Source organism: Ascidia mentula, chromosome 1, assembly GCF_947561715.1.
Source record: "Ascidia mentula chromosome 1, kaAscMent1.1, whole genome shotgun sequence".
NCBI lineage: Eukaryota > Metazoa > Chordata > Ascidiacea > Phlebobranchia > Ascidiidae > Ascidia > Ascidia mentula.
Window position 1 is genome coordinate 25,190,735 of NC_138566.1, and position 120,204 is coordinate 25,310,938.

The window sequence follows — 120,204 nt, forward strand, 5'->3', positions numbered from 1 at the left end:
ACAAAACCCGATCAGGTTTTATTCTTGGTGTACGGGTCGGGCGCTTGGTTCATGCTGCCAATCACCCTCCCAAGTTGTAATGTTTTTGAAGACATTCACGCTTGTATCATCAACCAAACTACATTTTGTGGACCAAATACACTGCACGATGATATACATAAAACCGCTCTACCTCAAAATTTTTGTAGACAAGAGTTTTCTGCGATTAAACAAATACAATCCGCTGCACTTTTTTGCGCCAACTAAAACTTAACGAGCGCTAAAGAGGGTCGAAGCGGTTTGCCCATAACCTACACATGCTACGTTTATATCTTTGGAAAAGGATATCGATTGACTTTTGTGATAAACCTGGAAAAAACAAACACAAAGTGAATATATCGCCATGCAGGCTTAAAACGTTCTCCAGCTTTATAAATACTATGGGCACCGATGAGTCACGGTTTTAAAACTGTTTTGAAGTTTAATCGTCTGAAAGGGCATTATTTGCTCAAACGTATTCCGATTGCGACCAAACCAACAATAATAAGTTTTGTTTGTGAGAAGTTTGGTTGTCAGATCACTGCCCGAAACATTCAACTGCTTTGACTCAGTTGGGAAGAACTTTTGACTGCAATTAACCCCCATCCCATGCAAATATTACATCTTACTCTGCAGTAGTTGCGCAACGACCAACTGATCCCACCCGTGCTGTGGGAATATCGTCACCTGATGTTAACGTGACTCAGTGTTCTGACAAAGTTAAGGTGAAAAGTTCGTCAGTTTAAGGTTAAAAAGGTCAGCTGTTTGACGACGCGAGTCGGGTTTAAACAAAAAAAAATTATTTTGAAAGATGAGTTTTTTTTGACGGAAAATTCACGTAACATTTTGTTTGCAATTACGAGATATTCTGTCGTTATTCTCGACAACAGAGAAAGGTTCGAGGAGTAAGTCGAAGTATATTTCCACTGTTTGAGTATGGGTTTTGCAACGCGGCAAATGTCGACGTGAACAAACAATGACGAAGGTGCATTTAAAACCAGCGCAACTCCACGCTTTCCCACGCTCCAGCACAATATATAGGCTCCATTCCATTCTGGATCCGGAAACATTTCCGCCGGTGATATTGTTTTGTGCGTGTGAAAAGGGAAACTTTTGCAACCAATTAAGTTAAATTGTGCAATACTTTTATTTGCTGTCACGAGAATACTGGTCATTTTGTCTGGTAATAAATCACTTCAGACTGAAGATGATTTTCATTCAATAATTGTTTAAAAATGTTAAACAACGCGCGATTTCAGATTCAAACTTCATACTTTATGTTGAATAAAGAGGAAAAAAGTAAAAGAAAATTAGATGACGCACTTTTACCATAACTTTAAAGTTGTAATTTTTATTTTTTTTAGTAAGACCTGTAGCATAACCAACTGATATAATGCGTGTGTTGTTGGCGTTCTTGGGCCTAGTGGGTGCATGTTTGGCCCAATGGGGTACACAGTACGAAGGCGGAAGGGCAGGAATGGTCCACTTGTTTGAATGGAGTTGGGACACAATTGCTGATGAATGCGAAACCTTTCTCGGACCGAACAAGTTTGCTGGAGTCCAGGTAACGTGGGGTGGGCGTTGGGTAACGTTCAAACTAACAGCAGTGTGTGCCGCAGGTTTAACGTACAAAATACCAACATGTTGGTTATATTGCCTTGTGTTTGTTTCTGTTTTTCTGCAATGATGTGTAACCCAAGTGAACACCATTCGCCCAAACAAACCTTGGGTTATGTGACCTTAAGTTTTTGTTATCCGCCAGGTGTCGCCCCCGAATGAGAATCGTATTGTCGGAGGCCAGTGGTGGGAAAGATACCAACCAATCTCGTACATCCTCAACACTAGATCTGGCAACAGAGATGCATTCGCGTAAGTTAATGTTATTTCAGAATTTTGGGTAGTTATTTTAATACAGTTAAAATTGGATTTTCGCATTTTATCGGTGCTCAAAGACAATCAAAATTAATCGTTCTAAAGCAGTGGTTCTTAACCGGGGGACTTAAACCAATTCTCAAGGGGGGTGCAAGCTCTATACCAAAACCTCATTTTTTGTGGTGACTGTGCTGTCTGTCATATTTTCTTTAAAGTTTCGGAGCAAAAATTTGCGTGAAAAATCCGCCAGTACAAAAAAACATAATATGCATCAATTTAAGCTTGCTTATTTTGACTAAAAAATTACGGGACCAATAAACGGGTTTCTTTGTGATGTCACAGTAACAGTTAAGTTGTACAAAATACCTTTTCACAAAATTGTATAAAGTATTTTTCGTTCCAAAAGGGTTCCAACCGCACACATTTTTTTTTACACTTTTGTTGCGATTTTTTTGCAACACACACGCAAAAAGTTGTGCGTTTGTATCTGACCAAATTGTTTTCCCTTCCAAAACAAACTGATAAGTTTTCATAACGCAAGACTTCGTGATGCATTTTTTTCTAATAAACTTTAGAACTCGAAATAAAGACAAAACTAGCGCTTCTATGCTGTCCACAGGAGCATGGTGAGTCGTTGCAATGCCGTGGGAGTCAGAATCTACGCCGATGTCGTCATCAACCACATGTGCGGGGAGGGAGGTTCAGGTGAGCGGGAATGTTTGTCTTCGTGACGAAAAAAGGCAGCTGTGCGAGGTTTATACGGGTGTGGGGAGGGAGGTTAAGTTGGCATAGCAATGTGTGCGCGTTTACATTAATGCGGGCATGGGAGACACGTTTATTATCTTGTCTTAGTAGATAGAAGCAACACGTATTGTATGAAAGAATCTCATATTATAACATTTTGGTTGTAATTCCGACCATTCTGGAATGTAAGCATCGTCTGTAGCCTTTTTTAAATTCCATAGAAAAATGATAGGCCTGGCAAACAACGTTTAAAGTTTTGTCGAAAATCGTATCTAATTTCCCCATTTTACAAAAATACACATAGGTATAAGTTAAGTTATGGTGAACAGGCACAGGAACCGGGGGATCGTCTTTCAATGCGGACACGGAAGACTTCCCGGCCGTACCTTACAGCCAGGAGGATTTTAACGACGACAACTGTCAAACTTCTTCTGGTATCATTGAAGATTTTAGCGATGCCGCTGAGGTGATTGCAATTTTCAGCTCCGTTTCAATCGATCGCAACTCTCAAAAATGTATGAAAAAATTAGCTATGCGTAGGTATGCGTAGGTATGCGTAGGTATGCGTAGGTATGCGTAGGTCTCGGAAATGGAAGTAAAGACTTTATGCAGTATTTACAGATTAGTTTATATATTGAAACTGTACCTTCCAAATCTTACATCATGTGCATTTCACCAGGTGAGGGACTGCCAACTTTTTGGTTTGCTCGATTTGAACCAAGGAACCGATTTCGTCAGAGGTAACTTATGTGTGTTGCGGTTTAGGGGAAAAACCTAATGCGCAGTTTGTAAAACAAGAAAATAAAAACGTTATTTGCCAATAACAAACACTATAATGCAATCTGTATGTTCTGTCTAGCGGTCGTACCTACCCGGTTTGAAGAATCTATGTATAACAGATAATAAATTATAATACATGCTTTTTAAACTGTAAAAGGTGTTCGATGAAATAATTTACACCCTTCAGTAAGACTTTGAAAACAGATATCAAATATTGAGGGGTCGCATCTCGGACAACTAAATTTATTTTTTACAGGAAAGATTATTGACTACATGAACGATCTGATTAGTTTGGGCGTGGCCGGGTTCCGTGTGGATGCGAGCAAGCACATGTGGCCCAGTGACCTTGATGTGATCTTCGAAAGTGTCAATGACGTAATATGGGGAGGTAGACCCTTCTTTTACCAGGAAGTCATTGAACAAGAAGGTAAAGTCAGTGCTAAATCATGTGTTAGTCTCTACTAAGATATGTAACACACACTGCCGTCATTGCATATAAGCTTATCAAGAAAACGTTGTAACCAGAAGCAAAATCATATGATATCATTGTTACGTTTCTAGATCCATTGTTAAAGAATCTTCCTCTTTAATGACCTTATATACAGTTTTACCGATAGTAAACAAATAATGTAGAAATTTCTATTCGTTTGGCATCGCAGTCTGACTCTAATAAAATACTTTAGGCACCTTGGTATTTGAGGAATCACTATATTTTATAATACTTCGAGTACAATTGAATTGCGTTATATTCTTTATCAAACTTGGGTTTAACCATCACAAAAACTGAACTGGAACTTCTCGTTTAAACAGGCGAGCCCATCACGGCTTCAGAGTACTTCGGTCTTGGGCGTGTTACAGAGTTTAAATATGGAACCAACATTTTCAACACAATGGACAGCATTCAAGTGAGTTCTTAGTTTCAAAAACAAAATGCGGATCATGTTTCCGAAAACATTGACTTTCCAAGAATAGGTTTCTAAACTCTTTATAAAGGTATAAATATCTCTTTAGTACCTCGGAAACTTCGGTGAAGCGTGGGGAATGATGCCCGACGGAAATGCCCTTGCCTTCCTGAGTAACCATGACAACCAGAGAGGTCACGGAGCTGGCGGGGATGTGATCACATTTAAAGATCCGTACGGTAGAACACTAAAATGCACTTTTATGCAACTACTTCTGTTTGTGTGCGTGGGTTGAAAATTTGTATTATATGTTTACAGTTAATCAATATCACACTAATTTGCTCTTAGACATTTGAGACATTAGCGAATAACGTTTTATTTTTGCAACTGGAATAGCTGTGTTGTTTTCAAGCAAATATTGTTACCACCTCATACATACAGAGAGAAATAAACCAGCCAGGGAATAGAAATATAGTAATAAACATAAAATGCCTACACATCTTACATATCATGTAATGCGATAAATAGCAACCAAATTCTCTTTGAAACAAATCCAAACTTACACCAGCTGCACTGATGAGACCTTTTAGGTCGAAACAGTGGCCATCTGTCTGCAGCTTACACAATTACCTATGTTTGTTTGCAGACTTGAAAATCTTCACTGCTTTCATGATGGCTTGGTCTTATGGAGTGCCTCGAATTATGTCCAGTTACTACTTCTCGTAAGTTTGATGATGACTGTTTCAAGGGAAAAAATTATTTTGCAGCTAAAATCACAATTATGACAGGAACAAAATCATATAACTGAAATTTTGGGTCATGCAATTAATGCTGACTTAATTGGCAATAAAACAAGTAGAAAAGTTAAAAATAAAAAAAAACAGTCGGCGTTAATAAAACTGATTTTTTCCACTCACTTCCTTGCATTGAGCAATTTTCGCCTGACACAAAAACTCCAACTATTTGTCATATATAGATGCTGCATATGTATTAGCATTAAATTCATTTATCTCTTCAAAATCCGTTAACTATTCCTATCTTGCCATCAGCGATCCCGATGAAGGCCCTCCTCCTAACCAAAGAAGCGTCAATGCTGACGGATCCTGTGGAAATGGTTGGGTTTGCGAACACAGATGGAGACAGATTAAGAACATGGCTGCCTTTGCCGCCGCTGCAGACGGTAGGAAAAGGAATGCACTTGTTAAATACTCTAATATTTAGCATTTGAATCTCGGTAGACATTGGTAAAAAATGACCCATTCGATCTGGATATGTTTTTGAGGAGAATGTTTACAATTACATTGAAATTTATCTATGAAATATTGTCCTATGAAATGACTGGAAATAATTGACCTTTTTCGTGAGTAATTTTGTACGAACAGCGACTGAAGTGAATAGTTTTTTGCCGAAGTAAAGCGTTTTACTTTATGATACACAAAGTAATGCCCTTCTACATTGTGGTCATGCGTCACTAAAGGAATAGCTTGATTTCGATTGCAGGACAGCCGGTAAACAACTGGTGGACGAACAACAACAACCAGATTGCTTTCTCTCGTGGCAACAAAGCGTTCCTCGCTATCAACAAGGCAGGTTTCGATATGAACGTGATCCTACAGACAGGGTTGCCGGCAGGCGATTATTGCAACGTCAACGCTGGTGATTTCGTCAACAACGCCTGCACAGGTAAAGAAAAAAAATCATTTTTTTAGCACAAAAATAAGTGAAAAGTTTTTACTTCACAGAAGTAAAAGAATCTTTTTTAATACATGTTTGAACCTGTTGAAGTCAAAATATCCTCGTAACATTTCGTTATATTATTTAAAAAAAAAAATTTAGCAGAAAAACAAAATGTTCCAATTGCCATTCCCTGAATTTCACATGGCATGCAAAATAATTGTATCATGTTGTCATATAAATCAGTGTTCAACACCAAGTCTATGAAATCAAGTATAATGAGTACATATCTTAATTCCTCCTCAGGTTCTTGTGTAAGTGTGGGTTCGGATGGCAAAGCCAACATTTACATTCCGCCTACTGAAGATCCAGTTATTGCTCTTCACATGAACGCGCCTTGCAACTGTCCAGGTGGGGACTGCTCGTCCAACTCCGTACCGCCCACTGGTGGAAGAAGAGGTAAGTGTTTATAAAAATTTTCCTAACGATTTTTTTTCAAAATAGATTCCAAGCTTTTCATGTGGTTACGTATATTTAATTCTTGGTTCAAAATAATACACTTTTGTTACCTTCATTGCGCATTTTATTAGAGATTTTTTTCACGTTTGACTGATTTTCATCAGAGTTATGGAGTGATGAAATCTTTCTGAATAGCATGCGAAACTTCCCAAAATTAAACATTTGTATAATTTTGCCAGAAGGGCAGATTTTATTAAAATACGTTTTCCAGCCGATATGCGGGTAAATCGAATTTATAAATAGAATAATTAGCGTTCTTCTTTCTTTGGTCGATATTATGAGAAGCTTATAAATATGCCTGACTACTTTACATTAAAGTAGTTACTACATCAGTTAAATATTAACCATTAGGTCCTTTTTTAAATTGCCGTCAAAGAACCAGTTTTAAATTATACAAAATGATGCCACATTGTGTTATTTAGGAATGCGGGCACCCAGGAATTGACCAGCACCGAAACGAAACCGAAGGACGTTGTTGGACAGAATCCGACACTAGTGGATTCCTCTGTGTCTTCATCCCACATAGAAATCCTACCATCTCGGTTTCTTGCCATAATTTTATTCCAATAAAAGAAAATATCAGTGTATTATTATTTCCGTAAATGTTTTTTTATTAATTGATACGCAATAGGTAGAAATCAAAGTATGCATGTTTCAATACGCCAACACTTGTCTGTTACAGCCTCTGATAGTAATACCATAACACAGATTCATTGTGTCGCATAGCTTTAATTAAGATCCATAAAGTTCGCGCCGCAAAATTATGACAACAAAACTGCAACCTGGCTACTTTTCAAAGTTGGCCGGACCGCTTGGTCGCGCCAAAGAGCTATTGCACACAAGGGCGCCACAGAAAATAAATCAGGGGTGAGGCGGTTCATTGGCAGCATTGGTGAAGCGCGCGACCCATATACCAAGAAAAAAAAGCTGATCGGGATTCGTGGCCAGGATATCATGGGTTCAAATCCCGGTATAGACAAAATATCAGGGGGCAACAAAATTTGTATGCGGGACTTGTTACTTGACCTAATACCTCACAATCACATCCTCACGCACAAATAGAACGGTAACAGTAAACCTAAGCCAGTGTTTTTTTTTCATTGCACATTTTGTACTGTTATTTTAGGAGAGCGCCACAAACCTGATCATATTTACATGCTCCTGTATTTCCTACATTACTCATGATATCCATTGAAATTAATGCGCGAATGAAACACAAACTTTGTTAACACAGTTTGTTTAAAGAAGACCAAATCGTCCAAAAGGGTGAAAATTTTTGGTGAAATCAAAATTATAATGCGTTTGCCAAGTGGTCGAAAAAATTTTATACCAAGAAGAAAAGCTGATCGGGATTCGTGGTCAGAATTTCCTGGGTGCGAATCTCGGTGTATTCAAAAATCAGGGGACAAAAATTTTTTCTGCCTGCTAGGGAAGCTTTATGTTGTTATATGTCATACTTGTAGTCTTCATACAGAGTAGGTACGACCGCAAAGAAGAACATCAAGGTTACAATATTGTTAGTGACTGCCCAGTAAGGTTTCCTTGTTTCACGAGTTGCGCATTAGGGTTTTCACTAAACCGCAACACTGTCTCTGACAATTTGAAATAACTACCCAAGGTTTATTTATCAACAATTTACCGATCATGAGCAAAATTTTAATAATGTTTAATAATTGTACTTTCCCAATATGTTGTTTGAAAAGTTACTGGTGTTGTGGAATAAAAAGGAACCAACACATGTGATAACTGATGCTTAATATATGGGTTTTGTGGCCGTTTGTACTGTTAAATGTGAAAAGATTTCACATTGCTAAAGTAACATCATCGGATATACCATATGTTTTATGTAAACCAGCAGTTGCTTTCAAAAGTAAATATTTTGAGCTGCAAGGTTTGAGTATTCGTGCAATAAACGTTTACTTTATTGCTTCGTGCTACAGTATTTGTTCAAAGAATGCGATGGTGTCATAATGTCACGTAATTTTATTTATCAACAAAATATTTAAAAACAAAACTGTTTGAAACTGTACAAAGCGAATTAGCTGTATCATTTGGTTTGATTTGAGTATGGTTCTAATAAAAAACTACCGTATATTAAAAACGTTGCTCGTATGAAAAAGTACATTCAAGACTTTGATATCCGAATAATTTATTATATGGGCCGAATTATGTTTTGATACTAAATCAAAAGGGTAGGATTTTTATGCCGGGTAGAAGCACCAGGGGATGCCACCGATGAACGATTGCGCCCAACAGCATCCTTTGCTTTCGCAGTGGTACCTGTCAATTCCGAAGAATCCACAGTCTTGCTTAGAGAAATCCTGAAATTAACAGTACGTTGAAGCGTTTGTTGTAGTAAGACTAATATACCATGTCAAAAGATATGATAAGACAATATTTCGTTATAATAATGAAAGCCTTTATGCAATAATTACACTTATTTCAATGTACACGATCTTCAATCTCTATTTTTGTCATTTAATCATCTTTCTTTCTTGTGTACTCACATTCACCGTGCAGCTTGGAGAACCACTCGAACTACCGCTAGGTGTCGTTCTTACAACACACCAGGGGCCACTACCACTGGCCACGGGACACCAGAGACATCCTTTGCTTTCACATTGAGTTTTATCGGTCCCAGGGTGACCACAATCGTACCTCTGATTGCAGTTGGCGCAACCAGAGCAAGTTCCTGAGCATAATTTCATATTAGCTTCTAAAAACGACTCATTCACATTCTAATATATTTAGGTTGTTTCAGTCCAACAATAAACTGGCGTATTTTTGGCAAAACTAAAAACCAATTCTCTTTGGAAGTAAACAGTTTAGGATTTAGTTCCTATAATCGAATATAGAAGAAAAATGCATTTTGTTATGATGCCAAGCAGCTACCAGATGGAACGTTGCAAGGTGCGTTGACATGGAGAGCAATCACTGGATTATCCGAAGGCACGATAAAAATGTCGGCTCTACCATCCAAACCCACACTTACACAAGGACCTGAAAGTCAAGATAAATGCTTATTGTGCAATACAACGAAATATTTTGTCCCACAGCCTCAGAGTGTGTTTATTGTAAGTTGCAAATAAAACATTAAACCTGCATGAATTTTACTTTTTCTTTCTTATAAACAAAAACGTTTCTCTATAGTCAATTATTTTTGCTTTATTATTTTATCAAAATATTATTTTATCTGGACCTGTGCAGACGTTACTGATGAAATCACCAGCGTTGACGTTGCAGTAATCGCCTGGCGGCAACCCAGTCTGTAGGATCACATTCATATCGAAACCTGCCTTGTTGATAGCGAGGAACGTTTTGTTGCCACGAGAGAAAGCAATCTGGTTGTTGTTGTTTGTCCACCAGTTGTTTACCGGCTGTCCTGCAAATGTAATTTATCTCGCTGTGGTAGAGTAAAAATCTCCAAATACAGCGGCTGGTTTCACACAAGGGGGCTGAAATAAACATGAGAGTGAACAAGGCAGCGAACGCCGAACGAAAAGATTTAAGCAGTGATGTCAAAGATAAATATTACACTCCTGATGTAATTAATTAAAAATCCACAATTTTGTTTAGCCATCGAAAATGTCCTCCTCATCTGTCATAACAGTTAAACTTCACAAAACTTAAGTTTTTTCTTTATAGAAAGAATTCTCCCATTTTTTTAAAAAAATTTCCGGCTTTGTTTGACTAATCTCGTTACTTAACGCTGTTGCTTTCACCTTCTGCAGCAGCGGCGAAGGCAGCCATGTTCTTGATCTGTCTCCACCTGTGTTCGCAAACCCAACCATTTCCACACAAACCGTCGGCGGTTATGCTTCTCTGTTTAGGGGGAGGACCCACATTACGATTGCTGGTGGAAATAAAGTTAGTCATGATTCAAAGCACTATAATAAATTATAGACCACATTTTGAAAGTAAGCTTATGGCAAAGAACGGAATAAACAGCATGTTTGCCCTTAAAACTCCCAAACTTCGCATGCCTTGTACATTCCTGAACTAATCAGCGCACTTCTTAGTAATAGAATGTGTTTGTAATGAACACAGCAGCCACTTACCAATATTTTCAATGTCATTTGTTTGCAGCTGAACAAGGCACATGATTTTGCTATACAGGAGAAACAACGAAATTAAACTTACGCGAAGTAGTAACTGGACATAATTCGAGGGACTCCATAAGGCCAAGCCATCATGAAAGCAGTGAAGATCTTCAAATCTGCATTAAACGCAGGTTAAATTAATTCAAGTGACTTTACTATTGTGTGTAATATGGTAACAGTTGCTCTGTAGGCGTCTACATGCAAATTTGACAAGTTACATTGCACTTTTCATTAAGCAGTTATACTAGAGCCGGGCAAAATTTTACTGTAGGCATCTTTGAAAGTGATTGATTGGCCAGCGCCTCCGTGTCCTCTCTGGTTGTCATGGTTATTGAGGAAGACAACCGCTTTCCCGCTAGGCATCATCGCCCACGCTTCACCGAAATTCTGCAGGTACTATAGAAAATATCAGACGTTGGCGATTGTTAAGACAAAACCTAGAACTTCTGTATTGGACAATATAGGCGTGGTCGAATTATATAAGATAAGTTATAAAGGTTCATATGTGTGGCTATTTAATCTGTATTGATTGACATTGATCACGAAAAATTTAAAAATATGTAGCTTAGGAGCACTATAGCGTCTTGTTCAAAGTTTTTAAAAAATCTAACGGTAAATCAAACAAAATGTTAAAATCCAACGATATCAGTTGCTTATGAAGGTCACACACATTCACATTACCATGACAACAAACTCAGATAATATCTCCAACCACACTGATGCTGTGTACCAAGTATGCGCGTATTTTAGGAGAAAGAACTTACCTGAATTTTGTTCAAGTTTTTGTGAAGGTTGATTCCGTATTTAAACTCCGTGACACGACCGATTTTAAAGTACTGGGACGCCTTGATGGGCTCTCCTGTTTTATAACAACTCAATAACAACAAGTTTTTTAGTCTCAGGAAGTACTTGTTAAAGGAATAATTATGTTCAAATTTAATTCAGTAACAATTTATTCCTTATGCTCCTTTTTGTTTTTTATTGACACAAAGTTGAAACGAGTTTGTGCTGACTCGGTGAACTGACTTTACCTCCTTGGTCGATGACTTCCTGGAATATAAAGGGTCTACCTCCCCACTCTACGTCATTAACACTTCCGAAGATCAACTCAAGGTCACCGGGCCACATGTGTTTGCATGCGTCCACACGGAACCCGGCCACGCCCAAGCTGAGCAGGTCGTTCAGAAAAGCAATGATCTTTCCTGTAAACGAAAATTTGTCTAGGAGTAATTTTCCTTGGATGTCTCAGCGTATATTTTATACATATATTCTATGTCAAGAACACAACGCACGTGATTTACCTCTGACGTAACTTTTCCCTTGGTCTAAATCGAGCAAAGTTTCCAGTCTGCAGTTCCTCACCTGTTTCAACACGATGTTGGTGAGTTTGTATTTTTGCTACATGTAAACTTATCTACCAGAACATACGTAAAGTGTTATCCGCTTTTATTCAGACCCCATTTACCATTCTGAAATATGCATTTTTTCGCCCATAGTCACTGCAAGCTGCACTAATGGATCTTATAGGTCGAAACAATGGTCATTTGTCTGCAGCTCACAAACTCACATTATTGGCTCCATGCTTATTCATATGTATTTTTGTTGATTGATTCTGCAAATTTTACGATTTGAAAACTTACAATGAATATTTACCAATGCTCTCACAAACTATTAAACTTTATAGTTAGGATTTACTAGAAATCGCTAACATTTCATTGACCAGCAAACAATCTTAGTGCGTGTTGCACTCACCTGTGTGGCATCGGCGTAATTAACAATGTTTCCAGTGGTAGTTTGGCATCTTCGGTCGTTGAAGTCTAACGAGGAGTAGGGAACGGCCGGGAAGTCTTCTTTAGCCGCGTTGTAATACGACCCACCGGTTCCATAGCCTGCTCAACAGAGGTCGACATGTGAAACTTGTGTGCGAGAATATGCCGTTGCATACAGACGTTATCGGTATGTAGTTACTAATAAAAACTACGCTTCTCTAAAATGTAAAAATAGAAAGCACTGAAATAGAATGAGTTATTTTGTCATAAGTGTTCTTTTTATTCTGCAAAGTTAGGGACGTGTTTGTTGCCATGGTCACAGTAAGAGCCTATACAATGCCTACACGACCAGCGTAAAATGGTTGCCTCTCTCTTTAAGACCACCTGACAAACAAACTCACCTGATCCTGCAGTTGCTCTGCACATGTGATTGATGACGACATCAGCGTAGATTCTGACTCCCACGGTATTGCAACGACGCACCATGCTCCTGTGGACAAAAACATATAGGACAAAAATAAATTTTAGTTCTGTCTTTGTTTGTAATTACAACTTCCAAGGTTCACAAGTTTTAAGGTAAGTTTACCAAGTTTTGTATCAAACTGAATTAACAATGACAACAAAGTTGTCACAACGTGGAACCGTTTTCGTCTGGCCCGCAGGACATCTCAACAACTCGATTATCATTGTCAGCTCATTTTAGAAACAAACAGAATATTAACGTGAATGTTGTTTGTGAACAAGCAAAACAAAATCACAAAAAGGTTAAACCAAAAAGGGACAGGAGGATATCTTAACACTGCGCGATTTCATGTTTTGACTTTGCTTAAAAACGACCCAAAAAGGAAATTGAATTCAATCATGGATGATTCAGCTATCATGTCCCAAGTGATTTTTTGGGGTATATTAACTCACGCGAATGCTGCTCTGTTGCCAGATCTGGTTTCAAGTTTGTACGATACTGGTTGGTATCTTTCCCACCACTGACCACCCACAATACGATTTTCACTCGGGGGCGACACCTGGCGGATAATAAAGGTCTTTTTAAAATAAATCATTTGAATTTTGCGACAGATTACAACTATAGCGAACAAAATATACTGAAAGTTCTATAAGGACCGATAAAGGTATATCTAAAATTTTTCCGGTTTGAATCAGTTTAGGCTTATATCAGTAAATCTATTACAAACACATAAAAAATGTCCATATTTTACTTTGGTCTTTTATTGATTTTAATGTTCTACACCAAATATTTTTTTCTCCAGAGTTTTTGAACGTTATCCAACGCCCACATAACGTTACCTGGACTCCAGCAAACTTGTTCGGTCCGAGAAAGGTTTCGCATTCATCAGCAATTGTGTCCCAACTCCATTCAAACAAATGAACCATTCCGGCCCTTCCGTCTTCGTACTTTGTGCACCATTGGTCCAAACATGAACCCAGAAGGCTCAGCATTATCAAAAACACCCGCATTGTAACTTGAGTTAGCTTTACTGCAAAGCTTGTTTCAAAAACTACATGTTTTACTCTGTTCAATCATTGAATGTATAACATTAGTTATACGCGCTACATACGGGATTCAATCATGTTTTTGAAAACTCTCTTTAATTAATCGAGTCATTATGAATTTTATATTAAATAAATTCACTCTGTTTTAATGGATGTGTTGACGCAGTTGCATAATAACAACAAAACGAAACCAAAAAACTGCAAAAACTGTGATTGTTCATCACAGTAGCACACACACTTTTGCCGTAATTGGACCAAACAAATCTTGAAAATCAGTTAAAAACACTGATGTAAGCGAATTGTCACTGAGTGAGCCTCTGGGCCAAACTTATCTTCTTGAAAGGCCAAAAATCGCCAACAAGACCATTATCATATTTCATGCATAATTAAAAATTTTACGGCTTGTTTCAAAATACCAAAAAATGTCATGCGTAATTAATGTGGCTCATCCCATGTGATGATATGGATATACTCATTAGTTTTTACGCTAAATTGAGGATTTCCGGGTATTCAATCATTGATTTTGGAAGGGCCTTTTTCAGGTAGCTTTTACAGTGAGTAGCTTTGTAACAAAATACACACCAGCGGTCTATCAATAAGCTACCGCAAACAAAAACATGGCTTCTAATTTTTAATTCTTGTGAAGGAAATTGTAAACTAATAATTTAGTAACCACCTTCCACTAAAGCGCGGCCAGTCGGACAGTTGCAATGCTCGTTTACATGAAGAGCAATAAACGGATCCTCAGATGGTGGGATGTTAATGTTGGCCTTACCATCCGAACCCACACTAACACAAGAACCTGATTGGCCAGTTTCGTGACACGTGGCCTCAACAAAAGGGCAATGTTCTTTCAAATGATTAACTGCGGCCTGCATTCGACACGTTACTTTGACGAAAATCGTTGCCTGTCTTTGAAATCAAGACAGCTGCGATTGTTCGTAGCAAACTTTTATTCAAAACAAGTCTTTTATGTTGCGAATTTCTTATCACGTATTTCAAGGATGATATCTTTTACACAAGCAAAAGCAACAAAATCAACAACTCCTGCACAGGTGTAGAAAAAAATAGTTTTTTGGCACAAAAATGAGTGAAGGAAACAGCTTACTATACAAGTTTTTATTAAAAAAAAGTATTACCATAACATTACGTTCTATTGTTTTGTCAAAAATTGTTAGTAATGCAAGCACACGTTAAAATGGGAAGCAAAATGTTCCAATTGCCTTTCCCTAACCTTTTCATGGCATGCAAAATAGTTGTATCAGGTAAATCAGTATTCAACACCAAGAGTCCATAAAATCAAGCACAATGAGTACATATCTTAATTCCTCTTCAGGTTCTTGTGTAAGTGTGGGTTCGGATGGTGAAGCCAACATTTACATTCCGCCTACTGAAGATCCAGTTATTGCTCTTCACATGAACGCGCCTTGCAACTGTCCAGGTGGGGACTGCACGTCCAACTCCGTACCGCCCACTGGTGGAAGAGGAGGTAAGTGTTTATGAAAATTTTCCAATCGAGTTTTCTTCAAAATGGATTCCAAGCTTTTCATGTGGTTACGTATATTTTATTCTTGGTTGAAAATAGTCAACGTTTGTTACCTTCATTGCGCATTCATTGGTGTGTTTTATTAGAGATTTTTTAAGCGTTTGACTGATTTTCATCAGAGTAATGGAGTGACGTAACCTTGTAGCATGCGAAAATTTGAAAACATAAACAGTTTGGTTATTTGTACCAGAAGGGCAGATAAAAATACGTTTTCCAGCCGATATGTAAATCGAATTTATAAATAGAATAATTAGCGTTCTTCTTTCTTTGGTCGATATTAAGAGAAGCTTATAAATACTTTATCAGTTAAATATTAACCGTTAGGTCCTTTTTAAATTGCCTTCAAACAACCAGTTTTAAATTATACAAAACTGTGCAACATAGTGTTATTTAGAATAATTCCTAAGTATGTATGTTTCAATACGCTATAATAACACTTGTCTGTTAAAGCCTCTGAAAATATTATCATAACACAGACTCATTAATGAGTTTTGTCGCATAGCTTTAACTAAGAACCATGAAGTGCCCACCTCAAAAGTATGACAACAAAACTATAACCTGGCTACTTTTCAAAGTTTGCCGGACCGCTTGGTCGCGCCAAAGAGCTATTGCACACAAGTGCGCCACAGAAAATAAATCAGGGGTGAGGCGGTTCATTGGCAGCATTCGTGAAGCGCTCGACCCATATACCAAGATGAAAAGCCGATCGGGATTCGTGCCCAGGATATGAAGGGTTCAAATCCTGGTGCAGACAAAAAAATCAGGGGACAAAAATTTTTTTGTACGTGACTTGTTACTTGACCTAATACCTCGCAATCACATCCTCACACACAAATAGAACGGTAACAGTAAACTTAAGCCAGTGTTTTTTTTTCATTGTACATTTTGTACTGTTATTTTAGGTGAGCGCCGCTTTTTCCTGCATGACTTATGATATCCATTGAAATTAATGCACGAATGAATCATAAACCTTTTTAACACAGTTTGTTTAAAGAAGACCAAAACGTCGAAAAGGGCGTTTTCTGCTTTATAAATATCGATGTGATGGTAGTGCGTGGTTTAACACTAACCTATGCAAACAGCAGCACGTGACCCACCAGACAAACAATCGATTCTCCTTTGGGTTTAACGTTACTAGACAATGTTTGAAGATAGCCTTGACATCAAAAAACCCAGACAGAAGTTGGCGTTCGCTACAGGGTAAGGAAGCGGTAAAGGCAGCACCAAAGAAAACTCGATGCAAGGACGATTCTGATTTCAAAGACATAAATGTGTTGCAGAGTTTAGCTCAATTTCCTAAAACATTTACTTGGGCTTCAAGTGTGTGAAAGATGGCTTTGGTCTCCCAAATGTTGAAAACGCTTTTAATGACTGGTTTTGTTACGTTTTCATTGCTGGTGGACCTGACCATCGTATTTGCCACCGCTTACTTCGTTTGGAATTGCATCGTCCCAGCCTATCAGACTTACCGTAATGCGGTAAAGTTAGATGATATAATCGGACCTGTACGGAAACATTGGTTTTTCGGTCACAGAATAGAGGTAATGTGACAGTGGCTCCCAACCAGGGTATCATATGAAACCTTTTAGGGTGCCGCGAGCTTTCCTTTATATTTATTCTGGTAATTTTTGCTGTGGGCTTCACATCGAGAGCACAATTATTTATTATGATATTAACCTTCCATCTGGAATTACTCTACTGGCCGCGCAAATGTACAGGGCCAGCGAAATGGCCGGGCAAAAAAACGACAGAGTCCCAATTTTTTTCAAAGTGCCGAACAACGGTCGTTGGCTGATGGCCTGTGGCTGCAGGCCTGCCACACGCATTCGCAGTGCGCGCGGGCCTCGTTTCAAACATCGGACGCGCGAAAACGCGCGGCCGCTCGGCGAGGCCTGGACCCTGGACGCGCGAACGTACAGGGACACGCCAATGATGAAAAACGACGGATTTTCTCTGAAGAGTTGTGTGTCGTTGGCGTGTTGGCGTCGCACACCCGCGGTTCGCACTCGCACAAGGTGGCACATCCGGACCATATTAACCTTCCATCTGGAATTAGATATGAAGGCTGATAACGGCATTCGTGGCGGTCGCTCATTTGCACCATTGGGTGCAGTAAAATCTTCTTAAATCACGTAGGGGTGCCGTGTTGCAAACAAGGTTGGAAACCACTGTAATATGACATTTATCTAAGAGTTGTTTGATATTAACGTTTTCGTAATAAGATGTAGTTTGCTATTAACGAAATAAGTTAACAGTATAAGTTGATATTAACGTTTACAGTTCCCACACACGCACGAAGGTCTTCTTAAGAGAGTTGAAATAACGACAAGCCATCCAACAATGCTCCACTACTGGCTTGCCCCGTTTATTACAACTTTGATCGTGCACCATCCAGACACAGCGAAACCACTGCTTTCGTCTGGAGGTTTGATGTTCATTTACCGCTGTAATAAAAGGCAGTCATGTTAACGTAAACATTAATTTGATGAGCTAAAGAAGCTGTTGTGCATTGCGTTGTTCCATTTGTTTCGTCGTTAAAGATTTGGAAACGTTTGTTATGTAAACAACGTTAGAAATAGTAAAGCAATGCAACTATGAAAGGCATAAATCGACAGACGAATTAACATTACACAAATGATTCAACGCAGCCAAAAGCTGTACTGTGTACTGGTAAGTCTTGTGGTGCGTTTCACTCAACTGTCGGTGTTCGCTTTTGCAGCTCCAAAAAACGAGGGGACGTATGGGTTTTTGAGACCCTGGATTGGAGATGGTCTATTGACCAGCAATGGTGAAAAATGGCAACGCCATCGGCATCTTATCACACCTGCCTTCCATTTTAGCACTTTGAGAAGGTTTTTTATTGACATACTTGACTTATTAGTACTTCCTTCTGGAGCGAATTTAGGCAAAACCTGTTTTAGTTACGCCAAAGTTACAAACGATTGTGTGGAGGTGATGCTGGACAAATGGAAAGATGTGACAAACCGTTGTTACGACATCAGCAATGACGTCAGTCTCATGACGTTGGATACCATGTTAAAATGTGCAATGTCTGCAGAGACCAATTGCCAACATGTCAAGTAAGATCAGCTTTAAACGTTAAACATCAAATTATTTTGAAAAGCATTGAACATTTTGAGAACAATGGTTTAATGTCGGTTTCTCATATGCTCCATTAATCTACAATATATCGCACAAAAATTGTTTTAGAATGTTAAAGGTCGCATGCGTTTTTCTGTAGAAACCACCCCTTCATTCATGCTGTGAGAGATTTGACAAAAATTGTTACCACTCGATTGCAAACACCATACCTTTATCCCAATTTCTTGTTTTGGAGAAGTTCGTTGGGAAAGCAATTCAAGAAGTGCCTGGATGTTGTTCACTCGCAGGGAGATAAGGTAAATGTGTTAGGATTTTAAATAGGTTTGTAAGTTTGATGGTTGCCACACGACCTGACAATATTCTTGATACCATATTTGCAAGCATTCAGTTTTTGTGTAAAAATATTCTGTCCAAGAATAGTTTCTGATCATTGTGCTGTATTATTGGCAAAGTTAATTCGGTTTGGGGTATATCGTATGCCAAAGATATGTAAGTTGGTATATAAAAATATTCACATTTGTGTCACACACAGTTGATAAGAGACCGACGTTTGGCTTTAAAAGAACAATCCTCATATCTAAGTTCCGATTGCAATGATTTCACGATGACCGGAAAGAAAACACGTGACTTCTTAGATATACTGATTGAGGCGAAAGTAAGCAAAAAAAGTGAATTCGGATTTATGTATTTTCCAATCGCACTAATCAGAACAGTGTTGACTAAAAAGGTTTGAATATTACGATTAGGACGAACATGGGAATGGATTGTCCGACCTTGAGATTCGGGATGAGGTCAACACGTTTTTAGTGGAAGGAAATGACACCACGGCAAGTGGTAAGATTATCCGTTATCTTGTTTTCTCACTACAAGCTGGCCGAAGGGGCCCGGGCCTGAAATGAGGACGTTTATACGATCGTGTGTGCGAGTTACACTGTTCGAAGTGACATACTTATACGTTTTTAACCTATGTTGCGGAGGTCGGTAAAATTCTCAGAACCTGTGCAAACTGCAAACCGCTTGAAAACCTGAATCCCACCACTAATTTTAGGCCTTACAATGATAATACTCTATACCTCCCCCCTACGCTTTCTATTCGAATTATTTGAGTTTAAAATTTGAGTTTTAAGTTTCGAAACAACTTTAAAGTTCAACACTGGATTTAGGAATTTCTTGGGGACTTTTCAATCTTGCAAAACACCCCGATATTCAAGGAAAATGCAGGGATGAAGTTCTAACGATTCTTCAGGATCGTCACACCATTGAATCGTATTAAACATTTTTCACGATATATTTTTGTGTTAAGTTGTATGTTTTTATTAGAGTTTATAGTACATAGCAAAAAGCACCAGAGACCAACTTTTCCTTTGTACACGATGTTTTTTTTTTATTTCTATAGAAGTGATCTACCAAAATTAGTCTATCTGACAATGACTTTGAAAGAGAGTATGCGAATAAACCCACCTGTTTACTCGCTCGGGAAAAAACTGCACGAACCTATGACACTGAAAAGTAAATTGAACAAGTATTACGAGACTGTAGTACCCAAAGGATCAAATACGGCATTGAATATTTTCAGTCTTCATCGAAATAAATTGCTGTGGGATAGACCGACGGTACGCGTTTACGTGTTTAATTTTACATATTTTAACTTACAAGATGGTTTAGGTTTCTTCTTGAAACGAGAGAAAATGATTTACGCATATTTTTATTTTGCTTGTTGCAGGAATTCGATCCAGAAAGATTTACAAAGGAAAATATTGCCAAACGTTCTCCGCATGCTTATTTGCCTTTCTCTGCTGGTTCTAGGTAACGATTCGCTGTGATCACAACAAGTTGCTGCGTAACTTTTTGTTCACTACAGAAACTGTATCGGTCAAAACTTTGCCATGAACGAAATGAAGATTGCGCTTGCAAAAGTGCTTCAACGATATCGCCTGTACTTGGATGAAGATACACCCGAACCAATAATGCAACCCACCCTCACGCTACAGAGCAAAGATGGAATTTACATTAAACTAGAAAAATTATCCTCAAAATCTCATGATAATTTAAGAGATTGAATGTAAATTTAAAATTTATGCCATTCCAAATTTTTCACTTTGATGTCTGCTTCGCTGTAACTACACCATTATTCTTAGAATAAAAAATGTTATTGCTCAGTGTACGCAATTATGACATTGTCACTAATTTTATGATCTTATGCGTATTAATGACTCATAACTTAGTCTGGTAGGCACATAGGCCTTCAGATGATTGCTCACATCCAGAAATTGTGACTTCTTGTTTAGTAATTCTCTGAGCTGTTCTAACCGTTTATTGGCCGTTTAGTTGTTTCTTGCGCACGCAATACATGAAAGACTTATTTTGAATTTCAATGAAAGGCTACGATTTTCTTTTAAGTAACACAGACGCATCATACATCTCCATGAGCAACCGCAAACTTGCTAGCGATAGCGCACATGTGCTGTACAAACAACAAAGCGTTGGAGAGTTTTACCAGAAAAGTGTGGTTCCTTCCCACAAAACCCTGTTGTCGACAACCTTCGGTACACTAAGAGGAAGAGGTAATTTACGATTACAAGCAAAATATTATTGTGTTTTAACTGCAAAACACACCGAAATGGCCAAGGAGAAAACAATTATTTAAATAAATATCGACAATTGATTTTCGGGTGCTTTATTACTTGGAATAAATCGATTTGCCCCATGTAGTATGGGTAACAGCATAACTGAATAATAAATCGTTTTATTTCGCGTCGGTAACATATGAAGCGCTGCAATTTGCCTATTTATGAAGTGATGTCAAATATAAAAATATAGCTGTAGAAGAAAATATGTTTGAAGTATGGTCGTTTATCGTCTCACAATGCCAGCCACAACTAACACGTTTTCGAAAACTGTGCCAACACCTTTATATACGACACCTGAAAACCAACAGTGCGTATGACCTTTAGTGAATAAAGTTCATTCAGTCGTGTTTACCAGTCGCTTTTACAAGAAACGCTGTGGCTCGTGCCTTCCCAAAACACACAGGTCGACATCCTTCAGTACACAAACATGCGGTGATTTCTGGTAACTAAGTAAAATATTAATCATGGTTTGATTGCAATGCATGGCAGTGGAAAAGTTTCTACAGCACAAAAATCTTTTCATATCAGAAAGGAATTATATTGATGACCCGAGGTCTTTACGTCCTGAAGTAAAGTTTAAAGACCTCGCCGATCCTGTAACAGAACAAAGGCCAGATATGGAGCTGTCAGATTTTCACACAACTGCACTCGTTTTCTACAAAAGATTACCTTTATTTAAAACACTGTCCAAGAAGTAAACCGAATACAAATATACTCTTTGATCTCAGTATGGACATAATCGTGCAAGCTTTCATGATCACCAATCTATTTTTAAAGCTCTCCATACTGAGAGCTGATTGGTTAATAATGTCACGTGATATCACGAACCGCTCGAAGTAATATAATACAAGAACATAAGTGTGATGTGACTTAAGCATAGGAGAACATTTTATGTGGCAAACAGGATGTTGAATTAATCACTTTACTCGAGAATATTCGATGGCTAAATCATTTGGGTCACATTATGGGATTATGCAGTACATGTGCAAAGCTGCACGCAAAACATTACGCAATTCAAGCACTGGTTTCTGTGACGTATGTTACAAATACTTCCCTCCAGATTTACAGGTGATGAATATAACATCAGCTGTAGGCGATTGAAAAGTTGGTTAATGCGATTGAGCGAATAAAATGCACATTTAAAGTAACAACGAAATTTTGTTGCGTTTGATGGTAATCAATATTGTACAGTTTGATACAGACATTACAAAATGAAAGGCGAACAATGCAATTTGCCAACTTGTGAGACCATGCTGCGAGAAATTGGCCAGTCAGAAGTTACGTGCTTCATCAAACCGAAACAGCCCTAAGTTTTTTAAAAAGTTTGTTACTTCTTTTTCAAGAATTAAAAATTAGAACCATGTTTTTGTTTGCGGTAGCTTATTGATAGACCGCTGATGTGTACGTGTTTTTTGAAAGGGCGGTATTTCTTTGCAAAGTTACCCACTGTGAAAGCAACCTGAAAAAAAGCCGTTTCAAAACCAATGATTGAATATCCGGAAATCCTCAATTTAGCGAAAAAACGATTGGGTATATCCATGTGAACAAATAGGATATTAGCATCAATTACACATGGTATTTTGAAAAGAACCCTGCAGTTAAACTATGCATAATATATCATAAGGGTTCTGTTGGCGATTTGGGATGATAAGTTTGGCCCGGAGGCGCACTTGGTAACAATTTGCTTACATTAGTGTTTTTACTAAATTTATTTTACAGATTTTCTTGGTTCATGACGCCAAAAATGCATTTTAGCCCCAAGCCTCAAGCATTTAAGGGTCAAGGACCATACACTTTAAAGTAAGGTTCATCTAAGAACTCCATGCCTATCCTAAACGCTACCTATTGCGGCATACGTTGCCCTGTTTTTTGTTTCCCTGTTTTTGACTTGAATTGCCCGGGAATTTGTCTAGACTTTACATGCAATCATGAGAGTTTCGACATTTAATGTATGAGAGTTTTGACATTTAAACTTGAGCAAGAGTGTGTTGTCGTTTAGGCTTGAGGCAACTTTTGACTTTTAAACTACAACTCTTTCAAGTAGTTTAGATGATAGTTTTCAAAGAGAGACACAACTAAATGTTGAATTTGTGATGATAAGATTGGTGAATGAGAGCAGCACACTGTTTCATCCCGTAGGGTCTTATCAACTATTATAACTCTTTTGCGCATATAATAAGATTGGCTAAATTATGCAACATTTGTGTCATGTACTAGCGTCATTTTAGCGTAAAAATGAGATCAGCCAAAAATAGATGGTCGATATGTCAAGTATTCGACTTAGTAAATATTGCCAAAGGAATTAAGTTGGGAGACAAAAAGAAACAGAACAGTGAAGCAAAAGAGGCCACAGCTTTAATGCGTATGACAAATTATCTAAATTTGTCTGCTCTATATTGTTTAATGTAGCCTACTTCGCTGTCGTTTTAGAGAACAAATTCGAAGAAAATGGAAAATGATTCCCGAAATTTTTGTATTCCTTCCACACGGCGAATATGTAATATTGACAATTGTTGCAGGTATATTGGTTTCGTTTTGTTGTTATTATGCAGATGCGACCACACACCAAATATAACAGAGTGATTGTGTTTATCATAAAATCCATCATGGCTCGATTAATTAAAAAGAGTTTTTAAAAAAATAATGATTGAACACTCGGATATCCCGTATTAGCGCGTATAACTAACGTTACACGTTCAATGATTCCACAGAGTAAAATATATAGTTTTTGAAACAAGCTCAGCAGTAAAGCTAACTCAAGTTACAATGCGGTTGTTGTTGTTGTTCATGAGCCTTCTAGGTACATGTTATGTTGAATAAAGAGGAAAAAAGTAAAAGAAAATTAGATGACGCACTTTTACCATAACTTTAAAGTTGTAATTTTTATTTTTTTTAATAAGACCTGTAGCATAACCAACTGATATAATGCGTGTGTTGTTGGCGTTCTTGGGCCTAGTGGGTGCATGTTTGGCCCAATGGGGTACACAGTACGAAGGCGGTAGGGCCGGAATGGTTCATTTGTTTGAATGGAATTGGGACACAATTGCTGATGAATGCGAAACCTTTCTCGGACCGAACAAGTTTGCTGGAGTCCAGGTAACGTGGGGTTGGCGCTGGGTAACGTAAACTCTGGCGAAAAAAATATTTGGTGTAGAACATTCCTTAAAATCGATAAAAGACGGAAAGTAAAAGTATTAGGAATATTGACAAGAACGATTCTGATGAATATTTATACATACAATTGATTGTCGATGGTAAATAGATGGATCTGATCAAACAAATACAAATATCAAACATATACAAAGTTTTATTGAATACTGTTATTTAACATTTTCACATAAAAATATATAAAATACGCACAATTTGTATGTGTTTATAATAAATTTACTGATATTGGCCCAAACGGATTCTAACCGGAGAACCTTTAGATATGGCTTTATCGATCCTTATGAAACTCTCATTATATTTTGTTCGTTATAGTTGTAATCTGTCGCAAAATTCAAATGATTTATTTCAAAAAGACCTTTATTATCCGCCAGGTGTCGCCCCCGAGTGAAAATCGTATTGTGGGTGGTCAGTGGTGGGAAAGATACCAACCAGTATCATACAAACTTGAAACCAGATCTGGCAACAGAGCAGCATTCGCGTGAGTTAATATACCCCCAAAAATCACTTGGGACATTATAGCTGGATCAACGTATTCTGTGGATGATTGAATTCAATTTCCTTCAGTTTTGGGTCGTTTTTAAGCAAAGTCAAAGCAGGAAAATGAAATCGTGCAGTGCTAAGACATCCTCCTGTCCCTTTTTGGTTTAACCTTTTTGTGATTTTGTTTTGCTTGCTCACAAACAACATTCACGTTAATATTCTGTTTGTTTCTAAAATGAGCTGACAATGATAATCGAGTTGTTGAGATGTCCTGCGGGCCAGACGAAAACGGTTCCACGTTGTGACAACTTTGCTGTCATTGTTAATTAATCGAGTTTGATACAAAACTTGGTAACATAGTTTGTAGTGGCAATCAACAATGTAACCCACTTTGACTAAGCAAATGCTGTTGATTCCAAAAGCAGTTTTTTCGCCTCAACAGTATCACAAAAATCACGCAGAACAAATCGTACTAATCTAAGTTTCGAAACAAACTTACGATAAAACTTGTAAAGCTTGAAAGTTCTAATCACAAACAAAGACAGAAACAAAATATTTTTGACCTATATGTTTTTGTTTTCAGGAACATGGTGAGACGTTGTAATGCCGTGGGAGTCAGAATCTACGCTGATGTCGTCATCAATCACATGTGCAGAGCAACTGCAGGATCAGGTGAGTTTGTTTGTTACGTGGTCTTTAGGGGAGAGGAACATATCACGTTGACATTGTACTTACTGTGACCATGGCAACAAACACGTCCCTAACTTTGCAGAATAAAATGAACTCTTATGACAAAATAACTCATTCTATTTCAGTGCTTTCTATTTTACATTTTAGAGAAGCGTAGTTTTTATTAGTATTTCCAGCAGCGAATACAATCTAAGTACCAGATCAATCCATATTCCGTGATTTACTTCACGATTATGGTTTGATTTGTAACGTGGGTTGTATTTGCGGCTCCGACGTGGAAATTCTAATCCCAACTACATACCGATAACGTCTGTATGCAACGGCATATTCTCGCACACAAGTTTCACATGTCGACGTCTGTTGAGCAGGCAATGGAACCGGTGGGTCGTATTACAACGCGGCTAAAGAAGACTTCCCGGCCGTTCCCTACTCCTCGTTAGACTTCAACGACCGAAGATGCCAAACTACCACTGGAAACATTGTTAATTACGCCGATGCCACACAGGTGAGTGCAACACGCACTAAGATTGTTTGCTGGTCAATGAAATGTTAGGGATTTCTAGTAAATCCTAACTATAAAGTTTAATAGTTTGTGAGAGCATTGGTAGATATTAATTGTAAGTTTTCAAATCGTAAAATTTGTAGAATCGATCAACAAAAATATGAATAAGCATGGAGACAATAATATGAGTTGCAGACTATGGTGCACACTTTTTCGACTAATACAGTGTAATCATTGGTGTTACTATGATACAAACTCACCAACATCGTGTTGAAACAGGTGAGGAACTGCAGACTGGAAGCCTTGCTCGATTTAGACCAAGGGAAAAGTTACGTCAGAGGTAAATCACGTGCGTTGTGTTCTGGTTTAACAGGAAAACCCATGCGAAATAGCAGCAAAAATGATTGTAGTGCACCTGGGTCGGCTGTTTTGCAATCATGCTAGCCAGAAAAATAGTTTTGAAATAGAATATATGTGTAAAATATATGCTGAGACACCCAAGGAAGTACTATTCCTAAACAGAAAATTCGCACATGGAAAAAAAAATTAGTTGATGTAAATTTTGTTTCCAGGAAAAATTGTTGGCTTTATGAACGATCTGATTAGCTTGGGCGTGGCCGGGTTCCGTGTGGACGCATGCAAACACATGTGGCCCGGTGACCTTGAGGTGATCTTCGGAAGTGTTAATGACGTAAAGTGGGGAGGTAGACCCTTTATATTCCAGGAAGTCATCGACCAAGGAGGTAAAGTCATTTCACCGAGTCACCACAAACTCGTTTCAACTTTTGTGTAAAAAACAAAAAAGGAGCATAGGGAATGAATTTCTACTGAAGTAAATTTGAACATAGTTATTCGTTTCACAAGCTCTTTATGAGACTTCAACAAGGAGTACAAATTTGTAAATATATCCAACTGGCGCTGTTTTTGTCAAATAACTAAAAAGACACAAAGATTTATTGTTATTAAATTGTTATAAAACAGGAGAGCCCATCAAGGCGTCCCAGTACTTTAAAATCGGTCGTGTCACGGAGTTTAAATACGGAATCAACCTTCACAAAAACTTAAACAAAATTCAGGTAAGTCCTTTCTCCTAAAATACGCGCATACTTGGTACACAGCATCAGTGTGCTTGGAGATATGAACTGAGTTTGTTGTCATGGTAATGTGAATGTGTGTGATTGGACGAAAACCAGGGTGTGTCTGTGGGCAAGGTCAACAAACAAACAGATTTAAAGACCTACATAAGCAACTTGTAGGTTATAATTTCGTTGGGTTCAATGCACTAATATCGTTAGATTTTTAAATTACGTTTGATTGTTGGCACAAGACACTGTAGTGCTCCTGAGCTCCACATTTTCAAAAAATTTTTCGTGATCAATGTTAATCACTGGATACCAAATAGACACACGTGCACCATTATAACTTAGGATAACATTTAAGTGAAAAAAATAATGTACGACCACGCCAATATTGTCCAATACAGAAGTTTTAGGTTTTGTCTTAACAATTGCCAACGTTTGATATTTTCTATAGTACCTCCATAATTTCGGTGAAGCGTGGGCGATGATGCCTAGCGGGAAAGCGGTTGTCTTCCTCAATAACCATGACAACCAGAGAGGACACGGAGGCGGTGGCCAAATAATCACATTCAAAGATGCCTACAGTAAAATTTTGCACGACCTTAATACATTACAAATCTCCCGCTCTACGTCTGATGTTTTATTTTGATATTGGCTTATACCACACAACAGTAAAGTGCAGTCATTTGAAATTAACTAACCTGGGGTTGATGCAGATTTGAAAATCTTCACTGCTTTCATGATGGCTTGGCCTTATGGAGTCCCTCGAATTATGTCCAGTTACTACTTCGCGTAAGTTTAATTTAGTTGATTTCCTGTATAGCAAAATCGTGTGCCTTGTTCAGCTGCAAACAAATGTCATTGAAAATATTCGTAAGGCTGTGTTAATCACAAACACTACAAGGAAGTGCGCCGATTAGGAATGTACAAATCATGCGACGTTTTGGAGTATTAAGGGCAAACATTCTGTTTATTAATTTCTTTGCCATATGCTTACTTCCAAATGTTGTCCATAATTTATTATAGTGTTTAGAATCATGACTAACTTTATTTCCACCAGCAATCGTAATGTGGGTCCTCCCCCTAAACAGAGAAGCATAACCGCCGACGGTTTGTGTGGAAATGGTTGGGTTTGCGAACACAGGTGGAGACAGATCAAGAACATGGCTGCTTTCGCCGCTGCTGCAGAAGGTGAAAGCAACAGCGTAAAGTAACGAGATTTGTCAAACAAAGCCGGAAATTTTTTTTAAAAATCGGGAGAATTCTTTCTATTAAGAAAAGAGTCAACTCAAGTTTTGAGAAGTTTAACTATTACGAAGGGTGGAGAAGCAAAAACTGTGATTTAGAAAACAATTAATTACATCGGCATAGTGTAAGATTTGTCATTGGCTTGCTATTTAATTATTTCCGTTGCCGGCGTACACTGTCTTGTTCACTCTCATGTTTCTTTTAGCCACATTGTGAAACCAGCCACTGTATTTGGAGTATCTTCAAATACGCTCAAATAACCACAGCGATAAAAATTATATTTGCAGGACAGTCGGTAAACAACTGGTGGACGGACAACAACAACCAGATTGCTTTCTCTCGTGGCAACAAAGCGTTCCTCGCTGTCAACAAGGCAGGTTTCGATATGAACGTGATCCTACAGACTGGGTTGCCGCCAGGCGATTATTGCAACGTCAACGCTGGTGATTTCGTCAGTAACGTCTGCACAGGTCCGGATAAAATAATCTTTTGACGACGAATTTCTACTAAAGGAAAACCTTTTTATTTATGCAAATGAAAATCTTTTTGCCACAAAAGAAAACCTAAAATTGGTACAGTTTTAATGTTTTATTTGCAACTTTTAGTTAACACACTCTGAGGCTGTGGGACAAAATATTTCGTTCTATTGTACAATAAGCATTTATCTTGACTTTCAGGTCCTTGCGTTAGTGTGGGTTTGGATGGTAGAGCCGACATTGCTATCGCGCCCTCGGATAATCCAGTCACTGCTCTCCATGTGAACGCACCTTGCAACGTTCCAACTGGTAGCTGCTTGGCATCAGAACAAAATGCATTTTCCTTTTATATTCGATTATAAGAACTAAATCCTAAACTGTTTACTTCCAAACACACTTGGTTTTCAGTTTACTCAAACAAACGCCAGTTCATTTTTGGACTAAAACAACCTAAATATGTTAAAATGAGAATGAGTCGTTTTTAGAAGCAAAATGAAATTATGCTCAGGAACTTGCTCTGGTTGCGCCAACTGCACTCAGAAGTACGATTGTGGTCACGTTGGGATCGATAAAACTAAATGTGAAAGCCAAGGATGTCTTTGGTGTCCCGTGGCCAGTGGTAATGACCCTTGGTGTATCGTAAGAACGACCTCTAGCGGTAGTTCGAGTGGTTCTCCAAGCTGCACGGTGAATGTGAGTACACAAGAAAGAAAGACGATTGAATGATAAAAATAGATATTGAAGATCGTGTACATTCAAAAAAGTGTGATTATTGCATGAAGGGTTTTCATTATTATAACGAAATATTGTCTTATCGTACCTTCTGACATGGTATATTAGTCTTAACGCAAAACTGTTAATTTCAGGATTCCTCTAAGCAAGACTGTGGATTCTTCGGAATTGACAAGTACAACTGCGAAACCGAGGGATGTTGTTGGGCGCAATCGTTTATCGGTGGCATCCCCTGGTGCTTCTACCCAGTATAGAAATCCTATAGTTTTGGTTTCGTATCAAAACATGATTCGGCCCATATAATAAATCATCTGCATATCAAAGCTTTGAATGTATATTTTCAGGGAGCAGATATTTAGAAACAACGCTTTTAATATACGGTAGTTTTTTATACGTCACCATAAACAAATCAAACCAAATGCTATAGACTACTCGCTTTGCAAGAAACAGTTTTTGGTTATATAAACTTGATCCTTATGTGTACGTGATGGATGAGGTGCGTGGTTTGAATAAGTCGTAATAAAATTGCTCTTGCTTTTGAAAAAAACCTGAGCTGTTGACACTAATATTTTTCTTGATATAATGTACAACAACATACCCTGTCGTAAGAGCTTTTTTATGTTCACACAATCCACAGAACAAAGGCGATTGACGATTCAACAAACATAATCGAACTAGGTTAGTGTTGTTAACAAACACAATCGTTTCACAACAGACAAAATGCTCTGTAAACAAATTACGCGAATGTATTTTTGAAGACATGCGCTCAAACAGGAACTACAACAAAACAGCTGATGAATAAACGCATAAAAATGTTTTTCATTTACACATTGAAATTTTGCTTAGGATTATTGATAAATAAAATTACGTGACATTATTACACCATCGCATTCTTTGAACAAATACTGTAGCACGAAGCAATAAAGTAAACGTTTATTGCACGAATACTCAAACCTTGCAGCTCAAAATATTTACTTTTGAAAGCAACTGCTGGTGGACTTACAAAAAACAAAAAAAGGATTTCCGACGACAAGTTACTTTAGCAATGTGTACACTTTTCACATTTAACATTATACAACGGTTACAAACCCCATGTATGAAGCACACAGTTATTACACATAAGGACTTGGTAACGCTTTCTTCCACAACATCAGTAACTTTTCAAACAACATATTGGGGAAGTATAATTATGAAACATTATTCATATTTGCTTACATCAATAAATCGTTCCGTTGGTAAATAAATCTTCGGTAGGTTACTTATTATTTGAAATTGTCAGAAAATTTGATCGATGATAAATTGCCTAAGTACACTACGTGTGGAAATAATTTATTCCTCTTTCTGTTTGACATGAACTAAACTGGGATAGTTGACGAAGTCCATGCCGTTACGTAGAAGATACACAGCCATCATAAACGTAGCCCCTGCCCACAATAAAATATAACTGAGCTGTTCCATGAATCCAGAGGCTGGGATTAGAGCGAATATGACGAAGAGAGAGAAGGCAAGATAAGTGAGGAACATTATCATGGGTCTTCGCCGTTGTTGTGCTGGAGGGAATGGGGATTGGTGATTATCCGAATCTCCAACCACGAAGTTCCCGAGCAGGAGGTCAATGGAGTCCTTCATGTAACCATACGTAGTGTTGTTATAACCGCACAATCGATTTTATTGAACAACAATGACATTGCTTGAGAGCATAAAATTTCTATAACCACACTACACAGACTGTTGTGCTTTCTGTAGTTTACGTAAGTACGTCAGTAGGAGTTTCTACAGAATTAAGAACACAAATAACGAAATCAGAATAGAAATACAGCGAAAGTGCAAACGGAACGTGTAATTTTTTTTATGACCACTACGAACATTTAAGATGCCCAAAATATTTTGGTTTGGCCAAATATTTTTTCAAGGTATTTCGATTCCTGCTAATTGTCAACATCACTATTTTGAGCATCAAACCTGTCGGAAACCATCTGCGAAGTTGTTCTTGTAATAACGAACTGCTGAGTTAACTCCGTCCCTCAGAAGGCCGAGCTTTGTCCGTTTTCCTGTTCTTGTGAAGTCGGTTTTGAGGGCGCCAGTCCCAGCATATTGATGCGAGCAGAAATCTGCATTGTCTGCCCAAATCTGCTTCAACAGATTGTCAAGGTCGGCCTGTGACAAAAAAATGTGTTCAGAACGATACATTGCGGGAAGTTTATCACTAGGCCTAGTTTCTAAATTTTCTGAACTTAAACAACAAAGTATTTAAAAAAAACGAAAGTCAATGTAGTTAGGGGTGCAAGAATTTTGTCACTGTGGTTTATTATCACAAAACCAAGTCTATCCCTTGAGAACATGCCTCAGAATGAATGACTTAAAGATAATTGGATATTATAGTGACCTCTTGTTCAATTGTTTGCCCTGGTGGGAAAATTCCCAGCTGTGTGAGTTGTTTTGTAAGAGACCTCCTGGCAATGAGCGATTGAACGACATTTGTTCGATCCAAGCAGTCAAGACAGTTTGTTCGAAACACTCCGGATTGCTTCATAAATACTGAACCATCACGATCCTAGAAAGTAAATATTGGTCCACGTCACAGAGCACCACAGAGACTTCAAAATACAAAAATCGTATGTTTAAGTGCAAATTTAGTACATAGACTAAAAATTGGTGAAATATTTGGTCTTAGGTTGCTAAAGCACATAATGGTTTGGAAGTGAAGTACATCACATGACAAATATTGCAACCTGAAAAATAAATCAAGGAACATAACTAACGGTTTTGTAGATCTTTAATATGAACAGAATAGCCAATACAGTGCTCGAAAACTTCATGTAAACGTTTCGATTGTTTCTACAACCATTATCAATACAACTTCATTTGTATTGATAATGGTTGTAGAAACAGTCGAAACGTTTACATGAAGGTTTTGAGCACTGTATTGGCTATTCTGTTCATATTAAAAATAAATCAATTTTGACAGCTGGGTTATTTCATTTATTTCCACACTTCCATTACATTTCTGTTGCAAATAAGAACTATTGTTGTAACATCAACAAACCTGCATAAAATATCCAAACTGGTCTTGATCCAAAGCTATTCGGTCCATTAAAATACTTAATCTGTCCCAACGACTCATTCCACACTCATGGTGAAAGTCAAATGCTTCATAAGTAATGTCCTGACATTTCGCTTCATTCAGAGTATTGAGAAAGGCACGGGCAAGTTCTAATTCACTTCCCTTGTGATTTACCAGATTGATCGCAACCTTCATCAAATACACAGTGTTGAAGTAAATACAACATGGGTATGGATTTATACAAAATTGCTAGTGGTTAAGGAAAAACTATAAAGTTTTTGACGTTATATCGAGCATAAAGTGTAATCCTGTAAGCCTTTCGTGTTTACCTGTTTCCCGTACATCACTATTTGTGAATCAAAATGCTGATTGAAACCTTTCAAATGCTTGCCTCTATCTTCAGCCAGATGGAGAGAGGGTTTATATCTGTACAAAGCTTCGTTAATCCACAAGATGGTTTGAAAATGTTGGTAAAAAAGGAAAAGTTTACCTTAAATTAGGTTTTTGTGTCCACACGAGCGGAATAGATCCTCTTGTTTGGACGATTGAACAGATGTGTCGAGCGTAAATCAACACTTGTTCCGTCTCAACAAAGTTAGCAGCCTCACCATCGCTGTCAAGACCCCTGACAAAATATCTAGTCCCCGCTCGGAGGGTGCTTCGGCGTGAAATTAGAGCAAGGTCAAATGTTCGACCTTGGACAAAGCATGATGTGATTGAGATGAAGCCGTGCATTATGGGAAGAGTGAATTGTTCTAATTCTGGACGTTCAACAAAGTCATGAAGTGCATGTCTGTTCCAAAGGAACCTGAAAAATGTATAAAAATACAAATTTGCATTGAGTGAATACACCTTTTCCCATTTTTGGGTCAATTGGTCAATTTTTTTTTATTTATTTCTGTTAAATTTCTGTACACGTATTATTTAGAGACTAGAGGGTAATTTAGTTACTAGGCATATATATACATCCATGATCCATTACATTTTGAAAATATATAGTCTGTACAGAATACATACATACCTGCCATCAGCCCTGCCACACAGGGGTTCCTTATGAAATCCAGTATCAGCGGAGGCAAGCCTTTGCATAGAATGTGTTATATCGAAACTGGTGCAGAAGTAGAAACTATCAGTGGCAAGAGCAAACTCCAACATTTCTAAGTATGTTCGGTTGTCTGATGTCTGCAAACACCAAACGCAATACAATAAATTAAGCGTGTTATGCATTAATAATGGTAAACCTGGAAAGAGGCTGCATGCCAAAATATTATATATATATATTATATAATTGCATGCAACCTAGATGAAAGAAGTGTGTTTGATAAACTGTGGGTTCAGAGTAGCTTAAATCAGTCAAATGTGGCCTAAATTAACAAGCTCCGATTAATGAAGACCAGCTCTGATGCATCAAGTTATGCATGCCCTTTCCAAATCAATAGCCCTGCTTGGTAGTTGGTATCCCCTACTCTGTGCCATCAATTTATTTGCAGAATCTTTTCGTGTTTCATTTGCTTCAACCCACAATGAACCTTACATTTCCACATGTTCAGTGGGAAAAAGGTATGTAGCGTGTATATGCGATTTTCATAACTCTAACATAGCATGGGCTTGATTTAAAAGCCAAGATTAATCCTGGCAGATTTAAATTTGTTCTTTAACAGATTTTTTCGACACAGAAATCTTACCTGAGATTCATTGAGGTTCAATAATGATTTTCTGAATGGAATGACTTCAGTCTGAGTGACTTTCCATACTGTATGACCGAGGATGTCACCGACACGTTGACGTCCAGTGATAACAATTAAATAAGGACCACCAACCAATCGAATAATTCCAAATATCCCATAGATCAACTGAAAACAGATAGAACAATGTATTATTATCAAAGAATACCATGCAATCATGTTTATTTCAATTTCTTATAAGTAACAATTGCTACAGCACAGTCACTGAAAATCAAGGATAACTATATACCTTTTACAAATGATAAGCTGTCTATAAACCAGATTATAAAGTTTGTTTTTTGCATGGAGGATTTCATTTCGGCGACGTTAATTGCGCGGACAAACGCAATGTTTTATCGTATGTTAATGCATAAACTCATTAATATTGGGCAGATTATCAGTAATTTTTCGCACAACATTTTTTTCCAATCTGGTCCACAAATACCACTAAAAAAATTAAAACACTACCATGTTAACACTACAGAATAACAACCTAAAAACACATCTGATATATAAAACAAAACTGTTTTTCACACAAGTTACCTTGCTTTCCGCTAACGATGGTGGTATGTCCTCCCTGTTGGACCGAAGGTTGATTTCAAAGTTTATTCGATCCAAGACCAACACATCCCTGGAGCCAGCATTAAGCGACTCGACGTAAAACGAATCGTTTGTGATGTGAAGTCTTAGGTTGTCGTAAACGACAGCCATTGCATACAACTCGTTACTTTGTATATATTTTCAAATAAGTGAAAGTTGGTGCTGGTCTAATACCACCACGAAGTCAATTAATCGCATGACCAAATTAATTACTTTTACGGAACGGAAGAGTGCACAAGGTATTCATTTTCCCAAAACTAAAGTCACATATTCGCTCGAAATTAATTTTGAAATTGTTTTTTTAAGTTGACGTGCTTATATTTATGCGAAACACAAATATAACAAGGATAATTGATAAAGCAATATTTTACTTTTTTTTCAACACCTTTTTTTTGCGCCGGATTTTCATTCAATGACTCGTACCACAAAAGTGTTTGTTAAATTCCACATTAAATACATCCACAACCGTAGAGCCATGTTCAGCAAACATACAGAAAAAAGTATCAAAAGTTTATTCAACATTGCACTTGTCAATTCCACAAGATTTTTCTCCACAAAAATTTAACAGCGGAAAAGCTACGTTTTATGCAAAATACTCGATTCCTATACTGATAACGGACCGTGGTTTTAAGCAAGTATAATTAATACAAAATAAATTTTGTTAAATTCATAAATATAGAGACGCCTGCATATTTATTGCCTGTTGCAGTTCCGTTTTCCGACAGACCGTTTTAGGATGACTATTTACATAGTTATTTACAGTCAGTCATTTACTATATTATTACTTCCAATGAATTTATATATTTCTAGATATTTGAACAACGTTGTCAAGCAATCCGTTTATTTACAGATGGTTATGGGAAGCAAAGTCATTCAATGTATTTTGCACAAACAAGTAAAGTCCTGTAGTGGTGTATTGTTTGTTGGTCAGACTTATTCGTTCAGTAAAACTTCGGTGTCCAGACCAGCATTCTGCGCTCGGTCGTATTCTTCGAACGTACAACCCAGTAGCTCCATGCGAATGGCAGGGTGTCTTACCCACCGAAAAGGGTAGAAGCGGAAATGCCGAGCTAGTATGGGAGGATTAAAAGTGTTTCTTACCACCGAGTGTTTGTCATAGTTCCCAAGAAATATCTGAAAATACAAATGAAAGTAGGCGATGAAAGAAGTCACAGCAACAGCAACCTCATTTGTTTATCGGATTGTTAATCAGGCTAATATTTTGACAACCGCGCGTGACAAACTTATCCACGGAAAGTCGCAAGGACCATATAATGCCGCAACATTCATTTGCCTTTCTGTGAATAACCGGAGCAAAGTACAATTTACGTCACTTCCGCTTGTCACGAGGAATAATATGTTGTATGACATTTACCCAGGCGGCTCAGCACAGGGATGGATCTAGGAGAGGGCCAAAACGATTCACTTAAGCCTATTTTCATTCTTTGCTTGGGTGTTTTGTCTGGCGACATCGCCATTATTGCGCCATAATGAGTTTTGGATCGTAATCGATCCCGGAAAAAAATTTCTGGATCCGCCCCATAGAAACAGCAACATCAAACCTTATGAGCGTCTCCGTCGTACTGAAAGAAGAAGTTCGCTCCATCCTTGCTAAAAGCGACCCGGAACATGGTGACGTATTGATCACGTGTCCACCGACTCACTCCTTGGGTGAGAATCCCGGTAATGGCCATCGGTCGGCCGAGATCAAACTTTATTGCACAGAGTTGTAAGGTTAAGTGAATAATAAAAGACATTTGACACAGTAATGATAATGAAAATATATAGTGAAAAATTTCCGGGTTTTGTCAACAAACCACAACTAGCAGTGCATAGACTGCAAGTTGAAAGCACACAAAATACTGAAATAATAATACATAAGAACACATCAAGGCAATCTACCTGTAAATATTGGTTGACGTCATCGTGGGCTGGAATCCAGGCGTTAAAAAATCCTCTTTTGTTAAGTCTGCCAAGTCTGGGAGCCCATCTTTCGCCCCACCATATTTTGTAAGCTGAACTCGCGGTAATTTGATGGTCAGTGACCGTCCCGTTCTCAATCCCAAGTGGTTTCGAACACTTGCTTATTTCACCTGTGGGAGATTCGGGATATTCATGTTACTCCTACATATTGCTGACGAACGTTTGACCTCAGGCAAATATTAAACATATATAAGGCCTGTATTTCTATGCAAGGTTCAAAACAACCATCGCACACAGCTTAGTTTAGCAGTTGTTTTGTTCAAAGAAAATGTGTTTCCCCTAAAATATTACCATCAGTTTCTTCGACGGTAATTATACATATCAGTAGATCCACATAATAATTTATTTTATGCCTTATTGCATTTTATTTACACTTCAAACGTCGAGTAAAAACTCATTTTTGCTATGATGGTTGCTGATTAATAGTATTTATTCAAATTTTGATAAACCCACCCAAGTAACAGAAACCATTGTGATAGTTCCTTCCCCTGCATTCGTGAACCCCAGGCATTCCGTTACACCCAGGATCGGAATGATTCATCGGGAAACGGGCAGTGCGGTCTGCGAGCCATCCACAAGCGCAATACGAAATCCTGCGGCAATTACATAATTATATGAGGTAATGGAGAACAGAATAATTAAACTAACTTTGTGCGCCAGATTGGAAAACATGGTTTTTATAAGTTTTAAATGATCATCATGGCCAACACGTTTGCTATGACAAAAAACGAAAAGAAAGCACATTACTTTATGTTTGTAACAAAAAATTTAATAAATTTGATAATCAACGAGAAATTATCATCATCACCAACGTCATGTTTATTCTGCGCATGCAGAAGACGTCAACGGAAATGGACACCGATAAAACCCAAGAGTTTATCAAGTCAGGAGCCCAAATGATGGTGATTTCCTTACAGATAATTAGGTTTTGATGCAGGATCGCAGCCGATTGCACTTGCAAGTAAAGCTTATTTCCCTTCGAACATGTTGTACCTTTCGGAACCAAAACTTACCCATTTCTCATTAATCCAAGCAAGTCACCATAAGTCGCTAGAGAGCCACCGAGGTCAGTGCATCGGCTTCGTGCTTGTTCGTAGGTGAGGCTGTAAGTTCTCGAACCGCTAATTGGAACAACTGCAAGAAATATTGCTTCCTGAAGTTTACAAGCAAAAACTGGTTGAAACACCGAGCCCTTTGTATTACTAATATGCCTAACAGCACCAGTAACGAATCCCAATACGCCTAATAAATACGTTATACAGTTTCAAACAAACGATTGACATTATAAAAGCAAATGATGCTTAAACGAAATTATTCGATCAAAGTTTCGGTAAAAAAGCATTGTTCAATTGTTTTTTCCTACACAAAAAAGCAAAACAAATACGAAATTTAAATGCAACGGCTGTGTTTATTATCTTTTATTAATTACTGATAGAAATTTGATATTTGATTATCAAATTTGGCTGGAGCGGGCTAAGTATAGCCTTGGACGCACTTCTAACGTGTGGCTTTTGAAGGCCCGAGGCGCGGAAATATTTTAAGTCAGTTAATAGCATTTTATGTTTAGCTTTTTGCAACTCACCTTCAGATAGGGTTGGAACAAATAGAACTGATACAAGCAACCCCAGAGCCACAGAACTGTAAATCATTTTGTGCTTTCGTTATACAACCTGCACAAAACAAACAGTTTAAAAGTAAAACACGTCACGCGTGTTTTAAACAAATTCATCGATTCTCGAAATTTGACCTCTATCAAGAAACCAAGCAGATACAGAACTTGCAAACCTTTGTCTTCTCTTCGCCCGACACTCTTGTCACCCTAGATAAGCAATCAAGCCCATCAGTGCAAATAAAGCTATAAATTGTGGACACGCATGGCAACACAAAAGTGTTCTGTACTTTCATTGAACTACAAGTTCAAAAAATTCAACTCAATAAACACACGTTTAAAAAAGATATCGAAAGAGTTTTGTTTTTTTCTTTTCAATCGCAGATTCTACAATCCAAGATTTATTTTCTTTCAACATTGTTTGCTGCGAACTGCAGCCTTGGAACTGCCAGAGCAACAGCAATTACTGCACGAATTGGTTCTTTCCAGGCATGAAATGTCAATAACTTCCTGAATTACGTCAGAATATCGTTCTGTTCGCAGGCACAACTGCCAAGCTGTATCAGCCACTTTTCCCCGACAAGTTCCAGGCTGCAATTCCTGCAAACTTAATGATCTCGATACGATAGCTGCGATCTCCAAGTAAAGACCAACGCGATGGCGCGATCCCGCCTTATCATGCGAAAGCATGTAACACTTCTCCGTTACATCGGAATGTTCAGAATTGCCCTGACGCACAAACACGTGACGATTGTGGTAACCACAGCAGCCTCGATAAACACTTTATTGTTCTGCTTTGACACCTTGCCAAACTCCCAACATGCTGTTTCATAAAAACATTCCCATCCAATACGAGCACAAAATACGTTTGGAAAATAGCCTTTTTTTAGAGCTTTATTTGCCGATTTTTGTTTGATTTTAAGTTAGACACCTTTTATAGCTTTACTCTTCTGCCAAAACTATTTCAAACACGAAGTAGATACTGTATACTAGACCGCGAAATATATTCACATGACAAAATAATATGTTTTCTCATAATTCTTTAGCGATTCAATACACAGAGGCAATCTACGTATTGGCCAAACTGCATTTAATCGGTGTTTGCTGACCATGGACACAGCAGTTAATCCCGATTTACACACAAGTAGTCCTGGCCTGCATTACACTGACTGATGTCACACGAACGGCGTACTTAAAACATTTTTAATAAATTAGCTCGGGGCTAAAGTATTTCGCCGTTATTGAGAAACGCTTCGGTTACACGCAATAAAATTGCTCAGTATTATCGAAGTTGCAATGACAACAGGTGGCTATATCTTTTCCAACGTCAGCACGTGCGTCATATACAGACTTCTTCACCCTAAATTTGCTGCGTGTTATTTTATTAGATTTTATTGACGTCTATGGTCTGCAATCTTACCTTTCTGTGATCTTGTAATTATGAATAGTCGGAAGCAGAACGAGTACGTCATGAAAACTTGCAGAATCCAAATGCAATGACGTGGATGTGATAGTGCAAGCTCGGATAGTATTGCGGGCGCTGAACTACATGTTTATGAAATAGTACAAAAGCGCTCGACAGGTTGATGATGATGCACAGCATTTAGCCTGAAGCCTTAGTTAAGTGTTTCGACAAAACATTTGCCAAAATACTTCCAATTTGAAGAAGCAAATTAGCTATAATGATCTGTGAGCTGCAGACATTGTACACTGTATTGATCTACCTTGACTTCCGATTGAATCGACAACAGCTTACGTTCAGGCAAAGAGGTTGAACTTTTTTACCTAAACGAACACAGACAGGGGTGGGGCAAGATGGTGTTTTCGGAAATGGTTTAGAACAAATATTTGTATCGACAAACCATAAATTACTTTATAGGCGTGACATGCAAGCCTACCCATGTTGGGCAACAACGATGTTTATACCTTTATTAACGTGCAGTATAATCATATTATGTCTGCCAAGCGCCAGTTTGTTATTGCATTACAACATATGTACAGGACCCTGGAGAGAAAATTAATGTCCAGTGTGAGGATCTTTTCTCTGAAGATGATGTGTAACTGTAAAACCAGCGAAAGTTTTCAAAATAAACACAATGGTGCTTGTGGGTCCTCTTTGTTAATCATCTGACCTCAAGACTGGCATGGAACCTGGTTCGACTCATCATTTTTTGTTTGGAGGTTTGTAAACTTCCACAAATGTTGATGGCCATGGATTAATAAATGATTTACATAGAAAATATGGAACTCCACATACGATGTTTACGTTGTTGGTTCATGTACAGTTTATTTTTGACTCAACAAACGCGATTGAAACCAATATTAGTCAAGCAAAACAACGTCGTTGATTTATTAATTTGGTAAAACCTATTAATACATCACTAAACTATGAGTTAAAAACAGCAAAATTGTATAACCGAACAAATGTCGAAAAATCGTTTCGGTATAAGAGTGATCATTTTAGAATTTATGAGCAACCGTAGTTATTCGGCACGGTACAAAATCACCCTGGTATAGTTATGTGTGAAAATGTAAATCGTATGATCAGTACATCACATACTAAACGCTTAATAATAGGATGAAGTGAAAATACAGAAATACATTTACATGGTGAGATTTGTACAATAGGCCCAAGCCATGTTGTCGTCTAATGCCTGCATGCGAGAACTATTTGAGACTTTCGACGTCGAGGACATCAATGTTGGCTTGATTATATTCCTCTATTTTACAACCCAACAACTCCATGCGGACGGCAGGGCGCTTCTCCCAGCTGTACGGATAGAAGCGAAAGTACTGGGATTGCATGACGGGGTCGAACGTATTCCTCACCACTGAGTCATCATCGTAGTTGCCACCGAATATCTGGAAATAAAAAGGCGTTTACGCAAATAACAGTCGAAGTTGCAAATAACAGTCGATATTTTTCAACTTGTTTGGAAGTCTTGGCCTGACCATTTGGTCGGCAAAGTCGTCTAGAAGAGTCACACCAAGCTGCACTAATGGGACCTACTAGATCGAAACAGTGTCTGCAGCACAGAAAACTTTTTTTTGTACTTGGAATAGAGAAGCCAAAACTGATATGCTGACCATTCTTAAACAGACTGAAAAAGTGTGTTGCTAAAAACATAAGTATGACTGCTTGTTGGTGTCAAACCTTATGCACATCCCCGTTGTATTGGAAATGGTAGTCGATCCCATCCTTGCTAAAAGCTACCCGGAATTTGGTGACGTACTGACCACGTGTCCACCGACTTACTCCTCGGGTGAGAATCCCGGTAATGATCATCGGTCGGCCGAGATCAATCTATGTACAGAGTTGTAAAAGTAAAATAATATTGGAAAAATCTTTGTCACCAACAGTTTAAGCGTGAACAAGCGGCACAATAACGGTTTTCAACGTTGCTCTGAAATTTATTTTAGGGCTGTATTGCACAATTTGCTTAAGGACAGAATATCCACAGAGCTTGCAAAATGTCAATTAACACTTTGCCAACGTGGGTTAAAATATTGCCAGGATTGAAAGCATTTGCGGAAAAGCTATCACAAGCAAACACAGCGTATGTAACCATTTTTTGTTATTTATTGAAAAATATAATGTTTCGAAAGACTGAATTGCGGTTGAAAGCTTTTTATGAGGATTATATTATAACACAAAATACACATATGTTGGTTAACCTGCAGATATTGTTGAATGTCTTTGTGGTTGAGTCTTGCAATTTCAGGACTCCATATTCTGCTCCATGCAAGTGTGTAGGCTGAACTTGCACTGATTTGTCGATCAGGAATCGTCCCTTTCTCCATACCGAGAGGTTTGGAACACTTGCTTGTTCCGCCTTTGAAATATTTGGGTTCAGCACGAGACATTGCTCCTAATTAGTGTAGTTTTTTATGCACTTATACGAACATTCTGCCGTATGGACCCGAAAGAAAAGTTTAGATGTTTTCGAAACAATTTAAAGGATGCGGAAAAATCAAAGCGATTTATTCAATCCAACTCACCAAAGTAACAAAAACCATCAAAACGCTCCCTGTTGCCACACAGATGAACTCCTGGGCCGTCATTGCAATGGGGGTGGGAATAATTCATTGGGAAGCGCGCTGTTTTGTCCGCGATCCATCCACACGCGCAGTACGAGATCCTGCGGCAAATATAAATGGAAAAAATAAATAAAGAGGGTTGTAATATGGTGGATTGAATAGTTTTATTGTTCTGGTTTTCTGACACAACATTGTATTTTTATTTACTGATGTACTAACTTGGCCAGAGACCAGAATTTTAACAATATTTAACATTACAATATAGTTTTCTTGGCAGAAACAGCAACACAATGTTAAAACGATTATTCGGATTGATATACAAGGAATAAATTGGAAAGACATGATCGAAATTGAAAAAGGTTATAATAAGCAAAATGAAACGTAAGAGTAAATCTCCGGCGCAAATGCCAAAGGAAAGCAAATTTATTCTCAAATATTTTATGGAAAGATATTTATTTATATCAGCGTCTTGCATGATTAAACCCACCCATTTCTACTTGCATCGAGTAAGTCCCCATATGTCGCTAGAGAGCCACCCATCTCCGAGCATCGACTTTGTGCTTGTTCGTAGGTGAGGTTGTAAGTGCTCGTACCTCTAATATGCACAACTGCAAGAAAAATAATATGATGCACAAAATGCTACATTTATTTAGTTTCATCTTGTTACGATTAGAAAGATTTTGCATTGATATTACATTACAAGCATGAGTACGAAGAAATATTTTCCAAACGAGAAACGGTTGATCCATAAAGCAGAATGCAATAGACAACATATGCAAATTTTGCCTCAGGAGTATTTCATCTGCGAGGCTTTTGAACTTCGCTTCAGCATTACGTTAATACTCTGTTTATTAAAAGTTTAAAATCTTTTACCTCTGCCTAAAGTTGGAACAGCCAGAAGTGACGGAAGCAATACTGCTGCTACAAAACTGTAAATCATTTTGTGTTTTCTCAACATAAAACATGCATACAAGAAAGCGATGAAAAAAACATTCCGCCTTTGAAGCGAAATCTTTAGTCTCGCACGACTGAGCAGCAGTGCTGCAAAATTAAACCTCCTCGATTATCGCGCATTTCACTCCAGATTGTAACAACCCAGATAAGCATTCAACCGTCAATACAAACAAAAAGGGAAAACGTAATGTTGGAGTCTGTACATAACAACAACTGCTTCTTCTGTTACTGCCAACAAACTGAAACGGTTTAACACCCAAACCCAGCAGACAAACTGTTTTAACACTGGTTTATGTCGAAATACTTTGCCTTTTCGCAGGTGTTTTCTGAACTTGAAACTTAACAACTTCCTGGATTGCGTCATAATCGCCATCACGCGCAACTTTTGTAAAGAACAACAACATGCAGTAATCGTTACAATCGTTTCGTTTGTACAATGCACGCGTATATGCCTGTTCTATATCACAGAACACAAATCACGACCATGCGTAAAATAGCAATACGTCGAGGTTGTGATGTCATAACAAACTCACATGTAACTCTTCGATTTTGCAACGAAGTGATTTTTAAATAGCCCTGGTATAGTTTCTCAACCGACAAAGTCAGTTTGTTATGGGTGTAAATCAGTGGTTCCCAAAGTGGGCGCCAGCGCCCCCCTGGGGGCGTTTGCAATCGTACGGGGAGCGCTGGAGACCAAACGGGCGATTGGGGGGCGCTATAGGTAATAAATAGAAGATTGGTGACATGGCAAATTTTCTCTTATAGCGCAATTAAGTCAGTGTTTCCAAACCGTTGGTACGTGTACCACTAGTAGTACGCGACCGCATTTCTGGTGATACGTGAGCAGCTTTCCGTAATTTGCGGGTAGAGTTCGAATTTTAAAAATCGTAGCTGATTTTAAAATTTCTATAGTTCATCTCCTAGGTTACTTTGTAACACTCAATAATGTGCACACGACGAAATTCTTTTACCTCCAAGTGGTACGCAAGCACAAAAATGTTAGGAATCACTGGCCCAAATGATTTAGTCCCAATCTTTGTATAATTTATGCTACTTCAAAACAGGCCTTTCTCGTACGTTGAAGTTATTGATTATGACGTCACAATCAACCAGCGCTAAATAATTGCTGTTCGAAAATAAATGAGGATTTTCGGTGGTATGGTTACTTCTTTTAGAGTTTGATTATGAAATATTAGAAATTAGACGAAATTGGTGTCAATCCACCGTCACCCATCGCATTAATTGACAAGCAACAAATAAATTCGTTATGTTTTTTGTCTGTTCTGTTGGGCGTTGTTAAATGATAAAGGTGTTTTGGGGGGCGGTGAAGAAAAAAAGTTTGAGAAATACTGGTGTAAATGATTTCAACTGTAAATACTATCACTCACATGGCGCAACGCTGCCCAGCACCCAATTCGTATTTTGTTGTACAATGTTAACAGAAGGCCTGTTTATGATATCACTTGATCATTCTACATGAGTTAAGATTTATTGAATGAGATCCGGATAAACATATTGAAACACAAAAGGTGCCAAATACGAGCGCAATATTTTGGCATTTGATTAATTCTGTTTTGTGCCTAAAACCAGCATGAAATCTGTTAAAGCCGTGTTTCCGTCTCTACCACATACTATTTCCTACGCAACCTAGTTGAAGTTGAAACTACAGATCATGTTGATGATTTCTGTGTCAGTGAAAAAACGGAACCAAGGAACCGGTCGCAGGAGTCGTCCCTTAACCACAGGCAACTTGGGAGATATCTGCAAAGGTAATGTTCAATTTAAAAGTGATCGTTTGGTCAGCAAGTCATTGGGTTGTATTCCAGTCGCTAATACAGTGTTGGTTTAAATCAAAAGACGGCAACCTTTGGTATGAATAGAGCCAATAATTTTTTTTTGCATTTAATCATACTTAGAGCAACTTCCTGAACGCACAAGAACCAAACTAACAGTCATTAAATGTTTTAGTGCACTCGGATACCGACAGGAACAACCAAGCGCACTATCAGATTTTAAATGTTTTTGTTTATAACATTTTTTTCCCCAAAGCTTGCCATAATTTTGGAGCCACAAAGGAGGAACTAAGAGCCACATGTGGCTCCGGAGCCATCAGTTGCCGACATCTGGTCTGAGTAACGATTGCGAACAAGTAACTGGAAGAGAGTTGGGACTGTTGGTGATTACATACAGATTTGCTTCAAACGAATTAAAACATTAAAGGTCAGTAAAAGTATTACGTTTTTTGGCCCATCTCTGTGACAAAGAAATGCGTTGCAATATCTCACTTACAATCGCTGTTGGAGGCGTATGTGCTATCGGACGCGGGCACCAACGTCATTGTAAAGAAATCAGCACTCCACATACTTCTCTGCATATCTACTACCAGATAGGTAATTTCTAAATAAAACAAAATCTTGCTTATTGACTAACAGAAGTAAAATAACCAACAATAAGAAGTACATCCGTAGGTTAATTAAATTGCCTTTTCACCACGCGAGTACGTTTGTGTGTCAAACAACACCGATATGTTTTTATTTTTCTAATTGTTACTAAGTTTTGCTAAAAGAGAGCGCTTACTTCTTAAAAATGGAGTAAGTGTGGAATCTTCAGATATGAGAAGAATCACATTCACGTCACTGTCATTTGTTCCTCGAGCATAGTGGTATGTGACGGAGCAGTCTAGTATTTGCCCAAAATTAAAGCCACCGCATCGATATTGCACCGCTGCAGACAAAGGTATCACAGGAAAGCACAACTTCACAACTTGGTGGGGTCCTAAATGTGTTCATTCATTGGTTTATTTTTGCCCAAACACGAAAATAAATATTTCGGTAATTAAAAGAGATAGGGAATGTGAGAGTGTTGGCAGGGAGACGCTGGAGTAACCTTCAGGATTTTGGTGCCAAGCGTCACCCTTGGTCCAATTATTTAAACAACACAAGATGAAAAAAACACATAAAGATGAATACGAAAATTGCACAAAAAAGAAAATGTCAAGACGATGAAAATTAAATGGTCGGTCTTAAAGGAAAACCTAGGAACAAAAGCACAAACTTGACAAAAGCAGGGCACACAACTATTTTCATCCCATTGTAAAGATATTTTTTATTTTGAAATATGGAACTTACATCAGCTTTATAATCTGACTGTCCGAATTCCATGCAATATTATCTTGTTGTGGAGAATTATTAAAACAAGAATCAGAATGTTGGTGATTGGCATGCTGAGAATCTACAGATGAAGGAAGCCAATCTCCGACCCTGTTTTAGTAAAAATAAAAAATTTGTTTTTTCTTTTTAATCGCAGAATCTACAATCCACGATTTATTTTCTTTCAACATTGTTTGGTGCGGACTGCAGTCTTGGAACTGCAGAGCAACAGCAATTACTGCACGAATTGGTTCTTTCCTGGCATGAAATGTTAGTATCTTCCTGAATTACGTCAGAATATCGTTCGGTTCGCAGGCACAACTGCCAAGCTGTATCAGCCACTTTTCCCCAACAAGTGCCAGGCTGCAATACCTGCAAACTTAATGATCTCGATACGATAGCTGTGATCGCCAAGTAAAGACCAACGCGATGGCGCGATCCCGCCTTATCATGCGAAAGTATTTAACACTTCCCCGTTACATCGGAATGTTCAGAATTGCCCTGACACACGAACATGTTACGATTGCAGTAACCACAGCAGCCTCGATAAACACTTTATTGTTCTGCTTTGACACCTTGCCAAATTCCTAACTTGCTGTTTCATAATCACATTTCCATCCTATGCCACAATATACGTTTGGCAAATAGCATTTCTTTCAGCTTTATTTTGTTGTTTGATTTTAAGTTTAGCATTACTCTTCTGCCAAAATTATTTCAAACACTAAGTACATACTGTATACTAGACCGGAAAATATATTCACATAATAATAATATGTTTGCTCATAATTCTTTAGCGAATAAATACACAGAGGCAATAAACGTATGGCCAAAACGCATTTAATCAGTATTTTCGGACCATGGACGCAGCAGTTAATCCTGATTTACACACAAACACAAGTAGTCCTGGCCTGCATTACACTGACTGATGTCTCACGAACGGCGTACTTAAAACATTTTAATAATTTAGCTCGGGGCTAAAGTATTTCGCCGTTATTGAGAAACGCTTCGGTTACACGCAATAAAATTGCTCAGAATTATCGAAGTTGCAATGACAACAGGTGGCTATATCTTTTCCAACGTCAGCACGTGCGTCATATACAGACTTCTTCACCCTAAATTGACTGCGTGTTATTTTATTAGATTTTATTGACGTCTATGGTCTGCAATCTTTGATTTCTGTGATCTTGTAATTATGAATAGTCGGAATCAGAACGAGTACGTCATGAAAACTTGCAGAATCCAAATGCAATGACGTGATAGTGCAAGCTCGGATACTATTGCGGGCGCTAAACCGATAGTTTTTGTGAAAGACAGGTTGATGATGATCAACAGCATTAAACCTGAAGTCGTATTGAAATGTTTCGACAAAACATTTGCCAAAATACTTCCATTTTGAAGAAGCAAATTAGCTATAATGATCTGTGAGCTGCAGACATTGTACACTGTATTAATCTACCTTGACTTCCGATTGAATCGACAACAGCTTACGTTCAGGCAAAGAGGTTGAACTTTTTTATCTAAACGAACACAGACAGGGGTGGGGCAAGATGGTGTTTTCGGAAATGGTTTAGAACGAGCATTTTCTATCGACAAACCTTAATTTACTTTATAGGCAAGACATGCAAGTCTAGCCTAATTAGGCAACAACAATATGTTTACCTTGGAAAAGTGACAAAAACATTTTTGTTTGGAGTTTTGTAAACTTAAAGTCCACAAATGTTGATGGCCATGGATTAATAAATGATTTACATAGAAAATATGGAACTCCACATACGATGTTTACGTTGTTGGTTCATGTACAGTTTATTAAGTAATATGACCCAACAAACACGATTAACCAGCAGTAGTCAAGCCAAACATACGTCTTTGATTGAATAAATTGGTAAAACCTATCAATACATCACTAAGCTATGAGTTAAAAACAGCAAAGTTGTATAATGTCGAGAAATCGTTTCAAACGGTATAAGGTTGATTTTTTAGAAATTATCAACAAATTTAGCTGTTCGGCACGGCATATTATCACCCTGGTGAAGTTACGTGTGAAAATGTAAATCGTATGATCAGTACATCACATACTAAACGACTAATAATAAGATAAAGTGAAAATACAGAAAAACATTTACATGGTGAGATTTGTACAATAGGCCCAAGCCATGTAGCCGTCTAATGCCTACATGCAAGAACTATTTGGGAGTTTCGATGTTGAGGTCACCATTGTTGGCTAGATCATGTTCCTCCATTGTACAGCCCAACAACTCCATGCGGACGGCAGCGTGCTTCTCCCAGCTGTACGGATAGAAGCGAAAGTACTGGGATTGTATGACGGGGTCGAACGTATTCCTCACTACTGAGTCATCATCGTAGTTTCCTCCAAATATCTGCAAATAAAAAGGCGTTTACGCAAATAACAGACGAAGTTGGTGGTGGCAAACAACAGTCAACGGTGTTAATATTTTATTTAAAACTTTTTTGGAAGTCTTGGCCTGACCATTTGGTCAGGAAAGTCGTCTAGAAGAGTCACACCAAGCTGCACTGATGAGACCTACTAGATCGAAACAATGACCATCTGCCTACAGCTTTTTTTTTGTTAAAACAGAATGAAAATCTTCAGTTGATTACTTAAATAGAATAGAGAAGCCAAAGCTAAAAGCTACCCATTCCTAAACAGACTAAAGCTAAAAACATAAGTATGACTGCTTGTTGGTGTCAAACCTCATGCACATCTCCGTTGTATTGGAAATGGAAGTTGATCCCATCCTTGCTAAAAGCGACCCGGAATTTGGTGACGTACTGATCACGTGTCCACCGACTCACTCCTTGGGTGAGAATCCCGGTAATGGCCATCGGTCGGCCGAGATCAATCTATGTACAGAGTTGTAGAAGTAAAAGAATTTAAAAAAAATCTTTGTCACCAACAATTTAAGCGTGAACAAGTGGCACAATCACGTTTTTCAACGTTGCTCTGAAATTTATTTTCGGGCTGTATTGCACAATTCGCATAAGGACAGAACATGTACAGAGCTTGCAGAATGTTAATTAAAACTTTGCCAATGCGTGTTATAATATTGCAGGCATTTACTAAACGTGTTTGCGGTAAAACTATAACTGTAACAAGCTATTTAGAGCTTTTGCTACACTTTTGTTTGTTTTTTGGTATTCAAGGTAATGTTTCGTAAGACTGAATTGCGGTGAAGGCTTTTTATGAGGATTACATTGTTACACAAAACACGCATATGTCGGTTTACCTGCAGATACTGTTGAATGTCTTCGTGGGCCGGAATCCAGGCGTTAATAAATCCTTGTTGGTTGAGTCTTGCAAGTTCAGGACTCCATATTCTGCCCCATGCAATTTTGTAGGCTGAACTGGCACTGATTTGTCGGTCAGAAATCGTCCCGTTTTCCATCCCGAGGGGTTTTGAACACTTGTTTGTTTCGCCTGTGAAATATTTGGGTTCATCACCTCTGTTTTAATTGTTCGCAGACAGTTCTGAAGCTAATAACATCGATGCAAATATCATGAAGATGTAAAATATACTTTGCCAAAAGTCTGTCAAAAAACACGTATTTTAAATTTGTATTTTTTTAATGGATGTTTTAATGAAACAATTGCTTGCCCCTTGATGGACACATCATGCACAATCAATTACTGTTTGTTGGCAGCAGTAATGTTGGAAACGTTTGCAGCACCACAATGTTAACCAGCAGTAAATTTCTAGCTTTGAAATTGCTCCTGATTAGTGTAGTTTGTATGCCCTTAAACGAACATCCCGCCGCATTGAAAAGCGAGAAAGTTTAGATGTTTTTGAAATAATTTAAAGGATGCGGAAAAATCAAAGTGATTTATTCATTCCAACTCACCCAAGTAACAAAAACCATCATAACGCTCCCTGAAGCTACACAGATGAACTCCTGGGCTGTCATTGCATTCGGGGTGGGAAATATTCATCGGAAAGCGCGCTGTTTTGTCCGCGATCCACCCACATGCGCAGTGCGACACCCTGCGTTAAATATAAATAGGGTTGTAATGTGGTGAATAAAACATCGGCAACAATCAATATGTTTTTAATCACGAGTAGTTTTATTGTTCTTGTTTTCTGACACAACATTGTATTTTTATTTACTGATGTACTAACTTGGCCAGAGACCGGATTTTAACAAAATAAAATTTTAACAATATCTACCACTACAATATAAGTTACTTGGCAGCAATAGCAACACAAAGTTGAAATGATTATCGGGATTGGTATACATGGATTAAATTGGCAAGACAGGATCGAAATAGAAAAAGGTTATAATAAGTGAAACAAAACGTAAGAGCAAGTCACCGGCGCAAATGCCAAAGGAAACAAATATATTCCTAAATAATTTGTGGAAAGATATTTATTTATATCAGCGTCTTGCGTTATCAAACCCACCCATTTCTACTTGCATCGAGTAAGTCCCCATATGTCGCTAGAGAGCCACCCATCTCCGAGCATAGACTTTGTGCTTGTTCGTAGGTGAGGCTGTAAGTGCTCGAACCGTTAATTGGCACAACTGCAAGAAAAGTAATTTGTTGCTTAGTGTGGCAATTCCTCGGAAAGGCAGCGTAGTTTTTTGCAAAGAATCGGTCACATTGCATTGATTAGCTTATATACAAGCACGCGACACCAATACTGGCTCCACTATATAAAATTATACAACACTTAGATAGATATGTGACGCATTGTTTAAACTGTCTCTGTTACTTCATAACATCAGCTACACACAAAATGCTACACTTATTTAGTTTCATCCTGTTACGTTCAGAGAAATTTTGCATTGATATTACATTACAAGCATGAGTACGAAGCAATATTTTCCAAACGAGAAACGGTTGATCCATAAGCAGAATGCAATGTACATAGACAACATATGCAAATTTTGCCTCAGGAGTATTTCAGCTGCAAGGCTTTTGAACTTCGCTTCAGCATTACGTTAATACTCTGTTTATTAAAAGTTTAAAATTTTTTACCTTTGCCAAAAGTTGGAACAGCCAGAAGTGACAGAAGCAATACTGCTGCTACACAACTGTAAATCATTTTGTGTTTTCTCAATATAAAACCTGCATACAAGAAAGAGATAAAAATTCACGCTTTTCAAGCAAAATCATCAGTCTCGTACGACTGTGCTGCAAAATTAAACCTCCTGGTTTATCTCGCTTTACTCCAGATTGTAACAACCCAGATAAGCATTCAACCGTCAATACAAATAAAACAGAAAAACGCAATGTTGGTGTTTTTAGATAACAACAACTGCTTCTTCTGTCGCTCTTAACAAACTGAAACGGTTTACACCCAAACCCAGCAGACAAACTGTTTTAATACTTGTTTATGTCGAAATACTTTTTCGCAGGTGTTTTCCAACCTTGGAAATCAACAACTTCCTGAATTGCGTCATAATCGCCGTCGCGCGCTGACGCGTAACGTTTGCAGAGAACAACAACAAGCTCCCCAGTAATCGTTACAATCGGTTTGTGCAATGCACGCGCATGCCTGTTCAATATCATAAATCACGACCATGCGTAAAATAGTAATGCGTCGAGGGTGTGACGTCATAGCAAACTCACATAAACTCTTCGATTTTGCAACGAAGTGATTTTTAAATAGCCCTGGTATAGTTTATCAACCGACAAAGTCAGTTTGTTATGGGTGTTCAAACCAGTAAATAATTTCAACTGTAAATACTGCACTTATCACTGATATGGCACAACCCAATGCGTATTTTGGTTTTCAATGTTAACAAAAGGCCAATTGCCTTGGATTTTGTTATCCGTATTAGTGGAAATCTTAATTAAAGCCTGTTTATGAGATCACTGGATCATTGTACATGGGTTAAGATTTATTGAATGAGATCCGGATAAACATATTGAAACACAAAAGGTGCACATATGAACGCAATATTTTGGTATAATTCTGTTTTGTACTTGAAACCAGCATGAAATCTGTTAAAGCCGTGTTTCCGTCTCTACCACATACTATTTCCTACGCAACTTAGTTGAAGTTGAAATTAGAGATCATGTCAATGATTTCTTTGTCAGTAAAATCGGCAACGGAACCGAGGAACCGGCCGCAAGATGTCGTCCCTTGACCGCAGGCAACTTGGGAGAGATCTGCAAAAGTAATGTTCAATTTAAAAGTGATCGTTTGGTCAGCAAGTCATTGGGTTGTATTCCAGTCGCTAATACAGTGCTGGTTTAAATCAAAAGTCGGCAACCTTTGGTTTGACAACAGCCAATTACACTTTTTTGGGCATTTAAACATAAGTAGAGCAACTTCTGGACGCACAATAAGAACCAAACTAACAGTCACTAAATGTTTTAGTGCACTCATGATACCGACATGCACAACCAAGCACACTATCAAGTTTTAAATGTTTTGTTCATATCATTTTTTCCCCAAAGCTTGCCGTAATTTTGGAGCCACAAAAGAGGGTCTTAAAGCCACATGTGGCTCCGGGGCCATCAGTTGCCTGAACATCTGGTCTGAGTAACGATTGCGAATAAGTAACAGGCAGAGCGCTGGGATTGTTGGTGATTACATACTGTTTTGCTTTAAACGAATTAAAACATTAAAGGCCAGTAAAAAGATAAAGTTTTTTTGGCCCATCTCTGTGACAAAGAAATGCGTTGCAATATTTCACTTACAATCGCTGTTGGAGGCGTATGTGCTATCGGACGCGGTCACCAACGTCATTGTAAAGAAATCAGCATTCCACATACTTCTCTGCATATCTACTACCAGATAGGTAATTTCTGAATAAAACAAAATCTTGCTTATTGACTAACAGAAGTAAAATAACCAACAATAAGAAGTACATCCTTAGGTTAATTAAATTGCCTTTTTACCACGCGAGTACGTTTGCGTGTCAAACAACACCGATATGTTTTTACTTTTCTAATTGTTACTTTTCCAAGTTTTGCTAAAAGAGAGCGCTTACGTTTAACAACTGGAAGAAGTGTGGAAATATCTTGAGCTATGAGAAGAATCACATTCACGTCACTGTCATTTGTTCCTCGAGCATAGTGGTATGTGACGGTACAGTCTAGTACGTGCATGAGATTAAAGACACCGCATTGATATTGTACAGCTGCAATCTGTGAACAAAGGTAAAAGCAAAAACTTCACAAACTGGTGGGGTCCTGAATTTATTCATTCACTGGTTTATTTTTGCCCAAACACGAAAATAAATATTTCGGTAATTAAAAGAGATAGGGAATGTGAGAGTGTTGGCAGGGAGACGCTGGAGTAACCTTCAGGTTTCACCCAAACGTCACCCTTGGTCTAATTATTTAAACAACACAAGATAAAAAGAATACATAAAGATGAATACGAAAATTGCACAAAAAGGAAATGTCAAGACGATGAAAATTAAATGGTCGGTCTTAAAAGGAAACCTAGGAACAAAAGCACAAACTTGAGAAAAGCAGTGCATACAACTATTTTCATCCAATTGTAAAGGTATTTTTTATTTTGAAATGTATAACTTACAGCAGCATTATAATCTGACTGTCCGAATTCCATTGCAATATTATCTTGTCCTGGAGTATGTGTGTTGATACAAGAACCAGAATGTTGGTGAATAGCATACTGAGAATCTACAGCTGAAGAAAGCCAATCTCCGACCCTGTTTTAGTAAAAATCAAAAATTTATATCTTATTCTTTGGTATATTTTTTTCCTTATGACAACATTGGACTGATGTTCAACAATGCAGCTATATTAAAGAACAGTTTGAAAGCCAACACTATTTGTACTTAAGTTTGGAAATGTTACTTTTAAACATGTTCAACATATTAAAGCACTTCAGTTATTGACTTGCAACCAGTTGTGCACACAATGTTTCCACCTATGGGGCGCTGTTACTACTGTCTGCAGCTTAAGTAAAACATACTAACTCTGAAAAAAAAACACTGCGCTGAATGAGAATAATTTTGTTAAGTGACACAAATGTTTATGAACCAATAGTGGGTCCAGTTGATAAGATCCAATGAACCAGATTAGGCCAGAGGCTGTATTTCACCATATCTAGTCTATACATTTTTTGCACCTGGAAGCCAAGTCCAGTTGGCGGAAGAAGTTGGGGAAGTTGGTTTCATTAACAAACCCTCCCTGTGTAAATGGTGAAACAACCAAAAACTCTAGTTCCTTTGCATTGCAGTCATCAACATATCTGTTTCCATCAAATATGTACAGGAACTTGGCTTGAATAATAAAATACAACATGTGTAAGACATAAAGGCAACCAATTTATATTTAATAACATTGGCCTCCCTGAATTATTAACAGAAACAAAGCAATTGTTGTACAAACTTTATAAAATATAATTGATAGAGTAAAAGTAACACTAAATAAAGGGTTATTTATAAACACCTAATTAATTCAGCTTGTTTCTATGTTTTTCAGCGAAAATTGTTGCTTTCTTTTCATGTGAGATATATGGTTACCTGACAAGCATTTAACCAATGTGACACTTTGATATTGCCATATGCCACCTTCGATGCATGTATTGGTATCATCAGTTCCATTTTTAAGGAATCCATTGTTGCAGTTGTAATTGACAACAGTGCCCAAATTGCGATGTAGGTCATTTGTAACAGCGTAATATCCATCTTGCAAAACAGGTGGTGGACCACATCCTATAATAAAAAAAATGAGTGTTTCCCCAAATGGTTGTATGATAGAAAGGTTTGCATCTGGTACAACCATAGGAGTGGGACAAACTATACAATAAAAAATTTGAAAGCTTGACCAAAACATGAGAAAAAAGAAAAATGTTCTAATACTTTACCAATGTGATAGCACTGAGGGTTTTCAGTCCACACTCCAGTACTTTGACAAGTTATTGAAGCACTTCCTACCAAGGTATAACCAGTGGCACATACATATGTTACTACGGGATTTACTGCTGATGAGTAAGGTCCAGTAGAGGGTGTAACACTTTGCACATTGCTAATGGTTGGAGGGTCAGAACATACTGAAAGTAAAATTTTATTTTTCAACAAACAATATCAATAAAGTATCAAGTTAAGGTTTTAATTATTCTACACTGAGTTAGAATATAATTAAATAGTCAACTGTTCTTCAGTGTATACCCTAAAATATAACAAAATAAAATACAAAAAAACCTCAATATAAATTTCGATTTTCTATAATCGAGAGTTAATTGAACTAATTCATGAAGACTTACATGTTGGGCATGTTGGCAAAAAAACACCAGGTACTGACCAAGAACCATCATCCTGGCAAAAATTCATAGTTATACCAGTTGGTGTTGAACCATCATCACATGAGTAAGTAACTTGTGAATTTCTTGAATAAAGATCAGTCACTGGTGAATGAGAACCATCATCAATCGACGGAGGCGGACAACATTCTAAAAAATAACAAAACATTATATAAATTAATTAAGAGCAAAATTTCACAGGTATTTAATTTGTATGCAGGCATTTAAGTCAAATTTTAAGTTTGGAGATGGGCGCCTGACTTTATAATATTATGGTTTTACTGCTACGCATGCCATTCTGATTCTTTTTTGTTTATTGTTTAGCTGAATAGTTGCCTTTTTTGATTTGATTTGGAGTCATTTTTTCCTGCCATAAAAACTAAAACTCATAAGATTAAAAAAATTATTTGTCTTTACATTTGATTATGACATATATATCTGTATTTTTACAGACTTTATTTTACAAAAGTTAACAATCTATTGTCAGAAATACTGACCATTTATTTTGCACTGTGGGTTTGCATTCCATTCTCCATCAAAGTTACAATACACAGTACCAGATCCAACCATTGAAAAGCCATCGTTGCAAGTGTAAGTGACTGCAGTACCAGGAACATTTAGTGTTTCTCCAGCAGGACGATTGATTAAAAGGCTTGCATTTGGTACGTGAACAGGTGCAGAACAAACTAGAATACAAAATCTTTAATCACATATTTGATTATAGACATATGATTATAGATTCAGATTAGTTTTTATAAAAAGTTCACCATTTCCAAAACAGATGGGTGCATTATCTTTATCCCATGTTCCATCATTAAGGCAAGTAAGTATTGGATCACCCTGGATTTCGTGTGGACATGAATATGTCACAGTATCTTCTGGGTCATAGGAATCTTTAGCGGGTGAATATGTTCCAGCATCAATAGTGGGTGGAGAAATGCATTCTGTAAAACAACAATTCTATGAATTTATATTTGAGCTTTAAACAGTTTAATAAAAAAATTATAATTTGACATGAAAACAAAAGTGACTTTTGATAAATAAAAACATACAACTGGAATTTAAAACATCGAACAAGTTTTGTTAATCTTCTCACCATATTTGGAAGGGTAGTAACAAGTTTGTTTATTATTATGCCAACAACATCCCCAGAGCTGACATAACTCCCTGCAAACAAAATCTATTATTATATATTTGTATATGGTTTATGTCACTTTACCTTGATGAACAAAAAAATGACCCACAAGGAAGGCTTGTTTTCTCACAGCTTTGGGAAATGAAATCTAAACAACAGGTGTTGAATAATTACATAAAAACTGTATATTTTGTTGTTTTTTGCCCAAAGACTAAATATATCACTCATCACCAAAATAAAATGAGTAATATGTGCATGTGGGCAAACATATATCACTTCAAAAGAAAAACTGTGTTACTTGATCAACATAAGTGAAGTGACAAGGCGGGAGTAGGTGAACACCGGTAGTAGTTTAAACATGAGTAACCGACGGAATCTTTGCAAACTCAAACTGCAGTACTGTTTGGTCTGTCACCCTTAGACGGGCCATATGCGAATTATTTGAAACAACTTGCAAAACATATCTTCTGCAGTACAAACACCAACCACCAATTTTGAACGTTTTTGTTCCTATCGTGGAAGTTTCTAAAAGGGAAATCCCCTTTGTGGTTAGTTATTGAATTGATTTAAAAACTTTAAATGTCATTCGTACTACCTTGAAGCACAGAACGTTACCATTTAACAAGCGAAAGTAATTTTTGTTATCGGTAGTTCCGCAAACTTAACTTTCGTAAATTATCTCACAATCTCACAAATCATCTCTTCGTCGAATATTCAAAACGTTAGCGCCTGAGATGACATTGCAACCATGCTATATCAGCCAATCTACCCTGGCCGGTCTGAGCTAAGGTCTGAAAAACCATGCTTCCGGTAAGTTAAACATGCAAGTTTTTACTTTGGCACTGTACACATTTTGATCACACAGGTTGCAACAGCATAATTATTGCATATAGGGAGAAGTTGTTAAATGCTCCTGTTCAGACAGGGTATTAGAACCATACACAATTGAACAAAGTCGCATACAACAAAAAATATTTATTACAAACCCACACAGAACCTGAAAAATGAATGTATTTTTATGGAAACTTTCCCACCTTTGCGATAACATTGCATGGATTGGTCTTTCGGATCGTTGTCAAAACAGCAGTCTCTGCGCAAAAAAAAACAAAAAACAAAAAACAATATGCGCTGCATCAATCAAAACTCTCTCATAAAGACCCAAGCAATCAGTCTGTTCTGCTTGGTGGTAACATACACTGTATGATGTAGTTGTTCATTTTTGTTGACACTTTAATCGGTCTAATGGTTGTAATTTGTCCAACCTGTTTTCACATTGTGTTCGGGTGATAACGCTGCTCGTACAAGTCTGTCTTCTTGCATACGACACAGCACAAGTCTTCTCAGATGCTTCCGTCCTGAAGCAGCAAATCAACAACATGTACCAGACAATGGCACAAGCAATGCGGAAACGCATTCTCACGATCTATTTTTTAGTACGGTTTCGTAATTTGGAGAAACTTGATACAGTCCTGTTACGTACAAATTCAACATATGGATTGCATTCAGGGCACTATATACCTCAGACAGCCAGTAAACAAGCAGTGCAGGAAATTAAAACAATGCCCAACATGTGCAAGCATCCGTCCCTATTGTTAATATGCATATGGTTGCATCATCGATTGTTTGAGGTTAGGCTTGTTTGGGTTCCCTTCCATATTCCAATTAGTACATCGAGACTATATACAATAAGAACGACATCATCAGCATACGTTATAGATGCAATAATTGATAATGTTTGGTGTGTTCGTTTGCTAACAATTATCCCGATTATTCACAATTTGGTCAAACTGACTCTAAATTCTTTGAACTGCATACAGATGGCCACTGTTTTGACCTGTAAGGTCGCATCGGTGCAGCTTGGCGTGACTACGGACAATCTTGGCCCTAAATTATTTATTTTATTAAACGGAGCGACCAGTTGATTTCTACAGGCACACCACAGTTTTGGACTGCCCGTAAGATGTATGATATATGTGTGGCCAGCAAGTTTCTGAACAAACCTTCCATTCATCGTAGGTTTACCATAGCTGTCTGTAGAACGTTTCTTCCAAATGTCCTGTTCGATTATAACAAAAGCTGCAGCAGCGCCAGAGCTGCTGTGAACATTATACTGAAAATATATTATTTATACGTATTTTTATGTTGATAATATATATGTACATTATCGCCAGAGGCGTCGCTGTGCAGTAGTATGTGATATACGCATTCTAGTTAAAATTGCAAAATTGGTTGTCAGACAACATTTTTTACCCCTAGAGCATTCGATCCCATCCCGGTTGGTCATTATTTGAGGTAAAGAGCAAAGCGATACATTTTCCGATTTAATTTTTCACGATTCACTTTTCTGCAAAATCCGGTTTTGTTCTTTCTTTATGGAGGCCAAGCGCGTCTAAAGGAATTCAGTAAATGCCAATAGAAAGGATTAAATTGTTTGCACTTTTCAGTTGTACATTTTCTAAAACACTACGGATTTTATTAACAACAGAAGCATGTAAAAATAAAATTTAGCGAGAGGCAAGCAGGCGCCAAACGATACTCAGCAAGCACGTAAAGGGATAAGGCAAGATAGTGTGTTAAAAAAGTAACAGTTTAATCAGTACGTCAATATGAACAAGCAACCCATAGTGGACATTTGGTACGACACAAGCCAGTCCCGATTACGCCACGAATTAGTAAAAATCATTAAAAAACACCTCACACTGTTCAGTGACGTAGATGGTTACACAATAAACGTCCACCGAAAACCTCACGCATAAAGATTTTGTACAAACGTTATCTATATATATGTATATGTCAAGTTGTACACGTCATCAGGTAACTAGCGTACAACTAGTTTTGCAAATACCGAACACCGATTTACTTCAATTGATTGTCAAAGAAACGTGACTGTCCCAAATACGATGTTAACAAAATTATTTAAGTTATTAGTCAGATAAACATTCAACCAATTTCATTTTCCCTCTTTTTGCGTCCATTCTGACGTTTATAAACAGCACTACTACTTAACAATGTCGAAGTTTTGACGTCACAATCAGAAACAAACACTTCGTACAAATTGAGAATAAGGCACGACCGCTTCCCCCCTTTGTCGAAGTTTTGAGTCAAGGTCGCTCAGATCGCGGAAAAATTGGTCGCTGGCGGCGACAGCAAGCTCGTCTTTAAAATTGTATCTGAAAATCACGTGGTTTCGTTGAATGCTCAGTCGCACAAAATCTGATTACTCTGGACAGCTCCAACTCTTGTTAAAAAATACTTGAACACATTCTTATTTTTATTTTAAGTGTTGATTAATGATGAACATGGCGGTTTATGCTAAAATTTTAATTCAATTTTGTATATTTAATTTAAACTTTGACACAAGCAAAAACATTTTAACACTTTAGAAATTGTCAAAGACGACCTTACTTTGTCAAAGGCAAGGTCATATCCTCCTGCGGGTTTTCGTTGTAGCGAACAAAGCAACGGAGGAAACATCGCGTGTGATAAATGTCCTCACTGCGGAAGAAGGTTTCTTCATTTGTTGTTGCGTAATAATGGGAGTTTATGACGCCGTTTGTGGTAATGGTGCCGTTGGGCTTTTTGTCCGGTTGGTCAGGTGACACCAAAGGAGTTCTGTGGCAAAATGGATCGGGTTAAACGGTATACGTAAATATTTCTGTTTTGTTGAATGCATTATGCATAATTTATTCACTTTTTAAAGAAACCCGACCTGGTACACGAAAACACAATGGTTAATTTTTTCTTGTAAATTCGAAATATTTTTTCTTACTTTTAACCCTGCAGAAAGTATGCGAGTAACACGCGTTACTCCAGGATAATACCATGTTTTTCAAAAAAATTATTAAGCTTTAAAATTTCGCTCAAATTACAATTCGTTACTTTGTTAAGCAAGTGAATTCGGAATCCTCTTTCTTATTTCAACCACTTTCGACGTTTCTGTGCCTACCTGATGACGATACATCCGTATTTGTCGGCGAACTTCTTGAGGTAACTCTGGTGGTCGCAGAAGTGGACAATCGCACAATTCCATAACATGGTCGTTATGACGTCAACGGGGCTGTACCGGTCGACTGAAGGAAGGTACTTCTCCATGGAGGACTTGAGCGCCTCGTAATCGTCGGCAAATAGCGGTTCAAGTGTTTGCACAAATTTTCGCACAACTTCGTAATACTGCAAGGTTCAACACAAACACATTAGCTTCTACTTTATTCCATTATTTAACGTTTTCAGGGCGCGAGTTTTGACCATGTTTTGCGCCATGTGACCAAATATGGCAGTGCGTGACGCAAATGACGCGGGCCGAGTACTTGGCTCAAACGGCTGATTTCTACACTAATGTACGACACAAACACATAAGTTTCTACTATCACATATACCTATCGTGAGCCAAACAGGACATGCTCCTATACCCTTCTTCATGTGTTTTCTGCCTAGTAATTGTCAAACAAGCGTCATACGTAATGGTGGTGAGACTTGTTGTTTTGGTCTCGGCTCTCAGCAGTTACCCCTTGCTGGGCACATCTAGTACATTCAGTCAACATATAACGCTGATGATAAACACAGTTCATTCCTCGAAGCGTTTGCCTATATCACAAACTTACCAGTAGAATATGGCTTTTCTGTTTCGTGTCATACGCCCCAAGTATTATGCGCCTGAGCGAATATAATTACGAAAACATTAATAAGGCCATTCTCATATACGTGCTGCTCAACGACTGCTACATGTTGTTATCGCCATCTCCTTATCGTCTCTAGTGTCCTTTAATTTGTTATCCCTGACTACTTATGGGTATGGTGACCTGTGACTATGTATGCGTGGCAGTAACGCGAAGGACTCGTTGTTTAAACACTGATTGTTGGAGGTTATAACGTTTTTAATAAAGGCATATATACCCCACTGGTTTTAAGCAGTTACTACGAGCCTTGAGAAAGATAAACGTTACACGATTGCTACCAATACCAAATTGTGCCAACACCAAACTGTCAAAACTGCAAATATTATTCACCTGTTTGAGGAATGAGTGGTAGTGGAGATCCTCCATGAGTTCTTGAGTGATGAGCATCTCGTCGTAGTAACACTCCTCGCACCTCTCTTTAATCCCGTGCAAAAAATCTTCGTTCCCAATCGGAAAACTCAACCAGGGTCTGAAGACGCGGTCGGACAGAGTTCCGTAGTTCGTTGAAGATTGACATTCCTGTAAAATATTTGTGTTTTTATGCCTGGTTGTATCGTAGTGAATTATGTGAACCTCTGGGCCAGTGGTTCCCAACCGGTTGTACGCGAACCACAAGTGGTACGCGAATGGCATCCAGGTGGTACGCGAAAATATTTGATAAATGTATTTGGTGCTAACAACATAAACTATCATTTAAAAGTTAAAGTTACTTTGAAATTGAATGCTCATATACGGCCTGTTACTGAAACAATGTGACCAATGCAAGGTTTAAAGATAGTTCTGCGCTTACTTTTGCCATAATAATTTTTATAGAAATGAATAGTTGGTTCGTGGCAACTGTGCAGGACTGAAGAAGTAAAGCGATAAAATTTAAGTTGGGAACAACAGCTCAAAAGGCTCAACACATGCTCGTATATTGCAGGCAACTTAGTCTTATCGGCAGCAAAAACATGCGAAAGTTATCGTTTGCTTGTTTCAAAATCGTTGTCAAAAACGTGAAATTAGTTAAAAATGCATATTTCATACAAACAATTGCTAGTGCACACACTTCTACGTGCGAAGAATTAACTTTTACTAAGAGGAACTCACGTGCAAAGCCTGGTAGTTGATGTACTCCGTGTACTGAGTGTGCGGCTCGAGCAGCTGTCGCAAAACGGATGAGGGCAGCAGAGTCGTACGGATCTTACTCGTCATCAATGAGGGAAACACAAAGTGTACGGTGTTGTGAGCAAGGCCGGGTGCGTAAAATGTAAGTAGGGACTGGGCGTGGGCCTTGGCGAGCTTCCACGAGCGGTCATTAGGTGTGTGAACTCCGCCACACCTGTCCACAATGCTTAACTTGTACTCGCGATGTAGGCGGATTTCCCGTACGTCCCAATAACACCCGGGAAACATTTTGTACTTCCCGACGTTGATCGGAAGTTGCCACAAGATGTCTGACGAGGGATCTGCAAGGGTAAAAGACGATATGTAATGGGTAGAATTCAATTGGAATCATTAAACAGTCTTACGCGCAACAAAGACTTGGTATATGATTTTTTGACATGTTACATGAGAAAAAAACTCATTTGGTTGATTTGTGTTTTTCTTTTTAATTCAATGAGCGGGATTTGATTACACTGCTTGTAAAGGGTAAAGGTTTTGTTCCGAGTAACTGTTTAAAAGCAAAAAGAATTGTTTGATCATAAGCACAAATATTGTATGTCCACAGACTTAGAGAATATAATAATCTGAGAGAATAAAAACAATCGGGTATAGGTTTAACTCCAAAGCACTTTCTACAAAACGCTCTGCATGACTAATTATTCACCGTATTGGCAGTTGGTTTTGCTGTATTGTTTTGGAGGATTTTAAAACACTTATGATGACTCACCAAAACAAACCGTTTCATGATTACGCCGAATTCATCAACCGTCACACTATTACGTCATCCTACCATTACGTCACTTTACCTCCTTTCTTCATTCCGTGAGCGAACACAGTACTGCGAAGAACGTGGTACAAGACATCGTCCTGTATTAAGGGGACATTCTGCTGGCCCGAAGCAAACTTGGAGAATTCCCACAAGCATCCGAATGTGAGTTGTTCAGTGTAGCAAGGCGATCTGTTCCTCTTGAACTCCAGCGACTCGACCGTTGAAACGCAGTGTAGCTCCGTCATGCGGCCGCCGTGGAAACTTCCGAAATCCGCTGTATGGGAGTGGTGACAATGAAAAAGGGGTCGTTTCGTTTTGTTCATAACTTTATAACATGACTAATCGATGTTTTTTTCCCTTTTTAAAATATCACCAAATGTAGACACGCTTCGAGTCAAAAACTAAGATAAAACGACTCCCAAAAAAAAGTTGTTGAAAAGAGAAATAAGTGGTCTAGTTTGTGAATGCGCGACAAAAATAGCGATGAAACGACGTGAATCCCCAAAACAATCGGATACACAGTAGAATGTGGCCTGATACGTGCAAAGAAATCTGAAGTGGTTGCAATTGCCAACCGACGGCGAAAAATCAGTCTGTCGACTTTAATAATAAATTATTCTTAGAAACGCTAGCAGTTCCTATACAGCTGGTGGAACTGTTCTCAGCGAAAGGTTACACATTTAACTTAATGTCATCGACCGGAAGGGAAGCCTAACTAAAGATAATTTAGCGCAAAATTCCGGCAAGTCACGATTCAGCCTAGATATGCATTTCGGTACGGAGGATTGTATGTTATGGCTTGGGCGCGAACCAATATAATTTTAATTTCGAAAATTGCATTTCTGTGCCAATCACGATTACAGTATGGTTTTGCTTTCATTTTCAAATGATAATTTCCTGAATATTCATTTCTGTTTTTTGCTCAATAAAGTTATGGGGCGTTTTAATATTTGATTCGTGTTGTTGTTTTATGTTATGGTAATTCTCACGAGGTTGTTTCATTAAATTTAATCCGTTATTTGAAGCCATAGAGAGTGTTAATGACATATGGGATGTAATCATGGTTGGCCGTCGATGGGAAACAAAAAGTAAGGACGACAAAGGGAATGCAATCAACCTTAAATAATGCCACATTTTAGCGATATTTAAACAGAACAACCTTTTCCTTTAGATTTGTGAGAATGCCAAAAACATTTGGTCGCAAAAAAAACAAAAAAAGTTTTGCAACTTCACGTTGTTTGGACCGAAACATATTGAAAATAAAAACGCTTGTGGCCAAATAATGTTAAAAAGTCAAAATTTAGGACACCTAGTGACAAATGTTAGATATACCGACAGTGTGGCAACCCCTATATGGGCATAATATTAAGGAACACAAAAACCAATAAATTTGATAGGAGCATAAACAATGTTTGTTCACTAATACAAAATGACTGAGGTGCGAAAATCTTTAAGTTGACAACTTTTAATAGAAAAGCCAAAGCTATTTTACCGAACATTTTTTAGCAGACGTTTCAACTATGCCCATCATCAGTGCTATAACTTACTATAAAGTTGATGCTAACGAGATTGTATTTTGCAAAACTTATTTGCGAACAAAGCATTAACAACAGGATCAACCTGGCTGTTGTTGGGAATAGCATCTGCCAGACTATGGTTCAAGTCCCAAATTATCAACATTTAAAGTCATTTTGCAAAACTTTTCTTACGATCTTACCTTCCCGTTTCGGAGCAAAGTAAAAATGGATGATTTGTTTCCAGACTAAGCATTGTAAGGCTATGTAGACGATGGAGACAGGCAAGGCGAGAACCGCAAACACCAGATATTGAAGCACGCGGGACAAAATGACAGAAGCTGAAGACTTCATTTCACTTTCTTTGCCAAGGATAAGTAAGTTTAAATACATAAGCTGTAACACAGAAAAATGGTTTGTGGTTTATGGGTTGTAGGTATTTTAAATGTGTGACAAACAAAGTTTTATCGAGCAACTGCTTTGCCTGGTGCACACCCATACAACACTTGAATTATCTAATCTATTTACTTGGCTGTATGGAAAGCTGTGTTTTTAAAGCGCCCGAGGCACTTCAGAATTTCAAGTTGACCTTGCTGCCTCCAAGCACATCAAAAGACAATTCCCAACAAGCGAATCCGTGTGCTCAATAATGAAATTCTCGGTAGATGTCTAGGGGGATTATTTGCGTGCAAATGGATGACTCGTATGGCAACATGACGTACATCCCGATGCATTTGCATGGAAGTCACTTCCGAAAAATACGTTCCACTAAATCATTGTCAAGGAACAAGACAAAAGAATCAAACGCGTCGACAGATAATCAACATACAGCATCATGCCAACGCTCATCAATTTTAGCAGAAAACAAACCTAATTACATTTCCTTCGACTGCAGCGAGCGCTCTGCAATATTACAACGACGCGACATCTTGCTGCCGCCTCTAGACATCGCAAGAGACGCTTTATCATAAAAATCTCGTGCAAATAGCTCGGTATGATTATTCACAGCTTGTGTACGCAAAACCTGACGGGCTCAGAAGTGTGACATATTTCCTATTGTATTCATCATCACCACGACGCTCAAAACAATTAAATTTCTATATTTTCAGCTATTGCTTGTGTTTTTACCATCGCAAATTAAATTGCCCTGGCGACATGTTCATGCTGCCATCACCAAGTTTATATATAGTGCTGTATGTTTCGTCGACTGGCAATGCTTACACTCAGCTCGCTTGTGGTGATGGTGAATGGAGTTCGACTCAATGATAAGATAGAAATCAGACCATTTGAAGAAGTCCAACCTTCCTTTCCTGTCTGCTTGTGCACAAGTAAATACATCATGTAGGCCATGGTACGCAACAACTTCCAGGCTCAAGTCGAAGACCTCAAAATGTGGAACTCAAGCTTGCGTCATATCTGTTTGGTGCACGAAAACGTGTTTGAATTACAATCCGATATTTTAAACCCAACTGGAATATTGTCGTACGTTGGCGTCCGAATTCTCAGAACACCTTCGTGGAAACACTTACGTGTACAACTAGGTTACCAAGGAAGTACTGATGCTCGGGTGTGGCAAGGTCATATTACGATCTGCCTTCAAACACCCGGCCCTGCTACTTGGGCCGTATGTGGTATCTGGTGGTAATAACTTCTTCCCTCAGAACTTTTCGTATGACATTGTAGGATGCAAACGTTGCGCATTTTGACGTATTTGCCCACTGTATTACCTTTTTAAACAAACATGCAAACTGTTGAATCGAGGGTCAATTAAATCAAAGAAACGACGAAAGTTCACAAAAGAAGATTTTACGTTTGGTTGCATACTTTAAAATATTTCATTCTGGGTAATTTAGTAAAAGAAAATTTATTGTATTGGGCGTTTCCTCCTTTTCTATTAGGTGGCATACAAGCCAAGTACTACTACCGAAATTTCCCCTCCGCAAATCACTCTCATGATACAGATTCTCCCCCCCACGTATCTAGAAGACATGAAAAATCACCGCAAACGGGAGGTATGACGTCCAGCAACCGTTAGGAGCTTTTGTTTTTGCCAAACGTCAATGTGATCTTTTCAGGACAGCACTTTCACAAAACTTCCGATATCCATTTCTTACAAAACAAAATTGCAACAATATTGTAACTACGTATGTTACTCTAAATAAATCAACTTGTCTAAATACACTAACTTGTCCAAATACGGTGCATCAATTCTAGTTATTCTAAAAATAGTTACGTTAAAAAATCGAAAATAATAACGATCGTAGTGAGCAACAACATAAAAAATAAACCTTTTGGGGGAAGTTACATAATTAGAGCTGGCACCAAGCCAATACAGTACAAATTCCCTTGGTTTTAAAGAAAACATTTATATTCATGAACACCTTGACAGGTATGGGCACTGGTGCGGCCCGGAAACGACTTTAATGTCGGTTGCTTTTCAAAAATTGAACGTATTATGTTTTCTTAGGCAGTCAGACCCGGAATAAAACCGTGTGACAAACGTGTCCGCATAAAAGCGACATAAGTTACGATTTCAGTTTGAGACACCGACGCAACATCAAAGTCTGTTTACAAAAGTCATAAATCAAAAAGCAAACAAGGACGTCACTGGGTCCACTCAGATTACACAGTACAAAGTAACTACTACGGGAAACTTCAAACTTGTTTGCGGAAATACAAGAGTGCGTAATCGCTCGAGCGTGAAATCAAAGAAAAATTATGTAACTGGATCCCAATAATTTAACTGGTGATTACGGAATATTATCTTCATATGTTACCACAATTTGCTCTACGCTAGTGCACTCAAAAGCTGCTTAAAATAGTACTCAACTGTAACTGAAATTGCTGTAAGTCCGAAAATACGGCGCACTAAAGGAACGGATAACGCTCGTATATCAAATACCGTTCTTAACCAAGAAAACCAAAAAAAAAATAAAACGAGCCAGAAATGCATTTTGGCAACATTTGCACGGATACAAAATAACAGAAACAGTCACCTAACAAGTGACAGCCTACGAGCAAAACGAACATCGCCTGCATGATATTTTAAGCCACTGTTTGCTTGTGGTAAGACGGTTACTGCCAATATTGCGGCTTTCTTGACCTCTAAGAATCTCGTTAACCCGTTGCACACCCTGCGGCGTCTCAACACCAATAGCGAAACTCTAAACCTTCGATACGAAAAAAAAGCAACCAGATGCCTATTGCTTTGACAAGGTCTGCACGAATTGAAAGCAATTACGTCGAAACGGACGTGCTGTGACAAAGTAACTACTCTGCTGCTGATATTTTTCAAACAAGTACTTGGGTGGTGCTTTTTACTGTCTAATTATTAGGGTTTATTACGACTATCTCATCACTGCCCGAGGCAAAAATGATCAATTAAAACTGGTGAAATAATCACCGGGTAGAGGCGTGCAACTTTCGGCAGTGTTTCGTCATCATCAAGGTGTGACAAAGGAGTTTGTGACTAACACAAACGACGTCGAATGTCCTTTGTTCATTTACTTTGTTTACTCTACAACCTGATGTTTCAATGTTTCAAGTTACTCACAAACTGCATACATTTCTACTGGCCAAAAAAGTATTACAAATGCATTAATAAACCCATGCATTTTTTCTTATCCAGTACAAAACGCATGAACCTATTCTTGACGGTCAAATTTTAGGATTTCTTGGAAATTTCTAAGAATCGCAATTGGCTTTAACTGCTTAAAAACTTTGTTATATTTAAAGTAGCTGTTCTATTAACGCCTGTTTGAGTGCGCTGCAAGTCCCAAACTATATGTCTTTAAATTTGTCTTTACTTAAAATAAACAATCGCACCATTTTCGGACCCCCGCCTGGAGCTGGGATCTGGTAGTTTCGCAACGCCACAATATATAAGGTATTTTTGCAACACTCTGCCTTTTAATAGAAAACGGCCTCACGCAATCCCTGTTTTGGACGCGCACTGTACCAATGCGGTAGCAAATCTAACTATATCTTTACTCAGCCGCTGACTCACCACAATACACGAAAAACACTTTCGTGGCCGTTGTTACGTCATAATCCGGTGTTAACTCAGAGTAACCCCCGGGTCACCAAAGGCCTCAGCGTCGATTGTTTGATTCATATTTCCTCCCAAAAGAAGCAATTCTCGAAACTACAAAAAAATCCTCTGACATCATTTCTCAAGCAATCGCCTTACGGCCAGATGGTCCATCAGTTACGCAACGTCGATTTAGGAAAAAGACGCGATGACGTCACATGTTTACGTCGATTTTTGAATTCTCACGCTCGTGAATGAGAAGAACATTTTGTGATTAAAACCATTATAGAACGTAGTGGTATATCAGAGACGCTTTTATTCAGTTTGACAAAAATACATTTTAACATGCCAAGTTGAAAACACAACAACCATTACCGAAACTTTGTATTAACTTGGTTAACTCTAGTTAACCACGTGATTCCATACCCAGCGTGAGTAACGCGATTTAGCAATAGGTTTAAAGAAATTGGTATTTCCATGTAGCGTGTCACTATGTTATGCGTTTCCGGTTTGTGACGCAACAATAGCTTGCTTTCTCCTAATTTGGCTACGGTTGTCATAGCATGTTGTATAATTAGGAAAAATGAGATAAAAATATCGTTAGCGGGACATACTTGACGCGAAAAAATCGCGTTCACCTTGTTTCATGTATACCAAGTGTTAAAACAATAAAACACCCATTGTTAATACAAGTGATTATGAAGCTAAAAACTTTTTTCAATTGTTATGTATTGTAATTTTGTTTACATGGCAACCAACAACAGTGATCTGTCTTATCAATACCAGAAATACCAGAAACGTTAAAACGTAGCTGTTTTTTTAACTCAACTAATTATCACGGGTGAAGTACATACCCAATGTGCTACAAAAATATATATGAAGTCTCTTTGAGTAAATTACATCACGTTCTAAACTCTTAACCATTACAACACGCCGTACAAGCGCTAACTGCGGAGGATGTTAAGTCGTATGCCCACGTGTTCAAAAGATCAATGTAACAGCCGAAGGAGACACCCGTGCATACTTGGCACGGAATCGCGGCATGGTTTCTGTCAAAATACCTTTTGGATGAGCTTAACTCAGATACACCCTAACGACATAACCCAGAACGCTGCTATTCTCACTACAGACGGTATGTCCGGCCCACACTAGACTGCTAGATGTTTATGGAATGTTCCTGTGTACATAGGCGGGCATGTGTGCACGCAGGTAATAAGCACTTATAACAGCGATGGAGTCATTGTGTTTATAAGCCTCCCTAAAACCTTGACTAAAACCCGGAATTACTGTGGCGAATCCAGTGGGGTTGGAATTTGCGTCGTTGACTTTCGTGAGATAATAACACTTATAGCATGCCATGCATATTTTATAGACATTAGCTGATGTTAAGTTAAAAAGCAATGGCCTGTGTAAAGTTTAACATAGGCTACGTGATGCTTATGCTCGTAAAATATTTTTCCAAATTAGTGCCGTATCGTATATTCCATCCATAGAATACTGAAAAGTTTTAGTATTTCAAAACCGACACCTTTTTATTGCTTGAAAAACATTTCGATATTTTATTAATGAAAGTTGTGGACGATTTTGTCCCACTGCCACGATTAACCACAGATAGCGTGGATTAATTGACGTATAACAGGATACCATGCAAATTCTACTAACGTGGCTTTAGTGACGTAATATTACGCTTGGGTGCACAGAAGTTAGACCGGGTTTTGAGGAAAGTTCGTATCTTGAAAACAAAGTTTTACTCTGAAAGTTCGTTTGTATGTGGCATACATTTGGATCTTGAAAGATGTTGACGAAGTTTGAGTCCAAGTCAGCCCGCGTAAAAGGTAGTATAACAATATGTTCCAAATAAAGCAGTTATTTTATCTCATTTATATTCACTGAAATTTGTTATTCTTTGCAAATTAAGTGTTCCGGTGTAGGTCCTAATTAATAGTCTTGTCAAACCAAAAATAGAAGTACTCCATTTTACCCAGATCACAAAAAAATGTAAAGTAAATTTTTCATTAACATTTTTGCAACTTTTGAAACAACACAATATGTATAGGCAAAATATTTGCTGATATAATTCCACCGAAAAACCCATGCATGTTTCTTATCTGGCAATTAATTTTCCACAGGTTTGTCATTTCATCCCAAGCGGCCGTGGGTGTTGTCGTCCCTTCACAATGGGACGATCCAGTTGTGGGATTATCGCATGTGTACCATGATTGACAAGTTCGAAGAACATGATGGTGCGTTTACACTTGTAATTATGCATAAACATGGTATTGTTTTGCCAAATAAAAATGGATGATCGGAAGACGAATTCATTTCATTTTTGTATATTTGCTTGTAGGCCCTGTCAGAGGAATCTGTTTCCATAATCAACAACCTCTGTTCGTATCTGGTGGTGACGATTACAAAATAAAAGTATGTTGCAGAGTTTTAATTCCTGTGCTAAATCACAATTTAACTACAACATCAATATGTTTCAGATCTGGAACTACAAACTAAGAAGATGCCTTTTCACTTTGCTTGGTCATCTGGACTACATCAGAACAACTGTCTTCCATCATGAGTATCCATGGATTCTTTCAGCGTCTGATGATCAGGTAAAAATCAATATATATTACTTATATATAGAAGTAGGAATCAAATTACTGCTTGTTATCCGAGTGCAACCGACTCATGTATCACCCAAACACACATGCAAAGGACCATAATAATTTTGGGAATCTGCAAACAATATAGTGCACACTGTTTCAACCTATAAGTTCTTATCATCATTGCAGTTTGTGGCGGTGACGCTGGACTAGCTTTTTTAATTTGCATTTTGTTGTATATACCTTTTGGCCAACGTCTATCTGTTGGATACCCAACTGAAATCAAATTAGCTTCTGTTTTCATGTTTTGTGATAAATAACAAACCCTTTTTTCCTGACTTAGCAGTGTTGAGATTCATAAAATGATTTTTTTTAGACAATCCGTATATGGAATTGGCAATCTCGTTCCTGTATTGCTGTGCTAACTGGTCACAACCATTATGTGATGTCAGCTCATTTCCATCCATCGGAGGACTTGGTGGTTTCTGCTTCCCTTGATCAGACTGCAAGGGTCTGGGATATTGCAGGTATGCAGCATTTACCGCATATATTCTGTATACAACATTTACTGTACGTCTATTCGGTGCATTTATTAAAATACTTTGTGTGGTTTGCTAAAAATATTGATTTTAAATAAACACAGGCCTCAGAAAGAAAAACCTTTCTCCCAACTCTGGAATTGAGGACTCCGTACGAGGAACGGGTGTTGGTGCTCCTGCCTCCATCGAATTGTTTGGAAGCACAGATGTGATGATCAAACATGTGCTTGAGGTAAGACTTTCGTGCTAGCACACTTTGTTTCATTTGTAGATTCCTTGCAGGCATTGTGGCTATGATTTTGTATGTGATAATGAAAAGGTTGTTTAGGGAATTTCAAAAAGCTGATGAACGTTACATATGCTTCAAAATATCTGCGTCTTTGACAACAAAAATAATTGCATTGTTTTGCATGCAGAGATTGATTTAAATATTAAAAATGTCTTGGGACAATTGAATATTTTTTTATCATCAGCTTAACACCTAACAAATTGTCTAAACAGGGCCATGACCGTGGTGTTAACTGGGCATGCTTCCATCCCACAATGCCATTAGTGGTAACGTCGGCTGACGATCGCTTGGTCAAGTTGTGGAGAATGAACGAGTCCAAAGCATGGGAGGTTGATTCATGTCGTGGTCACTATAACAACGTGTCATGCTGTGCTTTTCACCCTCGCTTGGAGTTGATCCTGAGTGCCTCCGAGGACAAATCGATAAGAGTGTGGGATATGGGAAAAAGAACAAGTGTGCAATCATTCAGACGTGACCATGACAGGTAAAAAATGCTCTGGAAGTTTGTGGTCATTTTGATGCTGATCTGTTTGGTTCAGTGATGACTGCATAGATGACGAGTCATACTTTTTGTGATGACGAAGTGCGAGGCATTTGTCTGAGAACCTTGTTAATAATTTTATGTTTTTTTATTTCTGTTGCTTTAACCACCAACATCGGATGTAAAAACTCTGTGTTTGAATAATTTTGTAATTTTTAGGTTTTGGATTCTCACGTGCCACCCAACCCTCAACTTATTTGCTGCCGGTCACGACGGAGGGATGGTTATATTTAAACTGGAGCGTGAAAGACCAGCATTTGCCACCCACGGAAACTTCCTCTTCTATGTAAAGGACAAGTACCTCCGAAAGTTGGATTATACCACGAGCAAAGACACGGCCGCCATGCAACTGAGAAGGTTGTCCTAAGGTTTTTGTTTTTTTTTACAATAAGATTTAAAATAAAGATTTTCTTCAATAAAAATTATTTTTTACATAATATGGATGTTCCTATAGTTTTTGATGTAAGTAATGATATTATTTTGTAGTGGGTCAAAGACATCAGTCTTTTCGCTCTCGTACAATCCAGCGGAAAATGCTGTCGTCATTACCTCACGTGCTTCTAACATAGAAAACTCTCATTACGATCTTTATCAAATTCCAAAGTCCACCGACTCTTCCAACCCTGACGGTAGGCATTTATTTGTTGTCTACAGATGTATGGAAATCTTTCTGGAATGAACCCGACTTTGAAAAATGTACAGAGCTATATTTGTAAAAATGAATTTAAAGGTCTTGCCTTGCTTTTTGAAACTACTTCGCCTTAAATATGTTTGAAAAACTTTTGCCTTTAATCCTTCACCAACATGTAATTGTTAACTGGAGCTTTAATATTTTTAGCCCCAGAGGGTAAAAGGTCATCAGGTCTGATGGCAGTTTGGGTGGCAAGAAACAGGTTTGCCGTGCTTGACCGCACTCACACAATCATCATCAAGAACCTGAAGAACGAAATCACCAAGAAAGTTCAGGTTGCAGCTGTCGACGAGATATTTTATGCAGGAACTGGTTCCCTTTTATTAAGAACACCAGAGGGAATTACACTGTATGATGTACAGCAAAAAAGGTAAAATATGATTGTAATGATTGAAAAGTGTTGACTGAGTTTGTTTAAATACCAATGTTTATTTATTTTTTTTTCAGCTTTTGTTAGTGTTTTTACAATAAATTGTTCCGTTTTTGCAGGGCTCTTGGTAATGTGAAGATTGCGAAAGCGAAGTATGTGGTGTGGTCCAATGACATGTCTCATGTTGCTCTGCTTGCCAAACACAACATCGCTATTTGCAACCGGAAGCTTGAACTTCTTGCATCCATCCACGAGAATGTGAGAGTGAAGTCCGGAGCTTGGGAGGAGAGCGGAGTCTTCATCTACACAACATCCAATCACATAAAATATGCTCTTACCAATGGGTGAGTTTAAATATCTCTGTTGGTTGTTATACCACCTACTAATGTGATTGTATAAAGGGGTATAAGTGCAATTATAGAACATTTTAGCCCATATATGTCCTGTTTAACAATACATTTTGATATTCTTTAGTAAATATTATTTTTCGTGCACTGTGGTTATCTGGTCTTCTCAAACTTGTTTATGTATAATTTTTAATAATAATAAAACTATAAAAAAAAATTTCCCTTACAAGGCAGTATCCCATGTGCTCCAGTACCCAATCTTGTAACTTAAGCTTTCCATCATTTCAATATAATTATGTTCCTAGCGATCATGGGATCATTCGGACACTTGATTTGCCGATCTACGTAACGAGAGTTAAAGGAACAAACGTTTATTGTTTGGATCGGGAAACACGCCCCCGTGTACTTTCTATCGATCCAACTGAATTCAGATTTAAGGTAGGTGAAAAAATTATTTTAAAAACTAGATTGAAATAATCGTTAAGAACTTTTGGTTTTAAATTAATTTAATAATTGTTAGTTGGTTTGATGTTGGTGTTGATTTCTGTAATACTATGGGATTAAACATTGTTTGAATACTGGTCTGTTGAAATAATGCATTTAATGTTGTTTTTTGCAGATGGCTTTGGTGAACCGCAAATACGACGAAGTTCTTCACATGGTTCGAAACACCAAACTTGTGGGTCAGTCAATCATTGCTTACTTGCAACAGAAAGGATACCCTGAAGTAGCTTTGCACTTCGTCAAAGATGACAAGACCAGATTCTCTCTTGCCCTTGAATGTGGAGATATAGAGGTCAGTCGTTGCTGTGCAGTAACTGGTGCAATGAATTATTTTAATTGAAGATTGTTCCGACAAACATCAAACAAAAAATGCATGTTTTACCTTCTGGATATTTAACTGTTGATAATGCAGACATACTTGACAATTGACATTCTCGGAAAGAATATCACAAATTTCACATTTAATTGTTTTTACAATTTTGTCCTCCTTTTGGAGTGAGCTAGTTTGCTTAAAAAAATTCTTTTCCACATATGCATAAACCAATCATACCCTTAAATTATATGTGCCAGACATATATTAACCACAATGTAGGACATACCTTGCTGATCCACATATGTAACTATGCAGGTTGCTTTGGCTGCTGCAAAGGCACTGGACGACAAGCAATGTTGGGTTGCCCTGGGAGAAGTTGCACTTGCCCATGGGAACCACCAAGTGGTGGAAATGGCTTACCAAAGAACGAAGGATTTTGATAAACTTTCCTTCCTATATTTGCTCACTGGAAACTTAGAGAAGTTACGAAAGATGATGAAAATTGGTAAATTTTGTCATGTTTTTTTATGAATGGGCAGGATTTTTTATGTTATCAGTCGTTAGCAATACCTACCTGTAAACATTAACTCATAATGTGCAAATTTGTTGAGCCTTTTTCAACATTTATTTCTAATGGCTACATGTGTTTTCTTGATTATCAGTGCACAAAATTCTGTTTGCATATGGTTTTTGCCATGTTTTATGATGTAACAAGCTCAAAATTTTGAGGTTGTGACAAAAATTCTAATTCCCAGTGTGTGACTTTTGTTTAGCCGAAATCCGCAAGGACACATCAGGCCACTACCAAGCTGCTCTCTACCTCGGAGATGTCGCTGAGCGAGTGAAGGTTCTTCGAGGATGCGGGCAAAAATCACTCGCTTACCTCACTGCTGCTACTCATGGATTGGAAGAAGAAGCTGAACAGCTCAAGGAGGAAGTTGTTCCGGATGTTGATCCCAATGCGGTGCTCCTGCAACCTCCACCTCCCATCAAACAGTGTGAGGAGAACTGGCCTCTTCTCACTGTCAGTAAAGGTATGTTGAACTACAACTAATGTTTCTCTAAATAAAAGTTTTTTAAAAAATAATCAGAAACAAAAAATGCGTTTTTTTAGATTTGATGGTGGTGTTTTTTAGTTTAAAAATTGGGTGAATTGTTCTCAGAATAATTTTACTCTACTTGTACTACAACATGACATGCACACTACACACATTTAGTTAGTTCAGTTAAGGCCAACCTGTGGCACATGTGCTAACAGTAAACCAATTGCTAGACCTACTGTAGGAAGATGAAGAAATTTGTCCACCCCCGAGTTAGTTCTTCCTCAGGCCATTTGTAATATCATCTCCTCTTTCTGTGTTTCAGGATTCTTCCAAGAGTCTAGGATGAACAAGCAGGGAGTCGTGGGAGGACTCAGTGCTGATGTTGATCTGGATGCGGACACAGGTGGTTGGGGAGAAGAAGTGGACATCATTATCGATGATGAAGGAGGGATCGTTGAGGATGAATTTGAAGATGCAGAAGATGGAGGAGACACTGGAGGTGGAGGATGGGATGTGGATGATGATGATCTTGAGCTTCCTGCGGATCTTGATATTGCTCCTGATGATGGAGCTCATGGAGAAGGATTCTTTGTTGCTCCAACTAAAGGTATTAGAATGGAAACAGGTTTCACTGTAAAATGATATATTTTATGTGGATTGGAAAAGTGGTTGGCTTTTCAACATTTGTGAATAGCCTAATGTCACCCACTCTTTTACTTCACATTTTCTTGCTGTAAATTGTGTGTTAATTTTTTTAGGAACATCTCAAACCCAAGTTTGGTGCAATAACTCACAACTGCCTGTTGACCACATCCTTGCTGGATCATTTGAAACTGCTTTTAGAGTAAGTGTAAATTACAGATGTACCGGAATCTTATAACACTGCTTTCTTATGTCATCACTAAAACAAATTTAACTTGCAAATGAACTGTTGTTAAAAAAAACCCCAGTGAAAGGCCTTACAACACAAAGACTGAATGTAAATATCAACAAACATGCTATTTACATCCAGACAGGCACTGTTTCAACCTAACAGATCTCAGTAGTGTAGCTGTTATTCCAGTGCAAATAATAATGTTTGTCTTACGCAGTAATATTTCATGCAATGGCATGATCGCCCCACTGTGCAGGTCCTTGCTTGGCGATCACAGCTAACGTATCGAGATCATGAGGTTTGCAGGCTTGGCAGCCCAGGCATTACAGCCTAGCTGGATCAGCCACTTTTTTTGCCTGAACTGCCAATCCTGCAAACCTAAAGACTGTTTGTATAACAACTTCTATCTCAAACCAAAATTGTTTTCAACAGCTCCTCCACGAGCAAGTTGGAGTCACAGACTTCCAACCGTACAAGACCCTGTTCACACAAACATTTGCACGATCCCGGACCACCTTCCCGGGAATTCCCGGCTTACCCCCGATGAACAGTTACCCCCACAGAAACTGGAGAGAAGCTGGGGCTAAAGGGGGATTGCCCGTTGTGGGGCTGAACCTTGGTGTTCTTGCCACTAGATTACAGGTAAGATAAAAAAGAAGGCAGATATTGAGCTCTTCAGTAAAGAAGGCTTGTATGTTTGATGATCTGGTATACATGACGTTGCGTGTATGCTATGCTGCTGGTTTGCTTGGACTCTTTTGATGTGCAGTGTTTAAGTGATTTTTTTTACTTTTTTGTGCTGTTAATAAGGTGTTATAACAGTAGCAGGATATAGTTTGTACTGTGTATGTTATTTTTCATGTGTATCCTATATTCCTAACCATCAGTTTGTGTGTGCTAGCTATCATTTTTTGTGTGATTTAGGAAGCCTACAAACTAACCACACAAGGCAAGTTTGATGATGCAATCGTTAAATTCCGGGACATCCTTCTTTCGGTTCCACTCTTAGTGGTTGACAACAAGCAGGAGATAAGTGAGGTAAGTGGATGAGACCAGCTGACATATTGCAGAAGCCAACTTGAATGAACACCCTTAAACTTTATTGATATGCCATTTAATTTATTTTGCTGTCTTTACATTTCAATGTAAACACTGTGTGATCATGTCTTACTTTTATCATATGTTAGTTGGTATCAGAAAACGGTAAAACACAGCTGATTTCATTGGCGTCAAACGCGTAGCATTGTGACGCATTGTTAGTACAAACCTGTGTGCAAATACAATCTTCAACTACTTGTCTAGACTATATCTACATAACGCTTTGTATTTAACGTTATTAAGGCGCAACAGTTGATCACCATATGTCGCGAATACATAGTCGGTTTATCGATGGAACAACTTCGAAAAACTCTTCCGAAATCGACACTGGACGACCAAAAGAGGTTGTGTGAGATGGCGGCTTACCTTACACACTGTCAGTGGCAGCCTGTGCATCTTATACTGGCGCTGAGAACTGCCCAAAACCTCTTCTTCAAGCTGAAAAACTACAAGGTGTGTAGAATAAGTTGCTGTACTTTTTGACGCATAAACGGAAAGTATTTTACGTTTGCGGGTCAAGTGTTGGAATTTAATTCTACTACGGTTGTCCTGCCAAAATTTTTTGTTAAAATTCCTGCCGTGTTGTCCAACTACAGAAATGTCAATAACTGGGAAATCCTACTTTCCACAAAAATAAAACATAATTTGTAATTGAAATCCTACTTGCATTTGTTTCTATAAGTCAAGATGCCACAGAATGAATCCATTATTATTTATATATGACGTAACAATAAATTTTGTTGGTTTAGACTGCTGCGTCATTCGCGCGAAGACTTTTGGAACTTGGACCGAAACCAGATGTTGCGTCACAAACCCGAAAGATTATCGCCGCTTGCGAGAAAAACCCGCGCGATACTCACGAGTTGCATTATGACGCACACAATCCATTCGACATTTGCGCTGCCACCTACGTTCCAATATACAGGTGTGCACAAATGTGATATAATAGTGTCAACTTTTGCTATTTTTAACGATCCTTGCTAGCAAGACCGAAGGTAAATTGGCATTTATACAAAATTACCTGTTTGTAGGGGAAAACCTGTTGAGAAGTGTCCACTAAGTGGCGCATGCTACACACCTTCGCACAAAGGCGAGATCTGCAGAGTGTCAACATGCACTGAAATAGGAAAAGATTGCGTTGGACTCAGAGTCAGCTCCATACAATTCCGCTGATCCGGACCACCGCAGCTTGTTAAGAAAGTGAAATGTTCTATTGTATCTCTATTGTTGTCTCACCTGCTTTAGTCGCGTTAATGTTTGTAAAAATGCAACTTTTTTGTCTTTCCGGCAAATTGCCTTTGTATTGGTTCGAGCGTTTTGGATGAAAAACGTGCCTGCATAAAGGTCAGCGATGTTAGTTCAGTTTTGAGCTATCTTTGTATGTTGTGGTGCAATGGATGCTTATATCTACGAGAAAGTTTACAAATCAAATAAACAACCCATTTAAACCAGTTTGCATTTACGTTAATCAATGAAATAAAGCCAGTTGAAGATGCTGAAGTAACCAACTCATTGTAAAGTACCAACTAGCAGTAAATTAAGATAAAAATTATTAGAAACATGATTACCTAATTCCAATCCACTGCAAAAAAGGTCTGTGGGGGTACGTAGATGTAGTCGCGTCGTTGGAAAGTTCTTGAAAGTCAACAGCTTGCCAAGAAAGGCAACTTTTACGACCCCTTCGTCGCCGATACGCATGACTGATTTCCACGCTTCTTCACAGCTGATGTAAGTAAAAGAACATTTGTTTTGTGTTGCAAGTCTGTTCAGTTACATGTCAAGTATTCCAGAAACTAGCTAAAAATGACTGACAAAACCGAACAAATCAAAAAACTTCAAGGATATGAATTCTGGGAGAGGACTTTGGGTAAACCAAAGCTTATTGTTGCTCCTATGGTTGATCAAAGTGAGTTGGCTTGGAGAATGTTATCACGAAAGTACGGAGCCGAACTGTGCTACACTCCGATGCTGCATTCTTCCGTCTTCGTCAGAGATCCACAATACAGGTACAAGTTTTAACCATCCTTCTTGGTTAATTGTGTTAAATGTCTTAAAAAAGAACAGAGAACTTGTTAGAGCTAGCTATAGGTGAATAGTTAGTTTAGGGTTGCCGGTTTTTGTTGTTGTTGTAGCCTGGGCCTGCAATGCATATTAATATCCGTCACAAAAATCATTAAATTTTTGAAATTTTGTGTCAATTTATGCAACTTGTGAAAAAATTATCGAAAACCCATGAGTAACAGCAGAGTTATGTGTGCTTGAAGTCTTGCCGTCTTTTTGGTCTTTTAGAGCGTTATCTTTATTTACAATAGTGTTGTAACTTGTTTAGTTCATTTTGGTCTGTTGTTAGATATCACTACCTTTCCTAATTCTACAATACAGGTAACATATGTTATCACTCCTTCCTTACTTTTATCATTTTTATCAATTGTAACTGTCTTAAAATGTTGAAAACTGAGATAAACTTTAATTTTTTCTGCTTTCATAGGTTGTCATTTCTGTTTTGTTTTAGCTGAGTTTATGTTGTCTATGTTTACAATCATTTTACAGCTTGTTTTGCTTGGTTAAATTCATTTCAGCATTTTGTTACGATGCATAAATTTTTCCTGGCTTTGCAGAGTGGATGGGTTGGCATCGTGTAAAGGAGATAAACCTCTAATTGTTCAATTTTGTGGAAACCAACCTGAAACTATTCTGCAAGCATGTCTCATGGCCCAAGAGAAATGTGATGCTGTTGATTTAAATCTTGGATGTCCCCAGGTGTGACGACAAATTACTCTGTCTTTTATGTATATAACAAAATGTATGTGTGCACATGATCAACGTATTAATTGTATATGTGTTGTTGTGCCTATTTCTGCTCCACGGTTGATAGGTTTGTAATGTACAGACCATACATATTTGTTTTGTGGCATGTAGGCGATTGCAAAACGTGGAAATTATGGAGCATATCTTGGTGAAAATTGGGAGCTGGTTGAAAGAATTGTTAAAGCTTGCCATGAAAAGTTGTCTGTGCCGATCACTTGCAAGATTCGCATTTTCACAGACATAGAAAAGACCATTGAATACGCCAAGATGCTTGAAAAGTAAAACAATCACAATAAAAAGCTTTGTTGGAAACCGAATGTGGGTTTTTTAATTTATTTAGGGCCGGATGCCAACTGCTAACTGTCCATGGAAGAACGAAAGAGATGAAAGGACCGAACACTGGTATTGCAAGTTGGAAACATATTAAAGCTGTTAAAGATGCGGTCAGCATTCCTGTTTTTGCTAACGGAAACATTCAGTACAAGGAAGATGTCGATAGGTTAATAAACATTTTACATATTTATATAATGTAAAAATCCTTTCAACCTGGTCATTATGTATTGGAATGGTGACCTAGATTTCATTTAGGTATTCTAACTGTCACACTAAATATAATCTGATTATTCAGTTCCTAAATACCAGGCTTAAATTTGACTTGATAATAAACTGATACAAACCATGTTCTAAATAAAAATTATGCTCATTTTTTTCAAATGTTTACAGTTTCTAAATGAATTTGAAATATAAATTTGTGTTTAACTTTGTAATATAGATGCCTAAACCTGCTTGAAGTAGATGGGGTGATGACGGCTGAAGGCAATCTTCACAATCCAGCACTTTTCACAGGAAAACAACCAATTACTTGGGAAATATCAGATGAATATTTAAATCTGGTTGAAAAGTATCCATGTCCCATGTCATACGCAAGGGGACACATCTTCAAAATGTGCCACCATGGTTTGCAGAAACACACAAATGCAAGAGATATTTTAGCTGCCTCCAAAGACCTCAAAGATATGAGAAAGGCAATAACTGTGCTGAGGGAAACTTGCATGACGGAATGTTGGAATAAACCAAATGTTAAGGAGGCTCTGCCCCATCCACATTGGATTTGCCAGCCCTATGTCAGACCCCCACCTAAACCAAACCATATACAATCGAAAATTCCCCCAGCGCAAGCCCCGGTTTTGGGAAACGTCTCCAAGAAGAAGATGAAAAAGTTATTGAAGCGATGCAGAAATGCTTCAGAAATTTGTCTGGAGAATCTAAATCCCAATGAAAAAGCAGCAAAACTGGCCGCTAGTATTGAGGAACGACGAGCCAAAAAGCCGGTTTATATCAAGTGCGTTCGTTGCGGGAACCCTAGTGGTAACAATTGTATATTTTTGTCATGCAAGCGTTGTTGCAAAGAAAGAGCTCGGGAATTGGAGAAATTCTGTCAAACTCATAGAAACTTTACGCCCAAAGAAAATGTAAATGGTTATAGTAACGGAAACGTATCCTGTTGCTAGATTACTTTTGTTTATACGATCATATTCACTGAATATTAAGTTTTATAAAAATGATAAGATTGTCAAAATTTACTGTTGCTGTAAAAATTGTATAATTTTAATGTTTACTTTAGCTGTGTGTATTTTAGGAATTTACATTTTCCTTGTGACATAAAAATATTTATTTACAGTACTTTCCAGGAAGACTTTTTGTAACAGACCCAATAAAAATAGCACAAATATATTTGATTGGATTTGTTTTGTCTGCAAATGCTAATAATAAAAGTTTTGAACCAGTATCTGTAACTTTTGTTCATAAAATAACAATCTTTGTTTTGTTTTGTTGAAAGCTATTTGATCAAGCAATATGAAACAAAGACCACCGAACACAGACCTTTTCTTGGACGAAACTTCTTTCTCGTTTTACTTTTGTGTGCAACAGAGTGTCATGGAAGATTTTAAACCAAACAACGTAAGGAAGCCCTGAATTGATGTTAGTGCTTGGGCAGAAGTGGCTTTTACTTTTAGGTTGTGGTGAACGAGATTCCAGTAGAGAATATAATTTTAATAGTTTAATTCAATGTGGAAAAGTTACAAATCAAACCGTAGACGTGTGTTATTTTATTCTATCGCAGGGTTAACAGCAAACCCTTTTTTGTTTTACATTTAGTTTTTCATGGTGAACGTAACAAACCCTCCTGATGTCATTTCGTAATAAGATTGCCAAATTGTCAACAATATTGTGCGGCATTTTTGCTGTGGCACAGTTTTGTACTGGAATAGTTATTCATTTTTACGAACACGAGGACATGTAAGTGTGAACATATGTAAAAAGAAATAGAGGCTACACACATAACACGTAAGGGTTTCTCAAACAATTAAATTATAGGCTTTGTGAACTAGCGTGTTTGGGGGAGGGGGGATAATTGGGGCATCATGCCCCCTTCAAGTCGAATAATTGTGCCAGCCGCATTTCCATGTTAACATTATTATCAGCGCTTCATAATCTACAAAACATATTTCTCGGCGTGACATAGTTCGATAAGTGCCAAACAGTGGACGCAAGTAGCATTTGAATCATTGATGATGGGAAAGATTGCATCATTCAACTCAGTGGGCACTAAATACAAAAGCACAGGTTAAGCTATAATGGCTGCGGGTTGTTTTGTAAACACGTCAACTTTCACACATAAGACTTCACCCTCATGCAGTTCTAAGTGGACATTGTGCCCTTGAATTAAATTACCACAAAACTGCCGTTGTTCGTGTGACATAGGAAACCAGGTTATCACAAACAAAAATTATGAGATTGTTGAACTTTGTGGTTGCTGTGAACATTGTATAACGTTACTGTTTAAATACTGTTGCAGTTGGTCTTTTGAAATAAAAATGTTGTCAACAATTTATCGAAGGATATTTTGACTAGAAGACACTGTGATATGTGACAAAAATTTTTTTGTCAGAGGACGCACAAGAAAAAAATTATATTGTTAGGGATGGTATTGTTATAACCGCTTTTTCTCTCAAAGGTGACGCACAAAGGGTACAATTTTTTTCCGAAGTAAACAGGAATTTGGGTTTTGTTTGTTCAGATCGATGTTTCTCTCGACGCAGTTTCACGTTGGAAATGGGATTACTTTACAGTTTCAAGATACTTGTTACAGGCTATTAGCTTATAATGGCATGTCACATATTCTGCCCCAATGAGTTTTGTACATACCATCATAGAGAAAATTTCTGGATTGGTCTCTGGTGGTGCTACTATTGAATCAGTTCAATTATAAAACTCTTCGTTCGTCCCCTTTTGTTATGCGTCGTCGTTCGTGACTAAGAAAAGAATATGAACAGAAATAAGCAACATCGCACCGACCAACCCGCCAAACCAGTCTCGCCGTTTGTTTAAAATTTACAACAGTCGTTTGAATTTAATTTACAGTGACAAATGATTACCTGTTTTTTTACAATATTGTCCGGTGAATACCAACACATTGCCATGTTATAATTGTTAGGTGCAAGTATAGTTCTTGTTCAACAGTTATGTGCATGAATTATTTTGAAAGATAATAATCGTTTTTATCTGAACGTCAAAATAAAATTTGCTGCTTTTACAACAATTTATCCCATAGTTAACTTGTTGGTGGAGATAATGGAAGCTAATTTTGGGACGCGTTCATATGGGCATCGTAGAACGGTGGTGAAATTTCACACATGGTTTAAATTGAATTGATTTAGTTTGATCACAAATGTGGCGGCCAATACTGGGGGAACTTTGGGAAGAAGGGCTAAGTGAAGATAGAGTATTTGTTACAAATATGAATACCGTTAAAATTAAACGGATAGGAGAATGATGCTAATTCAACAACATCTGTCAGTAAAAACAAGTAAAATAGCAGTGCATTGATTTTCCGAATAAGTATACAACAATCGAACCACATTCCCTTTAAATTCGTAGGGGAATCCCCGACCGGTTGACTTCTGGTGAAACTTTAGTTTCGTAGACATTAAGACCCAGATAAGCAGCAATGTTTCGTGGGGTTTCAGCAGGAAAACTTTAGTTTAACCTGGTTTGTGTGGAATCGGCGAAGTTGCGTAAATATCAGAGGAGCTGCAGTGGGAGTTCATGCTTTTTTATGTGGATGTACAGCTTTTTTCATTACAACCTTCTTTATCTACTGCAGTGGTATTTTTACAACTTGTAACAAAATAACTCAATCAACTTGCAAAAAGAAGTGCTATGATGTCATATTGCAAAAACAACCTTCTGCTAATTTTGTCTTCGATTTTGACCGTTCTGCAGTTTTGTTGGGTCATGTTCCTTACTTGTGAGCAGAGTAATGAACCGTAAGTACATTTTTCACTTACTATCAAAACTGTGTGGACAACAAGTATTTAATATAAATGACCGAGGGACAACATAATTTCCATTTCTAAAATTTCGTACCCTGTCGTTAAACTTGCAAACATACCAAAATTATATAGGCTATACACAACTATCATTTAACTACCAGCGTACACACGCAACTATCATTTTATGTCCTGAAACTAAGCTTTTTATACAGTTCAAAGTCAAAGTCAAACTCTAACGATTGTTGGTGGGTCACTGTGATGGCAGCCTATTTGGGATTCGCCTCTGACGTTAAAGCATGCTGGGAAATTTATCAAGTCGCTAAAGGAAAAGCATTAGACACGATGTGGATGTCAATTGCAGTATTTATAAACATAGTGGAAGGCAAGCACATTTCTGAATTGTTTCGTTGCTTGTTTGTTGTTAAAACGACTTTTATGGGGACAGGCACTAACATGTATCAAAATGTTTTTAGATTTGTGTACCTCATATTTTGATTCTGGACTCAAGGAAAATTTTAATTCAATGTCGTGGTTTAAAATAATTTGGTATTACAAGAAGCGTTTCATTCTAACCATCTTATTTGTTGTCTGTCAAGCGTTAACTTGCCATCGGAACAAAGAAACTAAATATGAATTTCGAGGAAACGTCAACGACAATGAGCAGTTGGAACGTCTCAATTCTAAGTAATAAACATCATCATACAAAAATGTATATTTTTTTTGCTGTAAGTTGCTTAATTAGATAAACCGACGATGCCTGTTCAGGCGTAACAGTTATTTGCATTATATTTTGGAAAGTATCAAGCGTTTTTAGTTGAACGTTGGATTACTTCTACAAACTAAAAACACGACCTTCAATGCCCTTTTTTAGAATCAATTGCTACATTTGTTTTTAACATGAACTATTTTATTGATATTTTAATCATATTCCTGTTACACAATGAGAATTTTAATGTGCGAAATACAAATTTCCTATTTATGCGGATGCTTTTGTATCACGCGCTAAAATAAGGGTAAAAGTTGCCTAATCATCGAGGTAGAAGTATTTGCAGTTTGTGGACCATGAGGGAAATTAACAATAATACGAATACATCTTCGTATAATTCATAATATGTAAGAAAATGTCACTTTTCAGTCAGTTTAAATGAATTTTTGGCCGCGTTTCGAGGTTTGTTTGAGAAAATTTTAATCATGTAAGTGTCTTGGTGGTGAATAAGCAGGTGTCTAAGTGATTGTTTCCCAAATTACCAAAGCGATTATTACACAAATAGACTGCCCTTGCAGCAATGTAACTAAGAAGCTACTATTTGAAGTTTTACTAATTAACATTGTTGTTGACTTCAGTGTATTATGACGCTTTCAAACCCGTTCCCTACCACTGTGGTTAAACGTCACACATGATTAGGTTGAATCGATTCAGTTCGATGAACGTGCCTGTAGAACGTTTCTTTCCAAACATATAGCACACAACGGTAATGACCTGTACAGGCTATATAATTCAACGCACAAGTAGTAAGTTGAAATATAACTTTGACTCATGAGATCGAAGAGGTGATCGTTCAAAATAAGAACTTTGATCGTTGAGAAATTCAGCAGACAGACAATCTGATAATTCAATAACAGCCGTTACACGAAAAACACCTCAAGTTTATAGATGAACGATCAAGTACATATCCAGCATATGTATAGCTTATAGTTCTACGACGCTTGTGTGGTTGTAAGATTGTATTCTGTGGGCAGTCTTAACTGTAATCATGATTGGGAAAGCAGGCGTGTTAAAATATCGTTAGCGCAAAATATATCGGACACCCCCCAGTTTGTTCGTTTGAGGATTTTATTTCAGATTAAAAACTATCTTTATACGGAAGCGATATAGAATTTAAAAAAGGTGCGCGTCGATTTCTGATGAAATTGGGAACGTTTTTTATTCCATTTAAATAACTTCACTTTTAAGGCGTGCATTAAGATTCTCTTCCATATACATTCCATGCTTTGCTTGGATAGTTCATTGAAGAAGTGAGGAGAGGTTATACTGCGCGTTGTATTGTACTATTGGCAATATATTACAGAAATATATCAACGATTTTTGGATAGGAGCATTGGCTAATTAGCTTTTGACAAATACAAATAATGCAAATCCAAAATGTTGTACCAGTATGGAAATATTGAGTGCGCCATGTAAATAAGTCCGGTTTCTCTCTTTTTAATGTTTAATTTATGCAATTTGGGAACATCCCATTTTCTTATGATAACGAAAAATATAAATGTGCAACCAGAAACGTATCCTGCAGCACTCCTTAAATAGAGCCAGCGGCATTTACTCAATACCATATGTTAGAGAAGTGTGTTGCAATTGAAAGTTGTGAAAATTGGTGAAAGAATTATCGTCAATGGCAATAATTTAGCAGCATGGCGTATTGGTGTCTGATATCTTATATATAACAACCCGAAGATGCGTAATATGCAGTACATGTCAATACAACCAAAATCATATCCTCAGAAATTTCAAATTTACGTCCTTCGCTTCAGAAAGGCATTGTAGGTCGTGCTTCATTGAATTACTTTGACTCGAGGCCTTGGCGTCATGCCCCGTTGAACGTAGTCTTGTGATCAAGGCACGTGACGTTTAATCGAGCCATCGCAATGATACCACCAGATTTAACTAATCCGCCTTATGAAAGCAGAGATGGTGACTCGAACTTCAAATGCAAGGGAAACATTTTATCAAATTTTAATAGCGCCGCCAACCAGTACAACTCATTTAGGGGTTAAGTTTGGGTGTTTTATCGCGAAAAGGGATTTAGGTGCCAGCATATGTTTGTTGTTGTATTGTTGCCTCACGGCACAATGTAAAGTCCGCTGCATGTGTGCCGGTAAACTTGACGGAACAATGTACCTTCCTTTGGTCATCCCGTTGGAACGTGAATTTTTTCGGTGCTTGCGGAGGCAACATTGAAGCTTAGCAGAACGCGTGATTTAATAGCAATCGATCAACTGTGTAGTGCATGTAACCTGCTATGGACTGATATGAAGGGATTTAATTTGTATTGTTAAGAATTATTTAGTTATTTGCCCAACTTGAAACCCTCTTACCAGCAGCAATGCACAACCTCGCGAACACACACACACACACACACAGTTTTAAGGCGTGCATTAAGATTCTCTTCCATATACATTCCATGCTTTGCTTGGATAGTTCATTGAAGAAGTGAGGAGAGGTTATACTGCGCGTTGTATTGTACTATTGGCAATATATTACAGAAATATATCAACGATTTTTGGATAGGAGCATTGGCTAATTAGCTTTTGACAAATACAAATAATGCAAATCCAAAATGTTGTACCAGTATGGAAATATTGAGTGCGCCATGTAAATAAGTCCGGTTTCTCTCTTTTTAATGTTTAATTTATGCAATTTGGGAACATCCCATTTTCTTATGATAACGAAAAATATAAATGTGCAACCAGAAACGTATCCTGCAGCACTCCTTAAATAGAGCCAGCGGCATTTACTCAATACCATATGTTAGAGAAGTGTGTTGCAATTGAAAGTTGTGAAAATTGGTGAAAGAATTATCGTCAATGGCAATAATTTAGCAGCATGGCGTATTGGTGTCTGATATCTTATATATAACAACCCGAAGATGCGTAATATGCAGTACATGTCAATACAACCAAAATCATATCCTCAGAAATTTCAAATTTACGTCCTTCGCTTCAGAAAGGCATTGTAGGTCGTGCTTCATTGAATTACTTTGACTCGAGGCCTTGGCGTCATGCCCCGTTGAACGTAGTCTTGTGATCAAGGCACGTGACGTTTAATCGAGCCATCGCAATGATACCACCAGATTCAACTAATCCGCCTTATGAAAGCAGAGATGGTGACTCGAACTTCAAATGCAAGGGAAACATTTTATCAAATTTTAATAGCGCCGCCAACCAGTACAACTCATTTAGGGGTTAAGTTTGGGTGTTTTATCGCGAAAAGGGATTTAGGTGCCAGCATATGTTTGTTGTTGTATTGTTGCCTCACGGCACAATGTAAAGTCCGCTGCATGTGTGCCGGTAAACTTGACGGAACAATGTACCTTCCTTTGGTCATCCCGTTGGAACGTGAATTTTTTCGGTGCTTGCGGAGGCAACATTGAAGCTTAGCAGAACGCGTGATTTAATAGCAATCGATCAACTGTGTAGTGCATGTAACCTGCTATGGACTGATATGAAGGGTTTTAATTTGTATTGTTAAGAATTATTTAGTTATTTGCCCAACTTGAAACCCTCTTACCAGCAGCAATGCACAACCTCGCGAACACACACACACACACACACACACACACAAAGCGGAGTGGGTTGTACCTGTTAAACGCAGTCAAGCCTGTCCCCTTTCTGAAATGGTTGAATGGATGCGAGCGTTGCAACACGACTGACGACCACAAGGTAATCCCCGACCGGTTGACTTCTGGTGAAACTTGAGGCTTGTCCTTGACACAAAGCCGCAAAAGTAGAGCTGCAGATAAGCAGTGTTGTTTTGCAGGGTTTAAACAAGTACATTATCGGCACCGTTTTATATTCCCCAATTGTTCAAGATTCATTAGAGCACATAAATGTTTGTGAAAACCTTCGAGATTTATAAATAAGTTGTGTTCCCATGATTCCATAGGATTTTCCGCACGCGACCCCAAAGCGTTGTAACGCATGAAATTATTTAAAATGTTTTTTTTTTGTGCGGATGATCCTTGTGCTTCCTTTACGTTGTTGTCACCAGCATATCTGCCACCAAGTTTGGGCAAACATCTTTGTAAAATAACAACTAATGTTTTGGCATAATGTGATTTCGACGTTTCTTTAAACGACAGCAAAATAATTTTGTGCAAACAAACGTGAGCGCGAAGAGGTGATTTTTTTGTTTCAACACCAAAATGGCATCGGATTGCCGTAAAACATTTGCAAGCAAAATAGCAATGAATTTTCCCTGAAAATTTGTGGGGAAAAACCCAGGGGCTTGAATTAGGTAAAATTTATGACGTCTACGGTGCAAAGCAAAGTGGGAAACAGGAACTGTTTTGCAGGATGTTAGCTGCACCGTTTGACTGCAATGTAGTGGATTAGAGGTATTTCCTACTAACTGCAGTTGCTTTTATTCATCGTGTGCCAACATGGCTGATATAGCATCTGCTAACTCAATAGCGTACTGTATGTAAAGGTTTTACAGGTTCTCCTAACTAAGGCAAAACTATTGCAACTGAAAGTGACGTCGTGATATGTTCAAAGTTTCTGTTAATACTTTTGTCGGCTTTGTTTGCCATTGCACAATTTAACTTCCAGCATTAGGGCAACTAAATAACTTTGGTTTCGCTCTTTGCATAAAGTTTTGTTACCACAGGTAAAAAGTCAGACGACGTCAAGCCTTGTTGAATAAGCAATTTGATGGATACAATTTTTTTTGTGTGTGATCAGTCGTACGAAACGCGTTACGAAGGTTTACAAAACGGGCGTAAACGAAGTGCAACAGCATTTGAATTGGGTTCTATTTCTTTGTAGTTTTCTGATAGTGGCAACAAACAGTTACCTGTTTAAATTTATAAAAGTGATCCGACGCCGAAAAGTTACTTTAGAAATAATGGACACCTGCTGCGTGGCATCATTCACATCCCTCTTCATTAACGTGTTTCTCTGTTTTGCTACACGTTCGTTTCACATTTCGGAACACAAGTAAGCATTTTGAAACAAGCTTCAGCTTTTAAAATAGAACATCAAGGTTAACGCTGACATTTTTAGCAAACGCAACGTTTATCATAAGGTACAGTATTTATTCTTGTGTACGTAAACGACCTTGTTCGTTCTGTTTTGAACACGATTTGTTTCTATCTATATTTGCACTTCCCCTGTACATTCACTTTAATCCACATGTTTTACTGTGTTGTTGGGCGCTAAATGAAGTGTAGTACTATTTAGCGTCCGTTTTTTTATGATACAAAATTAGCCACTTTGCCAGCGCAGCTCCAGGTCTTTACGGTAGGCCGTTGGTGCAGGGTAACCTAGTAACTATGGTAACGTTTACCAAATTGGGGGCGGCCCTACATAAAATGGCACTTTATTGGGTTGGATAAACTATTAGTTTAGACCCTTAACCATTCGGGGTTGTGAAAACTATTTTCGGTGGCTTATAAGTGGTTCAATGTAAAAAACATAATTTAGCTCCTGTTTTTATTCTAGAACGGAGACAAATGGGTGGTGCTGCACAGTGCTGACAGTGATTTTGATACTTGGCCTACTTATTTATTATATCACTTTGTTATGTATCACCGACCGTAATGTTAAAAAAGTCATGGTGTATGTTTCCGCAGCTATGAAGATTTTTGAAGGTATCTTTATTAACTTATTATTACATAGGATTTAAAGTTTCCCAATGTATTTCACACAACAAAACAACTGTTTAGGTTTATGTTCATGCTGCCTGCATCCTTCGTCCAGCGTTCCTGTTTTAGCGCACTTCGTGTTACCAGCAATGTCACTTACTGTTCAACAGGTTTTTCGGCTATTCTACGAATCAAATCGTGACCGTTGGCTGCTTCCGGGACCATAATAGTGGCACTTGCCTATTGATCGGAGGTTATTTTACTTTTAAACCATATTAATAAGCATGGACATAATAAAATGAATACTTTGAGCTGCATACTGCATACTCTTTGTAGTCGTCACAAAGTGGAAGTCATTGCCTGACCGTTCGGCCTGCAAGATCGTCCATAGTCATACAATGCTGCACTGATGAAACCTAGTGGCCATCTGTATGCAGCTCACAGAACTGTCATGTGAACCAAAAGTTATTCGTACCATGAAACTGAGATTTGTTTTTGGGGCTGTTAAAGACTGTATTTCTCTCTATGAATGTATCAAACAAATAATGTAATTTTTACCGTAGTTTTAGCAGGAACTGTACTTTTTTCACAACTACGTATGTTGCATCTTTTATAAATGTTGTTCAATCGTTCTGTGACGTATGCAACCTGTTTCTGAAGCACAGTCGTGAAAGTTCACACATGATTTCGGTTGAATAGATTCAGTTCAACGAACTTGTGTGCGTGTGGAACGTATGGCAACGCAGGGAAAAACTTGGGTAGGCAAACACACGCAACTGGTACGGACGACATCTACACGTACTTGGTGCAGAATTGTTTGACAAATAATCCAGGCCAAGTAAACTCATTGTGAAAACAAGAGACGTTTCATTGCAGATATGTTTTTGTCTCAAATGTTAATAACGTTGGGTTAATTTCAAGGAAAAGTTTTACAGATTTTACTTTTCTACGTGTTAACAAGATCCAATAGTTATTCGAACCTGCTCTTCCTGCAACAATGCACAATCACACAAAAAACGCGAGAACCTAACGTGAGGCGGAATGGACTGAACCTGTTGAACGCATCCACGCGTGACCCATTTCGTAATAATGCGTGAACGAATGCACGCGTAGAAGCACGACTGACAACCTCAAAAATTTAACAAGACATGCTGAAACCATCCTGCGTCTGTTTACCAGCTTTTGAACATTTGCGTAATGAACTAGCATGTAGAATGAAAAACAAAATGTTCAAGAATATTTCTAATCACGGTTATTTGAATAGGACTTGGCATTGCATTATTATTATGTTAGGTGTAATTTTGATAAATTTGGTCTCAAACTTTTTTAATTGCCTTTTTTGCTCGGGGCAACGTAGCAACCACATTTAGTCATGGAAAATTTTACTTACGGGTTGGAAATAGCCGGCGGATATCCCCCTTTAAATTTATAGGGTAATCCCCGATCGGTTGACTTCTGAAACGTGAGCGCGAAGAGGTGATTTTTTTGTTTCAACACCAAAATGGCATCGGATTGCCGTAAAACATTTGCAAGCAAAATAGCAATGAATTTTCCCTAAAAATTTGTGGGGAAAAACCCAGGGGCTTGAATTAGGTAAAATTTATGGCGTCTACGGTGCAAAGCAAAGTGGAAAACAGGAACTGTTTTGCAGGATGTTAGCTGCACCGTTTGACTGCAATGCAGTGGATTAGAGGTATTTCCTACTAACTGCAGTTGCTTTTATTCATCGTGTGCCAACATGGCTGATATAGCATCTGCTAACTCAATAGCGTACTGTATGTAAAGGTTTTACAGGTTCTTCTAACTAAGGCAAAACTATTGCAACTGAAAGTGACGTCATGATATGTTCAAAGTTTCTGTTAATACTTTTGTCGGCTTTGTTTGCCATTGCACAATTTAATTTCCAGCATTAGGGCAACTAAATAACTTTGGTTTCGCCCTTTGCATAAAGTTTTGTTACCAACAGTGATGTTTTGTTTAAAATATCGACAAAGAGGTTTTTTACAACTGACGTTACAAGATGTTAATGTAACAACATGTTCTGTCCATACGACATAACGTATTTTTATAGCTGCTGTATTATATATTAAATCCGACAGAACGAGTCTTAGTCATTTCGTAAAAACAGTGATAATTATTGTTTTCATTGCATGGGTTTGTCATAACTGTAGTATACGATTAGGCAAATTAGAAACTGTTTTATTGTTCTTCTGCAATTTAGCTGTTCAAAAGGATCTTCATTATGTGCTTCAAACACTGCTGTGCTAAACTTGCAACTATGTTATCCAACTCTCTCGTGCTAATACATTATTTCGTAACCCATGGTTTGCATGTTTCGGGACACAAGTATGCAATTTGTACAACGTTTTTATTTATCGACTTGCAGAGTTGCTGGATAAACTCTGTGATATTCGTCAAGCAACATTTAATGTTTGGGATATTGCTGTGTATTATGCGTACTTTATGCAATTTCGTAAACTTACGTATATACACATTGTGCAATTTTAACCAGGTTTTTTTGTAGTTCGGAGGCAACTGAATGTTGTTGTGTTAGACTCATTTGCTTATCAATTGTTGGCATGATGGTTTCTTTGAAAGCTGTTGAGAGTCGTAATGAAGAGGCAATGTTTTTTTCGGCATTGTTGAAATTTCTTGGAGGTATTTTGTCTATTTCCTCGTTCCTTTTTGACGGCAATAAATTTATGCGCTTTATTTCTACTCAACAGGTTTATGTGCGTGGTATCTGCACCCGTCGCAGTGATATTTGGAAGCACTTCATTACTCCAATAATATTCATTGTTGCTCAAGCATTCGTTCCATACTGCCACGGACCAAGGAGAGGCCCACTGCCCGTGTAGTCGCAATTTGCATCAGAGTGTTAATTACTCCACTTTGTTTTCTCTCAACGATTAAAATTATTTTGTACGGTAAAAACACATATTGTCATTTGTTTTGGTTCGAAGACAAATTTGGTCAAAACTTAATTCAATACAGCACATAAGTAAAATATATATAAAGAGTGTTGTTGCCCTCGTAAGTTTGTCGTAAATTCATGGTAATGTGCACATCATAGCATATCAAAAGTAATAAACCGAAGTGAAGCTATGGCTTTAACCCTTTTTCGTGGCTGGTCGCGCTTCATTGAATAACTTTTGATTCAAGGTCCTGGCGTTGAACGCAGTCATGTGATCAGGACAATCCATGGCAACAAACCAAGCAGATTTAACTTACCCACGTTCAACTTCAAGTAACGATGGTGATATCTACAGTTGGGCACACCATACCTTATGTCAGAACTTTAATTACAATTGATATATTGCCACTCCTGGTATCTAATGTACTGTCCAGATATTAACCAGACTGTTAAGTCTTAAAACCTCAAACTTACATTCACTATAACATTTTACCAGGATTCGATGGCGCCGCCAACCAACACAGCCTATGCACAGGTAATATTGGGGTGCTAGAGTTATTTCGCAGCGAGAGATATAGGTGTCGAAACTTGTATGTCAAAAAAAAAACGTAACAGGTTTTACTGCATACACTTTATTATTGTGACGAATAACACGTTTACTCGGTTTGTTTTGCGCAACATCGCAAACACAAGCTCCCACAAAAGTGGGAGTGTGCCGAAACTGTTAAACGCAATCAGGCTTGAGCCAAATTTCTGTGAGTGAAATATAGTGCGCATTGCAAAACGACTGACAACCACAAAAATCATAACAAAACCCCCTTGCGCTAAAAAGCCGGTTTATGCCATGGAAGTGGAGAAATTCTGTCAAACTCATAAAAACTTTACGCCCAAAGAAAATGTAAATGGTTATAGTAAAAAAAAACGTATCCTGTTGCTAGATTACTTTTGTTTATCTTCACTGAATATTAAGTCTCTTGCTGTTGTCATTTCTCCTTAAAAAATGTTAAGATTGTCAAAATTTGCTGTTGCTGCAAAATTGTATAATTTTATGGTTTTCTGTAACTGTATGCATTTCAGGTATTCGCATTTGGCCACGTAAGATAAAAATATTTATTTTCAATATTTTCCAAAAAACGTTTTGTAACAGTCCCAATAAAAATAGTGCAGATATATTTTAATTGGATTCGTTTTGTAAGCGGACGCTTATAATAAAAATATTGAACCAGTAGCTAAGTGCATTGTAATGTTCATACATAACACAATCCCTTCTTTGTTTTGGAAAGCTTTTTGATAAAGTTATATGTAACCAAATCCACCAAACACAGACCTATTCTTGTGTTTTGCGTGGTTAGCCAAGTGGCCTTGAATGCCCTAAAGCTGCGGACCTATAACTTTTAATTTTTCGAACAGTTGGGCAATAGTTTGGGCAGTGGTGTGTTAGCATGACGTAAGGCGTAGAGAATAGTTTCACTCTCGACTGAGATTATACAAGTTCTCTCACAGGCAAGTTTAATAAAAAAATCAGAACTGCAGCGTGGGGGTCTGGAGGGGGGCAACTCATGATCTTTAGTTTTTAATGTGGGGAACTGCTAAATGCCGTAAACCGGTACATAAATGTATCGAGTGCAACACGCTATTCTCTTTAAACTGCGCCGCTGGCGAGATGAACACTGCATCAAAAGGGGCCACTATGCGCAATACTGTACACAATCAAAGCTTCGCGAAACCATGCGCAGATAAAGAATTCGAATTTTTGGAACAATTCAGAACATAAACTCTAAGCGCTGTAGATTAATCCTTGGTAACTTAATTTTTGTTTTGCCGTCTACAACATGAGAATTATTCCTGTATATTTATTATCTGCAAAATCTCGCTTGTTTACCACAGCAAAACACTTTTTTTAAGGCATAAATTTTATTCACATGGGTAAACCATAAACCCGATGAAGAAACGTTTGCCCAGACGGCAGCGCAACGAAATGGGTAATTTTTCTTCTGATAATAGTTGCCTTCAGCTGAAGATGGTCAAGAGATGTGCACAGGGCGCCATGCAACGGAAGAAGTATTTGCAGTTTGCAGAACATGAGTCAATTAACAATAATACAAATACATCTTCGTATAAGTCATATTATGTAACAAAATGTCACTTTTTAATCAGTTTAAATGAATTTTTGACCGCGTTTCGAGGTTTGTTTGAGAAAATTGTAATCATGTAAGTGTCTTGGTGGTGATTAAGCTGGTGGTTTAAGTAACTGTTTCCCTAATCACCAAAGTGATTATTGCACAAGGAGACCGCCCTTGCAGCAATGTAACTGAGAAGCTACTATTTAAGTTTTACCAATTAATATGATTGTTGAGTTCAGTGTTTTATGACGCTTTCAAACCCGTTCCCTACCACTGTGTTTAAACGTCACATATGATTTAGGTTGAATTGATTCAGTTCGATGAACATGCGTGCAGAACGTTCCTTTCCAAACATATGGCACACAATGGTATTAACCTGTACAGGAAATGATTCAACGCACAAGTAGTTAGTTAAAAAATAACTTTGACGCGTAAGTGAGATCGAAGAGGTGATCGTTCAAAATAAAGACTTCGTTGAGAAATATAGCAAAAAGATAATCTGATAATTCAATAACAGCCGTTACAAGAAAAACACCTCAACTTTATAGAAAAACGATCAAGTAGCCAGCATATGCCAGAAGAGCAGTATTCAGCAATAAAGTATGCCTAGCAGCGTCAGTAACAATTTATAGCCACCATATGTAACTTCTAGTTCGACGACGCTTGTGTGATTGTAAGATTTTATTCTGTGAGCAGTTACAACTGTAATCGGGATTGGGAAAGCAAGCGTGTTCAAATATCGTCAGCGCAAAATATATCAGACACCCCAGTTTGTTGTTTAAGGATTTTATTTCAGTTTAAAACCATGTTTATACGTAAACGAAATAGCATTTAAAAAAAATGCTCGTCGCCTTCTAATGGAATTTGGAAAACACGTTTTTTATTCCATTTAACATAACTTTACTTTTACGACGTGCAATAAGATTCTCTTCCATATACATTTCATGCTTTGTTTGGATAGTTCATTGAAGAAGTGAGGAAAGGTCACTGCGCGTTGTATTGTACTATAGGCAAGTCCGTGCTACTTTTTTCAAAACAATTTACTTTCGACAAAACATAGAAACGTTGTGCCATGTGGTGTTTGTGCCAAATAATTGCGTTTAACTCTTTTGTCAGAGGTTGCGCAGAAGTGGCTTTTACTTTTTGGTGAAGTGATCGAGACCCAAGTAGAGAATAGTTTAGATAGTTTAGTGTGGATAGAATTACAAGTCAAACCGTCGACATGTGTTATTTTATTCCGCACAGGTTTAACAGCAAACGCAGTTTTTTTCTTGTGTTTTACTTTCAAGATAACCATCCACCAAATACCGCCGTAGGATCGGTTTATCGTTTAAGAAACAACTTTTGTGCAACCGCAAATAATTACAAAATTTTGTTTAGCCCAAACGCGAAATAACTGTCAGCGAAATTCCCCACAAAAACCTATCTTGGAAGCGCCAAATTTCATTTATACCTGCAAGGATATAGTGATTCTTGCTTTTGCACCTAAAAGATTGGAGCTGTAAACTGCGTGGCCTGAGATTTAGATACGTTTGTAAATTTGTGAAAGCATAAATCAAAGACGGGTGGCAAGCCTTAAAACTACTAAATTGTCCAATATATGTTGGTGCAACTTTTCATTTTGTTTGGTGCGAAAACGCCAAACGTATTTGGCAAAATATAAAAAATCAAGCTCCCAATTAAGTTTGAACTCACGATCCTGGGCTAACGACCTGTGCAAGGAGCGACCCTGGCAATCATATGCCATTGCATGAAAGACTACTGCTTTAATATGAGGTGTTGTAAAAAATCGGCTATGGTAAGAAAGTGCCTGGCAATTATTAAATAGAATTGCTTCTTAGTCAAATAAATCGTATTGGTTATCTCTTTTACAGTAATTAAGCTAATACAGTTGCAACTAAAAGCAATGTCATATTTCTACAACAAGCTTTTACTAGTGGGGTCTTTGGTATTTGCTGTCTTGCAGTTTATTGGGGCCAATTTTCTTCATACCTGCAAGTACAAATCGTAAGTGTCTTTTTACAATTAAGCCTTTCGACAACATAAATGTCTATAATATATATATATATATATATCTATAACAGGAGGTCATTCCCAGGAAGTGACATACGCCACGTTTTCCTTGCATACCTGTCAACTATGATTTTTGTACAGGTGCAAATCAGGTCACTTTGTTTGTTGTTTGGTCGTCTCAATTATGGCGCTTGTCGGATTAATCGTCGACCTTATATCATGCTGGTATACCTGGAAAAACCGAAAAAACCGGGAAAATATTTTAAATGCAAAATTACCAGGAATAGAGTGGTTGATTGTTACGGTATTGATAAACTTAGCAGAAGGTAAACAGATAACTGAAATGCGTGTTTGAAACTAAATAAAAAAGGAAATGCCTTTTACATTGTTTTTAGATATTATCACGTTTCTGTATGATTCTGAACGGAAAACAAGTGGATTTTTCTATGTAATATGGTATTACACGAAGCACATAATTTTTTCTATTATTTTCTGTTCTCTACAAGCTCTTGTTACGTATTATGACAGAAAAAAATATGATGATGCACAAAAACTCAACGACATGAGGCAGCGACAACGCCTCTTATCCAAACACGAACAAACTTCGTTTTAATACATGTTTGTTTTATAATAGGTCCTAGTTAGCCTATACTGTTAGAATATCGTAGGCTTGCTTAAACGTAGAAAACAATTAAATTTTTCTTTAAAGAATGTTATCGAATGCTACTTTTGTCCCTTGCCAATGAAAAATATTTACCTTCGTGTTTTCTTCTAAGCAGTCGCAATATTTTGCTGTATAATTGGTTTGAGGCCCGCAAAAATTCCCAAACGCATTTTTATGTACGATTTTTTTATTATTTCAACCCGAATGCTTGATACTTTTTTATCATTTAAACTGATTTAAATGTCTTCTTTTGTTTTGGCTGATGAACCATCTCATATTGCAGTGTCTGGAAACAAATTTGATCGGAAACAAATTTGATACGTTGTCAAAGGCAATGCAGCAAGAACGATATGATAAGTAAACAATTTCTCAGAGTAATCATTTAGTGGTCAGTGCCCGTTGCTTTCAAAAACCCCGTTTCTTAACTCGATGACGCCATTTCACACACGAGTTCAAGTCAATTGATTCGATACCGCGTGTCTGGAACGTTTGCACACTGGGATATACTGCTGGCACAAGGAATACCAAGCTAGGACAAATATAGCCTGATGTGGCAATGTAGTTCCTTTTTACCACTGTTTATTTTCCTGTTGTAGTTCTGAAAACTCTAAAAATGTACTTTGCTTTGCCCCTTTTATTTGTGTAAAATTTGATAACGCCCTGCGTGTGGGTAAAATTAGGTTGCAGCAATAAAATATCCATCCAACGTCGTTTTACTAGTTACCATTGATATCTTTTAACTAAGAGATGGCAGTTAGTAGGTTCTTTTGGCTGGAAACAGTTTTCTACACACAAATTTGCTTTGGGTTTGCGTCCCAAATTTGCTTGAATGACAGTAACTGTAGGTTAGGCTTTTTTGTTATGCGTTTGCGTGACGTACATTTCTTTGTAACCATAATGTAGTGAATAGCTTTGCTATGCTTGCCTGGATATAAAGAAGGTAAAAATATTCCTTGATGGAATAAAAGTGATGCGCAGCGACGAGCGTAGGAGCAAGTTGGGTAAAAGCTATATGATATGCGCTCGTTTCAAATTATGAAAGCTTGTTAGTATCAGCATGTATTTAACTCGTATTAAATGTGATTTTTTCAGCGGGGCTACGTGATGTTGGTTTGCCTTTCATAGTTAGAGAGATATAATTGTTTACAGTTGACTGCAATATTGCTAATACCTACAAACTGTATTTCTGTATTTCAACCTGGATAAAATGGAAAAATAAATGTTGGTTTGTTGTTCAGTGGGGTTCGCCCTTTTACAGTTTGCTTGGCCTATTGTGATTCATGTCCCTATCGTGCACAATACAGCGTAAGTATGTGTTTACAGTTATATTTACTGGGGCGTCAAGCCCGAAGGCTTGCGATCTCTATACGTTTTGCACCACACGTTTTGACCGGAAGACGGCTTATGCTGTTTACCACCTGCATCTTTGTTAACAACAAAACCGCAGATAATATGTGAACATATGTGCTGCTGTTAAACTTATACTGCAAAATTATTTACTAAATCACACCTAATTCAATCTTAATTTTATTTTATTTTTAACAAAAATAACTTGAACGTGTATGAATATTAAACATACGAAATTAAATGGTTTGGGCACCGATAATACCACAAAGGTTATCGAGTCAGGCGCCCATGTTTAAGGTGACACAAGTGCCATACAGTAATATCCAATCTACAGAAATTACTGAAAAAAAATTTTGCAAGGTTGGGCACAAAATCACAAGAAAATCAGGTTTGTTGTTGGTTGGTCGTGATTGAAGCAATGTTTGGAATTTACTCTGTCTGTAAAATGAGGAAATCTCACAAGTAATTAAAGGAGGAAAAGATTTGAATAAAAAGTGGATGCTTATTTTGATGTTTACAAACATAGCAGTGGGTAAGCAGATTTCATTCGTTATTGACTTAATGTTGTGAAAAAACACAATACTTTTAGGCATTACGACGTGGGGTTCCGATACTAAAATGGAATATGGAGTTACTTCACCTGTGTTATATGGAGTTTGGTATCACCTGAAGCATTTTATTCTCTCTATCATATTCCTTATTTTTCATTATTGGGTTGAACTGAAAACAAAAACAATTTCCGTGTTGCCGACTTCCAGCTTTGTGTAATCACATAAAGTTAAAGGGAGTGTTTGGTTGTTATATTGTAGCTATAGAGTAGGAAGTGACTGTGCTTATTTCATGCGAAACAATGAAATTTAACAATATGTTTTTGAAAGTACCAGGGTTTGTATATCCGTGTTTCAAGTTGCACCATGTTTGTTTCGCACAGCCTCGGTATTTGCTGACCACTTGTGCATTAAATCAGCATTTTAATTTTATAAAAGTCACATTTCTGAAGAATTGCTAAATATGGTTTGCGAAAACCTATATTGATTGTGTTTTTTTGTCAAAGTTTTGCGATTGCCATATTTCAGTGCAGAACAGCAGATTACAAATGCATGTCAAAGTTTGAGCACTTGACACCTGGCATATCCTTGTGTATAAATATTTCGCGTAAAATGTTGGTCCTCGTATAATTCTCTTCCACGCGTTATCGATTTCCTGTACGTGTAGAAGTAGACAGGTGTGTTCTGCGTACCCACAATAAAGGCCCAAACTAAAATAGCGTTCGTGTGGTTTATACATGTCTAGACATACTCTGTTCACGTTCTTAGCTTTAAGGAATGCGTTGAAAAAAAAGGGTTTGTGGAATGATTCAATTGCAAAAAGCTTTATTCCACATAATGCAGTGGATTTCTCGGATGAATGTAGAACAAGCAACGAAATTTACCCAGAAATTTGTGAGGTAACTCCCGAACGGTTTCGCCTTTGGCACAAAGAGTTGAAGAGTTTTGCTCTGGAAAATATATCAGCTGCAACGTTTTCGTTTAGCTCGCCTTTCGTGTAAAACATTGACAATCTTTCGAAATAAAATAGATTCTAATAACCTTGGACACAGAAACGTCGAGGTTAATCACATATACTGTGTTGTTATTTCCGGATGATGTTGAGTTAAAAAGAGCTTTGACGCCTATTGTTAGCGGAATGCCTTTGTGGGAAATACCCTTTAAAATATTGTAGGGTAAACCCCAGGGGTTTACCATGGGGTAAAACTTCAGACTCAGTCTGGCGCAAAGCAAAGATGTGGCCAGACACTGTTTTTGCAGCAATGACATTATGCTGTAAAAAACGTTTCACCAGATTTTTACACGTCGGAGCAAGTTTTGCTGAGGCGACAGTAAGAACTTTAATACAGTGTCAATGTGCATTTTAGAAACACCCCTTGCTTAGAGTTATAGGCTACTGCAAAAGAACCGAAGACTAGTTTGTCACATATTTTTGTAGCTTTTTAAAATTAGACGGTGATTCCATGTTCAATCAACAAGTAGACACATACTCTGTTTAAGTATTGATAGATGGTGAACTATTGCAATATTTGAGCAGTTTTGTCGGAAGAATATAAGTCCTATACTTGAGTAAACATAGGGTAACAACGGTTGGGCCTGAGAGCTGTTAATTTTAAATATTGCAAAAGCACAATGAAACAGTTTGTACAGGGTAAGTATCTAGCGGTTGGCACTTCAGGTACACCTACGAAAATCTCATCTTGTGCACAAGTAAAACATCAATTTTGCGTTTGGCTAAACTTTTTGTATATTTGTGTAAATGGACAATTACAACGTAAGGTTTTGTTCCTTTATTCGTTTCTAGTAGTTGCTTGAAAACAAATGTTCATCTGTTACAACATTACACGCTAAATATTCTAAAAATCTACACTTAAACATATTTTTGCAGCTTTTAAGTGAGAGTAATACAATTGCAACGAAAGTGAGATGAGCAACAAGTTCCTATCAGTTTTGCCTTTTGTGTTCGCAATTGCCCAGTTTATTTTGGCTATGTCGATTGAAACATGCAAGGAGAGTGATTCGTAAGTACTTTTTTTACAACTAACCTGATTGGTCTTCAGGTCACGAATCCTATGAAAAGTGATTCTATTGACAGTTTGGGCCTTGGTAACGATTTAGCATTCCCAATTTCAATGACAACAAAACTGCCCATTTTATGGGTTTGCATGATGAGGACAATTTAAAAAATTAGTCAATGTATTGGCTGTGGTTGGATTATTGCTTGACCTTTTTGCAATATACCAGAACTTACAAGTCATTTTAAGAAGGAGGAGCTTGGACGATGAGTTGATTATCGCAGCAGTATCCGCAGTAGTCATTAACATAATAGAAGGTATGACAAAATTTTCACGTTACTTATTTATTACAAACTGGTACCGAGAGAGGCAAAAACTCTTAAACACATTTTAGATTTTATCACATGGGAATACGATACTGCATATAATAAGAACAGCAATGAGCTTTGGTTTTTCCTGAAGCACTTCGGCCTTCTCATTGCCATCATTTTGTGTCAAGGCTTAGCTATGTTTATTCACGAAATATAAAATGTTTCCTCGCGCGGAAGTCGATCGTGAACAAAGGAACATCTTATATCGTCCAAATCTTTAACCACTTTTTACAACAGAATAAATCCAGTACAAAATATTCACACATTTTTGATTTGTAAATTACTTACTGAATTGGAACCGATAACAATGTTTGTTTGAAACCATAGTCGGCATTCCCGATTTTCAATAGAAGTTTGTGAAACATAGAAATCTGTGCGAATGTTAACGATACAAGTTATTTACAATTTGTTGTAGCATTTTTATTCAAATAAATAACCAAAAATAACAAGTGGTTGCTTTTATCACCTGAACGTTAACTTTGTCATTGAAAAGCGTCTTTAATCTTTTTGTAACTGGTTGTTGGTACCCGACACATTTCTATTGTTTTCCGTATACAAGCTTTGTCATCTCCTGTTGTACAAAATATAATAAATTTGAGAATTTCCTGGGCAAGAATTGTGTCAGTGCATGGATGCAGAATTAGGTTTTGCTGAAGTCATAAACACAGGTTAATAATAAGAAATGTTTTTTTTCTGTTTTGAATGAGAATTGTTTTTTCCGAAAAAGCATAGATTTCGGAATTACTATTGCAAACTGACGGAAATCAAGACGGGATTTGTATTGCTTTATGAACTACGACATGATGACGAATTGGTTAAAATTAATTGGCAGTGACCGTTATTGACTCATTCTGGCACAACGTTCTGGCAAGATGACCAAACCACCAAGTATTCCGACGGTTCTTCGGTAGAGTTAAGTTTTCTCTGTGGTTTTGCCAGGCGACAGCAAACGTTGTGGAAACAGAAACTCATAATCGATAAAATTTTTGTAAAAACAGTGTAAAGAAATTTGAAACATTTACACTAGAATTTAACAAGGTCTTGATGATTTCACGAAAAATGCATTTGAATCGTGAGAAAACATGCAATTGCAGTGAGGAGATTACTGTGACAAAGTAAGACGCCGTTACATTTCCTGTACGTGTACATGTGGGCGGGTGCTTGCTGTATACCTGCAGTAGAAGCCTTCACTTGGATAGCTTGATGTATGTGTTTAAACTGAATGTCGGTTATCCTGATGTAAATCTGTATGAATGGCAGTGGATATAATAACAAAGCAACTATAAGCAGTAAGCAGTTTTTTAGCAGGTGGATCTTGGGAGGGTTCGCCAATGATTGTTCAACATTATCGCATGTTGTGAATTTATGGACATAAATTTTGTAGAAATATCCAATATTTTTCTACTTCTGTATTTTGATGGCAACATTTCAGGGGTTTGACGAAGGTCCAACGATTTACAAAATATACAGCGAACGTTTCAGTCATATTTTTCTTTCCAATTAATTGCAGAAACGAAAATACTCAGTTTTGTAGGTAGTCACAGGAACGTTGGATGGCAAACATTGAATAGTTTCACTTCTGTGATGTCAAACATGACAACTATTTGTACTGGCATGATTAAAGGTAATAATTGTTGGGCAATTGCATTAATTTGAAAATCGTTCGTAGTCACGGCTGACGTAAACAATCAGCACATACATGACATCATAAGGCTTTAGAAAAGGGCGTTTCAAAACATATTTTGACATGCTGCCGTGGAATCAAAAGATATTCCATTGGCACAGCTACATATGCTTTATAGAGCGACCCTATGTGAATAAGTACGGTGATAACCCCGGACTATGACATATTATGCGAATTCAAATCTCGGATTTCTCCTCGACGCATGTTTAAACACCATTGTATTGCATAGTTGCGGTAAAAAAACGAACAAACATAACATCCTGCATGCAAAAATAACTTTGCTTCTCGTTTAAATCGTCGGTCCTCGTATAATTCTTTTCCACGCGTTATCGATTTCCTGTACGTGTAGAAGTAGACAGGTGTGTTCTGCGTACCCACAATAAAGTCCCCAACTAAAATAGCTTTTGTGTGGTTCTAGACATACTCATACAAGTCTAGACAAAACTGACAATGTGTGTTTCAAATGCTGTTTAAAACGAACAAAAAAATTATATTTTTAAGATATTGAACTTCGGGTTGCCAAAACAATTGCACAATAAGAGTGAAAACATCTGTGTGAATGTAATATTGTGCACATAAATAATGTATTGCATGTTTGTCTATATGTTTTAGGTATTATAAGTACAGATCGACGGTTTATAACACTGCTCGAGATATTTATTAACGTTAGCAGAAAAGCAAACATTTATAAAGATATATTTTCACTGGTATATGCAGCACACTTGGTAAAAACAATTCAGAAATCGCAACTAACTCCACGTCGGTAAATTCAGAATAACATTAAAAGGCAGCATATGCAACTGCAGTTCGCGCTCTATTGAAATGGGGCGTGACGTCAGGTACGAAATTCGTCGATACTCGGCTACAAACTGGACGAGCACTGACATTACCGGAGCCCAATTGTCAACCGACAGAAAAGCTGCTTTTTGGCTTGGGGACCTGACGTCACGCCCCATTGAACCGCGTCTTGTGTTCAGGTAACATGACGTGTTACATGAACCATTTGAAGTCAGATTTGATTCAGTTCGTTTGGTGCAACGTTAAATACTAAATATTGCGTGCAAGAAGTTCCAACTTACGCACGTTCAGTTGTTCTATGAACATGCAGCTCATATACCGTATACGGTAGGTGTCAATATGTTCAATATATACCTTCCAAAGATCGCAAAGGAAATGTCCATTATGGGGGCTTGTCATCACTTGTCATAGTCTCAGAAATTTAAAATTTACATCCATCAATTTAGAAAGGTATCACATGACATTGTAGGTCGCGGTTCATTGAATTACTTGTGAATCGAGGTCCTGGCGTCATGCCCCGTTGAACGCAGACTTGTGATTAGGTCACGTGATGAGTTAATCGAGCCATTGCAACAATACAAGAAGATGGAGCGCGCGTTCAACTGCAAGCAAAGATGGTGATAACTGCAATTGGACTTTACTATATTATACCGGAAGACAACATTACAAGTTTCGTACCCTATCTTTCCACGAAAAACAAAATCCAAATGTCACTTGTATATAGGGTGTGTTGGTTGGCGGCGCCATCGAATCCTGGTAACATGTTGCCGTGTAAGTTCGTTGTATAGACTTAACAGTCTGGTGAGAATCTGAACACTACATAACAGCAAGAGTGCAGCCCACAAAAAACTATGCTTATTCATGTGTGACGGTGAGCTTGACAGAACTATCAGTTTGCATGGCAGAGAAATATGCTTCAGGAATATGCGGCATTATTTAAATTTGGGGCTTGGGCATTCAACATTAAAGCTAGACAAAACGCATAAATAATAGCAATTGACGAACTGTATAGAACACGTGAATTCATTCCATGAGTTATGTAACCCGATATGTACTGATTGGTGAACAAAACTACGTTATATTAAGATTTAATATGCAATGTTCGTAAAGTTGTTCGCCCAACTTTAAATACTCTTACGCTGATAGCAGCAATCCACGACATCGTTAACACACATCCACCCACCCACGCACACACGCACACTAAAGACGGTGAGGGCTGAATTGCAGTCAAGCGTGACCCCTTCCCAAATAGGATCGTTGCAGCAGCAGCACGACTGACGACCACAAAATTTATAAACAAAAATATAACAAAAACGATGCCGAATCTACCTTGTGTTTCTTTCCAATGCCTAAACATTTAGGTAATAAATCAACATATTGGAAGTGACAAAATTCCCAACCACAGTTATTTGAATAGGCTTGACATTGCAATGTGTTTAATATGTTAGGAAAGGTTTTGAGGAGTTTAGTCTTAATTTTATGTGACCTTCATATTCCTATGAACAACGTAGAAACCACATTTAGACATGGAAAATTTGCCCTTTAAAATATTGTAGGGTAAACCCCAGGGGTTTACCATGGGGTAAAACTTCAGACTCAGTCTGGGCAAAGCAAAGATGTGGTCAAAAACTGTTCTGCAGCAATGGCATTATGCTGTAAAAAATGTTTCACCAGATTTTTACACATCGGGGCAAGTTTTTCTGAGGCGACAGTAAGAACTTTAATATAGTGTCAATGTGCATTTTAGAACCCCCCGTTATGGCTTTAACCTTTTGGTCGCGCTTCATTGAATTACTTTTGACTCAAGGTCCTGGCGTTGAACGCAGTCATGTGATCAGGACAAGCCATGGCAACAAACCAAGCAGATTTAACTTACCCACGTTTAACTTCAAGCAACGATGGTGATATCTACAATTGGGCACACCATACCTTATGTCGGAACTTTAATTACAATTGATATGTTGCCACTCCTGGTACCTAATGTACTGTCCAGATATTAACCAGACTGTTAAGTGTTAAAACCTCAAACTTACATTCACTATAACATTTTACCAGGATTCGATGGCGCCGCCAACCAACACACCCCACGTACCGCTGATATTTGGGTGCTAGTGTTATTTCGCAGAGAGAGATTTAGGTGTCGAAACTTGTGATGTCAAAACAAACATTATAGATTTTACTGCATACACTAGATTATTGTGACGGAAAACACGTTTGCTCGGTTTGTTTTGCGCAACATCGCAAACACAAGCTCCCACAAAAGTCGGAGTAGGCCGAAACAATTAAACGCAATCGAGCGTGAGCCCCATTTCTGTGAGTGAAATATAGTGCGCGTTGCAAAACGACTGACAACCACAAAAATCATAACAATAATGTCGAAACCCCCTTAAGTTTCTTTTACAAACCTCTGGGCATTTACGTAATAAATCAGCAAAGTTTTATTTATGAGGATTTTCCCCTTTAAAATTTTAGGGTAATTCCCGACTGGTAGACTTAGGTGAAACTTGAGACTTGCCCTCGACACAAAGCCGCAAAAGTGGAGCAGCAGAGAAGCAGTGATGTTTTGCAGGGTTTATACAAAGTACATAATCAGTACCGTTTCATTTTCTCCTAATTTTGAGGATTCATTAGAACACATAAATATTTGTGAAACTTTTCGAGATTTTGTAAATAACTTGTGTTGCAAAGATTCCATAGGATTTTGCCGCACACTATCCTAACGCATGAAATCAAAACAATTGTGCGGATGTTCATTGTGCTCTCTTTACGTTGTTGTCATTAGCATATCTGCCACCAGGTTTGAGCAAATATCTTTGTAAAATCACATCTAGTGTTTTGGCATAATGTGATGTCGACGTTTCTTTAAACGACAGCAAAATATTTTATTGGAAACTGACGTGAGCGCGTAGAGGTGATTTTTTTGTTTTAACCACCAAGTAGCATCCGATAATTGCAAGTTCCCGAAAAATTTGTGGGGAAAACCCCAGGGGCTTGAACTAGGTAAAATTTATGACGTCTACGGTGCAAAGCAAGGTAGAAAACAGGAACTGTTTTGCAACATGTTAGCAGCACCGCTTCACTGCAATGCAGTGAATTAAAGGTATTTCCTACTAACTGCAGTTGAATTTATTCATCGTGTGCCATCATGGCTGATATAGCATCTGCCAACTCAGTCATAGCGAACTGTATATAAAGTTTTTACAGGTTCTTGTAACTAAGACAAAACTGTTGCAACTTAAAGTGACGTCATGATATGTTTTAAGTTTCTGTTACGTTTGTCGGACACTTAAACATATTTTTACAGATTTTAAATGATAGTAATACAATTGCAACGAAAGTGAGATGAACAACATAGTCCTGCCAGTTTTGTCTGCTGCGGTCGCATTTTTCCAGTGTATTTGGGCTATGACGATTGAAACATGCAAGAAGAGTGATTCGTAAGTCATTTTTGTACAACTAACTTGAAAAATTTTGTCTTCAGGTCACGAATCCTATGAAAAGTGATTCTATTGACAGTTTGGGCCTTGGTAACGATTTAGCATTCCCAATTGCAATGACAACAAAACTGCCCATTTTATGGTTTGAATGATGAGGACAATTTTAAAAACTAGATTTTCCAAACATATTGTTTTGTTAAGTGTTAAAATAGTAGGATACGTGCAAAATCGAGTGTTGGATGTACATTGAGTCGTAAAACTGTAACATTTTTCACAGGGCTATGTATCAACCATTTTAAAACGAATCGTATGTGGATTTTAAATATTAGCAAGACAAACCGTTACACCATAGTTTTTACTTTTAACTACAAAACGTTTTATTCAGTTGCGAATCCGGTATTGACCATCGGATAGTCAATGTATTGGCTGCGGTTGGATTGTTGCTTGACCTTTTTGCAATCTACCAGAACTTGCTAGTCATTTTAAGGAAGAAGGAATTGGACAAAAAGCTGATTATCGCAGCATTTTTCGCAGTAGTCAGTAACATAATAGAAGGTATGACAAAATTTTTACGGTACTTATTTATTACAAACTGGTACTGAGAGAGGCAAAAACTCTTAAACACATTTTAGATTTTATCACATGGGAATACGATACTGCATATAATAAGAACAGCAATGAGCTTTGGTTTTTCCTGAAGCACTTCGGCCTTCTCATTGCCATCATTTTCTGTCAAGGCTTAGCTATGTTTATTCACGAAAATGTTTCCTCGCGCGGAAGTCTTTACGATCCTGAACAACAGGAACGTCTTATATGGCCCTAATCTTAAACCAATTTATACAACAGAATAAATCCAGCACACATTTTTGAGTTGTAAATTACTGACTGAATTGGAACCGATAACAATGTTTGTTTAAAACCATAGTCGGCATTCCCGATTTTCAATAGAAGTTTGTGAAACATAGAAATCTGTACGAATGTTAACGATACAAGTTATTTACAATTTGTTATAGCATTTTTATTCAAATAAATAACCAAATATAACAGGTGGTTGCTTTTATCACCTGAACGTTAACTTTGTCCAGACTTTTATGATTCATAAACTTACATGTGATTCAGAATTGCCGATCTGGCTGCGAGGTGGCTCTTTAGCATCCATCCACTTTAGGGTGCATTAAAACATTACCAGGAAAATATTAACAAGGGTTCAAATAGATTTACAAAGCTGTCGTTTATTGTGTTTTGATTAAATTTTACCAAACTTGTAACTAAATGTATCCTGAGAGTTTGGTTTGATTAACTGGAATTCTTGGTAATTATATTTTAGTCATTGAAAACGGTCTTTAATCTTTCTGTAACTGGTTGTTGGTACCCGACACATTTCCTATTGTTTTCCGTATACAAGCTTTGTCATCTCCTGTTGTACAAAATATAATAAATTTGAGAATTTCCTGGGCAAGAATTGTGTCAGTGCATGGGTGCAGAATTAGGTTTTGCTGAAGTCATAAACACAGGTTAATAATAAGAAATGTTTTTTTTCTGTTTTGAATGAGAATTGTTTTTTCCGAAAAAGCATAGATTTCGGAATTACTATTGCAAACTGACGGAAATCAAGACGGGATTTGTATTGCTTTATGAACAACGACATAATGACGAATTGGTTAAAATTAATTCGCAGTGACCGTTTGTTGCGACCTATTATGTCAAATATGAGTCTCGAATTTGGTCTTAACAATATTATTTATGATCGATGGGAATCCTATTTGATTAGCGCATTTGACATTAGATCGCACGTGAGTTCTAATTGTTGTGTTTTCCTAACCTGACTTTACTTAACTCTCGATGCAAACACTACACCAATATTTATTTACCACGAACAATTTTGGATACGAAATTAATATGCGCAATTATACCAACGCCAAACTGAGTGAATTTACGCCCAAACGTCCAGACAGAATTGAACAAAACCGAATTACAAAATAGTAACCACTAACTCGCGCCCACTGCAAACCACGCACACTCATTATATAAAGCGAGAATACAAAAGACCAACGATCAGCGGACAGTTTAACAAAGACAGGTCGTTTGAAAGATACAGGACAGTCACACAAGAAAACGTCTAGCGTCTTTAAAAACGCCTTTCATCTCTTATAGCTACCACACCAAACATTTCAAACTGGCCACTCAAATCACTTGACAACGCAACAGTTGCTTTAAAACTACACAAGTCTTAACATTAATATGACACCAAAACAGTTGAGAAACAGTTGGAAAGGACACATAGGACACAAATCACGTGAATACACAACCGTTGCTAACGCTACAGTTTGAAATGAACACGCCTGGCAAGACGACCTACTTATGACTTTACCCAACCCAATGATGAGAAATTCCGAACAATGACATACTGGCCATGCAACCTACTTCCATAAATGCACATTGTTATGTAACGTAAAATTACGTTACACCGTTATTGACTCACTCTGGCACAACGTTCTGGCAAGATGACAAAACCATCAAGTATTCCGACGGTTCTTCGGTAAAGTTGAGTTTTCTCTGTGGTTTTGCCAGGCGACAGCAAACGTTGTGGAAATGGAAGCTCATGATCGATAAAATTTTTGTGTGCGATCGGACGAAATGCGTTATGAACGCTTACAAAACAGGAATAAAAACTGTGTAAAGAAATTTGAAACATTTACACTAGAATTTAGCAGGGTCTTGATTAGTTCACGAAACTGCGTATGAATCATGAGAAAACATGCAATTGCAGTGAGGAGATTACTGTGACAAAGTAAGACGTCGTTACATTTCCTGTACGTGTACTTGTGGGCGGGTGCTTGCTGTATACCTGAAGTAGAAGCCTTCACTTGGATAACTTGATGTATGTGTTTAAACTGAATGTCGGTTATCCTGATGTAAATCTGTATGAATGGCAGTGGATATAATAACAAAGCAACTATAAGCAGTAAGCAGTTTTTTAGCAGGTGGATCTTGGGAGGGTTCGCCAATGATTGTTCAACATTATGGCATGTTGTGAATTTATAGGTATAAATTTTGTAGAAATATCCAATATTTTTCTACTTCTGTATTTTGATGGCAACATTTCAGGGGTTTGACGAAGGTCCAACGATTTACAAAATATACAGCGAACGTTTCAGTCATATTTTTCTTTCCAATTAATTGCAGAAACGAAAATACTCAGTTTTGTAGGTAGTCACCGGAACGTTGGATGGCAAACATTGAATAGTTTCACTTCTGTGATGTCAAACATGACAACTATTTGTACTGGAATGATTAAAGGTAATAATTGTTGGGCAATTGCATTAATTCGTTCGTAGTCACGGCTGACGTAAACAATCAGCACATACATGACATCATAAGGCTTTAGAAAAGGGTGTTTTAAAACATATTTTGACATGCTGCCGTGGAATCAAAAGACATTCCATTGGCAGAGCTACATATGCTTCATAGAGCGACGCTATGTGACCAAGTACGGTGATGATCCCGGACTATGAAATATTATGCGAATTCAAATCTCGGACTTTAGTTAATGTTGTCATTTCTCCTCGACGCATATTTAAACACCATTGTATTGCATAGTTGCGGTAAAACGAACAAACATAACATCCTACATGCAAAAATAACTTTGCTTCTCGTATAAATCATCGGTCCTCGTATAATTCTTTTCCACGCGTTATCGATTTCCTGTACGTGTAGAAGTAGACAGGTGTGTTCTGTGTACCCACAATAAAGGCCCCAACTAAAATAGCTTTTGTGTGGTTCATACAAGTCTGGACATACTTTGTTAACGTTCTTAACGGTAACGAATGGGTTGTTAAAAAAGGGGTTTGCCGAATAATGCATTTGCAAAGAGCTTTATTCCGCATCAAGTAGAATCTCTCGGATGAATGTACAACAATCAAACAAATTAACCCAGAAATTTATGAGGTAACTCCCGACCGGTTTACTTCTTGCGAAACCTTAGTTTCGCCTTTGGCACAAAGCAGCTATAGTTGCGCTACATAAAGCGGCAATGTTTTTCAAGTATTGGGGAAATATATCGACAGCAACGCTAGTTTGACTTTCGTTTCATATAAAACATTGACAATCTTTTAAAACAAATCGATTCTAACCACCTTGGCCACAGAAACGTCGAGGTTTATCACATGAACTACATGTGTTGGAAAGACTGCATAGCGCAAGATGTTGTGGAAAAGAACGGATTTGTTTTGACCGAAAACACCTAGAGATGGTCTTGACACCTATTGTAAGCGAAAATGCTTTGAGCGAAGTCCCTCAAAAAATTTGTCGGGGAAACCCCAGGGGCTTGACCTGGGGCAACTTTAGATTCACCAAGGATTCAAAGTCGCAGACAGGAACCGTTTCACTTGATGCTCGTCAGCAACACTGCAACGGTTTAAGTTTTAATGAGACGGCGTTGATGGTTTTCTTGATCGTTTCATACAGCAGAAGGATTGCAGATTGGTTAACAAAGTTTTTCAAATCTGGTGGTTTACTGGGTTTATTTTGGTTTATAGCAGCAACAACCATAAGCAACTTTCATACTTAATTATTTTGTTTGAATACTTTTACAGCTTACTGCAATTAAGGCAAAAACTGCATCAAAAGGCGACGTGATGGTGGCATGTTTGAATATAACCCTTCTAGTTGTGTCTATTGGGTTTGGTATTGCACAGTTTGTTGTGGCAAATTGGTATCATGCCTGCAAGGAAATTGAATCGTAAGTGCATTTTTTGAATACTTAAAATGATTGGGGCTTGGAGTGGTGATGTCCAAAAATTCCAAATACCTCAAATCTTTCCTAATCCTTTCCACTGTATTGACAGACTAACTGTCAATTATCTGTGCATAGAAGTGCATACAAAGTTCTGACGTCACAATGTTGCAGATAAAGATTGGCGAAGATGCATTGGTCTAGATAGGAGTTCTTAAAAAAAACCATAAATACGTTTTGAGTATAACATTAAAGCGAAAACGTTGACACTTAACGGAAAACTAGCGCTGTATTGTAACGTCACACCAATTGATGGCGCGAAATCAGAACCATGAAAAAGGGTTGCTTTTAAAAGAGTTTAAAAACCACCTACTTATGCAATTGAATTGTTTCTGAGGTATCACATGGCAACGCACCCTTGTTATTTTCAGGTGCGCGAAAAGTGGCGACATTTGCTGTTGGTGGGTCTCCTGTGCGGCTTTAGTCGGTGTCATTTCGGACGGATTGGCTTGCTGGCAAATCTTTCAAGTTATTATAAATGGAAAAGTCATTGACAAAAAGTGGATGGTTATTTCAGCCGTAATTAACATTATCGAAGGTGAGGATAATTTAAATAGTTTCGCTGCTTTTCTGTTTTCAACTAAATTTTAGACGAAACACAACAATTTACCAAAATCCTTTTAGATTGTATCACACTTGGTGTTGATTCCGAAAGGAAGGCAACTGATGACATTTTTTGGTATTACATGAAGCATTTCACTTATTCCATCATCTTCATTATCTGTCTCGTTATAGCCGTGTGTTGCAACAAAACAAATGATGTACCTTTATACAAAAAAGTCAAAAACACTGATTAGTTGGAATGATTTATAGCGAATCCATAAAAGCTTTCAATGTCATTTATTGTTTTAAACCATAGTGTAGAAACTGAAAAAGTTATGTGCACAAACTGACAATGTGTGTTTTAAATGCTGTTTTCAACGAAAAAAAATTTACATAATTAAGATATTGAACTTCGGGTGGCCCAAGCAATTGCACAATAAGAGTGAAAACACCTGTGTGAATGTAATATTGTGCACATAAATAATGTATTGCATTTTTGTCTATAAACCTGTTTCCAATGTTTTAGAAAAATGGTAATAAAAGTACCGACCGACGGTTTGTAAAGATTCTCGAGATATTTATTAACGTTAGCAGAAAAGCAAACATTCATAAAGATATCTTTTCCACTGGTGTATGCAGCACACTTGGCAAAAACAATTCAGAAATCGCAACTAACTCCGCATTAAAGGCAGCATATGCAACTGCAGGTCGCGCTTTATTGAATTTCGTGTGACTTGGGGACCTGACGTCACGCCCCATTGAACCGCGTCTTGTGTTGAGGCCACGTGACGTGGTACATGAACCATTTGAAGTGAAGTGCGTTGTTTGGCGGCGCCATCGAATCCTGGTAACATGTTGCCGTGTAAGTGAGAATCTGAACACTACATAACAGCAAGAGTGGTAAACACCATCATTTTACATAAAGTTTGAATGTAGATTATATGCCCACATCTCACAGTAAAAACTATGCTTATTCATGTGTGGCGGCAAGCGTGACGAAACTATCAGTTTGCTTTGCAGAGAACACATCTTCTTTTAAATATTAGCAATTGACGAACTGTATAGTACACGTGAATTCGTTCCATGAGTTATGCAAACCGATATGGACTGATTGGTGAACAAAACTACGTTTTATTAAGATTTAATGTGCAATGTTCGAAAAGTTGTTCGCCCATCTTTAAATACTATTACGCTGGTAATGCAGCAATCCACGACATCAAATCTAACATATATACATATATCACGTGTGTATAACAAGTATTTTCTAAGTTATGTGATTTACGTATAAGCACGTGTTTGTTTTGTAAAGTATGTTGTAAGTGAGATCGGCGTGACCACATTGGTGTATATTGTGCAAACATATATAAAGAGTGTTGTTGCCCAAGTTTGTCGTAAATTCATGGTAATGTGCACATCATAGCATATCAAAAGTATTAAACCGATGTGAAGCCATGGCTTTAACCTTTTTTCGTGGCTGGTCGCGCTTCATTGAATAACTTTTGACTCAAGGTCCTGGCGTTGAACGCAGTCATTTGATCAGGACAAGCCATGGCAACAAACCAAGCATGTAGATTTAACTTACCCACGTTCAACTTCAAGCAACGATGGTGATGTCTACAATTGGGCACACCATACCTTATGTCAGAATTTTAATTACAATTGATATGTTGCCACTCCTGGTACCTAATGTACTGTCCAGATATTAACCAGACTGTTAAGTCTTAAAACCTCAAACTTACATTCACTATAACATTTTTCCAGGATTCGATGGCGTCGCCAACCAACACAGCCCACGTACCGCTGATGTTTGGGTGCTAGTGTTATTTCGCAGAGAGAGATATAGGTGTCGAAACTTGTAATGTCAAAACAAACATTATAGATTTTACTGCATACACTTGATTATTGTGACGGAAAACACGTTTGCTCGGTTTGTTTTGCGCAACATCGCAAACACAAGCTCCCACAAAAGTCGGAGTAGGCCGAAACAATTAAACGCAATCGAGCGTGAGCCCCATTTCTGTGAGTGAAATATAGTGCGCGTTGCAAAACGACTGACAACCACAAAAATCATAACAATAATGGCGAAACCCCCTTAAGTTTCTTTTACAAACCTCTGGGGATTTACGTAATAAATCAGCAAAGTTTTATTTATGAGGATTTTCCCCTTTAAAATTTTAGGGTAATTCCCGACTGGTACACTTGGTGAAACTTGAGACTTGCCCTCGACACAAAGCCGCAAAAGTTGAGCAGCAGAGAAGCAGTGATGTTTTGCAGGGTTTATACAAGTACATAATCAGTACCGTTTCATTTTCTTCTAATTGTTGAAGATTTATTAGAGTACATAAATATTTATGAAACTATTCGAGATTTTGTAAATATGTAGTGTTTCCATAATTCCATAGGTTTTTTGTCGCACACGATCCCACAGCATTGTAACGCATGGAATCAAAAAAAATGTGCGGATGTTCCTTGTGCTCTCTTTACGTTGTTGTCATCAGCTGATATCTGCCACCAGGTTTGAGCAAAAATCTTTGTAAAAACACATCTAGTGTTATGGCATAATGTGATGTCGACGTTTCTTTGAACGACAGCAAAATAATTTATAGCAAACTAAAGTGAGCGCAAAAAGGCGATTTTTTTGTTTTAACCACCAAGAAGCATCGGATTGCCGTGAAACATTTGCAAGCAAAATAGCAATGAATTGCAAATTCCCTGAAAATTTGTGGGGAAAACCCCAGGGGCTTGAACTAGGTAAAATTTATGACGTCTACGGTGCAAAGCAAGGTAGAAAACAGGAACTGTTTTGCAGGATGTTAGCAGCACCGCTTCACTGCAATGCAGTGAATTAAAGGTATTTCCTACCAACTGCAGTTGCATTTATTCCTCGTGTGCCATCATGGCTGATATAGCATCTGCCAACTCAGTCATAGCGAACTGTATATAAAGTTTTTACAGGTTCTTGTAACTAAAAAAAAACTGTTTCAACTTAAAGTGACGTCATGATATGTTTAAAGTTTCTGTTACTTTTGTCGACTTTGTTTGCCATTGCACAATTTAATTTCCAGCATTAGGGCAACTAAATAACTTTTGTTTCGCTCTTTGCAGAAAATTTGTCATCAACAGTGATGTTTTGTTTAAAATATCGACTTTGAAAAAAGGTTTAAACTAAGTGTATTATTACAACTGACGTGACAAGATGTTAATGCAACAACATGTTCTGTCCATACGACATGACGTATTTTTATAGCTGCTGTTTATATTATATATTAAATCCGACCAAACGAGTCTTAGCCAATTCGTAAAAATAGTGATAATATTTTTCTACGATTTAGTGTACGATTAGGCTAATTAAAAACTGTTTTATGTTTGTAGTAGTAAATATTGAAAAGTATTTCTGCTCTGCAATTTAACTGTTCAAAAGGATTTTCATCATGTGCTTCAAAAACTGCTATGCTAAATTTGCATCTATGTTATCCAACTTTCTCGTGCTGATACATTGTTTTGTAACCTGTGGTTTACATCTTTCGGGACACAAGTATGTAATTTGTAAAATGTTTCTATGTATCGACTTGCTGAATTGCTGGTGCTAGTCTCTGTCGTCAAGCAACCTTTAATGTTTGGGACATTGCTGTTTATAATACGTACTTTATGCAATTTCGTAAACTTGCGCATAGAACACATTGTGCAATTTTAACCAGTTTTTTTTTGTAGTTCGTATGTAACTGAATGGTGTTGCGTGAGACTCAATGGTTTATTAATTGTTGGCATGATGGTTTCTTTCAAAGCTGTTGAGAGTCGTAATGAATATATAATGATTTTTTCGGCAGTGATGAAATTTCTTGAAGGTATATTGTCTGTTTCCTCGTTCCTTTTTGACGGCAATAAATTGATGCGCTTTATTTCTACTCAACATGTTTATGTGCGTGGTATCTGCACCCGTCGCCCAGTGATATTTGGAAACACTTCATTACTCCAATAATATGCATTGTTGCTCAAGCATTGGTTCCATACTGCCACGGACCACTGCCCGTGTGGTCGCAATTTGCATCAGAGTGTTAAATTACTCCAATTTGTCTTCTTTTGAACGTTAAAATAAATTCTATCTCTTCAACGATTAAAATTATTTTGTACGGTAAAAACACATATTGTCATTTGTTTTGGTTCGAAGACAAATTTGGTCAAAACTTGATTCAATACAGCACACGTTTACCCTAACCCAGTGTTTTCAACCCTACCGTGATGCTAAAAGTTTACAAATATTATCTTTGTAAAACATATATAAAGAGTGTTGTTGCCCTCGTAAGTTTGTCGCAAATTCATGGTAATGTGCACATCATAGCATATCAAAAGTATTAAACCGAAGTGAAGCTATGGCTTTAACCTTTTTTTCGTGGCTGGTCGCGCTTCATTGAATAACTTTTGACTCAAGGTCCTGGCGTTGAACGCAGTCGTGTGATCAGGACAAGCCATGGCAACAAACCAAGCAGATTTAACTTACCCACGTTCAACTTCAAGTAACGATGGTGATATCTACAATTAGGCACACCATACCTTATGTCAGAACTTTAATTACAATTGATATGTTGCCACTCCTGGTACCTAATATACTGTTCAGATATTAACCAGACTGTTAAGTCTTAAAACTTCAAACTTACATTCACTGTAACATTTTACCAGGATTCGATGGCGCCGCCAACCAACAAAGCCTATGTACAGCTGATATTTGGGTGCTAGAGTTATTTCGCAGAGAGAGATTTAGGTGTCGAAACTTGTATGTCAAAACAAACATTATAGATTTTACTGCATACACTTGATTATTGTGACGGAAAACACGTTTGCTCGGTTTGTTTTGCGCAACATCGCAAATACAAGTTCCCACAAAAGTCGGAGTAGGCCGACACAACTAAACGCAGTCGAGCGTGAGCCCCATTTCTGTGAGTGAAATATAGTGCGCGTTGCAAAACGACTGACAACCACAAAAATCATAACAATAATGGCGAAACCCTCTTAAGTTTCTTTTACAAACCTCTGGGCATTTACGTCATAAATCAGCAAAGTTTTATTTATGAGGA

At 37.8% G+C, this 120,204-nt stretch overlaps 16 protein-coding genes and 3 long non-coding RNA genes across 23 annotated transcripts; 12 read left to right on the forward strand and 7 right to left on the reverse strand.

Moving 5' to 3' along the window:
* Positions 1-1,411: 1,411 nt before the first annotated feature.
* LOC145917862 (alpha-amylase B-like) lies at positions 1,412-6,962 on the forward strand. The gene is made up of 13 exons (XM_083003158.1): positions 1,412-1,582; positions 1,781-1,887; positions 2,510-2,595; positions 2,964-3,100; positions 3,314-3,374; positions 3,671-3,841; positions 4,225-4,319; positions 4,426-4,555; positions 4,963-5,038; positions 5,366-5,496; positions 5,817-5,999; positions 6,297-6,449; positions 6,932-6,962. Exons 1-13 carry the CDS (start codon positions 1,412-1,414, stop codon positions 6,952-6,954), a joined length of 1,524 nt encoding a protein of 507 aa, XP_082859284.1. The 3' UTR covers positions 6,955-6,962.
* Positions 6,963-8,710: 1,748 nt separating this feature from the next.
* LOC145890455 (alpha-amylase B-like) lies at positions 8,711-13,851 on the reverse strand. The gene is made up of 14 exons (XM_082981536.1): positions 13,681-13,851; positions 13,294-13,400; positions 12,780-12,868; positions 12,362-12,498; positions 11,911-11,971; positions 11,641-11,811; positions 11,374-11,468; positions 10,876-11,005; positions 10,650-10,725; positions 10,232-10,362; positions 9,709-9,891; positions 9,402-9,509; positions 9,017-9,225; positions 8,711-8,830 (listed from the first exon to the last, which is right to left on the reverse strand). Exons 1-14 carry the CDS (start codon positions 13,849-13,851, stop codon positions 8,711-8,713), a joined length of 1,788 nt encoding a protein of 595 aa, XP_082837662.1.
* A 2,913-nt stretch (positions 13,852-16,764) lies between these two features.
* On the forward strand, positions 16,765-20,595 carry LOC145890464 (cytochrome P450 4F4-like). The gene is made up of 11 exons (XM_082981546.1): positions 16,765-16,974; positions 17,714-17,858; positions 18,153-18,285; positions 18,355-18,513; positions 18,675-18,831; positions 19,068-19,190; positions 19,282-19,369; positions 19,699-19,801; positions 19,932-20,148; positions 20,259-20,341; positions 20,397-20,595. Exons 1-11 carry the CDS (start codon positions 16,765-16,767, stop codon positions 20,593-20,595), a joined length of 1,617 nt encoding a protein of 538 aa, XP_082837672.1.
* A 3,495-nt stretch (positions 20,596-24,090) lies between these two features.
* LOC145890474 (alpha-amylase B-like) lies at positions 24,091-29,794 on the forward strand. The gene is made up of 14 exons (XM_082981556.1): positions 24,091-24,261; positions 24,705-24,811; positions 25,397-25,485; positions 25,872-26,008; positions 26,285-26,345; positions 26,578-26,748; positions 26,987-27,081; positions 27,539-27,668; positions 27,801-27,876; positions 28,145-28,275; positions 28,620-28,802; positions 29,010-29,107; positions 29,310-29,501; positions 29,675-29,794. The coding sequence occupies exons 1-14, from the start codon at positions 24,091-24,093 to the stop codon at positions 29,792-29,794; spliced, it is 1,761 nt and encodes a 586-aa protein (XP_082837682.1).
* Positions 29,795-30,147: 353 nt separating this feature from the next.
* Positions 30,148-35,119, reverse strand: LOC145917861 (phosphatidylinositol-3-phosphatase SAC1-like). The gene is made up of 9 exons (XM_083003157.1): positions 34,872-35,119; positions 34,290-34,457; positions 33,626-33,786; positions 33,095-33,412; positions 32,934-33,030; positions 32,587-32,793; positions 31,927-32,094; positions 31,503-31,697; positions 30,148-31,163 (listed from the first exon to the last, which is right to left on the reverse strand). The coding sequence occupies exons 1-9, from the start codon at positions 35,037-35,039 to the stop codon at positions 30,870-30,872; spliced, it is 1,776 nt and encodes a 591-aa protein (XP_082859283.1). The 5' UTR covers positions 35,040-35,119; the 3' UTR covers positions 30,148-30,869.
* A 633-nt stretch (positions 35,120-35,752) lies between these two features.
* LOC145910390 (retinoschisin-like) lies at positions 35,753-38,838 on the reverse strand. The gene is made up of 6 exons (XM_082997500.1): positions 38,494-38,838; positions 37,925-38,045; positions 37,365-37,504; positions 36,831-37,021; positions 36,491-36,640; positions 35,753-36,062 (listed from the first exon to the last, which is right to left on the reverse strand). The coding sequence occupies exons 1-6, from the start codon at positions 38,558-38,560 to the stop codon at positions 35,862-35,864; spliced, it is 870 nt and encodes a 289-aa protein (XP_082853626.1). The 5' UTR covers positions 38,561-38,838; the 3' UTR covers positions 35,753-35,861.
* A 1,955-nt stretch (positions 38,839-40,793) lies between these two features.
* LOC145910406 (lactadherin-like) lies at positions 40,794-43,657 on the reverse strand. Its single transcript, XM_082997525.1, has 6 exons — positions 43,432-43,657; positions 43,046-43,166; positions 42,520-42,659; positions 42,196-42,353; positions 41,675-41,824; positions 40,794-41,382 (listed from the first exon to the last, which is right to left on the reverse strand). The coding sequence occupies exons 1-6, from the start codon at positions 43,514-43,516 to the stop codon at positions 41,188-41,190; spliced, it is 849 nt and encodes a 282-aa protein (XP_082853651.1). The 5' UTR covers positions 43,517-43,657; the 3' UTR covers positions 40,794-41,187.
* A 4,793-nt stretch (positions 43,658-48,450) lies between these two features.
* Positions 48,451-51,795, reverse strand: LOC145910399 (lactadherin-like). Its single transcript, XM_082997512.1, has 6 exons — positions 51,655-51,795; positions 51,077-51,197; positions 50,520-50,659; positions 49,907-50,097; positions 49,374-49,523; positions 48,451-49,039 (listed from the first exon to the last, which is right to left on the reverse strand). Exons 1-6 carry the CDS (start codon positions 51,719-51,721, stop codon positions 48,845-48,847), a joined length of 864 nt encoding a protein of 287 aa, XP_082853638.1. The 5' UTR covers positions 51,722-51,795; the 3' UTR covers positions 48,451-48,844.
* Positions 51,796-52,595: 800 nt separating this feature from the next.
* LOC145910382 (P-selectin-like) lies at positions 52,596-57,505 on the reverse strand. Its single transcript, XM_082997487.1, has 12 exons — positions 57,123-57,505; positions 57,000-57,070; positions 56,671-56,847; positions 56,401-56,589; positions 55,868-56,053; positions 55,469-55,654; positions 55,125-55,316; positions 54,728-54,881; positions 54,170-54,305; positions 53,619-53,775; positions 53,326-53,433; positions 52,596-52,791 (listed from the first exon to the last, which is right to left on the reverse strand). Exons 4-12 carry the CDS (start codon positions 56,471-56,473, stop codon positions 52,673-52,675), a joined length of 1,311 nt encoding a protein of 436 aa, XP_082853613.1. The 5' UTR covers positions 56,474-56,589; positions 56,671-56,847; positions 57,000-57,070; positions 57,123-57,505; the 3' UTR covers positions 52,596-52,672.
* Positions 57,506-59,597: 2,092 nt separating this feature from the next.
* Positions 59,598-65,525, reverse strand: LOC145909812 (uncharacterized). The gene is made up of 7 exons (XM_082997130.1): positions 65,347-65,525; positions 63,667-63,903; positions 62,804-63,162; positions 62,045-62,233; positions 60,985-61,208; positions 60,444-60,650; positions 59,598-60,208 (listed from the first exon to the last, which is right to left on the reverse strand). Exons 1-7 carry the CDS (start codon positions 65,495-65,497, stop codon positions 60,070-60,072), a joined length of 1,506 nt encoding a protein of 501 aa, XP_082853256.1. The 5' UTR covers positions 65,498-65,525; the 3' UTR covers positions 59,598-60,069.
* A 5,345-nt stretch (positions 65,526-70,870) lies between these two features.
* Positions 70,871-79,819, forward strand: LOC145910374 (coatomer subunit alpha-like). The gene is made up of 22 exons (XM_082997475.1): positions 70,871-71,008; positions 71,303-71,416; positions 71,521-71,594; positions 71,660-71,776; positions 72,144-72,294; positions 72,411-72,538; positions 72,808-73,079; positions 73,296-73,493; positions 73,623-73,765; positions 73,975-74,197; positions 74,317-74,541; positions 74,850-74,982; positions 75,164-75,340; positions 75,677-75,866; positions 76,135-76,395; positions 76,727-77,011; positions 77,163-77,248; positions 77,711-77,920; positions 78,203-78,316; positions 78,620-78,829; positions 79,126-79,301; positions 79,408-79,819. Exons 1-22 carry the CDS (start codon positions 70,969-70,971, stop codon positions 79,547-79,549), a joined length of 3,669 nt encoding a protein of 1,222 aa, XP_082853601.1. The 5' UTR covers positions 70,871-70,968; the 3' UTR covers positions 79,550-79,819.
* A 147-nt stretch (positions 79,820-79,966) lies between these two features.
* LOC145903626 (tRNA-dihydrouridine(16/17) synthase [NAD(P)(+)]-like) lies at positions 79,967-82,909 on the forward strand. Of its 2 annotated transcripts, XM_082991743.1 has the most exons (6): positions 79,967-80,104; positions 80,167-80,382; positions 80,995-81,136; positions 81,296-81,462; positions 81,525-81,683; positions 81,957-82,909. In XM_082991743.1, the coding sequence occupies exons 2-6, from the start codon at positions 80,180-80,182 to the stop codon at positions 82,693-82,695; spliced, it is 1,410 nt and encodes a 469-aa protein (XP_082847869.1). In that variant the 5' UTR covers positions 79,967-80,104; positions 80,167-80,179; the 3' UTR covers positions 82,696-82,909. The 2 variants fall into 2 exon arrangements, with proteins under 2 accessions (XP_082847869.1, XP_082847860.1); XM_082991734.1 differs by lacking the exon at positions 79,967-80,104 and having other exon boundaries at positions 80,117-80,382.
* Positions 82,910-85,356: 2,447 nt separating this feature from the next.
* On the forward strand, positions 85,357-86,506 carry LOC145911584 (uncharacterized). Its single transcript, XM_082998982.1, has 3 exons — positions 85,357-85,515; positions 85,734-85,903; positions 85,995-86,506. The coding sequence occupies exons 1-3, from the start codon at positions 85,409-85,411 to the stop codon at positions 86,207-86,209; spliced, it is 492 nt and encodes a 163-aa protein (XP_082855108.1). The 5' UTR covers positions 85,357-85,408; the 3' UTR covers positions 86,210-86,506.
* A 4,367-nt stretch (positions 86,507-90,873) lies between these two features.
* LOC145909087 (uncharacterized) lies at positions 90,874-92,586 on the forward strand. 2 transcript variants are annotated; one of them, XM_082996415.1, is made up of 4 exons: positions 90,874-91,233; positions 91,738-91,886; positions 91,962-92,133; positions 92,217-92,586. In XM_082996415.1, the coding sequence occupies exons 1-3, from the start codon at positions 91,142-91,144 to the stop codon at positions 92,105-92,107; spliced, it is 387 nt and encodes a 128-aa protein (XP_082852541.1). In that variant the 5' UTR covers positions 90,874-91,141; the 3' UTR covers positions 92,108-92,133; positions 92,217-92,586. The 2 variants fall into 2 exon arrangements, with proteins under 2 accessions (XP_082852541.1, XP_082852536.1); XM_082996410.1 differs by having other exon boundaries at positions 90,879-91,233; positions 91,962-92,586.
* An 836-nt stretch (positions 92,587-93,422) lies between these two features.
* LOC145910432 (uncharacterized) lies at positions 93,423-94,985 on the forward strand. The gene is made up of 2 exons (XR_014403206.1): positions 93,423-94,538; positions 94,607-94,985. It is a non-coding gene; the product is annotated as an uncharacterized LOC145910432 (long non-coding RNA).
* A 5,716-nt stretch (positions 94,986-100,701) lies between these two features.
* LOC145911078 (uncharacterized) lies at positions 100,702-101,982 on the forward strand. Its single transcript, XR_014403227.1, has 2 exons — positions 100,702-101,473; positions 101,531-101,982. It is a non-coding gene; the product is annotated as an uncharacterized LOC145911078 (long non-coding RNA).
* An 827-nt stretch (positions 101,983-102,809) lies between these two features.
* Positions 102,810-104,477, forward strand: LOC145910165 (uncharacterized). Of its 3 annotated transcripts, XR_014403191.1 has the most exons (4): positions 102,810-103,140; positions 103,378-103,510; positions 103,754-103,821; positions 103,899-104,477. It is a non-coding gene; the product is annotated as an uncharacterized LOC145910165 (long non-coding RNA). The 3 variants fall into 3 exon arrangements; XR_014403193.1 differs by having other exon boundaries at positions 102,810-103,510; positions 103,734-103,821; XR_014403192.1 differs by having other exon boundaries at positions 102,810-103,510; positions 103,757-103,821.
* Positions 104,478-109,362: 4,885 nt separating this feature from the next.
* On the forward strand, positions 109,363-111,245 carry LOC145910680 (uncharacterized). Its single transcript, XM_082997873.1, has 4 exons — positions 109,363-109,457; positions 109,662-109,794; positions 110,180-110,349; positions 110,427-111,245. The coding sequence occupies exons 2-4, from the start codon at positions 109,700-109,702 to the stop codon at positions 110,615-110,617; spliced, it is 456 nt and encodes a 151-aa protein (XP_082853999.1). The 5' UTR covers positions 109,363-109,457; positions 109,662-109,699; the 3' UTR covers positions 110,618-111,245.
* A 3,123-nt stretch (positions 111,246-114,368) lies between these two features.
* On the forward strand, positions 114,369-115,690 carry LOC145912110 (uncharacterized). Its single transcript, XM_082999529.1, has 3 exons — positions 114,369-114,535; positions 114,961-115,127; positions 115,214-115,690. The coding sequence occupies exons 1-3, from the start codon at positions 114,432-114,434 to the stop codon at positions 115,384-115,386; spliced, it is 444 nt and encodes a 147-aa protein (XP_082855655.1). The 5' UTR covers positions 114,369-114,431; the 3' UTR covers positions 115,387-115,690.
* Positions 115,691-120,204: the final 4,514 nt, after the last annotated feature.

Excerpts from the sequence above, each read along its gene's own strand:
- LOC145917861 (XM_083003157.1), bottom strand. The coding sequence starts at position 35,039 with ATGGCTGTCGTTTACGACAACCTAAGACTTCACATCACAAACGATTCG. Across the intron at positions 33,787-34,289 it reads TGAACCTCAATGAATCTCAG|ACATCAGACAACCGAACATA; the intron begins GTAAGATTTCTG and ends TGGTGTTTGCAG. Across the intron at positions 33,031-33,094 it reads ACACAAAAACCTAATTTAAG|ATATAAACCCTCTCTCCATC; the intron begins GTAAACTTTTCC and ends AGCTTTGTACAG.
- LOC145911584 (XM_082998982.1), top strand. The coding sequence starts at position 85,409 with ATGATGTCATATTGCAAAAACAACCTTCTGCTAATTTTGTCTTCGATT. Across the intron at positions 85,516-85,733 it reads TGTGAGCAGAGTAATGAACC|TTCAAAGTCAAAGTCAAACT; the intron begins GTAAGTACATTT and ends CTTTTTATACAG. Across the intron at positions 85,904-85,994 it reads ATTTATAAACATAGTGGAAG|ATTTGTGTACCTCATATTTT; the intron begins GCAAGCACATTT and ends AAATGTTTTTAG.
- LOC145910390 (XM_082997500.1), bottom strand. The coding sequence starts at position 38,560 with ATGATTTACAGTTCTGTGGCTCTGGGGTTGCTTGTATCAGTTCTATTT. Across the intron at positions 37,505-37,924 it reads CTTGGATTAATGAGAAATGG|GATTTCGTATTGCGCTTGTG; the intron begins GTAAGTTTTGGT and ends TAATTGCCGCAG. Across the intron at positions 36,641-36,830 it reads ACGTCAACCAATATTTACAG|TTTGATCTCGGCCGACCGAT; the intron begins GTAGATTGCCTT and ends TGTGCAATAAAG.
- LOC145890464 (XM_082981546.1), top strand. The coding sequence starts at position 16,765 with ATGGCTTTGGTCTCCCAAATGTTGAAAACGCTTTTAATGACTGGTTTT. Across the intron at positions 16,975-17,713 it reads TTTTCGGTCACAGAATAGAG|TTCCCACACACGCACGAAGG; the intron begins GTAATGTGACAG and ends TAACGTTTACAG. Across the intron at positions 17,859-18,152 it reads ACCACTGCTTTCGTCTGGAG|CTCCAAAAAACGAGGGGACG; the intron begins GTTTGATGTTCA and ends TCGCTTTTGCAG.
- LOC145910382 (XM_082997487.1), bottom strand. The coding sequence starts at position 56,473 with ATGGTTGGATCTGGTACTGTGTATTGTAACTTTGATGGAGAATGGAAT. Across the intron at positions 54,882-55,124 it reads ATTGGTTAAATGCTTGTCAG|CCAAGTTCCTGTACATATTT; the intron begins GTAACCATATAT and ends TTATTATTCAAG. Across the intron at positions 54,306-54,727 it reads CAACTGGACTTGGCTTCCAG|GGTCGGAGATTGGCTTTCTT; the intron begins GTGCAAAAAATG and ends TTACTAAAACAG.
- LOC145890455 (XM_082981536.1), bottom strand. The coding sequence starts at position 13,851 with ATGCGGGTGTTTTTGATAATGCTGAGCCTTCTGGGTTCATGTTTGGAC. Across the intron at positions 10,363-10,649 it reads ATGTCCAGTTACTACTTCGC|CAATCGTAATGTGGGTCCTC; the intron begins GTAAGTTTAATT and ends TATTTCCACCAG. Across the intron at positions 8,831-9,016 it reads CTCCAAGCTGCACGGTGAAT|GATTTCTCTAAGCAAGACTG; the intron begins GTGAGTACACAA and ends TGTTAATTTCAG.
- LOC145909087 (XM_082996415.1), top strand. The coding sequence starts at position 91,142 with ATGGACACCTGCTGCGTGGCATCATTCACATCCCTCTTCATTAACGTG. Across the intron at positions 91,234-91,737 it reads TTTCACATTTCGGAACACAA|AACGGAGACAAATGGGTGGT; the intron begins GTAAGCATTTTG and ends TTTTTATTCTAG. Across the intron at positions 91,887-91,961 it reads AGCTATGAAGATTTTTGAAG|GTTTATGTTCATGCTGCCTG; the intron begins GTATCTTTATTA and ends ACAACTGTTTAG.
- LOC145890474 (XM_082981556.1), top strand. The coding sequence starts at position 24,091 with ATGCGTGTGTTGTTGGCGTTCTTGGGCCTAGTGGGTGCATGTTTGGCC. Across the intron at positions 24,262-24,704 it reads ACAAGTTTGCTGGAGTCCAG|GTGTCGCCCCCGAGTGAAAA; the intron begins GTAACGTGGGGT and ends ATTATCCGCCAG. Across the intron at positions 27,877-28,144 it reads ATGTCCAGTTACTACTTCGC|CAATCGTAATGTGGGTCCTC; the intron begins GTAAGTTTAATT and ends TATTTCCACCAG.
- LOC145903626 (XM_082991743.1), top strand. The coding sequence starts at position 80,180 with ATGACTGACAAAACCGAACAAATCAAAAAACTTCAAGGATATGAATTC. Across the intron at positions 81,463-81,524 it reads TACGCCAAGATGCTTGAAAA|GGCCGGATGCCAACTGCTAA; the intron begins GTAAAACAATCA and ends TAATTTATTTAG. Across the intron at positions 81,684-81,956 it reads TACAAGGAAGATGTCGATAG|ATGCCTAAACCTGCTTGAAG; the intron begins GTTAATAAACAT and ends TTTGTAATATAG.
- LOC145910374 (XM_082997475.1), top strand. The coding sequence starts at position 70,969 with ATGTTGACGAAGTTTGAGTCCAAGTCAGCCCGCGTAAAAG. Across the intron at positions 74,542-74,849 it reads AAATATGCTCTTACCAATGG|CGATCATGGGATCATTCGGA; the intron begins GTGAGTTTAAAT and ends TTATGTTCCTAG. Across the intron at positions 78,317-78,619 it reads ACAAGCAGGAGATAAGTGAG|GCGCAACAGTTGATCACCAT; the intron begins GTAAGTGGATGA and ends AACGTTATTAAG.
- LOC145910406 (XM_082997525.1), bottom strand. The coding sequence starts at position 43,516 with ATGTTGAGAAAACACAAAATGATTTACAGTTTTGTAGCAGCAGTATTG. Across the intron at positions 42,354-42,519 it reads TGATGGTTTTTGTTACTTTG|GCGGAACAAGCAAGTGTTCC; the intron begins GTGAGTTGGATT and ends AATATTTCAAAG. Across the intron at positions 41,383-41,674 it reads ACAACGGGGATGTGCATAAG|ATATTCGGTGGCAACTACGA; the intron begins GTTTGACACCAA and ends TTTTATTTCCAG.
- LOC145910399 (XM_082997512.1), bottom strand. The coding sequence starts at position 51,721 with ATGATTTACAGTTGTGTAGCAGCAGTATTGCTTCTGTCACTTCTGGCT. Across the intron at positions 50,660-51,076 it reads CTCGATGCAAGTAGAAATGG|GGTGTCGCACTGCGCATGTG; the intron begins GTGGGTTTGATA and ends TATTTAACGCAG. Across the intron at positions 49,040-49,373 it reads ACAACGGAGATGTGCATGAG|ATATTTGGAGGAAACTACGA; the intron begins GTTTGACACCAA and ends TTTTATTTGCAG.
- LOC145912110 (XM_082999529.1), top strand. The coding sequence starts at position 114,432 with ATGGTGGCATGTTTGAATATAACCCTTCTAGTTGTGTCTATTGGGTTT. Across the intron at positions 114,536-114,960 it reads GCCTGCAAGGAAATTGAATC|GTGCGCGAAAAGTGGCGACA; the intron begins GTAAGTGCATTT and ends TGTTATTTTCAG. Across the intron at positions 115,128-115,213 it reads CGTAATTAACATTATCGAAG|ATTGTATCACACTTGGTGTT; the intron begins GTGAGGATAATT and ends AAATCCTTTTAG.
- LOC145917862 (XM_083003158.1), top strand. The coding sequence starts at position 1,412 with ATGCGTGTGTTGTTGGCGTTCTTGGGCCTAGTGGGTGCATGTTTGGCC. Across the intron at positions 3,101-3,313 it reads ATTTTAGCGATGCCGCTGAG|GTGAGGGACTGCCAACTTTT; the intron begins GTGATTGCAATT and ends GCATTTCACCAG. Across the intron at positions 4,556-4,962 it reads CACATTTAAAGATCCGTACG|ACTTGAAAATCTTCACTGCT; the intron begins GTAGAACACTAA and ends GTTTGTTTGCAG.
- LOC145910680 (XM_082997873.1), top strand. The coding sequence starts at position 109,700 with ATGAACAACATAGTCCTGCCAGTTTTGTCTGCTGCGGTCGCATTTTTC. Across the intron at positions 109,795-110,179 it reads ACATGCAAGAAGAGTGATTC|TTGCGAATCCGGTATTGACC; the intron begins GTAAGTCATTTT and ends CGTTTTATTCAG. Across the intron at positions 110,350-110,426 it reads AGTCAGTAACATAATAGAAG|ATTTTATCACATGGGAATAC; the intron begins GTATGACAAAAT and ends AACACATTTTAG.
- LOC145909812 (XM_082997130.1), bottom strand. The coding sequence starts at position 65,497 with ATGAAGTCTTCAGCTTCTGTCATTTTGTCCCGCGTGCTTCAATATCTG. Across the intron at positions 63,904-65,346 it reads CTTTGCTCCGAAACGGGAAG|CGGATTTCGGAAGTTTCCAC; the intron begins GTAAGATCGTAA and ends ACTCCCATACAG. Across the intron at positions 60,209-60,443 it reads ATGACCTTGCCTTTGACAAA|ATACAATTTTAAAGACGAGC; the intron begins GTAAGGTCGTCT and ends CGTGATTTTCAG.